Here is a 124187-nt window from a genome sequence, read left to right as displayed (position 1 = left end):
TTTACCAATGCTGAGTGCCTCTACCACAATTGGTTTTGCTCTTCATAATGGTAAACTCTACTAAAAACCAATTTTGTTAATGCTGGAAGCCATGGGGATTTTACATTGGCACCTGGGCAGGGTTCTGATGCTCTGAAAAAGGTAAAGGTAAAGGTGTCCCCAACCAGTCATGTCCGACTCTAGGGTGTGGTGCTCATCTCCATTTCTAAGCCGAAGAGCCAGTGCTGTCTGAAGATGCTTCCGTGGTCATGTGGCCGGCATGACTGAACACCGAGGTGCACGGAATGCTGTTACCTTTCCCGACTAAGCGGTACCTATTTATCTACTTGCAATTTCTTGCTTTTGAACTGCTAGGTTGGCAGGAGCTGGGACTGAAGATGGGAGCTCACTCCGTCACGCGGCGCTTGGGTCTCAAACTGCTGTCCTGCTGACCTTCCGGTCTGCAATTCAGCGTCTTAACCACTAAGCCACCACGGCCCACTCTGATGCTCTGAGAAGAACTCCAAAGGAGTCACTGACCAGCAGAGGTGAGGCAAAAACTGCTCTACCTCTTCATCATTATCAGCTTGCTCCTGGTCCTAAGCCTGCACCTGCACTAGTTTCCTTCTCCCAGGTAGAAAAAGCAGGCTGCAGTACCAACAGGGATCAGAAAAAAACAGCTGTAAGGCTGGAAACCAAGGGAGAAGAAGCAAGGGAGAGGGAATCCTGCAAAAGAATCTCCAAGGTTTTTTTCCCTTGGTAAAGACCCATGTTGAAAGAGATTGGGAATTCAATTGGTGCAACCACAAGCAGCCAGATAGCACCTGGGCCAGGTCTACACTTCATGTCACCTTGATACGATCCCATCATGTTGACAATATATCCCTCTTGCCCATTTATACCACGTAGCACACACAGGCAATGACATCTGCTGCAATATTTTGGATACATAAAAAGGAATGAAAAGTGGGAAGTAACACTAGAAAAGTGGCATATGGAATGTGTAGTGTACCCAAACAATTATCAGTGCACTTCAATACCAATAAAAAGCACTAGTGTAGATCTAGCCTTGGTCACCAGTTCTAGGCTTCCAATCTGGTCCGTTGTCACCTTCATCCCTGGGGCCCTGGGAATGACACGACCGCTGGTGAGGAGCTACCAACCTTCCCCAACCTAGTGGCCTCCAGATGGTTTACTCCCATCAGCCTCAGCCAGCATGGCCAAGAATGCTGGGAGTTGTTGTCCAAAACATCTGGAAGACACCAGGTTGGGGAAGGCTGATCTAGGCAGAGGATGTGGAGTTTGACATGATTCCTCAAGTGGAATGTTGGTGGTGGCGGCAAGTTCCAGCAAGTTCTTAAGGGTTGCGGGTTCCTTGAAGTCCCCTCTCTGTATTGGGGGCTACCAGAGAATCCTGCTCCTCCTCCTCCCCAGAGGAGCTCTCCTTGGGACATGGGTCTGGATCCAAGAAGATTCTGACATAAGGAAGTCTAACCTGCAGCATGAGTGCAGCTAATAGAATGGTGGGCCTTTTTCTGACGCTCCTGGAGAGAAATGGAGGAACATCTCTGCCAGCTTATGGCATGGGGTGGCACTGACTGATAGACTCACTCTCCTCCTGTAGAGTGATCAGGATCATACCCAGAAACTACATGGAAAGGCGGCTATGAGAATAGTTTGTCCAGCTCAGAAGTACTGTAAGGAGACTGCCTACCGTCACTTTCCTTTAAGATAATAAGCATTCCAAATATTCCATACTCTTGCTTTTCAGGAAAATGCATTTCAAAAATATTTCATTCATATGAAAATACACACACACACACAGATTAGATAGATAGATAGATAGATAGATAGATAGATAGATAGATAGATAGATCCCTATTCTTAAAGGTGTCTACTGTCTACCAAGAATTCCACCCCACTCCCCTATCCTACTTTCTAAAAATCCATGGACTAGAGTGACACATTTAGTTAGCAAACATTGTTCTTGACTTAAGAGATGCTTTATGAAATAATTGCTAACATCCGGCATCTTTGGCAAACAAATTAGCAGGGAACAGCTGCTGAATTAGGCTTCACCCCTGGGCACCTTCCAAAATAATCATCAGGTGAACTGACCTTTTCTTTTCTTTTTTCCCCCCACTTTAAAAGTGCAAATGAGAATTCCCTTCAAGGAAATGAAGAACACCTGAGAAGGAGGCTGTGGAAGCCTCTAGTGTACACATCACATATGCAAGATGCTCTATTCATATGTCTTTATCCAGGGCCGGCCTAAGATATTTTGCTGCCTGAGGCCAAGAATATGATGGTGCCCTCTCCTGTTCCACATACAAAACCAATGGACTGTTTCCTCAACACTGAGCGTGGAAAAGCATCCTTCACTGCACCTGAAGGCAGCAGGTTAGCTTAGGGGGCACAGAGCAGGCTGCTTGGCACTTAGTTCTCTCCTCCAACACTTTGCTGCCACCTCCCAGCATGTGCCTCCTGAGGCGACCACCTCACTTTGCCTAATGGTAGGGCCAGCCCTGTCTTTATCCATGGATATGAATATATGGAGACAAGATTGTGTATTTAAGCTGAGGCTGACTGGCCATCTCTCAGGGATGCTGTAGTTGCATCCTGCATTGAATGTCCTGCATTGAACAGGGGGCTGACCTCTATGGTCACTTCATACTCTGTGATTCCACTTTTATACTTGTAAATAAAGCAAATATTACAAAACTGCCATACAGCTCTGGTGCTCTCTTGGCCAAAGGAAAGCAAAGCTGCATAGTGCATCCCCTGGACCTTCTCCATCTGGGATTGGCAAGAGAAGATTAAGAAGGGGCATCCACTCTTCAGGTATACATGCCGCTTGTGCACATCATGGTGGGAAAGGAAACATGGCAACACTGCTAGGAGAGGCAGACATTAACCCTTTCCCCACCCACCATTTTCCTGATCTAAACTGCCCCCAACTTGCATTGCTTTTTGTCCCGCTGGGAGGGAAGGGAAGGACAGACACTTGCAATGTGACTACTTTTTTTTCCCCAGTGGGGCAAACTGCAGCTTGTGGGACAGGATTTAGGCCATACGTGCACGTATGCACACGTGCGTGTGTACATGCACACACACGAACACATGTATTTGGCACAGGGTGACGTAGGATATCTGTGCATGTCCATCTTTACAGAGAACAGCCCTTCATTTGACAGGCTGTCAGGGGACAGTCCTCTTCTTGGTGGGATCCTCTATTTGAAGAGCAGCCGAGTCCAAATCCAGTTGAAAGATAAAGAAGCAGAAGAAGGGAGAGCAAAGGCCTTGAAGTTGCCCATCAATGGTTAGCACCTCGTGAGGAGACTGAGCGGGCACCCAAGTCACCTGGTCACAGTCTTCTCACGATGGTGAGATGTACTGTATTTCTATTTGAATTATAGTCGTTATGTCTATATTTGCACCTATACATAGAAATTAGCATATGCAATTTTATTCAAAGCTGTGTTCTCTTTTGTCCTCTCCTTATTGATTTATGTCCTCCTTTTTGGTAATGTGTAAGCGGGCCACCCTACCTCCTCTGGTCAAGTTAGTAGCTTCAAGTGAAAGGAGTCACCAATGGGGAAGGGCTGTAGCACAGTGGTACAGACCCCTCTCTGAAATGCTGGAGATCTGCTGCCAGTCAATGTAGACAATACACTCTAGGGCGGGGTGCACAACCCACAGCCTCCCAAGACCTCTTGTGCAGCCCCCCCAAGACCCAGTGCTGCTCACAGTAATCAGCAGCAATCCTCCGCCTCTTTGCAATTGCAAATTTCCTGCCAGAGGATGCTCTAGAAATGGGACTGCTACAGCAGGGACCATAGAGCTTGCAGAAGGGCAGTCTAGGAGTGGGATTTCTATGGCAAGAACCATAGAGCTGTGTGAAAGTGAGGCTCAGAGCAGCTTAAAAAAAAAGTTAGAACAACACAACAGAGCAGTGGGGAGTGTGTGTGTGTGTGTGTGTCAGGGAAGGGGAAGAGTGTGTATACGGGTGTGTCTGTGGCGGGGACAGGGGAGTGCGCATGTGTGGGAATTTCATTTCATTTATTTATTACATTTCTACACCACCCAATAGCCAAAGCTCTCTGGGCAGTTTACAAAGATTAAATGAGTGTGAATGAGTCAAATGAGTGTGTCTGTGCACGCACACACACACACACACACACATGTGTGTGTGTGGGCCCCAGCCCCATATCCAACACTAGATGTGGCCTTAGATGTAAAAAAGGTTGCGCACCCCTGCTCTTGCAGTAAGGGTTTCAAAAATGAAAATAAACAAATAAACAAATAACCTCTCCCAGCACAGCTCCTGCTCAAATTCCTCTCCCCGCCCACTAGCAACCTGTAAATATTGGGCCAGCTCTACCATCAGCCAGAGTGAGGCAGCTGCCTCAGGCGGCAGACACTAGGTGATAGGACCGATGATGGGTTGTAGGAGGACAGCACTGTATGTGCCCCATGGCCTGCCTTGTAACTCCTGCCCTTGCCTGCAGCCCTCGGGTGCAGCGGAAAAGGTTGTCCCGTCGCCATTGTTGAAGTCAAATTCAGCTGCTGGACTAGTCAGCTTGGTACACGGAAGGAGGGGCAGAAAGGAAATTCTATCCTTTGCCTCTGGCAGTAGAATGCCTTGGTCCAGCCCTGTGTAAACAGATACATCAGGATATCTGGGATCTCCTACACAATACACAGTTTGGCCCTCAAATAGCCAAATAAGTGTATTTTGTGATGTGCAAAGAATTGTACACCAGGTGGCGCTCGGCTCCAGCAATGCCGTGATTAAAGCAATGCCATTCTGCAGTTGTGTTTCTTGCCTCTGCTCTCTTTGCCTAGTTTAAATATGCTGTACTAGCATTATACGATTTTATGCATTGCTATTTCAGTCCCCAGTACTGTTACTTAAACCTGGGTTATACATGCATCAGAATGAGGTGGTTAAACCTGAGGTGGTAGACCAAACTCTGCCACCTCAGACAGCAGAGGGGAGGATCACATCTTTAAATCCTCCATGAGGAGGAGGAGGAGAGGAAGAAGAAGAAAGCTCCTTGCAAATGGAGAACTAGCACAGCAGGGAACAAACTGGGCTAGAATACTAGCTTTGCACTTCTAGGGGTTTGCTTTACGTTTAAAAATGGCACCACCCAAATGCAACTTGATGTGGTATAACCCAGTCTACCACCTCAGAGATCCACCATCACATTTGGCTGCATGTGTAGACCAGGCCTTCGAAACTCTGTGGTATTAACTCAGTTGGCACAGGGGCAGTTTGACTCAGGCATAGCATGGGCTATCTGCAATGGTTGGACCTTGCACCAAAGGTGCTTCCGCACTGTTTATTTCAGAATTGCCACACTTTGCTGAGTATTTTTAATGGGACATCTACATGACATCATGATCAGTGTATTGTTTCCCTGGATTTTCCCAGTGCTTTTGTAAGATTACAGGTTCAGGCTTTCAAGGAACAAATGGAGCAGCTGCGCAAGCTACACAGGTGTAATTCTGCTTAGAGTTACTCTTCTTCTTTTTCTTCTTTTTGACTTGTATTTTGGCATGTGCAGTGCAAGGATGGACGGACTCACCTCTGTCTGTCGTCACCAAGCACTTGCAGAGCCACCACCACGTGCTATGCAACCCCTGGATGGCTCAGCGGGGGGCTGGCAAGCGCCACAGGGACACCTGTCCCCTTAACGAGCTGCCATTTTGTGTAAAAATGGTGGCTCGGGTTCCTCCATAAAAGTAATGTTGATAGGGATGTACGAATCCCTCACCTTGTTCCGGTGGCAGCATCCGCTGGATGGGGGGAGGCGCTCCGTCCCTCCCCCCGGAATCCTCAATGGGGGGGAGGCGATCCAGTCCTCCCCCCCTGAATCCTCGACGGCCGGCTCCACTCCGTGGTGGCTCCACGGAGCAGCCGGCCAGGCCAGGGCCATCCGTAGCCAGATTTCCGGCCACGGACTGGTTGGTGCGGACGCAAATGGCAGCCGCCATAGAAGCCGCCATTTGCGTCCAGTCAGGGAGCCGTGATAGGCTACGTAAGTCTTTATGTAGCCTATCACAGCTGGGTAAAAAAAAAAACAACAGCGTATGCAAATGGCGGCAGCTATGGCAGCCACCATTTACGTTCCTTATTTTTCGCCATTTTAGTCTACGTAAATATTTACGTAGACTATTACGGTGAAAAATAAGGGGAACGCAAATAGCGTAGTGGGCGCTTTTTGCGTTCCTTTTTTATTCGCCGTTTTAGCCTACGTAAAAATTTATGTAGACTAAAACAGCGAAAAATAAGGAACGCAAATGGTGGCCGCCGTAGCCGCCGCCATTTGCGTACCCTGTTTTTTGTGGGGGGGGGTTGGATTGGCTTGCCGTGATAGGCTACATAAAGACTTACGTAGCCTATCACGGCAAAGACCAGAATGCAAATGGCGGCCGCGGCAGCCAGTCGAAAGACCAGCCGCTGCCGCCGCCGAAGCCACTGCTGGAGCCGCCACCATCCGGAACATCCGCCCCAGGTAAGTCTCGGGGGGAGTCCACGGGGGGGCGGGCAGGAGGCCATTCCGCCATGGATTTTGGGGGGCCGAATGCCAGTGCATTCAGCCTCACTGAAATCCGTGGCAGAATTCTCCACCATCCCTAAATTGTTGCATAAATGGCAGCCATAAGGATTATGACTGCAACATTACAGGCGTAAATGGCCCATTTCCACCAGTAATGTTGTGTAAATGGCCCCTTTACAACCACCATTTACACAACATTACTTTACAGAGAACCCTGAGCCACCATTTTTATGTAAAATGGCAGCTTGTTAAGGTGAGGCGCAGTTGCCAGGCACTCACATACCACGCAAGTGCCTGGCAAATGGATCAGGCAAGTGGCAGTGGCTCAGCGAGCGGGGTCCAGGCAGCCAAGTGTGGGGGAGCCCTCTGGACTCCACCCACTATCGGACTCCCACTACATCCCTAGCGTAGTGACGTTTCATGCACATTTTGGTCTAAGTTTGTTTAAGCCACTTTGCACACATTCTACCCAATGAATGGATATTGCGTGCACATGTACATTAGAACATCTGCTCATGGCTATAATGACGGTAAAAACAACTTTTCATTTTTCCACTGAGCTGTAGCAATGTGTTTAAGTAACCCTAATGTGGCTTTAATTATGAACTTGCAAAGCATTCCCCCCAGAAAGCATCTGTCAAAAGCCAAATAGAACTGAAAACATGAAGACAGGATTTATAGAAAGGTACAGTGTTACTGCCTTAATACCACTAGCTTAAATGCTGTGATGTCACAGACGAACTAGCCTGCCCAGGCAGACGTCTAAACATCTAAGCAAGTGGCCATCACTAGTTGATTTGTGTCCGGCTACAGGTTTGAGGGGTCCCTGGGCAAAGCGTCCTCTGGTGCCCCCCTCTTCTTTCAGTGGGTTGTAGCAGGCTTACTTGGCTGCAGTGGCAGTGTTCCAAGCAGTGCTCAGTAGCTGCGTCAAGCTACCCATTTAATTTCTCAGAATGCCCCAGAGAGACAGAAAGGTGAGGTTATTGATGGGAAATTAAAGCTGTGACGAGATCCTGCTGGCTGCTCAGAGCACCATGCCAGACAAAAAGGATTAAGAGGGGCCCAGGGCAGGCCTCAGCAGTGAGCCCTACAGTGGTGCTGGGACCCAGGCAACTGCCCAAGGGTGCCAGCTGCTGACACCCACCCTGAGTGAATTCTGTAAATTAATGAAGAGCTGTGGAGGTGCAGACTGGGTGATTGTGGTTTTGGAGCCTTTCACTGGGAACTTTGTCAAATCATGCTATGGGCAACATCAAGCAGAGGCCATTGCTTCAAGCTGACAAACCACCCTTTGTGAGCTTCGCAAACTTTTATTGCCAGATGGTGCTCCAGTATTTTCAAGAACTCCTTTGGTCTAGAAAGAAATCTGGACCCTCTGCAGGGAAACAGCAAAAGAAATGGCTACATTTTCGTCAAAGTCTCCCTATTTTTCTCTTCTCTCTCACACTCCACGCTTCTCTACAACATACCTTTTTCACTCCCAGGCTGCAAAAATGTGATGTTTCCTGGTTTGAATGCCAGATCTCGTCAACAGCCTTCATAGCTACGCTTCCCCCCATGCCAGATACACAAATGGGCCACTTGGCACCTGTAGAAATTCATTTTGCACTATAAGCCAAAGAGCAGCTTCAGCTCTTTCTTTCTAAGGTGCCATCAGGGAGTTTTCTGTTTGCTGATGCCTTTCAAAGCAAGGTGACACATCTGTGGAATGGCTGCTTTTCACAAACCTGACTGTATTCTGAAAACAAAGAAGGGGAAATGGAAGCATTCCTGTATTGGCTCCAGAGTAACATTTTGCACCGCAGGACACCCCTTTGGAATTATTTGCATGGATGAGAGAGAAATCCTAAGTAGGCTACAAGGGGAGATCTGCCATTGAGCCACCACAGCAGCCTGTCTACACCTCTGGATCAAAGGGGTTCTCCATCCAGCCCAGCAGCTTCTTCCCCAAGCCCCACCCCCTCTCCTGGTAGAGAAAAGCTCTTATCTCTGATCAGCAGCTGATTTATTTATTCATTTGTGTATTTATTTATTTATTTCTATGCCGCCCAATAGCTGAAGCTGATCGGAGATAAGAGCTTTTCCTTGCTGTTCAGTGAGAAAGGGAACATTTGTCAGTGTGCGGCAGGGAAAGGCTTTTATTGCCAATCAGCTGCTGATTAGAGATAAGAGCTTTTCCCTGCATGGGAGAGTGGTCTGGGCCAGGGGAGGAAGCTGCTGGGTGATTCAGTCATGCTTACTTCTGAGGTTTGTCTTGCTTACTTGTGAGTAGACATGCAAGATCTTGCCCTTTTACTTCTGAGTAGAGATGCTGCTTACTTCCGGGTAGACACACAAAGGTTTTGTACTTGAGATGCTATTTGAAACTGCTGCTGAGTGATTCAGTCCTGCTTACTTCTGAGTAGACATGCAAAAGCCTAGTCCTGCCAATTTCTGAGCAGGCTTAAAACTGATAGTAATCACACTTGGTCCTGCACACAGATGGAATGGGGCCCCAGAGACCTTTCCCACATTGGAATTTGGCCCTTGGGCTGAAAAAGGTTTCCCACCCCTGATTTATGTGTTCAGTCTCTGAAGTCACCTTGAGTTCCTTCTGTTATCATGACTAACCTAAGTCCCATTGCCATCAGTGGAATGGACAATGGAATTTAGCCACAGGTAATGTTAGCTGGATTGGAATCTAGAGGCGCTAGGTCTACTGCTGATCTATATAGCAGACATGGACAGATGCCAAACTATTCAGGGAAGTTGCACGGTGGGAAGAGGAACAAGAGTAAAAGAAGAATTCCCTTGTATCCTTCCATCAGCCAACCAAGAACACAGGCCGTAACTTCCCCCATCTGACTTCAGGCACTCTCTTCTTCCTGGTGACTGTTCCATTAAATATAAAGGCTTGGCTTAGAGTAGAAGCCCCATTGTAATCAAGGAGCCTTAGGGCACAATCCTATGCATGTTTAGACAGAGAAAAGGCCTACAACTCCCAGCATTCCCCAGCCAGCATGGCCGGCTGGGGAATGCTGGGAGTTGTAGGCCTTTTCTCTGTCTAAACATGCATAGGATTGCACCCTTAATTAACATAAGTCCCACTGATTTCAATGGATCTACAATCCTAAACATGACTAATCTAACCCAATATCTTTTGAACAATAATTCTGGGTTTGGATTGGTTTGTTTTAGCTCTGTGAAGGTTAGGAATTAATGCACCCAACCTCTCAAACATGGCCTCATTTACCAACACCCCTTTCAGAAATGCAAAGAGAGTGCATTTCTAGAGGCTTATACCAGATACCACCTAATATACGCTTTGCTCTCTGCTCCACATTTGAAGAGCATGCTGTAATTGCGTTTGCTGTTTTTAATCTGCCACAAAAACTTTGACTCTTTCTTCTAGCGGAAGAGTTTTGTCTTCCCTGACCCTCAAGAAGAGGCATCTCTTTCTCCCTCTTTTGGCCCCCCAAATCTCACAGTCCTCTGCAAATGGTTTGCCTGTAATCTCAGCCTACCTGGAAGTCTTCTATGGAAGATATTCTTTTGTGTATGCCCTCCCGCCCTCTTTTTTTTTTTTTGCTCCAAAGACATAGATATGGCATATGAAGACTGGCTGCTTGATCATCTTACCACATGTTTTGCCTTTGCAGTGAAGCTTATTTAAGGCATACTTCAGGGAAGACATGTGTGCTGCTTTCTCATGAGGGCCCCTCTGACATTTTTAACAGCCGAAGCTCTAAAACAGAACTCTCATCTCACTTTGTAACAAGAAAACTATCCAAGAGGAGACAAAGGGATGCCAAGAGAGGTTACCTGGCAGACCTTTTGGGGAATCTGAGTTTCATACCAGAGGAAAAAATGGGTTAGCTTTGAAACAGTCACCTTCAGAATTATTCTTATTCCACTGCTTTTAGAAATCCTGGAACTCCAAGCCCCAGGGATGCTCGTGTGCTCTCATTTTTAAAATGTGCCATGAGCAGCTTGAGGTTAATAAGAGGCAAGGATGGCCTCCAGCAGGGTGAACTTGAGTTCCATTCAGCCAACCCAAAGTGGAGTGTGGGAGGTGATATGCTCAGTATCGGAAGGTAATATATATTTTCTCCAGTTATTGAATGTGTTCTGGTTCCTGTTGGATCTAGAAGAGCCATCTAGGAGAGATCTGCCAAATGAGAACACTTCATCCAGGTGATGAAGTGGATACTGGTCCACGTATGCTACAATAAATCTGTTACTTCTAAAGTCCCGCATGGGCAATGTGCAGCCCTCAGCCTAATTTTAAGAGCACTCTACAAACAATCAATTTGGACTGCAGGCAAGAGTGATCTGTCTTTATCCTGACAGGCTGCTGGGTGGGGAGGAAGAGGGATAAAGAGAGAGAAAGAGGGTTGCAGAGAGAGGGGGGTGGCAGAGAAAGAGAGAGAAGGTGATGGTAGAAAGAGAGGAGAGAGGTGGTGGAGAGAGAGAGAGAGAGAGAGAGAGAGAAGGTGGTGCTAGAAAGAGAGAGGGAGAAGATGGTGGAAGAGAGCGAGAGATGGTAATGGAAGAGAGAGAGGGAGAGAGAAGGTGGTGCAAGAAAGAAAGAAAGAAAGAAAGAAAGAAAGAAAGAAAGAAAGGGAGAGAGGTGGTGGTGGAAGAATGAGAGGGGGGATAGACAGAAGTTAGTGCTAGAAAGAGAGAGGGAGAGAGAGAAGGAAGAAAAAGAGCTCACGAGAGAGAGAGAGAGAGAGAGAGAGAGAGAAGGTGGTGGGAGAAAGAAAAAGGGGTGGCAGAAAGAGAGAGAGAAAAGAGATAGCCCATCCACTTTGGCTCCGGCCCTGCCCACCACTGGTTTTGAATCACCTACCAGCAGCATGCAGTCCCCAACAGATTGCCCAGAGGGAAAGAGGCTCATGACTGAAAAAATGTTCCCCACTCCTGCTTTATGGTACCACAAACTCTTTTGTTGTTTTGCTGCAAAAGATGAGCATAACTCCCCTTCTGGAAGTTATTCCAGCCCTTGTCATGATTCCTTTAGCCCCCACTTCACTTCAATGCCCAAACATACACAGACAAGAGGCTTCAGTCTATGGCTTTTAATCCATTACTTCACAGGGTCATACAGATGCAAATTCTCAGAGAAACTCTCCATCTACAAGGAATGCCTTCAGGGGATCCAAATGGAATTGCCCGCCATTTGAAGAGGGACCCGGTTTCGCTAGCCTAACTTAAGGGAGGGAGGTTCCTCTCTTCTCGTGAGGCCTCTAAGCGCAGCTTCTCATGCAAAGCCAGTAGGGTAAACTGTAAATTCCACCCCTGCCTTCTCTCTCTTTGCTCTGTGTCTGCGCCTGGCATCTATTAGGTCAGCCTCCTGTTCGCTGCCTCTCAAGGGGGTGGGGGTTAAGGAGGGACCCTCAAGCTCAGCCATCTGTAGGTTTGTAACCTGAAAAGCAGGCCTACTCATATCTGGACTAGCCTGGGAAAACACCTCCCCCATGACTGATGGTTCTCCTTCAGAATCTGAACTGCTATCCCACTCCCTGCGCTCAGAAACACCCGACAGAGCTGAAATCACACACACACTCAAAGGCCTGTATTGTCTGATGGACAATACAGATGGAAGCCCAAACTCAAAAAGATGTTTAGGACACAACTCATTGCTTACCAAAGGAGCACTCCAATATCGGAGCACTCTGAAATTCCAGTGCTCTGTCAGAAGACGCCTGCCAGAGCAGAAAGAGCGATGGGAGTGATCCTCACCTCTCCATCCTCCATTCTGTTGCTTTTTTTACTAGGCACACCTTTGAGAGCATCTAGTGGAGTCGTGGGGGACGGGAACTGGGAGGTTCCGGAATCTGCATAACTTCAGCACCTCCCCACCCTGCACTCCTTCTCCTTCATTTGCATCCTCACCTGAGGTCGGAGCGCTGACCTTGGGTGAAGAAGCCACTGTGGTTCTTTCAGTGCAAAGGGTAGGAGGAAACATCCCCATTGGGATTTCCCTTCTGAGGTTATAGCAGTATCTTTGACCTCAGAGGAGAAACTCCAACAAATCCTATGGTCCCTGAGATGCTCCCCAGGGACCATAAGATTGCATCCTTAAAGAATTTATTTTGTGATTTAATAGACATGGCAAATTTTGGCATGCCACCTTCTTCAGGGGCAAAAACGTATTCTTCTTACTGTAGCAGTTCACTTAGATGAGCATATTGTTTCAGAGAATACAAGTGGAATATCTAAATGTGGCATTTCAGGGACAGGTTAGGTAAGTGGTTTTGTATTTAGCACCTTTTGTGTACAGCCAGTGTGGTGTAGTGGCTAGAGTGTTGGACTGGGAGCCAGGAGATCCGGGTTCTAGTCCCCACTCGGCCATGGAAGCTCGTTGGGTGAATTTGGGCCAGTCACAGACTCTCAGCCCAACCTACCTCACAGGGTTGTTGTTGTGAGGTTAAAATGGAGAGGAAGAGGATTATGTATGCCACCTTGAGTTCCTCAAAGAGGAAAAAAGGCAGGATATAAATGTAATAAATAAATAATCTAAATGATTTTAATTGATTATTCTGATCAATTGACTAACAGAACAATCTCATACATGCTTATAGAGACCCGATGTGCTCAATATAGTATACTCCCAGGTAAATGTGGAGATCGCACTGCAGCCTAAATACAGTAGTCCAACTCTTTCAAAATTAAATGTGAATACTCTGTGAATTTGGCAAATCCTTATTTAAAGCTATCATAAGTTAGTGCATGTTGTGTGGAATGCGATTTCCTTTTGTCTGTTCTGAATAATGGAGTAGAAAAGAATCAGGAAAACACAGGAGTCTATTCACAATTACCACTGAGGTGGCACTGCATTGGTTTGTTAGTCTGACTTGGTGGTGCATTGCCAAGAAAAATGGCACAAAGAAGGACAGGAAGAGAAAGAGCCCAAGAGACACTTGCACAAACATGTATGGCGCAGGCCTATGGCTACACCAGAGCCAATAACCACAATGCCAAAGAGATGTATTAATTTTTCTGGAGTATTCAAGTAGATGGAACTGCTCCCACCTTAAAAGATTTGAGCTATACCTGGTATATTCTAAAACAGAGGTGGGGAACTTTTTCCTGTAAAGGGCTATTGACCCAGAAGAAAAGTCAATTGGGGGAGGGGGGCTGCAGCTAATGGGGGGAGGAGCCAAAACCACTGGTGGGCAAAGTCTGATGCATTGCAGGATTGAATAGCATGCTCTGTCTCCCACCCCATCTCTCTCTCTGTGCCACCCCACACCACCTCTCTCTCTCTCTGTGCCACCCCATCTCTATCTCTCTCCCTCTCTTTTTCTGTCCCACCCATCTCATTCTTTCTCTCTCTCTCTCTCTCTCCCCCTCCCTCCCTCTTTCTCTCTGCCACTCCCTCTCTTCAAGCCACTTGAAATTAGGGCTGCATGAAATTAAGCTGAGGTTCCCAACCCCAGTTCTAAAACTTCAGCAACTCAACCACAACGGAAGAAATATGATAAAGTCCTCCTGCCAATAGCATATAATAGATGTTCAGATTCAGATCCTTAGCATCATTCTGGGAACTAATCTCTCCCTAATTAATATATTGCTTGGAAATGGCTACTTGTGACATTTGAAATTGTTTTTGATCACTAGTCTATTTCCATCCTATGATTTCTTGGAAAGATGAGCAACAGTTAAGCTATTTCAAAATCAAATCTTTTTTTAATTAAAGAGCATTTAATGGAGATTCAAGCATGTCACCAGGTAATCAACTAATTCAGGAGAAAAACTGACAAGAAGATATACTGAGAAAATGACGAAGTGCAATCCTATGTGTGTCAACTCAGAAGCAAGTCCCACTGAGTTCAACAGAGCTTATTCCCAGGAAAGTATAGGATTGAAGCCTAAATCTGCAATTCTGTGCATACTTACCTGGGAGTGAGCCCTGTTGAACTCAATGGGACTTACTTTTGAGTAAACATGGACTTGTAGGGCCAGAAACCTAAACCCCAAAGCTGCACTCTTAAGTCAATGGAAACTGATCCCCTCAAAAATGTTAATGAGTTCTAAATGAATGGCATGTGCAAGTTCATGACTCAGCCATGGGCACCAGTCTGTGGTGAGCCAGGACTCATGGACAAGCCACTAGTCCTCAGAACCAAAGAGCAAATTAGGGCTGAAAGACACACTTACAGACTGAAGTCCACACGAGAGTTCAGGAAAACTTTGTTGCTCAAGCAAGGCTTAACTGGGACAGGACAGCTCTCACAATCCTTCCTGTCCAGGAAGATCCGAGAGCCAGCCTGTGTGGGCAGGGTCAGTCCAGGGGCTGAGGATGCTAAACTGCCCTAAACTAAGTAGATGCTGCAACATGCAGTGCAGCGGCTCACCAGAGCAGCCAGCCCCACATGAGACAAAGGCTCCTGAGAGCAAATGAGCTTCAGATCAAATCTTACAGAAAGAACCCCAACTTCTGGCCCTCCAGATGTTTTGGCCTATGTAACCCATCAACCCCCACCGTTGACAATAGGAAAATAGGAAGCTGCTTTTTACTGTGTCAGAATAGTGGTCCATGTAGCCCAGTATCATCAACCCTAACTGGCAGTGGCTCTCCAGGTTTTCTGAGCCTTACCCAAAAATGCCGGGGATTGAACCTGGGACATTCTGCATGCAAAGCATGTACTCTACCGCTGAGCTACAGCTAGGGTTAATGGGAGTTGTAAGACAAAACATCTACGAGGCCCCAAGTTGCCCACCCCTGCCTTAGAGCATCTCTGTGTGAGGATGCTATTCCTTACCTTCAGTTTAACCACTCCAGCACCAAGATGAACATGGGAACAAGAAGACAAAACAGGTTCAAAACACCCAGAATAACCTTCAGTCACCACCACCATTTTTTATTATTATTTATTTATTACATTTCCATAATGCCTAATAGCAGAAGCTCTCTGGATGGTTCACAACAATTAAAACCATAAATACAATATAACATTTTAAAACTTTAAAACTACAGTATAAAATAAAAACAGAAGCCAAAATAAAGCCTAGCAGTAGTGCAAAGATTTAAAAGACAATAACAGATTTAAAACAACAGAAACTGAAAGACTAAAATGCCTGGGGAAATAAGGTCTTCACCTGACACAGAAAAAAAGCACAACGTAAGCACCAGGCAAGCCTCTCTGGGAAGCTCATTCCTCAACTGGGGTGCCACAACAGAAAAGGCTCAGCGCCTTAAAACTGCCCTCTTCTCTCAAACATTTGGCAGCATATAGCGAGTCTTTTGATCAAGTCCTGGATGATCTCTGACTGTTTTAAATTGCTTTAGATATATGTTGCTGTTGTGTATGCTATCTGCTTTACGTTGTTATGTGAATGGGTTTTATGCTCATATCATGTATTTTAATGGGTTTTAATTTTTGTGAACCACCCAGAAAGCTTCGTCATGGGGTTATAGAAATACGATAAATGAAATGAAACTGAAATGAAGTTCTAGACTAAATTTAACTCACACCAGTTCTTAACTGAACTTAAAAAGACAGGTTTTGACTAACAGTGCCCAGCCAACCATAGAAAGTCATGGGAGCAGCTGCAGTGCTCAAATCTTATTTGAGGGCCAGCATCAGATTACACTGCTCACAAAAGTAGACCATTTGTACAAGTGGTTATATATCAGGTTTAGCCAACTTGTGACAGTTCTTAGTTGGAAGGTGGGGTGGGGGTGGGGGGACTTAATTCAGCTATCTTGTGTATAGGCCTCCACATCTATTCTGGGTGCCACATTTGAAGAAGGACATTGACAAACTGCGGCAAGTCCAGATGAGGTGACCAGGGCAGGGAGGGGTATGAAAACTAGCGGCTTCACCACACCAGGCCTTTTATCCCGCAATTTACTGGGGCTACTGCTTCCAGATTCTTTGCGGGATTAAAATTGGTTCTCTACATGGGCTGACACAGGCTGTTTGTCTTTCTGGGCAAGTTCTTGGTAAGTTTGATATGTTTGATTTAAATCCACTAGATGGTGCTGCTGTTATAGCACTGTTACAGAAGTATACAGCAAGTAAAATGCTTCATAAGTGCTTCCTAGAGAAAAAAAATGGACTCTCCCTGAGCTTTACAATGGCGGGATAAAGGTCATAAACCATGGGAATCATAGAATACTATAGTAGGGTTGGAAGGGGCCTACAAGGCCATCGGGTCCAACCCACAAAGGTCCAACCCCCAAAGGAAGGGCCCTGGAGGTCGATGACATCGTGTAAAGGACGTGCAAACTTCTGTGAGTAACCTTGATTACACGATATAAGCCCCATGGGAGAAGCCCCAAGTCCTATGAAAGAGATGGATAATTTTAGACACACTGGCTGGCAAATGCTGGGAGTTGTAGGACTTTTTTCTGTCTAAGCATGCATAGGATTGTGCCCTATTTTTAATTTTTTTTAAGGGTATCCAAAAGTTGAAAATATGGAGAGCAGGGGGCATCAAGGACGCTCATCTGAAGACTTGGTCTATAGCCCCTGGCCCTGTGTAGTTCCCAAAATCTTCTTAGGCTCAGCTGTCTGTTTTTAAGGTGCCACTGGCCCAGACTCCTTGTGCTTTTCTGCACTAGGCTGCTAATCCTTCTGCTGTACCTACTTTCCGGTTCGTGGCAGCATAGAGATCCCAGCTCTGCACAAAGAGCTTTTCCTTTCCTGCTTTTCCCCTACCACACCGCTAGGTGGCATTGTCCTATAGCTAAATAGCACAAATACACGAGTAGGAAAAAACCTTTTCTTTCACTTTTGGAAATAATACTCCATTTTCCCCCTCTTTAAAAAAAAAAGCGCGGGGAGCGCTCTTAGAAAACAGACTCGAACTGGAGGGTCCGGAAGTCGGCGGAAGCACCGCTAAAGAATCGTGAGTAACGAATGGCCAGCGCTCAATAACTGCCTCGTGTAGAAAAGCTCCTAATTTCGGCTGCTAGGAGGCATCGCAACGCGGCCGCCCCGATTTGGGGAGCTGTCGTCTCCCGCCGACGCTCCGCAGCCCCGGCCGCGCCTTTTGCAGACAGGTCCGGCGTGCCTCCTCGCGCGTGCTCGCCCGCCGCCGGACGCCAGACCCGCGCGCTTGGGCCAAGCCCGCGCAGAAGAACTTCTCCGGCTCGGCTCAAGTCCTAAGCGGCGGTTCCTGGAGGGGAGCGCGGGCGGCCCCGCGGCGCTCCTCCTCCGGCGGGGCGTCAGACGGCTCTGCCGCCGCCGCTGCGCAATGGCCCTGGGCTGGCCGCTGCGAGGCGAGCCGAGGCGCCCATCGGGGACGGAGCCGAGCGGTGCCGCCTGCTGCGCCCGCCGCCGCCGCCCCGCTGGGCTCCCTCGGCAGCCGCCGGCCGGCGCTGCGCCGCAGCCCCCGGGGAAGCGCGGCCGGCGCTGCCGCTGCCGGGCTGAGGTCACGCCGGCTCGCCCATGAGCAGCGCGCCGGGTCCCGCCTCCTCCTTACGCCGCCGCCGCCGCGCGCTCGAGGGAAGGCAGAGGGGCGCATCTGCCGCCGCTCCTCCGGCTGCCCTCCCAGCCCCGCCGAGCCGCTCGGGAAGCCGCCGACGGGGCGCATGGAGAAAACGGCCTCCTCCTGCGGGTGCTCCGGTAAAGGGCGGGAGGGGGCTGGATTCGCTTGGGGCGGGGGCGGCTTCCTTTGGGAATTCCCCCCTCTAGACACGTCCCGCTCCCCGGACCAGACAGCCGCACACATCCTTCCCAGCTCCAGCAGGCGAGCCCACGCCGCCCCGGGGGGTCCCGGCGGCTCTGGCTTCCAGCGCGCGCGGGAGAGACACTTTCTTTCGGTCTCTTCGGCTCCGTCTGGAACAAGGACCCCCTTCTCCCATATTTGCGCTCCTCGGGGCAGAGCAAGGAGGGTCGCGGCCGCGCCCCCCGTCCCTGAATCTGTTGAGGGCGGGGTGCAGCAGGCAATCTTCCGATCGTGTGGTCCGAGTGCGGGGAGGGGTGACTTGCATCGAGGGGTCAGAAGTGTGTCTGCCACTGTTTGTCCCATTTTTATTATTTTTTAATCGGTCCACCCATTCTTAATTGGATTGGGAACCTCACTTGTGTAGTCCTCGGGAGGGAGGAGAGAGGAGGAAGGAAGCATCTGCTAGGATAAACATGTGGCGTCTACAAATCCTGTAAAAAAAAAAAAAAAGGTGGGGGTCAGTGGAAACTTCTGAACCATGCGTGACACATTGCATGTATGTATGCATAATGATGCTCGCGTGTGTGTTCTTTATCAATGTTCCGTCTCACTAGAGTGTGCATCACGGGCTCTCTTTCCACTCCTTCGCTGACACCGGAGTTCTGTGCTGCAAGAAAGCTGATTGGATTCTATTTCCCACTTTCACTTTCTTTGATGGAAGGAGGAAGACGGGAAATAGTTGCCTGCTGATCACCGCCAGATGTTTTATAACCGCGCAAGCAGCGGCAGAAAGAGAGCGGAGTTCTTTGGGGTGAACGCAGAACCTTACATTTTTCAAAACCTGGCCTCAGTCTCACTGGTTTATTGAATGAGGGGGGTGTGCTTGCCTTTCTGCCCTATCCAAAATACCCAAGGTGGTCCACGAAATTTCGAAATGCGAAGCACCAAGAACAATCCAGCCATATTTAAGCACCTTAGGCTGCAATCCGATGCCCACCTTCCCGGGAGTAAGCCCCATTGGACACAGTGGAGCTTATTTCTGTCAGGGGCGGCACTTTTCAAGTCCAGTACAGCTCAGTAGGAGAGGGAAGCAGGTTCTTAACTTATGACATATTCATTAAATTAGGATGCATTTCGTTTCAGTTTACAGGTGCCTGAGTTCACATCCCAGAGGTTTTCCTAGGAGCACAGGGTTCTGCTTTATTCTGAGCCAGACCACTGGTCTGTCTAGTTAAGCGTTGTGTTCCCTGACTGGCCACGGCTCCCCAGAATTTCAGACAAGAGCCCTTCCCTGCTCTGCCTGAAGGTGCCAGGCGCAGAACCTGGGACCTTGCCCCTCTGAAGCCACTGCTATACTACTGAGCTGTGGCGCTTCCCCTTTAAGGCTTTAATAGACCAGAAAGTTGTGCATATCACTTCCTGAAACCGGAAGCTTTCCACAAGCTCATGTCAGTGAAAACTGGATCTTATTTCCACTCGCTTAAGTGAATGTTTAATGGAGTTGAAAAATCTGGCTAGTAAACTGAGTGGGTGTACTTTGACAACGTCATGTACCACTAAATGACATCTGCTGTGCAAACCAAAACAAACTGTTATTAAGAATCCTTTTCTTTCTCCCTCCCTCTCTCTCTCCCTCCCTCTCTCTCTCTCTCTCTCTCTCTTGTTTTGCTCCTTAGTTCTTTTCTTCCACCTTTCTCTTATCCTGGGGAGCTTCGTCCATACTGGAAGAGGCAGCAATTATTCCAAGCTGTGTAAGTAATCTGCCAGTGTTTAAGAGTTTGTTCATTTATTTGGGAGGGTGGGGAGGGGGATTAGTTGCTGTAATGGTAAACAATGAAGTCCAATGAGAATATTCACTTGAAAATTCCCATGAAGGGAGACATCAGTCAAGGGGGTGGGGGTGGCGGTGGGGGGAAGTATTGCTGAATAAGAACATGCATGCACAGAACTGTTTATAAAGCTGCCGTAAACTGTGATTGGCATCAGTATAGCTCTATTTTTGAATGTGGGCCTCTTTAAGTATATGATCTGTACACACAGTCCCCCTATCTCAGTAAAGGGGGGATCAGGTTTGCTCCAACTGACTGTGCCACCAGATGCCAGTATGCCCACTGGCCATGTCCCCTCCCAGTGGCCACATGTTCTGTTTTAATGCGGAAGGGCCCCACAGGTACAGCTATATGTGTGGTGTGCACTGCTCTTTCTTGCAATTAGGAATCCTGAATTACATTTCCTTTAAAATGCAGACTAAACTAATTTTCCCCCATATTTAGTACTGGGTGCAATCTAAGAATCTAGCTAATGATCACAATTTTGTAATATTATCGATGAATGTTGATTATCTGTTATTTGTTGACTAAATTATGTTTCATCTTTATTTATTTTTTGCCATAAACATGTATAAAGATGTAAAAAACAACAACAACAATTTGATTGACTAAACATTGCCACCGAGTTTTTCAGTCAGCAGATTTTTTTTTAAAAAAACCCTAATTATTAATACAAGTAAGATGCAATCCTATGCATGTTTAGACAGAAAAAAGTCCTACAACAGGCTGGCTGGGGAATGCTGGGAGTTGTAGGTCTTTTTTCTGTCTAAGCATGGATAGGGTTGCACCTGTAGTTACTGAAACTGCAGGTGGCAAGTCTCAACTTAAACTAGGCATTCCCCTTCTATGGGCATCTCTACACCAGCCTTAAATCTGCATTTAAAACGGGGCTTTCTGCTTCCATTTTAAATGCAGGATCACAACTGACTCCCTTTACATGCACTTCCTTTCCCCCCTTCCCTTCCCCCCTCCTTCCCCCCTTATCTGAGTCTTCCATTATTTTTCATTGATCTCACAGAACAAAGGGCCTTTAGTGCCAGAGACACCCTGGAGGGTCACAGCAGGGTCACTGGTATGTCATGTAAAGAGCCCACAAACATCCTTGAAGGAGCAACCTCAATCGCAGGATAAAAGCTCAGTGTGAAGGAGCCCAATGTCAGAGAATAGGAAGGGGAGGGCTGTTCCAAAAAGATACCTGCTATGGAACACTGTCAAAAACACTGTCAAAGTTTTACTTAGAACAATTTTTCTCATATGCAAATTTATGCAGACAATAATCAATTCATCAACTAAAATTCACTAGATTAATTGACAAAGATTTCTATAATTAGGTGGCTGCCATACCTATTATTACACTTGGCCCCTAGAAATGTGACTGTTTCATTTCAGAGAACTTTGTTCTAGGAAAAAAGAAAGACACCAGATTTACAGCGCAATCCTATATGTCTTCTCAGGAGTAAGTCCCATTGAGTTAAATGAGGTTAACTTCCAGGTAAGTGGGTATAAGGTTCAAGCCTTATAACTGCTTACCCAAGGGTAAATCCCATTTAACACAATGAGACTTACTTTTGATTAGCCTTATGCCATTAGGCTGCAATCCAGTAGCTACTTACCCAGGAGTAAGCCCCATTGAACTCAATGGGACATACATCTGAATAGACATCTATAGGATTGCCCCATTCAGACCTCTTGAAAAGGGCCATTGACACACACATGGGTTCCTGACTCATTCCAGTGGTGGGGGCTAAGCCAGGTGTCCAAGGGAACATTCTGCTATCCACTGAAATGAATGGACCATTTTTCTGGGCTGGAGACCCAAGTGTAGATCGAAGGTCTTGTGCCTAGAAGAGACTGCAGGTCTAGATGATTAATGTTTTTATCACCACCATCACCCCCTCTTGTTCTCTTTTTCTTTGCTTGTCTAGTTTTGGACTGCAAACATCCAACAGGCGATCTCTTATATTCAGTCTTGTGAAGTGCCAAGTGCATCCACAGGGTGTACTATGACGGTGGTGGTGATTATTACTAGTTTTTAGATAAAATTGCTACAACTGGTTTGTCCATATGGGCCAATGCAGCTCCCTGAATTTTTGGGCTCCTTGGGGGCGTGGCTACGGGGACTGTCACAAGGGGTGCCTGCAGGTCAACATTTAACACTACGCCGCTGTGAAAATGGCAGCTCCATGGGAGTGCTGTTCCTGCTGCCCACCACTGTCATTAGATATACCTTGGCTCTGTGGGGAGAAGGAGCACAAGAAGGCACATTTCCTTCAAGCCTGGACTCAGCCCAGGATGGGGGGTGAGGAATGTATCTTCTTTCCTGAGGGACCATCATTGTGAGCTTTCTGTAGTTCCAGTGCAGTGCTGAAGCATTTAACCAGTCACATAGGAAGCTACTTTGTTCCGAATAGCTTGGTCCATCTAGCCCAGTACTGTCGACACTGACTGGCAGCAGCTCTCCAGGGTTTCGGGCAGGAGTTTTTCCAGCCCTTCCTGGAGAGATTGACCGTGGGGCCTTCGGCATGCCAAGCATGTGCCCTACCACTGAGCTACTGAACCAAGCAGGAGGTTGAGGCCTGTTCTTGGCCTTCCTTCCTGCTTTTGAGCTTCACAATGCTCTGAAATCTTTTGTTGGCCTTGAAAGAAGAGACAGCCCAGAACACAAAGGGCCGAGAACACAAAGGGCGGCACGTCTTAATTAAACAGCTGCAACCTGGCTTATGTGGTCTTAAGCCATCTGGGAGCAGGGCTTTTTAAAAGCCAGCTGCAAATCTTTCTACAAGGAATTCTGCCCCAGTTTCAGCACTGCTGTGATAGATGTGCACAATAGACCCTCTTTTCAGTGCCCCTTCCGAGCGCATGCCTGCTTACACAGTGGGGGCGTAGCTGGCCCTTGCCTGGGTTGTCATTGTCTACGGGGCTGCCAGCGGTGATCTGTGACTCCACAAACTAAAGCCCCAGAGGGCAGAGGTTGAGAAAGCATTTAAGCCCAACCAAATCCTTCCTCCAATACCACAGGATAATCCCTGCAAACCGGAGGCTGCTGCAGACTTCAGCCTGGACAAAGCATCTTCCGCTTCCAGCGTATCTCACTTGTCCGGCTTCTCTGCGGAGCTGTGCAAGGCTTCATTTGTGCTAGGGATCACCCCACCACCCTCTCTTCTCTCACTAGCCAGCACCCCCCCTCCTCCCCCTGCTCCCCCTCTACTCTTGCTGGTGCTGCCGCACCGCCACTCTCTGCCTCTCCCTCTGTTCCTCGCTTCGAAGGGTCCCTCCTCAAAGCAAGACATTCTGGGTGAGGTGGCCCTGGAAATCGCCTGTGCCACAGCAGCGCAGCCCGTCTTCAGAGGCCCTGCGTTTGGGCCAGTCAGGCCCTGCGTTTAGGCCAGGCAAGCCCTCTGGAGAGCTGCAACAGCCGCTTTTTTGCTGCAGCGTTTGTTGCAGCAGGGGGCCTCCCAGAGAGCCCACTTGTGCAAGGCTTCGCTCTGAGGGGTTCTCAGAGCAAGCCACGGGGTGGGTGGTGCTCCAGAGAGCTGTGTGAGGTACTCTTCTGCGGCAGCATTGGCCACGAGAGTGGCCAGTGAGGGCCTCTGGAGCACCAGGCCGGCCATCACCTTGCTTTGAGAGCCCCTCAGAGCTAGCCTTTGGCTCACCACTCTGGAGAGCCAGAGCAACAGGGCACACGGCCCTCTCTGCAGTGGCCACAGTGGAGAGTCCCGCGGCCGCAGCCCTCAGAGCACTAGGCACGGGCGAAGAGCGCTGCTGCCCACCCCCACGAAATGGCAGCTGCTGCTGCTGCCAACTTCAGGGGTTTGTTTTTCACCCCCAAAATATGGCACACAGGGGACCTGTCTTGCTCACCCCCCTCCCTCGCAGCATCCCTGCTCTAAAGGGGTAGCTGAGTTCTTGTGTTGCAGCAAAACCCCAGGCTCAAACGAGGCTCTTTCAGAAAGCTTTTAGCAAAGCTTTATGGAGTCTGATGAGCTCCTGTCATGCTGCCTTGCTTGTTATGGATTGATCCATAACATCTCTTCTGATGTGGAGACTGTTTTTCCCCATGGAAAGTGGAGTTGTTCCTATATCGCCTTGCTGCTAATTATTTTTCTTTTTTTAGCAAATTGTACTGCACATTTTGTATTTTATGAATTGTGCTATTGATTGTTTGGTTTATTGTTCTGGCCTGACTTTACTTTTGACAACCACTTTGGTACCTTCCTTGATGGAGACTAGTGGGATATAAATTCATAATAATATTTAATAATTAATTAATTAATTAGATTTATAATAATGATTTAATCTACCATGCCTTTTCCCTTGGCACCAAATAGCTCAGGGCTGCCCAAATTATGCCCATTAAGCCCAATATTCATTCAACTAAGGGTCCAAAGCCAAGCATATGCATGCAGACCTCTAGGACTAAACCCGAGTATTCCTCCTTCTCCTTCCTCAAAAGTCATTGCCTGTGTAGTCAAGGTCAATTGGGGGCAGTGTATGATTGACCTGTTTGTACTTGTGTCAAGGATGACTTGCACACCTTGAAACTTGCACAAGTCTGGCATCTCAGCATGAGCAGGATCAACTTCTCACCAAGCATGGCTGCTTTCCCATCACGCTCACTCAAATGTGATCTGAATCATATCATTAGTTTCAGCTCAGACTGGCAATTTATCTCCTGCTCATTCCTTTTCCCACTGATGCATTTATTGCAGAAGCATCCAAGTTGTTTAAGGTTGCAATCTGATGCACACTTACCTGGAGTAAGGATCATCAAATGGACTTCCTTCTGAGAAGAGATGAACAAGATTGTTCCATAAGAGAATGACTTATGCCTAGAAGGCTTGGAAAGTGAGCCACAGCCCACCTTAGACAATACTGAGAAAAATGGACCTCTTGGCAGTGTTCATACACCATAATAAACCATGGTTTTTCATGAGGAGAACAAGATCTGCCTCCCTGCTTCATGTGCTCCCTTCCTCCTCCTCCTCTTGCACTTCCATTTTTGATTAACTGTAGTTTAGCATGTCATCCAAACCCTAAACTGTGGTTAAACTTAAGTATGGTTTATTGAAACAGGCCAGCTTCATAACCCATGGTTTGAAGTTGGTTTGATTCAAACAAACCACAGTTAAGATTAACCACAGTTTATCAGATTTGGGCAACACAACAACCTGCAGTGAATCAAAAACAGAAGCAAAAGCTTCCAAACCCCTCACAGCCATGCCAGGGAAGGAATGGGGTGGGGGAAAGCACAAGAACTTGCAGGAAAGCTAGGCTCATTCTTATCATGATAAACCACAGTTTATCATGACATCCGAACACAGCCGTTATTTAACTCGGTATATGGCATCTTTATATGTTAAGCTAAAATGAGTTTCCAAAACTGGGTTAAATGCAGAAAAAAGCTTGTGTGTTTTGTTTTGTTTTTTTAAGTAAGGAAGATTTAGTAATACTAAGTGTAGGAAAAATATTTGGTACATTATTTTGAATCAGGAAGCATAAAGCGAGATTTTTATTTTATCGGTTTATTTGTATGCTGCTTTTCCACAGTAAAACTCTGCTCAAAGTGGCTTACAACAGCAAGAAAATGTACACAATAGAACATTTCCAAATAATTAACTGTACTACATCCAAACAAGGTTTAAATAATCATACACTTTAAAACATCTCACATTAATATGCACTAAAATTAAACAATCCAATAATTATTATACTAAGGTCAAAGAAAGGCAAAATAAACAAATCCAAACAGCAAACTTTGTAGCTGGAGTCAGTGAGTCAGTCAGGGCTCCTCCCTCCCAGGCAAGATGGAATGAGCCAGAGAAAAAGGAACCAAGTCTTGCAAGACTCACAGCTAGATGGCCTCTTTTTATGTTTACTTTTGCTGGCTTTGCAACCTGTTGCCAAACTGGCTCTTATGAGCTTCAGTGTACAGCTGAGTATGGCAATATGAGGGCAGAAGTAACTTGGCTCCCACATCTGCCATTGCATGGTCTCTACCCTGAAGCTGTCAGGTTCAGAACAGGGATGCCTGAGGAATTCTGTCTTTACAAATTCCTATATGAAATGACCTGGTCCATGATCCTTGAACTCATGTGTGGATCAGAACTCCGCCAGATTTCACACTTCACCAAATGTTGCAATGTAGTTTGTGGCAGTTTACATTGAACAAAATACACGTATATATGCATAACTTGAGTGCAACGATACACTTTAAATACATATTTTCAGAGAAAAGACATTTCAATATTTTGAATGGATTTTTTTAAAATTGCAGATTATGGAATGGAATGATGGGTGCTTGATTTATTTAAACTGGCTTTTAGACCACCTTTAAGGGTAAAATGTAATTCTGTACCAAACCTATTGTTACTGTAATTTTTGGCAATTCAGGCTGAAAGAAAAGTAACCATCCCTAGTAAACGAGTTTCCCCAAATCTTCAAGGGTGTGTGTGTTCGGGGATTACCTTACATTAGTTTCATGAGGTAGCTGTGAGCTTTTACCCCTTTTTCCCCAGCAGTTTAAAAAAGGCTGTGTTCCCATGTAGCTATCCAACTAAATGTAACTGGGCCAGAGAGCTTCTGAGAGTCCCTTGTGATTGTAAGAAGCAGCCACAAGGCTTTGTTTTAATCTGCAGGAGGAAAGTGTTGTGGGGTGGGGGGATTGGCCACCTTCTAAAGTTAATGTAAGATAGTGTCAGGGTTGTATCTGAGCCCATAGAGTCCCAAAGCAGGACTTTGATTCTGAGAAAGAGAGGCAACTCGTAGAGGAGGAACTTTCCCACACTTTAGAGGCACACCTGGAGGGGGAGCCCCCCCCCCTTCTCACATCCCTGGGAGTGACAGCGAACAAGGTGTGGAAAGGGAAGGACAACCTGAACTCTTAGACGCGAGGCGTAAATGCAGGCACAAGCGAGAGATCGCAGGGGCTGACCTTCGGTGCTCAGCCCGATTGGCTCGACGTCAACAGTTGCACCCAGAAGCATCACAGGAAAGGGGGAGATCTTCCCCTCCCACCCCTTAAGTTCAGAGAATTGCCGCCCTTTTCCCAAACGGAGATCAAAGTAGTTTCTCTTTGAACTCCTAGATGGCTGTTCCTTTGTAGTTCTCTGAATCTCTAGCAATTAGCATCTGTATGCCTCATTAGGGTAAATGGAATTAAACCCTTGGAAAGCAGCCCTTTTGTCTGAGTGTTGATTTGGCTATTGGAGTATTCAGTAGGCAAAAGGGGAATCCTGACAGCTAGGGTGGGCAACTTCGGCGGGTCTGGGGACCAATTTCCACTCCCCAGACTTCACCGGGGGGGGGCACAGTCCTGCTGCTGTTGTGTACCACCACATTTCGTGGTGCAGCGGCAACAGCAAAAAGGTTTGCCGCCGAAATTCGGCCACAAACTGTGACATAGGCTGAAAAGGTACAAGCTAAATTTCTCCCTTTTCTGCCTCTGTCACAGTTTGCCACCAACTTTTAGCAGCAAGCACTGATTTATTTCGCCGCCAGCATGCTGCCAAATTTCAATGGTGGAGGGCACACCAGAGGCTGGGGAGCACATGCAGCCCATGGGACTCATATTGCTCACCCCTGATGTACAAAAGCATCCATGCATGAAGAGTTCAGGAAACTTTCCCCTGCTCCGAAAACAAAAAGAAAATTCCCATTTCTGCTATTTACTATTCCAGGGGGCGAATAGCCTTGCAAAAGTTCTGGTGGGGGGTGGGGAGGTATTTTGAGCCCACCTTTAGGAAAAAAACATGCAAAACTAACCCGGATCAAAAAATGAAATATTTGTCCATCCCTAGTCCAGAGTCAGAGGAGGTATGTCTAATTTCTAAATCTGCTTAGAAGAAGAAGAAACAAGGCCCTTTCTTCTCTTGCATTGCCCTGCCATGTCGGCATACTGTTGACAGTTCACTCCAAGTCCTTAAATCTGGGGCTGGCAACTTTTTGGGGCCCTGGACATGTTTGGCAACTTGAGAAACTGCCCTGGGCACTACCATGAAGTGGCTGCCATGGGAGGCAAGCCAAAGGTCAATAACCTGCCCCAAAGACTGAGTATAAGGCAGAAGTGGGACTGAGCCCCAATGCAGTAACCAATTCCTTTGAGCCCACAATTTTCAACCCCAGCAGAAATCTGTTGCACAGCAATGCCAATAAGAAAATGTGATTGGGGTTTTTTTTTAAGTGGGAGGCGTAGGGTACCTCGGTGGGCACCAAGAAAGCTGTCTGGGGGTGCATTGGTGCCAACGGATGCAACTTTACCTACCCCTGCCTTAGATGACCTCACTCAGTGGTGAAGAGGTTGAATGGCATGTTGGGTGTGAGGAGGCAGACAGAACCCTGCTGGATCCTTTTAATATAAACGTCACAGCCCTGGGCAGTGATCCGCCAGCATCACCTACTGGAATAATGCCTCCTCCAGGCTGCTGTTTGTGGTGGTGGTGGTGGCAATTGTGGCTGTTGATCACTGGAAGAACATGGCAAGTGGCTTTCAATCATGCTGGAGAAGACAATGGGGAAATGCTTGTATGGAGATGGCTGCATCCTCCTTCCATTTGCAAGCTATCTCATACTGAGGACTCGCTCTCTCCTTTCCCTCTGTTTTTCTCGGTGACTGCATTTCCACCGAAGGTGTGAATCCTGTTACCTTTGGCAACAAGAAGCACAGCCACTCTCCCCCACTCCATATAGGGAGAGTGAGAAGCACACCCCGGCCAGTGTGACCCCTCTTCTATTTGCATATCCTTGCTACATTTCCTACAGGGATCAAGAGTGCCACTCTGGATTGGTGTTTGGAGTGTATCAGTGATAGGCAGGGCTGTGTATGTCTCTGCAGTTCTGCAGAAGTGCAGAAGAACCACAGAATGTGGTAAGTGCTGGTTTTCATCTATTTTAAAAAATTATTATTACATTTATATCCAACCATTTCCCTCTTGCAAGGAACCCAAGGCAGCTTACGTTGTCCTCCTCCTCTCCATTTTATCCTCACAACAACCCTGTGAGGTAGGTTAGGCTGAGAGTCGTGACTGGCCCAAAGTCACCCAGTGAGCTTCATGGCCAAGTGGGGACTATAACCTGGATCTCCTGAGTCCTAGTCCAGCACTTTTAACCACTACACCATACTGCCTCCCTATGAAGCTTTAAACAATGGATGGTTAAGTTGTGCTTTGGGAGCTCTGTAGGCAAGTCAGAGAAAAATCCTTCTCTGTGGTAGCACAGAGATCACAGAGTGTCCTTCCCAGACATATTCATGTGGTGCCACGTTACGCACTTTTAGGTGCCAAATTACAGCAGGCTTTTAATGTTTGATTTGTCATTCTTTTGCTGTTCCCCTACAACTGATCACTGCTGCTGGTTTGAATTATAGCTTTTATTTTGCTGCCATTTCTATTTCTTTATATTGTCACTTGTGGGTTTGTTTGTTTTAAAGTCATGCTGTTTTTGATGTTTTATCCACATTTTATTGTAGTTTAGATTTTTATTGTTGTCACAGTCTACGCTGCCTCAGAGTCTTGTTATATAGTTGAAAGGCTGGGTTATAACTGCAATAAATAAATAAATAAATAGTTATTTGGCTCAGCACTCATCTTTTAAATCTTGGCTTAAAAGCAGTTGTGTACATTTGGCTATTTATGATTCAACTCTTAGCTTTTGATCAGGGCCATGGTGTTTTTAATACGTGGGTACAGAATCTAGTTGTTACGAGTGATGAATGAACTTACCCCAACAGAAATCATAATTTGCTCACCACGTTCCAAACTCCTCTGTCCAATCTTAGATTAAAATTCTCCATTGTTCCAAGTTCTTGTTTTGTATATATGAACTGCTATATAACCACAGATCCCCTCCCTGTCTGCCAGGCTACATCGCTACCTTCCTGGCCGCCTCTTCCTTGAAACGCCGTATGTACGTGCTCCTAGCAAGCACTGCTGTCTTCAGCAATAGTGTTTCAGCCCAACAGCCCTTCCTGGAATGGTCATGTGACCACACCAGGGCACATCACATGGTGTGATCACCAGTGATCTCAGTGCCTGTTGGGCTGAAACACTATTTTCCACTTGCAGAAGAAACAACTGTGCTGCTACGGGAACAAAGGGAGGTTTTCTAAAGTAGTAAGAACATTAGAAAAGCTCTTTTCTGGCTGAAAGGACTGAGAAACAAGTCATGCAGACTGTGCAGGTGCTCTTAAACAACCTCGACATGAATAACGAAGTTCATTGGATGGCCATCCAAGTTCAGTATGCGTAAGAGCATTACAAACAGTAGATTTGACTTACGAGCATCTAATTTTGCATTTCACTGGAATCGTTAGGCACTGAATAAATAATAAATGATACTGCTTCTCAATTGGCATAATTTAGGCAAGTTGCAGAATCCAGCTTTTCTAGGAGCATACTATTCAATTTGGAGTACACGCAACCCTGGACTTAACTCTGTGTGTGTGCGTGCGTGCGTGTATGCGTGCATGTGTGTGCGTTGTGGGACAGAGCCCTAGCTACAGGCACAGCTTAAACCAAGAGCTACTGTGATCCAGTAACTAGAGTGTTTTTCTTGAACTGAGGGTGCTAGCTTCAAACTCAATCTCTTCCCTAAACCAGTTACTATCTCAGTGATGTATCCTCTGTATGAACCTCAGCATCCCATCTATGAAACAAGTTTATGATGGTTAATAGAAAGGTTTTTAAGCAGTTTCCAAATAAATAAATATAAACTCATCTAAAGTAGTAGTAGAACTTACCAATATCTTGGCCCAGTTCAGACAAAATGGAAATCCATCGTTTCCTGCTATATGAACAATCCATGGAAAGCCTCAAGCTTGCACACACTGCCACCTCTTCCGTCCTCTTTTGCACCAGCAAAGAGGAGATCAGACCTTGTCACTTCCAATTTTAACCACAGTTCCCTATGATGTCCACACTCAGAGAATGTGGTTTGTTTAAACTATGGTTTTTGAGAACAAACCAGGCTCAAAACAAACCAGGTTTCAGGTCTTGAGTTGTTTTCAAACCATAGTTTAAACAAGCCACCATTTCCTGGGTTCTGACATCACAGAGAACTGTGGTCAGTTTAAAATATAACCCAGGCTGCCAGCACTGACTTAGGTACTGACTCAGAAGAAGAGGGGCAAGCTGAGTCAGTGGCAGCACCGACACACACCAGACCTGGGCCCTGAAACTGGGCCTGAAACCAGCAATGGGGGACCAGCTGAATCAGAGGGCCCACCCTGAACCTGAGACCCCCAAGCCAGGCAGAATCTGTACTATTACCCAAGCTTGCAAACTGATCAGACTTCCAGCCCAGAAGGAGGGTTTTGTAGATCCATGTGCCTCTTCATTGGACAGCAAGGTCAGTTGTCCACCTTCAGACTGCAGAGTCACTTGACAGAACTTAGGTTAGTAATGCAACCTAGCAGAGTACTGAGGCCTGTACTTGCCATATGGAGTGTGGTCTGGATGAAGGCCCAGTTTATGACTCCCCCCCCCCCCAGTAACTTACAAGGTGATAAGTGTCTGTGAGAGACTGCCAGCTAAAGCCTATTGGTTCAGGGCCAAACTAAACATTCTTGTAATCACGCATAACTGATGAGAAGGTGAGCTATCCATGATTGGTTTATTTACTCCAGAGTAAGAGCATTGGATTTGGATTGGGACCATGGCACTCCAGGAGGGGGATAAGCATCCCCCCCACCTGTTTTCATCCCAAAATTTCACCACCATCCCCTGTGGGGAGGGGGGATTTTCTTTTTTTAACCCCCTTTCTGCAGGGGGGGGCAGAATTTCAGGATGAAAATGGGTGAGGGAGCTTAAAAAGCCCTTTCCCAGAGTGCCATTGTCCCAACCTGATTCAGGCCTATGTGTGCTTACCCTGGAGTAAATAAACCAATCACACATAGCTCAGTTCAAGAATGTTTAGTTTGTCCCTCAGACACCAGAACCTGAGGACTCTGGCAAGGGCAAAACAAAGATACAAAAAACCATCACTCCATCCCAAAATAATGAACTGAACTGGTCCAAAATGTGCCAACTGCAGCACATGACTTGTTGGAATAGTGCAGCAGCCCTCTAGAGTGCCATGTCCTTGACAGAGAACATTTTTACGACCCTTCTTGTACTCATAGACTGTACGGATTCCTAAAGGGACTGAGAATATTTTCGGTTCCATATTGAACGGTGGTGTTGTGCTGCACAGAAGTGTCTTAAACATCAGTGAAGGACTCGGTGTAGAAATATATTGCTTGCCGGAGCTCAGCAACAAGTCCAAGATGGTTATTATTTCTTATTAAACAGGAGGTGGGTGATTCCTGCAGGGTGATTTGCTGCCTGAGCAGAAAGGCAACAGCAAAAGAGTGATGAGAGAAGCATTTTAGTCTTTGCAGCAGCTACAGAGCCATCTCGTATATAATCCAGACTTTGTAAATTTACGAGAAATGTTTTAAGATTGTCATACAGCATATGTATCATCCAAGGGTCTCCCTCTTCTTTCATATTCCTTCTCAAAACCTGTGTAACCATTTCTGTGTAGCCTTTGGCTTAACCCCGTAGTTGTCAGACCCTGCTGAAGTGAACCATAAGTACATATAAGTTTATCTGTTCACATTCATCCCTTGACATTCCCAATCTTCTCCTCACTTTTGCTTGCTACTTAATCTGTCTTTCCCTCTGTTGCCTCTCCTAATAGAGAAATGTCTATTATTGTCACAGGCACCTATTGGATAGTGTCTGTGATGTCATGGGGGGCAATAACATACTACCCCCACCTGCCCATGCAAAAAATGCAATTGTGGAATTGTTCTCAAAGTTTGTTCATTTATACACTTTTTAAAAAACAATTTTAGCCCACTTTTGTTTGAATAAACTTATGGACAGTTCACCAAAAATTCAATACTTATTCAGCAGCATGATGAATGAAAATGTGACCTGATTTGCCTTTCCTGCAGCAAACTCCAGCAAAGATGTGCTGCTAGAAATATAGTTGAGTGTTATTATGATTCATAAATTATGCTGGTTGTTATTGTACTGTTAGAGAGTGTTTATAAATCATGTTTGCAATTTATATTACTTTTGGGGACATTGTTTTCACAATAAACTTGATTTTTTTCAGTTAAAATGCAAAAGTAAAAGTTAACAACGTTACTGTATATTATCTCATGGAGTTCTCTTTTAAAAGAAAAAAACAGTGCAATGACTACCTCTCCTTGTCAGCAATGAGCCACAATTAACAACAACAACAACAACAACAATAACAAAATTAAAGGTGTGAAATTGACTAGACCAGAAGCTGCTTGTGGTCCAGTTAATTTCTATATTTCATTGACTTGTTCAGAACTAGAGGATGCACCTACATGTAGGAAGAACAGGAAAATGGAGGGAGTAGTTTTGTTATGTTTTTTACGATGAGCTTCCTCCATTTCGTTAAATTATTTTGTAACATTATCAAGCTACAAGTGCTGGATCAGTGCCTGTGTATGAAGGCAGTCTTCCAACTAAGTGGAAAAAGTTACTAGCCCACAAGAATTTGGGCTAGACCATCTGGCCTTCTGCTAGCCACTCTTATTCTCCACAGGCAATTGGGCAAGGGGTTATTTACAAGTCTGTGCTAAGGGAGAAGTTGCTCCACAGAAATTATTGTTGGTACTAGGGCTGCCAACCAATTTAAGAACTCTTAGGGTGCAATCCTATGCATGTTTAGGTAGGAAAAAAGTCATACAATTCCTAGCACTCCCCAGCCAGCCATGTTGACTGGGGCATGCTGGGAATTGTGGGACATTTTTCTGTCTAAACATGCATAGGATTGCACCCTTAGTCATTTTATCATATGAGTTTTAAGTTATTAAATCAGCCTTTCCTAATCTGGTGTCCTCCAGGTGTTTAGGACTATACCTCCCAGCATTTCTGACCATTTCTTGGCCATACTGGCTGGGGATGATGGGAGCTGAAGTCCAAAATATCTGGAGAGTACCAGGTTGGGGAATTGTAGATTAAGTCATCAAGTAGAAATGCATAGACTTGTATATGAATAGGATATTACTACCTCCTATTCATATAGAAGGAAGCACATTTTACTCATTTTTAGCTTATGAACGCACATGTCTCAGCAAGCACCAGCTCAGAAGAGGCATTCCTCAAGATCCACAAAGAGGGGAGGCATGCCTCTTTTAAGATGGTATCTGTCACCCACCATTTTTGTAAGTTCTGGTATTAAAAATAATTTAACTTAAAAAAAAGTGTTGCTTACTCACTTAATCTTGGAACACCTTTTTAGTTGATCAGAAGTTTAATAGGCGTAATTGTTTAATTGTTCAAACTTACTAATCAAGCAAGTGCAGCCCTGTTTGGTACTCAGCTGTATATAGCTGATTGATCCATTGCACCCACCATAAAGTAATTCCAAAGTACCTTTTGGGGTCATTTTCTGTCCGCCTTCTTTCAAAACTCCCCAGCTTTCATTGCTTTCAGATTCAGTACAGTCATTTTTTGCTCCTATTGTTCCCTTAAAGAGCATATCCATCCCTGGAGCTCTCCTCTAACACAGCCAATTAATATAATTCTGCCCTGTTTCGATAGCTTTGATGCTATTTTATTTTCAAAATGCAGCCTCCACGTGCCATGAAACAGCAGGCAAAACTGAAGAGCATTTTATAATGAGGAGAAAGGGGGCGGGAAGGAAGGTAGTGACAGCATCAACAAGGGTGGAGGAGACATTTTCAGATGGCTTTGGAAACTAATAGAGTTATTGTACGGAAGAGACATGAGGCAGGCAAGTCTTGAATATGACAAGATTTATATCAGCAATAAGATCGTGTACAGCAATAGAGAGGAGAAGCAGCAATAAGAGGGCCTCAGCTTCTGGCTGGAAACAGATTCAGAGAAATAAATGGATACTATTGGGACCTGCAACATTCAGCAGTGCGGAATGCCCCTATCCAGGGTTCCACATAGTCCATTTCATTCCCCCTCCCCAATAATCCATTTTTCCCCAACTGTCTGTCAGCATTCTGTGCCCCCTGAATATGCTCACTCCTAATTAGGCTGTTTTGGAGGGGTCTCCCTTATGGTTTTTATTTTAAAGAGTAAAAAAAACCCTCTGCAAATCTTGGGGCTCCTCTAAGCCTGCTGATAGGTCCCTGCTTCTTGTGGATGGTGCTTTGGGCAACACAAAGATCCATGTTTTTGTTGTTGTTCAGTCGTTCAGTCGTGTCCGACTCTTCGTGACCCCATGGACCACAGCACGCCAGGCCTTCCTGTCCTGCGCTCTCTCCCGGAGCGTGCTCAAGTCCATATTCACTGCATCGGTGATGCTATCTAGCCATCTCATCCTCTGCCGTCCCCTTCTCCTTTTGCCTTCAGTCTTTCCCAGCATCAGGGTCTTTTCCAGAGAGTTTTCTCTTCGCATTAGGTGGCCAAAATATTTGAGCTTCAGCTTCAGTATCTGTCCTTCCAATGAGCAGTCAGGGTTGATTTCCTTTAGGATGGACTGATTTGACCTCCTTGCAGTCCAGGGGACTCGTAAGAGTCTTCTCCAGCACCACTGTTCGAAAGCATCAATTCTTCGGCGCTCAGACTTCCTTATAGTCCAGCTCTCACAGCCATACATTACTACTGGGAAAATCATAGCTTTGATTATACGGACCTTTGTCGGCAAGGTGATGTCTCTGCTTCTTACTATGCTGTCTAGGTTTGCCATAGCTTTCCTCCCAAGGAGCAAGCGTCTTTTAATTTCATGGCTACAGTCACTGTCTGTGGTGATCTTGGAGCCCAAGAAAATAAAATCTGTCACTGCTTCCATTTCTTCCCCTTCTATATGCCAGGAAGTGATGGGGCCAGATGCCATGATCTTCGGTTTTTTAATGTTGAGTTTCAAACCAGCTTTTGCACTCTCCTCTTTCACCCTCAACAAGAGGCTCTTTAGATCCTCTTCGCTTTCTGCCATTTGGGTGGTATCATCTGCAAATCGGAGATTGTTGATAATTCTCCCGGCAATCTTAATTCCGACCTCTGATTCATCCAATCCGGCATTTCTCATGATGTACTCTGCATATAAGTTAAATAAGCAGGGTGACAATATGGAGCCTTGTCATACTTCTTTCCCAGTTTTGAACCAATTGGTTGTTCCATGTCTGGTTCTTACTGTTGCTTCTTGACCCTCGTACAGGTTTCTCAGGAGACAGGTAAGGAGGTCTGGTACTCCCATCACTTTCAGAATTTGCCACACTTTGTTGTGATCCACACAATCAAAGGCTTTAGCATAGTCAATGAAGCAGAAATTGACGTTTTTCTGGAATTCTCTTGCTTTCTCCACGATCCAGCGAATGTTGGTGATTTGATCTCTAGTTCCTCTGCCTCTTCGAAACCCAGCTTGTACTTCCAGTAGTTCTCGGTTCGCATACTGCTGAAGCCTAGCTTGTAGGATTTTGAGCATAACCTTGCTGGCATTTGAAATGAGCACAACTGTACGGTAGTTTGAACACTCTTTGGTGTTGCCCTTCTTTGGAATTGGAATGTAAACTGACCTTTTCCAGTCTTGTGGCCACTGTTGAGTGTTCCAAATTTGTTGGCATATTGAGTGCAGCACTTTAACAGCATCATCTTTTAGGATCTTAAAAAGCTCAGCTGGAATACTGTCATCTCCGCTAGCTTTGTTGTTAGTAATGCTTCCTAAGGCTCACTTGACTTCACTCTCTAGGATGTCCGGCTCAAGTTCAGTGACCACACTATCATGGCTATCAGGGACATTCAGATCTTTCCTGTATAGTTCTTCTGTGTATTCTTTCCACCTCTTCTTAATCTCATCTCCTTCTGTTAGGTCCCTGCTTTTTTTGTCCTTTATCATGCCCGTCTTTGCACAAAATGTTCCCTTGAGATCTCCGATTTTCTTGAAGAGTTCTCTAGTCTATCCCATTCTGTTGTTTTCCTCGATTTCTTTGCATTGTTCATTTAAGAAGGCCTTCTTGTCTCTCCTTGCTATTCTCTGGAAATCTGCATTCAGTTGGATATATCTTCCTATTTCTCCCTTACTTTTCGCTTCCCTTCTTTCCTCAGCTACTTGTAAAGCCTCATCAGACAGCCAATTTGCTTTCTTGCATTTCTTTTTCTTGGGGATGGATTGAGTTGCTGCCTCCTGAACAATGTTACGGACCTCTGTCCATAGTTCCTCAGGCACTCTGTCTATCAGGTCTAATCCCTTAAATCTATTCCTCACCTCCACTGTATATTCTTCAGGGATATGATTTAGGTCCTACCTGAAAGGTTTAGTGGTTTTCCCTACATTCTTCAACTTAAGCCGAAATTTTGCAATAAGAAGCTCATGATCTGAGCCACAGTCAGCTCCAGGTCTTGTTTTTACTGACTGTATGGAGCTTCTCCATCTTTGGCTGCAAAGTACATAATCAATCTGATTTCAATATTGACCATATGGTGATGTCCACGTGTAGAGTCGCCTCTTGTGCTGTTGGAAAAGAGTGTTTGCTATGAGCAGCGTGTTCTCTTGGCAAAACTCTATTAGCCTTTGTCCTGCTTCATTTTGTACACCAAGGCCATGCTTGCCTGTTATCCTGGTGATTTCTTGACTTGCTACTTTAGCATTCCAATCCCCTATGATGAAAAGGACATCTTTTTTTGGTGTTAGTTCTAGAAGGTGTTGTAGGTCTTCATAGAACCGATCAACCTCAGCTTCTTCGGCCTCAGTGGTTGGGGCATAGACTTGAATTACTGTGATGTTGAATGGTTTGCCTTGGATTCGTACTGAGATCATTCTATTGTTTTTGAGATTGTACCCCAGTACTGCTTTTCCCACCCTTTTGTTGACTATGAGTGCTACTCCATTTCCTCTAAAGGATTCTTGCCCACAGGAGTAGATATGGTCACCTGAATTAAATTTGCCCATGCCTGTCCATTTTAGTTCGCTGATTCCCAAGATGTCAATGTTCAATCTTGCCATCTCATGTTTGACCACCTCCAGCTTACCTTGATTCATTGATCTGACATTCCAGGTTCCTAAACAATATTGCTCTTTACAGCATCGGATTTTCTTTTCACCACCAGACACATCCACAGCTGAGTGTCCTTTTGGCTTTGGCCCAGCTGGTTCACTCTTTCTGGCGCTACTTGGAAATACCCTCTGCTCTTCCCCAGTAGTATATTGGACACCTTCTGACCTGAGGGGCTCATCTTCCGGCGTCATAACCTTTAGCCTTGTGATATGTTCCATGGGGTTTTCTTGGCAAGAATACTGGAGTGGGTTGCCATTTCCTTCTCCAGTGGACCACATTTTGTCAGAACTCTCCGTCTTGGGTGGCCCTGCACGGCATAGCTTATGGCTTCACTGAGTTATGCAAGCCCCTTCACCACAACAAGGCAGTGATCCATGAAGGGGACAAAGATCTATACTTACCCGTGAACTTTGCAAACAGAAGGAATAATTGAATTGTACTCCCCACTTCCCTGAGCAGTAGGAGGTTCCAAGGCAGCTTTATGGTGCCAGTCCATTCTAATGTTTTTCTAATATCTCACTCTTGTTTTAGGGAGCTAGGGATGCTGTTTCAGGCTAGCTTTATGCCTGTGTCCCTGCTTGCTTCTCTGTGATCAACCTGTACTTTTACAACATACGAGTTGTGTAATTGGGAAGCAACAGAGACATAGACACAGTGCTATTCCTAAAGCAGCATTATGCCCCTCCCCGAAAAGCAACAATATTTGTTGCACCCCAAGGCTGTTTCTTGCCAGCCAGCTGCAGAACAGGAACTGTTTCTCTCTCTGCCCAGATTAAAAGCTGTAGTAAACTGGAAGACAGAGGGGGGTTTGGGGTGGGGAAGGGTATCAGAATGCCACAAACCTCTGCACATTCAATACTGTGGGTACATGGGCTATAAAAATCCATTTGGGGCTAATAACTTTGTGGCGGGAATCTATTTGTAAGACCATCTGTCTTGGCGTTTAAATATTCCTGTAAATGACGATATAGATGTATATTGCCTGCTACTTGTTCCCAAGATTCTAACTTTTAGCTACCTACCGCTAATGATCCGGGCGCTCAAAGAACATTATCCACCAAGTGCTAAAAGCACACATAAAAACAATATTATCTCATTCTAGGTCTCCATACAAAGCTGAGCCCCCAGGTTTGTATAAGCCCGTAGCTACCTAAGACAAACGAATCAGTGTGCTGTCAGGGCCGGCGATATTTAGAAATGCATGGGGGGTGCTGACATTTTCTGCTGTAGCAGCTGTGTGGAGAATTGCAAATCATGAGCAATTATGCCTAAACTGCATGGGCTTTTGGCGATGAAAGCTGATGTGAAGGCCTCAAATTAAACATATTGAAGAGGAAACAAAAACCTGATTTAGGCAGCCTGCTGTATGTAGTGTGGCTGTATGCAGTCCGGGGTGCCAGTCTCCCATTCCTTGGCTTTAAAGAGCACTCGTTTTCAGATTATTCATTTTCATTATCAGATACTGCAACCTAAGGTATTAGAGAAGAGGTGGAGAGACACTACTGACACGTGTTCCTCAACCTGGTCAGTGTCATGCTCCCAGGTGTCATGCTGCCACTGGAGTTGTCTTCAGAGGAGGAGCCAGAACATTTGAAAACAGTTGGCTCCTCAGGAGACCCTGGCACTAGCCAAGATGGTCTGGGACCTTCAAGACTGATGCCTTTGAATCTGCCTCCTGGAGAGGTGGAGGGAGATGCTGGGCTACCACCTAGCCCCTGAGAACACCGGTGCCTTAAGATCCATGATAGGATGGTGGACAGAAGAAGGAGTGCTTGTTTACTGAAGAGGACTACTCATGAGTCAGGCTCTCCTCCTGAGGACATCTGACAAGCCTCTAATGGGATGCAGCTGAGGACTGGGTGGGGCTCTGCTAGTTCTGGCTATTATCTACTCTCACTGGTAGCTGAGAGCTGCTGGAAAGATTGTTTCTGTTTGTTTTAGTGTTTGCTGCTTTGCCTTGTGGTTGATGCTCTGTGCTACTGACCCTTGGACTGTTTCTTGGCCCTGCTTCTGGGCTGTGTAAGGTATCTAACTGTGTTTCTATCTCTGCCTGCTATCTTGACCACTCCTGCCTTAGCCTGAACCCCATTGGACTGACAGCTGTGTTGTTGACTGCTTGCTTGCTAAATGGACTACTCTGTTCTGTGCCTAAATCCTAAATACATTTACTGGCTGTATTGTAGACCATGGGACATTTTTCTAAGTCAGCATGGAAAATGGCCTTAGAACAGGTCAATCCATTTGCCCATCTAACCCAGTTTGTCTGCTCTGAGTGGCAGCTGCTTTCCAAGGTCTCGGGCAGAGGTCTTTCCCATCCCCTGCTACCTGATTCTTTTGACCTGGAGATACCAGTTGTGAAACCTGGGACCTTCTGTGTGAAAAATGTGGATGTGAGCACTGAGCTATGGTCTCTCCCCATAAAACTGCACTATTTGTCTGGTCTGGGGAGACAAGAAGGCTGATGTGAATGTGGATCCTGCCTCGGTGCAGGATGTGAGACAGGTTTCAATACTTTACACTGGGGGTGCAGAATGTTGGGCCTGGACGCCAAGTCCAGCCCCCCAGAGATCCCAATCTGGCCCTCTAGGATTCCCCAGAGAGCCATGCTCAGTTCCCTTGGGGTCCCCTTTCCCCCAGCCACTGATTGTTTGATGGATACCCAGCTTTTGTGCTGTGTTTTTCCCCCATTCTAAAAGGTTGAAATGTCTTTCCCAAGGCTTAGCTACTGGCACTAAGGGCTTTAAGCACAAATCATGCTGGTATTTTTGGAAATGTTGTCCCTGGCCCATTTGCTCTTGGCTCACCCACCACTGGAATGCCACCCACCCATTCCCCCGGGAAGACTTCTCCAAAATGGAATTCAGCCCTCAGGCTAGAAGAGGTTCTGCTTAGGAAAAAAAGGTGAGTAAGGGGAGCTATGATAGAGGTGTACAAGATCATGCATGGTGTGGAGAAAGTGGATAGGGAGACATGTTTCTCCCTCTCTCACAGTACTAGAACCCAATGGGGTCATCCCATGAAGTCTGGTGGGAGGTTCAGGACAGTTAAAAGGAAGGACTTCACATGGTGCATAGTTAATGGAACCCATGGGCATAGGGATGTACAAAACGCTTACCTTGCTCCGTTCTGGGGCATCCGCGGTGGGGGGGAGGTGCTCCGTCCCTCCCCCCGGAATCCTCCCTGGCCGGCTTCGCTCCATGGCAACTCCGCGGAGCTGCCAGCCGGGGCCAGCCGCCATTGGAATTCCGGCCACTGCCGGGCTGCTGGGGCCGCAAATGGCGGCCGCTATGCCGGCCGCCATTTGCTTGGCTGCCAAGCTATGATAGGCTACGTAAGTATTTATGTAGCCTATCACAACAAAAGGCCTTTTGCCGTGATAGGCTACGTAAATACTTATGTAACCTATTACGGCAAAGGGCAGGGGCACAAATGGCGTAGCGGCCGCCATTTGCACCCCTGCTCTTTGCTGTGATAGGCTATGTAAGTATTTATGGAGCCTATCACGAAGAAAGGCAGCCACGCAAATGGCGGCCACAGCGGCCGGGAGACCAGCTGGAGCCGCTACATCTGCTGCCGCATCTTTAGAATCTGGGCTCACTGGAGTCTGTGGCGGAATTCTCTGACATCCCTACATGGGCAGGAGGATGCTGTTGTACTCATGTCCTACTTCTAGGTTTCTGGCCACTGTGCGAACAGAACGCTGGATGAGATGGACCCTTGGTCTGATCCAGCATGGCTCTTCTTATTTTCTTATCCCTGCTTTACACACTTACCTGGGAGTAAGCCCCATGGAACTTAGTGGGGTTTGCTTCTGAGTAGATTACATATCTTCTGGGCCCTTCCAACTATATATACTTATATTATCTGAAGTGTGTGTGTTTGGATCCAAATGTGTACATGGTAGCGGAGGGTATCTAACAGTGATAGATATTTACCTTTGCAGGAAAAATAATAGTGTCTAAATGAACTCCGAGCTCCCCCATCAAACCCCCAAACTGGCGGGAGCTGAGGACCGCATCTGCGTTCTGCCCTCATGCTGCCAGGGAGTGTTGGCAGCAGACAGCAGAGCACAGCTGTGAACTCTGAGCCAGCCAGGGCTGGGAGTAAAGCCAGCTGCAAGCTTCCCCATGCTGACTGGGGTGGTGCACATTGTAGCCCAATATATATGGACTGAACCAGGTTGGGGAAGGTTGGGTTGATTTAAAAGTTAGAGAGGAACAGGATTTGACTTAAACACATGGAAATCTGCCTTATTACCATGTCAGATCTTTGGTCCACCTACCTCAGTATTGTCTGCACTGACTGCTCTTCATAGTTTCCGGCTGAGGGTTTTCACAGCCTGTTTGGCCAAGGGGCAAAGTTTCTTAGGAGGATTCAGAGGCAATGGACACACGAAGGGTAGAAGTTAAAGATTGTATTAAGTAGTGGGCAAAAGTGATGCAGAGAAATAAAATCTTCTAAACAAGATCAGCTTACTTGCCCATTCAGTTGTTGGGAGCCCTAAGTGAAACAATAACAGACCCCAGCCAGTGGCCATCACACAGCACCTCCATGGTCCAGCTTGTGTCAAAGTTCAGCTTGGGCAAAACCTTGAGGACTTATATACCTGAGATCTCCTTTTGCTGCATGCAGTTTTTAATGACAATCGCATTAATCACACCTGTTGTGGTGGTCATGTTCTCAGGTCTTATCAATGTTTGTGAATTCTTGTACCACCCAAAGATTAGCTATAGCAGGCAGCAGGGGACCAACATAGAGAGTTAAGGGATCTCTCGAATTCCAACATTGTGCCACCCCAAGCAGACAACTAATCATGAGAAGTAAAGAATTAAACCAAGAAGCTTGAGGACCCTTAAAGGGGCCTGGTTCTTGAGGAGATTCAGGCATGAAGGAATAATTGCAGCATGCCACTCTGACTCCTCTATGTTCAATGAGTTGTCTTTACACAGCCCTAGCTGCAGATGCCAGGAGTTGAACCTGTGACTTTCTGCATGCAAAGTATGTGCTATGACACTGAGCTATGGCCCTTCATAATCATCAGCATGTGTGAATTGGGCTGCTTCTTAAATGCTCCAGGGGATTTCAGGACCATCCCAGATGCATAGATAATGTGGAATCCAATCTAGTATCGAAGACTTATTGAGCTGTCGGACCAAACCCACTAACACCAGTTTTTAGGGACATATGAAAGTGGGTGCCAGGAGGGAACTATATGATACCCTAGAGAAGTCAACCAGTCCAACCAACTTCACTTGCTGCTCTTAGGTTTCCTGCTCTTAGATTTTTTAAAGGGGTTAACCAATCACAGAAAACACTGCAGAGCATGTCCCATGCTGACTTGTAATCGGAATACAAAAGTGGAGGCTAAAGGAAAAATATATCCTACTATCTGTCTGTTCAGGGGAACTTCCACGCAGGAGATCATCCTGAATCAATTGAGCTAGTTAATCAGTGCTTTCTTAATTAAGGAAAACTGGGGACTTGGATAAACAAAAGATTTCACACAGGCACTGACAGATTGCCTTTAGAAGCCTTTTAGATTGCCTTTTCTATTATGTAGAAAGAAGAAGTGATCATCGGGGAATAGGGGAGTTCTTTGGTTTGCTTTTTAATAGAAATCAGCCTAATTTGTGCTTCCCAAACTAATATGTGAACCAGAATGCAGTTATTCTTCGGTATTTGCACTTCTTCGAATTTCACAGTGCAGTTCTCCAATTAAAAAATGCACACAAAAATGTGCACATTAGGGACAATTACATACCAGAATGCATACAGTAGGGCAAATTGCTTATGAAAATGTGTATATTAAAAGGGAAATGTGTACAAAAATGTGTATGGATTTTCGTGAAGACTTTAAAAAATCACAAACTGATGTGGAAATGGTATAGAATGAACTTTTGCTTGGAAAAAGGACAGCGTTATAGAAAGTGAAACAAACAGATTCATCCATTGCTAGTGACCCTATCCTGTACAACATATTTAATATCTGAAGATACAAAAATCATAAAGATCACAGGGACATGCAAATCTACATCTTGGAGAAGAGGGTTCAATAAAAGTAGGACTCACTTTTACTTGAGTGCTACTCTGTCTCCCACTGATGATAAAAGAACAAGCAAACTTGATTTGTTTCGTTCCTGGATAGTATTTAAAGACAGTAAAACAAAACCCTCAGCCAATCTATCAAGGCTGTCAGCTGAGCCAAAACCCTCAACCGAGAACCCTAGGTCCTTGTTAATGTATGTATTTCCCTGCTTGATCAACCAAAGCCATTTTAATGTCCTTCTGTCTCTCCCCTCCGCGCCCCCCCCCCCAGATGAAAAGGACATCCTGCCTTGCAAAAAAGAGGAACTTCAGTGTGGCAATGGAGTCTGCCTGATGAACTGGCTGCATTGCCACTACAAGAAGGACTGTGGCAAAGACAATGTATCCATGACGGTAATGTGTTCAGGTGAGTGATCCTTCAGTGGAACTGGTATTCATACAGGGGTGGGTACCTTTGTAGCGCCTTCCAATCATGCAGGCATACAATTGGTGGGGGTGGGAGGTGAGGCTGGTTAAAATAATCTCTACCTAGTGGGCTATTCTTTGAATCTTTAAGGAGGAAAAAAGGCAGAATATAAATTAAATAAATAAATACTGTGAAAAAGTTGGGAAGAAAGTTGAGAAGAATCACAGACTGTGCCACCACAGAATGGTAGGGAGGGGCTGTTTGACTGAATGCTCCTCCATTTCAAGAATTTGCCATGGGGGCATTGAATGATGTAACCCCACCAGCAGCTGCATTCTGAAGTAATACACCTCCACATAAGGCTGTATCGCATGATTCTTCTGAACATGTAGATTACCTCCAAAAATATGCGTAAGAAGTGGTGTCTTGGGGCCAAGGGATACAAAGAAGTTTAAATATTTGGGAGCTGCAGTGAAGAAAAAGGAGAAGATGGCTGAGAAAGGGGAAGACCAGGAAAGCCTGTTAAGGGTGGAACTCTTTCAAGGCAGTGGGAACCTTCCTGCCATTTTGAGAGGATTTCAGCCTTAAAAGCAGGCTAGAACATAAGTAAGAGTGTGTGTGTGTGTGTGTGTGTGTGTGAGAGAGAGGGGGGGGGAGTTTTGTGGGGGGGGCTGTGGGAGGGAGCGGGGGCTCCTTCCCAATGGAGGCATACCTAAGAGTGCTTACTCAAGGTCACTTAATGCAGATGAATCACCCCTTAATGGCATTTAATCATTTTGTCATAGTTGCAGTTAAGATGGTAAAGGATGGATTTTTAAATGTGTGCTTACTGGTAAATGGAGATTCTACTCTGTGTTAGCCATTGTGAGTATGGAAGCATAGTGCTTCTTGTCTTCCACACTGGTTAATAAGGAGAACAAAGGTGCAACCTTGGGTATGAGCTTCAGAATGCCTTCTTGTCTCTAAAGGTGTTGTTTTTAATTGCATATGATTTAAGGTGATGTGTAAGGCAGGAAAACAACTACGTTCAATTTGAATGTTAGTCCCCAGAGTTTTGTCTATTGAATTATCTGGTGGTATGGCATTTCCTGTTCCCTGTGAACAAACACATCTTTACAGTGGGCTTTATGGGTTGCTCATCATTGTTGTAGTAGACAACCATTTCCAGAGGGGGAGCTGTATTGATCTGTCACAGCAAAAACAAGAAAATTTTGTGGCACCTTAAATACTAAAAGAAAAATGGTATGGCATAAGCTTTCATGGATTGGACCCCACTTCATCAGATGAATTTTTGTTCAGTTGGCAGGTGTGAGTACACACATGTGCGCATGCACACACACACACACACACACACACAATATATATATTATACAGCGAAATTATAAAGTGTGAAATATAGTAAGTACAGTCTGTGGCAATCTAATTAAAGCTCAAATTTATTCAAAATAAGCACAGTAACCATTCACAACAGCAGTAACTGGCAATAACACAATCACAGCATCTTCTAGAAAGGGGACATCTTTCACTCTGAAGAATGGTGGATGTTCTGTCCCAAAAAAACAAAACAATGTTTATCAAAATATTCATGTGGCTTGGTCTGTTGTCACTGGTGCAGATGAGGAAAGCTATGGCTCCAGTTAAAGTCGCTTTTGCAGATACTCCCAGTGGACATTCTCATGTATGAATCTCAGAAAATGAAAACATTTTTCATTTTTGATCTCTTAGAAATGAATTGTACCTCATGTTATTTATGGTTTTGCACTTTTTCTCTTTTAAAGCTTGTATTTATGGTACTTTGATGTATATTATAATTAGCAGTGCTGGATCCAGGTTTTGGCGGGCCCTTGGGCAAGATGCCCTCAATGGGCCCCTCCCTTAGGGAGTCGACCTTCTCACTTCTGTTGTCACTAGTTCTTATTGCTTCTCACCCTCCTTCTCATCATTGTTACCAGTCGCTTGCTTGACAGGCAGAGAGCCAGTGAGCAAGTGGATAGTGGCATCTACTGCTCCTCCTTCCCACCACCACCATTGTCTGGGCCAGAGCAAGAGGCAGGTAAACAAGCACTCTGGGCCCTTAGCAGGTATCCAGTTGTACCCACCCGAGATGCCAGTCCTGATAATGAATAAATAAATTATATTTAATTTAAAAAAAAACAGAATAAATAGTACCTGTAATTGTAACAGATCGGATTATCTACATCTCCTACATGCCTCTAGTAAATTTCCAGTGACTACTACTGCCCTAGATCTTGGGAAAGTATCTCATGGGCTATATGGATCCATCCTTTTGTACAGCTGTTTCTATTGGGCTGCAAACCACAGTTCTCATCAGAGTCAGCTTTTGCTTCAGATGCCACATGGAGTTACGTTTGTTGTGCTGATTTCAACCAGTCTGTTTGTCACTATCAGCTAAAGGAGGAATAAGAACAAAAGAAGAGCCCTGCTGCATCAGACCAAGGGTCCATCTAGTCCAGCATTCTGTTCACGCAGTGGCCGACCAGCTGTCGACCAGGAACCCACAAGCAGGACATGAATGCAACAGCACCCTCCCACCCATGTTCTCCAGCAACTGGTGTACATAGGCTCACTGCCACTGGAGGTAGGATACAGCCATCAAGACTAGCATCCATTGATAGCTCTCCAGGAATTTGTCCAACCCCCTTTTAAAGCCATCCAAATTGGTGGCCATGACTATATTCTGTGGTAGTGACTTTTTACTGCATGAAGAATTCCAGCTCTGCTCAACAATATATGTTTAGCTAATAGAGCAGAGAGTTCTGCAGTGGGAAAAAATCAAGCATAATCCAAATTATGTGGATGCCAAGGAAGCCCGTCATGCATGCTGGAAATGATTAACTGCTGGTGGGGGCAAACACTCAGTAACAAGAAGTGACTTCAGGCCAGACAGACTGCATTTATAAATGTTACTTGTAAAAGGGAAATGAGAGAGAGAGATGCTAGAAGGGCAGGGGAAGAGAGAGTATGTAACCACAAAAACCCTACATGAAGGAACCATATGGTGATTACAGTACACCTAGGACATACACAACCATTGGAAAATATTTGGGGACCTGCCATTGTTTCTAGAGTCTGGTTTCCCCTGTGATTTTTTAAAAAAGAAATATAAGCAGAAAATATATAACAATTTTGCTAATACACCTTCACCAAAGACAATTGTGCAATAGGGGTGCCTCCTAGAGCAGAGGCCTAGCTGTCAGGAATTGCACAGCCCAGCCCTACCTTGGAATGCGAGCTTGCTGAGGCCAAGAGATGTTTCCAGCTTCCTTTGGCTCCCGCCTCCCTTGTAAAACAAGCAGGAGGAAGTTGCTGATAGGCTGGTCAACAGAGTCCTGCCTAGATCTCTGTAGTGGTGCCATCTCTTGGTGCCTGAACTGTCCTATTTTATGCCTCTTTTTGTTTTGTGTAGTAGTATCAGCCTTTGTTGCGTTCTCTCCCTCTCTCACCCTCTCTCATTTTCCCTCACATCATTTGTGTCCCATTGTGTTTGCCTTTCCTATCAATTTCTTCTTTGGCTCGCTATTGTTTCTTGTCCCTCTGAGTCTCCTGTGGCTCAGTGGTAGAGCACCTGCTTTGTATGCAGAAGGTCCAGGGATCACTGCAGAGAAGGCCCTCTTCCTGGTAGAATAAAAAAGGTTTCACCTGGTGCCGGAAGGAGTACAGTGTAGGCACCAGGCGAACCTCTCTGGGGAGCTCATTCCACAGTGGGGGTCCCACAGCAGAAAAGGCCCTCTTCCTGGTAGCCACCTGCCTCACTTCCTTTGGCAGGGGCTCATGGAGAAAGACCCCTGAAGATGATCTTAGGGTCTATGCAGGCACATATCGGAGGAGGCAATCCTTCAGATAACCTGGCGTCAAGCCAGTTAGGATTTTGAATGCTAATATCAGCACTTTGAATCGGAAATGGACTGGCAGTCAGTGCAGCTAGAGAAGTACTGGTTTAATGTGATCTCATTGGCCAGTCCCTGTTAAGAATCTTGCTGCCTTATTTTGGACTAGCTGAAGTTTCTGAACCATTTTCAAAGGCAGCCCCAGGTATAATGCATTTCAGTAATCCAGAAGAGAGGTTATCAGGGCATGGGTAACTGTAGCTAGGCTATCTCTGTCCAGATAAGGGCATAATTGGTATATCATCCTGAGGTGGTAAAAAGTGCTCCATGCCACTGAGCTCACCTGTGCCTCAGGTGACAGTTCTGGGTCCAAGAACACCCCCAAACTATGAATCTGATCCTTTAGGGGGAGTGCAACCCCCTCTAGAATGGGTTGAACATCACATAGCTGGGCATCAGGGCCTTGATCCAGAGCACTTGAGGAATCAGGTGATCTTCTCATGAGTAGGGCTAAGGGAGTATTGTCATCATGCTGTCAGATGGGTGCTGTGCCTCCAGCTCTGCATCTCTATATGGACAGGCCACCACCTTTGTTCCTGGGGGGAAATGTCCAGAGGTAGGTCCAGAGCAAGAAAGCGAGACCTGTCAGGGTATAAAAGCTCCTCCAAACTGTCAGTCTCTTTGAGCAGGGTATCTTCCCAGGTGGTGATCTCAGGAAGATTGTTGGTCTCCACTGACTGTCCTGGAATCCCATCAGTACTAGGTCCAGTGATTGGGGCTTCCTCTGAAGTCTCATGAAGTTCAGGGTTGGTCCTGCTGAGAAGCTGGTGGGATATAGTGGATAGCCAAATAGAACCTCCATGTTCAGGGGCAGTATGTCTCTGAAGACCAGCTTCTGGGGACCAACACCAGGGATAGGCCATCACCTTTGTTGGCCCACTTATGAGACCTGGAAGTTCATCTGCTTGGGCACTGTTGAATACAGAACACTGGACTAGATGAAACTCAGTCTTATCCAGCAAGTCAATTCATAACTTATTCATTTGCTCATGTACCCATGTCTCCCCAGAAATATTATTCATTCTGAAGTCTTCAAAGCAAACAGTTCATTGCACTGTCAGTGCTTTCAGTATAGCCTGGAAAAAAAACAGATCTAGATTTCAAATGCCAGCACTTTAATAGAGGCATATCTGCTATGTACCTTTGCCTTGCTCATTGCAGATGATTTTGAGAATGCATTTATACTTGAGTTACTCAAGGAATGAATAGGTGTTCCCAATCTGCCAAGACAGCCTGAGACATGGGAACTGTGGGGGGGGGGCTTGTTATTTCATTGGTGAAAGGGACATTGCTAGAAGGAAGATACTGGCATCACATCACTGCAACTGAATAATGACAGAATAAGATCGGAAGTGATTTACAAATCACCTCCAGTCTGCTGAGTCATTAACACCTAACCTAATATCCTGTATTCATTTATGTAGTGGCTGGAGGACAGGAAATGATAGAGAGCACTTTTGTTCTGGCTTTTTAAGGAAGCCAGATACCACAGCATCTGCTCAGAAAGGAGTCTTTGTGGCCATCAGTTACTGCAAATGTGTTTCAAGGATAGTGATTTAGAAAGGCAGAATTGCCAAGGTAGTTCATTAAATGGAAATGGAACTGATAGCTGCCAGTTTTAAAATGATGATGACGATGATGCGGCAATGTGGTTCTCAAAACTAACCTATTACAGGAGATAAGACTTAATGTGTCTTTATTTTGCAGGCTTAAATTCCACCAAATACTATAAAGTTGGTCTCAGCGGGCCAATAGAACATTGGCTCTCCCTCTTGCTTGGCTGGTTGCATGGTGGCTGGCTGTTAGTGGGAGCAGAAAGCCAGGCAGTAGTTCATTTGTTGCCAAGGAGGGGAGGAGGCTTTGCAAGGCCTCCCATTGGTTGCAAATGACATGTGGATTCCTGCCAGGAATCCTGGGGCTGAAGGCAGGAAGTGAGCCCCAGTTCACAAGGGTCCTGCTCAGAGGTGGCTGTACCTTCCCTCATGACAAACAGGCAGGCAGGAGACTATGTAACAGCTGTGCCATCCTGTTTACAAGGCTTGGCAGAAAGGGGTAGCTTTATTAGTGAAGGTCAACATTTGTTTGTTTGTTTGTTTGTAAGAGACACATGCCACTATTCACTTAAGCTTGCAGGGCAGTTTACAAAAACAAGATAGAATTCCAAAAACATGATAGAAAAGGGTAGAAGATAGAATTCAAAACAAGATAGAAAACTTCCAGGGCAGTTTACAAAAACAGGATAGAATTCAAAAACAGAATGTAACAACAACAGGGTAAAGGAGGAAAACATTAAAATAAATTAAATAATAGAACATCTTTGCCAGGCGCCAGAAGGATAGCCGTATGGGCACCAAGTGGTTGCCCTGATCCATTAGGGATTCCATCATCCCAGTGAGGTGACAGCTCAGGTGAGAACACATAAAGCGAAGCTGCCAACTGGTGCAAATCTGGAGCAGAGCAGGTTCAGGACCCTGGACAGTACTGTAGGGACTGTCTCTGAGCTTGAATTCAGGACCATGGCTAGCAATCCCACCACTAAGGTACAAGGTAAGTGACCTCAGCACTGGCCTGAAGCCACTGCCATGAGAGTTCTTCTGGGAGCTCCACCCACTCAAGTGCTGTATCTGGCTATCTTAAAGAGCTAGTGCCTTTTTCTGCAGTTGCTGGTTTCTAGCCAGTGAGGATCTGAGAAGTGAGGATCCAGCTGAGGACCACTTCCCACGGCCTTCCTGGTTGCTGGAAGAGACTGAGGTCCACTCTTTGGAGTCATAGGCAGTGGTACTTCACTTGGATGTAATGGCATCTGAGGGGGAATGCCCTACTTGGGATGAGCTAGGAAGTGTGTCTGAGCCCTCCCTGGAGTTGCTGCTAGAGAACTCAACCTGTGAGGGTTTTCTGTCCAGGGCCATGACAGTGGGCCTCTCTGGAGAAAGCATTTCAGTACTGGGGTGCCACCACTGAGAAGGTTCTCTGTCTGGTCACCACCAGTCTTTCTCAGATGGTGGAGGCACCTGAAGAAGATTCACAGAAGATGACCTCAATGCATGGGCAGGTTGGCACGGGAGCAGGTGTCCGTTCAGGTGCCTGGGTCCTAAGCTATGTAGGACTTTTAAAGGTAAGCACCAGCACTTTTAATTGAGTTCCAAAACAGAGCAGAAGCCAGTGAATATATACTGCCTCCTCTTAGAGGAGAAGTGGGATTGTCACATGCTGTCAGTCTTCTTTGTGTAGAGAAGTGGTAATCTCAATGAGTCAACTAGCATCTGGATCACCCATCAGCCCAAGATGAAATGAGACAGATCATTAAACAGAAATATATAATAAGTCTAAATGGTGGAACAAATATCTATTTTGTTTCAGCTACAGGCATTCTGAAGCCAGTGTGGATATCAGCTTCCCAACACATATATCCATTGCAAAATAGGTTATTTCTCAAGTGATTTGATGAGAGTGCTTTCCAATATGAGTTCTAATAATATTTGTAGTGGGATAGATCTGTTTTGGCTAGGGATGCCTGAGGAAGCTATTCACTTCATATGTAGGAGCAAAACAACTTGATCCACTCTCTCCAGACTAATACACAAATCAGAATGAAGTTTCTCTCTGGATTCCTTATTTATGCAAATATCTTTCCCTTAGTCAACTAATTTGCCTTATTCAACTACTGTTCTGAGGGCTGCCTTTAAAGTTTTTATAGGCTTCTTTACATAGATAAAATGTAAATGCCTCTCCAAGCAACTTCCTCCCCCAGGGCCGGCCTAAGAGTTTTTGCTGCCTGAGGCAGAGCAGCAAATGGTGCTTCTCCCTCCCCCAACTCAAGGGACACAGTACCCAAGACTAGCTGAGTTATTTTGGCACATGAGACAGAAAACCCTACAAGGACCTTTCCCTATCCAACAAATAGCAACAAATTAGACAACAGTTTGCTGCCCTTTCATGATGCCCTAAATCTGCTGCCTCAGGCAGCCCCCCTCACTCTGCTTTATGGTAGGGCCAGCCCTGTCCTCACCTGGCTGCCACCACAACCATGCTCAAAATGGGGCTGCAACATCATCAGCATGGAAGCAGCAGTACTTATGGATGTTGTATGGGAAGAAAATGTGGCTGTTCCATGTACCTATGGGGGCAGTCATCTTTTATTTTCCATACAAATTCACAAGAAGGGATGAAACATATCATGTCCCTCCCACTGGTGCTTAAGTTCCATATTCACTGTGTACATTAGGAGTCGCACACTTTCTAGCTGTTCCAAATGGCTAATATCTGTAAAAGGGAGGAGGAAGAATAATTAATTATCACTAATAATTTATTCATTACATTTCTATACTGCCCAGTAGGCAAAGCTGTCTGGGTGGTTCTCAATAATTAAAGCCATAAAACACAACATGATAAAATACAATATAAACATTTAAGACTACAGTATAAAATAAAAACCAGAATGAAACTTAGCAGCAGTGCAAAGATTTAAAACACAGTAACAGATTTAAGACAACAAAAACTGAAAGATTAAAATGCCTGAGTTAATAAGAGGTGCTTTTTTCAGTGCCAGGTGAGGACCAATTTAAGTGTATTATTATTTCTTCATCATCATAGGAAGCCCTAAGACCTGCCTCATGTAACAGTGAGTAATTTGCTTTTTTTGGGGGGGGGGGGGAGTGTCAGAACTTCATGTGTATTTCTTTCTTTTTTGAATATTCAAGGAACAGGACAGAATGGATTAAAAATTGGTAAGTGCCAAAAATGCCACAAACCAGAATTAGACTGATCCATCCGTTTTCAAATTTAGCCATATACTTGTCCGTATTAAGCACCGTGGACAGCTCTCTGGGTATGAGACAAAGAGGGAGCAAGGTAATACAACCATTAAGAGAACCCAACTTTTCTGCAACAAGAGCAAGATAGATAAGGATTCTTAAACCTTGCATGCTAGTCACAGGTGACACCATTCCCCCCACAGGCTACATGTTCAGCCAGTATGTGAAATGTCCCTATGCGTGTAGCAGCCTCTGCACGTTGGGTGGTATGTGTGTAGGCTGGATTCCCATACTGCCTGCATGTTTGCCCAGCCAGGGGTGTGGCCAGCATCCACAGTGGCAGCAGGGGGCTCATCCATTGGTTGAAACCCCTTTCCCTTTGAGGAGTATTTGCATGAACACCCCTTAGGTTTTACCGAAAGGCTATTCTGCAGGGTTTAAAAATAAAATTGACAACTGCACATCCTTCATTATCTAATGAAGACTTTAAAAAAAATCAGTATAATGCATGTTGTGCCAGGGCTGTGATGAGGGAGAATGCATTTGCTTAATTTAGCTGATCATTTAGCAGCCTGTCTTTCCTTCTTTATCCCCATGATTACTGCGGCCTGCAATTGTTGATGTCTGACAGCTTATATAGCCAGAAAAAAGGAAAAGTGTCATTTACCAAGAGACAATGAGCCTAATTCTATCCAGTGTCTCATGTAAACCTGTTTGCAAGAGCTTGGTGCTGCAGGGACAGCAAAAGATGCTGTTATGATGATGGCAATGGAAATTTGCCATTGGCTGTGGCTTGCTGACGTTCAGGACTGGGGTCTTCATCCTGCAAAATGAAGAAGGATTTGCACCTGACATATAATCAGACACAGAGTCTGAAGATGGTTCCTTCCAGTTGTTCCCTGGAATAAATAGGTGGAGACAAGTTGGGTTCATGCCTTCTGGCCCCACCCTGAGCATCAGTGCATTCAGCCAGACATCTGAAAAGGAGTGCCTCTGCACACACAGCTTGACCCCAGTCAAGAACTCCAGTCACCCAGGGCTCCCAATCATGTGGAGTGGGAGGAAACATAGGTCAGTGGTACAACACATGCTTTGCATGCAGAACGTCCCAGGTGTGATCTCCGGCACCTCCAGGTAGGGCAGGAAATGCTCCTGCCTGAAACCCTGGAGAGCTGCGGCCAGTCAGTGTCAACAGTACTGGGCTAGATGGACGAGTGGTCTGACTGTGTATAAGGCAGCTTCGGATGTTCCACATAGAGCTGTACGCAAGACACCCCTTTTCAGCCATCTTGCTGAACTCACAGGTGTTAGGCTGGGGTCAGCCCTATTCCCCATTCCATGCATTTCCTCTGTATGTGGCAGGAAGGATTGAAAGGGGCTTTTCTTACGCTGAGCTGAGGAACCTCAACCTGGGGGCCAAATCTGGGATCCCAATCTGTCTGTCTGTGGTTCCCCAGATGCCTGCCCTTTCCCCCAACTACCAGTCATTTGGAGGGTACCAGGCTTTTGTGCAGTTTTTCCCCCTCATTCTAAAAGGTTGAAATGCTTCTTCTAAGGCTTAGTTAGTGGCAGTACGAGCTTTAAGCTACAATGTCCTGGGATTGATTGTGATTTTTGCTCCTCCCCTTTTGCTTTTGGTTCCTCCTCTTTTGCTTTTGGCCTCACCCACCACTGGAATGTGGCCCTCAATAGCTTCTCCAGAACTGAATGTGACCCTTGGACTGAAATACCTGTGTTACGGTATTTTATTATAAAATAAGACGCCACAGACATCAGCAAGTCACAGCCCATCAGCTCTTGAGCCTGTAGCAGGTCTTGAACAGGTAACCTAAAAGATGTTGGGCAGGGATTCTGTTTGTGCACCATCACCTGCTGATGATTTAGAGTGATCAGCCTACCAGACAAAGTAGTCTCCTTGCACCAGTAGACCAGAGTGTGCAGGTGGTGATTCTCTTTGACTCCTATAAAAGCTCCTCAAGTCACTTTACTCACTGATCTGAGCAACCAGGAGACCGCCCCCCCCCCCCCGATGGCCTTTTGCCTTGTCTCAGCTTCCTCCAGTGCCTCGCCCTGCACTTGATTTTACCAGAGCCAAACTCTGACCTATAGCCATCTCATCATCCAGAGGCCTTTAGTGGCTCAATAAACTCCTTTGAGACATTCATTTTGAGAATAAGAACTCCGCAAAAGCTTCTTATTAAAACAGGAGAACATTTTGAATCGTGGCCTTCAAAGAAGATGCAGCTGTGGAAATACCATTAACATTACATTCAGTGTATTTTCCATCTAGCCGCACTTTGAAAGTCTTCAAAGTCTTTTGCTTTCTTGACTGAATTTTGAAATCACTTTCCTTTCCCTTTCATTTGGTATTTAGCCACACTCAGAGAAAAATAAACTCCGCAAAAACAATTAAAGCCTGGATCTCTTATGTGCCTGTCGCACCATCACGCTGGCCTCTGTTGTAATGGGAGTTTTCTCAGTTTCAGAAATGAAAGTCTTTCTTTACTCATTTAGAAACATAGCAAGGTGATAATGCCAATGATTTCATGCTAGGCAGAACCAGAGTCAGAACTAAATAATGGGAGGGTTTCTGTTCTTCTTTTTCTGTGTGACCAGCAGACATTTCCACTGGGCAGTACTTGAATTCCTGAGCTCACTCATCTGTCCTTTGCCTCCGTGGTTCTGAAACATTCTCTGTGCCACCAGGGTATTGCTGAGAACATCCTGCATCTTGCCAGAGGCCTGAAGCTAATGTTTTGGGTAGCCAATGCATACAACCTTTTCCCGCACTCAGCTACCCAGTCAGTGGACTATGAAGATAAAAACATAAAAAGCCCTGCTGGATCAGACCAAGGGGCCATCAGCATTCTGTTCACACAGCAGCCAACTAGCTGCCCATAGGAAAACCCCAACTAGGGCATGAGTGCAATATTACCCTTCAGGTCATGTTTCCCAGCAACTGGCGAACATAAGAAAAGCCAGATTCTGGCTGAACATCAGGAAAACCTTCCTGACTGTTAGAGCAATATGACAATGGAACCAACTACCTAGGGAGGTAGTAGGCTCTCCCACGCTGGAGGCATGCAAGATGAAGCTAGACAGCCATCTGTCAGGGATGTTTTGACTTAAATTCCTGCACTGAGCAGGGGGTTGGACTCGATGGTTTTATAGGCCCCTTCCAACCTTACTATTCTGTGGTTCTATGATAGGCATACTGCCTCTGATACTGGAAGTAGCATATAGCCATCAGGACGAGTAGCCATTGATAGCCCTATCCTCCATGAATTTGTCCGATCCCCTTTAAAAGCCATATCGCTACATCTTGCCATAGTGAATGCCGTAGTTTAACTGTGCACTGTATGAAGAAGTCCTTCCTTTTATCTGTCTTGAATCTCCCACCAGTCAGCTTCGTGGGATGACCCCACTGGGTTCTAGTATTATGAGAGCGGCAGAAAACGCCTCCCTATCCACTTTCACCACACCGTGTATAATTCTGTACACCTCTTTCTAAGCTAAACTGGCCCAGTCATTATGGAAGAATCTCACTTTCTCTCCCTTGTCTCTCTCACAGGCACACCTCCTTTTGCCTGTCGCTTTCGGAGGATCACAGGGTCCCACTCATGTGTTGAAAGCATGCATGCGGGGGTTGTGGGAGCAAGACAGCTGCCCCTGCCCCCACCATTGCCACCTGTGAATGCATTTACTGCCCATGCTTCTGGTGGCCAAGGGTTGGCGTCCCACACATGTACAGCTCCCCGGCCTGAGAGGGGAATCCCTATGCATGCGCACCAGGATTTGCACAGGGACCCTTCACATAGCCACTGAAGGGGCAACGTGCATCTCAGGGACTGGGCTAGCTGCCATGACCCCTCTACCCCTTCACAAGTGCTTTCAATGTGTGAATGGGTGTTAAGAACATAAGAAGAGCCCTGCTGGATCAGACCGCGGGTCCATCTAGTCCAGCATACTGTTCATACAGTGGCCAACCAGCTGTTGACCTGGAACCCACAAACAGGGCATGAGTGCAACAGCACCCTCCCAGCCATGTTCCCCAGCAACTGGTGTACTGAGGCATATTGCCTCTGATACTGGAAGCAACATACAGCCATCAGGACTAGTAGCCATTGATAGCCTTCTCCTCCAGGAATTTGTATAACCCCCTTTAAAAGCCATCCAAATTGGTGGCCATCACTACATCCTATCGTAGCGAATTCCATAGTTTAGCTGTGCACTGTGTGAAGAACTCCTTCCTTTTATCTGTCCTGAATTTCCCACCATAGGAGGACCCCGGATTCTAGTATTTTGAGAGAGGGAGAACAATGTCTGTTGTGACAGAGGTCTGTCTGCCTGTCTCTCTTACCACCTTCTCTCCATCTCTTCTCACCAGAGTGAGGCAGCTGTTGCTGGGGGGGGAGGGGAAGCAGGACAGAGCTGTGTGTGTTGTGCGGGCTGACCTGCATCCCCCAAGGCAGGGGTCCCTAACCTTTTTGGACCCATGGGCACATTTGGGAATTTGAGAAACTGCTACGGGCACCGCCACAAAATGGCTCCTATGGAGGATGCGGCCAGTCACGTAATGGCTGCCATGGGGGCCTGGCAAGTCAAAAGTGACCTGAAAAGGTGGGGGAGAAATAGGGAGGGGAATAGCAAGGCAAAGGGGTAGAGAGGAGAGAAAGGAGGTGGCAAGGGATGGGGAAGGGAGAGAAATAGCAAGGCTGGAGACTGGGGGTAAGGAGAGAGAGAGAGAGCAAAGGGGAAGGGTCTGTGTGGCCAAAAGACTGGACAGGGCCAGAAAGCAGCTCTTTCCTTCTCTGCCAGCCTGCCAATATCTGATCTGCAGCAGGTACAGTAAAAAGAAGGAGCCCCTGGTGCCCTAACGTTTTCCAAGTTCTTTATTACAAATAAATTTTTGAAGGGGGCAGGAAGTGAAGCTTCATGGGTGCTGTTGGAGGTCCCTGCGGGGCACCATGGCTCCCATGGGGGGCACATTAGGGACCACTGCCCCAAGATGCGGTGAAGGATGCTGTCCCAACATCAGTTCTGAAGTAAGCTACAACTTCTGTCCAGTCAGCTTCTCTATGTGGAATGGGGGTAGGGACATCCTCTTGTCCTTTGACTCAGGCTGCAAAATATCTTCAGCCAGCCCTGGAATGAGAGGAAGGTTGCCTCTTTCTCTCTCTCTCTCTTGTTCTCTCTCTCTCTCTCTCTCTCTCTCTCTCTCTCTCTTGTTCTCTCTCTCTCTCCCTCTTGTGCTATCTTCTCACCTATCTCTTTCACTTCCACCCAACTGACTCTTTCGCCAGCTCCTCACTTGTCTTTTTCTCTCACCACTTTCTCTCCCGTTATGAGACTTCACCGCCACAAGCACAAGACAAGGCAAGACATGCTCGAATTGCTCCCTATTGCTTACTTGACCTGATTATGGTGTGAAGTCGCTGTCATAAACATAAGGCTTTTTAATTCATGAGCGCAGTTCAGGCATTTGCTCTCTATTGTGCTACATTTTACTAATTAAAGCAGAGTGGAGGTGGCGGGGAGAATGAGGTGGAAGTATGCTGAAACGGTGGAATGAACTGTATCTGATCTTCAGTCTTTCAGTGGGGGAGACCACTTTGGAATGCTCCCCATATTTTTTAAAACTCCCTGCAGTTAGAAAGCTGGCATATAAAGGAGGAAGATTCTAGCACAGCCATTGTTCCCTGCTGTGCTAATTTTCTATTTGCAAGGAGTTATTAACACGGGGGAGCTTTTCTTTTTTTAAGTGACTGTCTTAGCTTGCAGTGATGCAATCTATTCTGCAAGCCCAGGCCATAGCGGGCCTCGGTGAGCTGAGCAGGGATATGAGTCTGACCATCTATCCACTGCCCAAAAGTGGTCCCAAAAATACATAGCCCAAAAATTCTTCTGGCTCTTGATATGAATTCTGGTTGCTTACTTGATAGTTTGCCGTACACCACTTGCTTTCATTTCCCAAGGTATCCAGAGCCCCCTTGGTTGTCTCAGTAAGGAGACCTTTAACAACAGTATTTCCTGGAATAGCCCTTGAGTCGCCATTAATTACAAGAGAACATTTTATCTTTCCTGGCAATCTTCATGTTGACCACTCTTATCTTTTAATTATTTGATTGAAAAGTTGAGGTTGAAATTGTACTTGAGCAAGGAACTCATTGATGTAAAGCAGATGTGAAAGCAATTTGCAGGGAGACCGTGTGTTGCCAAATAGAACAATGGTCAATAACCCCAACAAGAACAAACTGGAAGAGTTGAGGTCATGAGATTTGTTAACATTTGTGAAGTGGCAGCTGTAGCATGTGGGCACATGCCTGCGAAGTTGAGAGGACACAGAATCCTCATATTCAGTTGTCAATTGATTCTGCACATGGGGGATCATGCGTGGAATTTTGTATATAGCACAGGATCTACCAATGGGTTTAGAATCCTGAGAACCTTTACGTTCATTTAAAAAAAGTTTCTAGTCCTCACCTGTAACTTGAAAGCTGCATCTACATTGGACTGCAGTATTCAGAGGACATGATTGCTGCACCCTGACTACATGCTCCTCCACCATTGCTTGCAATCCATGGTGTTCCTCCCTCTGTGCCTTTAGTATTTATCACGTGTGGCCACTTCATATGTGACATTTCCGTTCTCCTCCCTCCTGATAGAAAACTTCATGGTTCTGTGTCTTTCAGGAGTGCAATGAAATGAGAGCAGCCACGGGCAAGGCAGGGGTTTCTGCATACTCAGAGTATGCAAAATTATTTTGAAAGTTTAAAAAACTGGAAAACCGGAAATGGGTCAGCCAAAATTGAGTGTTCTTGCTGCCTTCCAAATCAGGGTTTTTTTAACAGCCTAATTCATGCCATTTTGTTCTTCCAATCATTATACAACAGGGATGTTGAACCTCCTTGAGCCCAAAGGCCAAATTCAGCTTTGGGGGAGGTCTCGGGGACCGTATTCCAATGGTGGGTGGGGCTAAAGGCAAAAGAGGCAGGGCCAAAATACCAAAAAATACCAGCCTATTTTAGCTTAAAGCCCTCCATCCCAGTAATTAAGCCTTAGGAGAGGCTTTCAACCTTTTAGAATGGGGAAAAACCTGCACACAGCTTGGGACACAATGGAACGATAGGTGGTTGGGGGAAAGAGGAAGGAAGTGTGGCCACCTGGTGAACCCTGGAGGACTGGATCAGGACCCCAGGTGGAATGGATTGGACCCCAGGCCTGAGGTTCTGCACCCTTGCTATACAATTAAGAGTAGGAGAACTTTGCTGATCTACAGCAACTCATCCTGAGATCTACCAGTAGATCCCAATCTATGTGGTGCCCACCCATGCTGAAAGCTGCCTCGATAGAATCATAGAATCATAGAGTTGGAAGGGGCCTACAAGACCATCGAGTCCAAGACTGCCTGGGAGCCCTATGTCCATTCACGCTTTCCGGAGGAAGAGCAAAGCACATGAGATAACTAAATAAGTATCCATACATGCCAAGTAGGACATCAGCTCTCTCCTGTTAGGAAAAAGCATGGGAAGCAGACTTCATCTGTGTCTGTCCCACCTTTGCACCATTTCTTGCAGCAGCAACAACAAAGAGCCTCAAAAGTTCAGATATGGCATTTGAAAACACACCGTGCATATAGGCCCTGCCTCTGTAAAAACAAACATATTTGCAAGGCATGATTGACTGATTACATGTTATATCCCACATCTTTCCTCCAAGGAGCTCAAGGCAGCATACATGGTGTGTTCTCTCTCTCTCTTTCTCTCCCTCCCTCTCACACACACACACACACGCATGCATTTTGTCCTCACAACAACCCTGTGAGGTAGGTGAGTCTGAGAGTTAGTGATTGGCCTAAGGTCACCCAGTGAGCTCCATCACTGAGTAGGAATTTGTACTTGGATTTCCCTAGTCCTAAGCCAACACTTTAACAAGTAGACCGCACTGTCCTAGAGAGCCATCCTATGTCCCCTAGAGAGCGCCCCGGGGGAGATAGGATTTTTCTGTTACCCGGTTCTGAGCTCATAGACAGCACTGTGAGTTCAGAGCCAGGAAACTGCGCCCCCCTCCCCCTCATAGCCGGCATGGAGAGAACCATGCTGGCCGCCCCTGCATGCTTCTCTGTGCTCATAACGCAGAGCACAGAGAGGGTGAAAATGGGGTAGAAGTGGAGGTAGCTGTTTTAGACAGCTTCCTATGTGGTTTCCAGCCCCATTTCTGCCCCCTCCCCAAAGCCACACCTAGATGCCCAAAATCGGGCACCTAAGGCAAACTGCAGGGCAGCCAGAGCACAGAAGGAATCCTCTCCTCCGTGCTTCAGCCACCCTGCACTGGGTAGGTGGTCGCCTCTGATATCTTGATAGGATTGTGCCCTTAGTTGCGTATTTCATTCCGCCGGCAGAACACGTGTTTTCTTGGTGCAGCATGTGGGTATCTTTGGTGCAGAAACCCGTCTGCCTTTCTCTCTCTCTCTCTCTCTGGAGTGACAAGCTCGACAAAGAGAGCTTTGTTTCTCCTCCATCCCATGTTTATTTTGCTTAAAATCCAGCACTTGAAAGCTGGCTTTGCTGACGGGGCATGAAGCGTTGGGAATAGGTTATTAAGCTCTTGCGCCACCCTTATTCGTTTCATTGGGGCTTGCACTCCCCTAGGGGATTGGGCCCAAGATGAAATGCAAAGTGGTTTAGATCACACAAAATGAAGGTTATTTGGGTCATCTGGTGATGAAAATTAATAAATGATGAGGGCAGGCATAAACCCTTAACTGCTATAGCTCAGTGAAGAGAGAAATCTCTTCAGGATTGTACTCAAACTCTCAAAGCAATATTAGATGGAGTTTTGCCATTTCTATGGAATGCACACACCAATCAAAACTTTACTATGAACAGAGACAAAGTTGGAAGTCAGTATGCGCAAAATAAAGCAAATGCTCTGGATGAAAATGCCAAAAGGCTGCCCTCATCTCAGTCATAAAACATGCACTTCAGTCTTACCTTTCTTTCCCTCCCCCCGCCCTTCATTTATCCCATGTAAAATTCATCAAAAGTAATTGCTTAGCTAATGGAAACAAATACAGCGCTTCTTCAAAAGGTCAGTGGCAGCTCAGCGGAGGGAACTAAAAATCCAGAATATATGCCAAAGCACAAACTGCACCAGATAGAACGAGAGAGAGAGAGAGAGAGAGAGAGAGAAGGAGAGTGCAGTGGTAACACAGCTGGGCCCCAGTCCTGACCAGCAGGGTTTCCAAACCACTTCCCTTCTCACTGTGCTACCACACATCAGGCAGTTTGGGCTGGTGACTGCAGCAGGCAGCCATACCTGTTTTACCTTCTGTACCACCATGGCATTTCACCAGAAAATGATACCAATCGCCTACTCTCCACTGCATTTGAGTATTACTAGGGATGTCAGAGAAATCCACAACGGATTCAAATGAGTTGGATTTCTATGAATCTGATCTGCAGTTTCTGTATCAAACCATTTTTTCCCAAGTCATGTGGATTCCACAGACTTGCAGACCAGATTTTTGCTGGGGGGGGGGGGGGATGTGTGCTAATGCAGATTAGCACTTATGCAAATTAGCACTTATGCAAATTAGTGAAAATAGAAAGAAATTCTGTTTAAAAAATTAAAAATTTAAATTTAAAAATTTTCTGTTTAAAACCAAAGAAATTATGTTTAAAAATTCCAGTTCTGTCAATGAGTCGATGATGGAACAAAAGACGCCTGACAATCCACGAAACAGAGACGGAACATGTGAAGAGACAAAGGGATGTACCTTAACCCTCAGCAGTGTAGACAGGGACAAAAGGTTGCTCAGATTGAACACCAACCCAGCAAGATAGGCTGCCACCATCCCTTACATCCAATGCAGCCTGAGCCAGGGGGCTCTCAGAGCTTACAAGACACCCCTAAGGCTTATGAAATAAAGGCCCAAACCAGCACTCTCTATTTCAGAGCTTTAGGCCTGAAACTTTAAACAGTAGCAATAACCAAGAAGAAAGGCCTTGGACTTAGTAGCAAGGCTTAATTGGAATAAAGCATACACAATCAAATATGTTAGGTGGTGAGTTTATTTACAGAAATTGAAAAGGGAAAGAAAGGAAATGGAGCAATACAAAAGAAACGGAGCAATATTTGGAAACAGGACTTACAGGGCAAGACAACAAAATTTGCTAAACCTGTCTATACGTACCAGTGGCACGGGCCTTCAATAGAACAGGACCTCAGAAAGCGAACCCTCCAAAAGGAAACTCTGCACAAACAAAACAAAACCAGATGAAGTCAAAAGCATCCCCCCTGCTCCCAGGTTTATACCCAAAAGCCTTCAGCAAATCTGAGGTGATCTCTATTAACCAATCATGAGCTAGCTAGGAACAATCTGCCCAGGCTTTCTTCAGGGTCGGGGGGAGAAAATTCCCACCAACACTCAGCTGAACTCGTTTAGTCCAATTCGTGAGGATTCTACTGTGGCCTTGAAGCCTGGAATGGCCGAGATAACACACCCTGGTGGCCAAAGAAAGTGTGCAGGCCCTGCCTTAAGGAACTGAACTGTACAGGCTGCTAAAATACAGAAGGAGAAATGGAATACTTGACAGTACTGATTTAACAAAATCTGTACGTCCCTAGGTACGACCAATTGTTGTTGTTTATTCATTCAGTTGCTTCTGACTCTTTGTGACTTCATGGACCAGCCCATGCCAGAGCTTCCTGTCGGCTGTCACCACCCCCAGCTCCCCCAACTCGGGTCTGTCACCTCCAGAATATCATCAATCCATCTTGCCCTTGGTCGGCCCCTCTTCCTTTTGCCTTCCACTTTCCCTAGCATCAGCATCTTCTCCAGGGTCTCCTGTCTTCTCATTATGTGGCCAAAGTACTTCAGTTTTGCCTTTAATATCCTTCCCTCAAGTGAGCAGTTTGGCTTTATTTCCTGGAGTATGGACTAGTTTGATCTTCTTGCTGTCCAAGGCACTCTCAGAATTTTCCTCCAACGCCACAGTTCAAAAGCATCTATCTTCCTTCGCTACGCCTTCCTTATGGTCCAGCTCTCGCCACCATAGGTTACTACAGGGAATACCATTGCTTTAATTATGCGGACCTTTGTTGTCAGCATGATGTCTCTGCTCTTAACTGTTTTATCAAGATTTGTCATTGCTCTCCTCCCAAGAAGTAAACATCTTCTGATTTCCTGGCTGCAGTCAGCGTCTGCAGTAATCTTTGCACCTAGAAAGACAAAGTCTGTCACTGCCTCCACATTTTCTCCCTCTATTTGCCAGTTATCAATCAAGCTGGTTGCCATAATCTTGGTTTTTTTGAGGTTGAACTGCAACCCAGCTTTTGCACTTTCTTCTTTCACCTTCGTCATAAGGTTCCTCAGCTCCTCCTTGCTTTCAGCCATCAAAGTGGTATCATCTGCATATCTGAGATTGTTAATGTTTCTTCCAGCGATTTTAATTCCAGCCTTGGATTCATCAAGCCCAGCATGTCACATGATGTGTTCTGCATACAGGTTGAATAGGTAGGGTGAGAGTATACAACTCTGGCATACTCCTTTCCCAATCTTAAATCAGTCCGTTGTTCCGTGGTCTGTTTTTACCATTGCTACTTGGTCGTTATACAGATTCCTCAGGAGGCAGACAAGATGACTTGTCAAGATGCCATCTTGTCAAGATGACAAGAACTTGCCACAATTTGTGATGATCCACACAGTCAAAGGCTTTAGAATAGTCAATAAAACAGAAATAGATGTTTTTCTGAAACTCCCTGACTTTCTCCGTTATCCAGCGGATATGGGCAATTTGGTCTCTAGTTCCTCTGCCTTTTCTAAACCCAGCTTGTACATCTGGCAATTCTCATTCCAAGAATCGCTGGAGTCTACCTTGCAAGATCTTGAGCATTACCTTACTGGCATGTGAAAGAAGTGCCACTGTTTGATAGTTTGAACATCCTTTGGTGCTTCCCTTTTTTGGTATGGGGATATAAGTTGATTTTTTCCAATCTGATGGCCATTCTTGTGTTGGTACGACCAATGCAAATGGCTAAAATGATGGCCAGTGACTCAGATATTCTTGGGGGAACTCAACAGCAAATAGGACTTCATATGGCCCCATAAAGCTGAGCTGGGGAACCTGAGGCCCTCCAGATGATGTTGGGCTCCAGCAACCCCAGCCAGTGTGACCAGTAGTCATGGATGATGGCAGCTGTAGTTCAACAGCATCTAGAGGTCCGCAAAGTCTTCAACTTTGCTGTAAAGTCCTTGGCTTAGCTCCTCAGTCTGAGCAAGTTGCCTCTTGAGTGAAGATTGAGTTACCTTCTTTGCTGACCCAGCTGTTGATTTTCAACAGGGGTGGACAACATGTGGCCATGGTTATGACCTGTCCCTGTTGCTGCTGCCACCCCTGAAATCCCAGCAATTCTGCTGGGAAACAAGGTGCACGAGGAGAACATGCCTTGTTTCCAAGCAGAATCGAGTTGCCAACAGCCCACTCAACATCTGTTCAGTGGGCTGCTAGGAGCTCAGAGTCCATCACCATTACATCTGTGTTTGTTCCTTGGCAAGGTGTTTGCAGTGGTGCCATGGGCAGTGCCTCTAGTACCACACCTAAAATTTGTCCCACACTTTTTTCAGCCATTCTCATTCAATTTGAGAGGAAAGAAATGGTTTTCGAAAAGAAATGCAATGGTGAAGAAAATTTCAGAGATATTCTCATGGGCTGAGTTTGGGGCTCTTGTACTTACCTTACTTTGGAGGTGTGTGTGCAAATGTCCTGTCTTTCATTGTACAATCATCTCTCTGGCAGCCAGCAGCCTCCTTGGCTTCCCACACTTCAGTTAATTTCATATGGTGGCTGCCATCCCTCTCTTCCCCCAAAACGCCCCAGAACAATGCTAAGTATGGGACATAGTGAAGAATATAAAATGGGGGCCAGGCTGTTGCTGCAGTTGCTGCTGTTGCAGAGCAACCTCCCCCACCACCACCACCACACACACACACACACACACACACACCATTAGGAAAGGAGAAATAAGCTGAGATACAACCCCTGCCAATGGTGAGCCCTACCTGTGAGAAACTGTTGGAGAATTTCTCCTCCCCATGTAGAATTTCGATGACATTGTTCCTCAATTTCTTTGCCCACAAATAGGGTGGAGAATTTGAAGAGGCCATTACAGCTCGAGTTGGCTCTTCCTTCCAGCCAGACATGAGACCGGGGCTTTCGAAACTGGTGAAACGCCAAGCCAAACACAACCCTTTCAGCTGTGTGTTGTGGCCTGCCTGGCACTTGAGGTCTCCTATATCCTTGAGGGGTGGCGGGGGGGGATTGCTCTCCCATATCAGTAACCAAAACAGGAGTTCTCTTGAGTCTCTGGAGGAACAACTAAACAAGATGACATGGCAATGGCTACTAGTGAAATGGCTTTAAAGGGGGATTCGACAAAGGGATAGTGAAGGAGGAGGGGTCTATCACTGGTGATTAGTCATGATGGCTCTTTGCCAGGGAAGAGCAACTATAATTGGGTGGGTGACACCACACACACACACACACACTCACAATCTACAGCCCTCTCCAGGTTGACTCTTGTCTGGGGTCATGGCCACATGCCTGATGTCAAAAGGGAATGGCCACACTCCCTGATAACAGGGGTGTGGCCATACCCGCTGACATCATCCAGCCCACAGAGGGATGGGGGTGTCATCATGTAGGCTGGTGGCTCCGATTTCGGTGGAGCTGTGAATCCATTCTGAGTTTCAGTCAGCCCTATCTCCAAAATGGGTTCAGCACCATGGACAGCCCCGTTAGAGTTCTGGCCGGTTCTAACCGAAACCCACAATGGATTCACAGCCCCACCGAAATCAGAGCCAGCAGCCTCCACTGGTCACAGTATACGCAAACTCCAGGGTCAGAGGGAGCATGCCACTCAATATCTGTTGCTGGGTTGCCCTCTTGTCCTACCTGTGGACTTCCCCGGGCTGTCTCATTGGCCATTGTGGAAAACCGGATGCTGAACCAGATAGTTGGGCTTTTCTTGCTTTCTCAAAATATGAAGAAATGCAAATTGCAGCATAGTGATGGGATCTGGTGCAGTGAAAAAAGGGTGGGGCCAATATAAAAACAAAGCCAGCATAAAAAGGTAAAAGGTAAAGGTGTCCCCAATCAGTCGTGTCCGACTCTAGGGTGCGGCGCTCATCCCCGTTTCTAAGCCGAAGAGCCAGCGCTGTCCGAAGACGCTTCCGTGGCCATGTGGCCGGCATGACTGAACACCGAGGTGCACGGAACGCTGTTACCTTTCCCGCCGAGGCGGTACCTACTTATCTACTTGCAATTTCTTGCTTTTGAACGGCTAGGTTGGCAGGAGCTGGGACTGAAGACGCTCCGTCACGCGGCACTCGGGTCTCGAACTGCTGACCTGCCGACCTTCCAGTCTGCAGTTCAGCGTCTTAACCACTAAGCCACAGCTGCCCTAGAGTGGAGCTTAAAGCTCTTACTGTCAGTAACTAAGCCTGAGGAGAGGCGTTTCAACCGTTGAGAATGGAGAAAAACTGCCCAAAGGCTGGAAACCACCAAATGGCACTGGGGGGAAAGGAGGTGGGGTTAGGGGGAAAAGGAATTTCAGGCTTACCTCTTAATCAAATAGTTGATTCTTCCATTTAAGGCCCTTAAAAATCTAAATAATAATGGACCCACAGAAAATCATTGTTCTTATCTAGCTTCTCCTGATTTTGCAGAGGGTCCAGACAATGTCATGTGCCATTTGTAGCCCTCCCACATTTCCCTACCTCTTCTTCTATCTTTTTTTCTTAGCAGAAAAGATCTGTTAAGGAAGAAAACATGAAACAGCTAAAGCACGGGTTGGTTAGCACTAGGAGCCCTCCATCTAGAAGCCCCCTTAGGGTGCAATCCTATGCATGTTTAACAGGAAAAAAAAAAAAAAAAGTCCTACAGCTCCCAGCATTCCCCAGCCAGCATGGCTAGGATTACACCCTTAATCTCTTTTGCTATACCAGTAAGACAAAAACAAAGTCTTCAGTCAGGATCTAAACTGTGATCAAGAAGGACCCACCTGCTGTTTTTCCCCCTCGACTAAACCAATCTTGTTTCAACTTGTAGGGTGCAATGAGAATTTTACTGGTAAAGATAGGTGCATCTTTATTTAAAGATGATTAATCAAAGTTGTGATGACAGCTGGTAACAATCCCCTTTCCAGATTAATGTTGGCTTGGTAACATATCACAGTACCAGCCTGTGATAAGATGTGTTTGTGCATGCGTGTGTGTATATATATATATATATATGCGCGCATGAAAGAAGTAGAGCAGGTTGTTAGAATCGTTGACTTGCTTATTTTTGGTGTTCGTTTATTTTTAGACTGAACGAGTCAAAGGCATTAAGAGAAAAACACAACAGTATGTATGCCTGCACAGTCATCCAGGATGACATTATGCACAGTGCAGACGCTACCCAATTTCAACCATGGTAGAAATATTTACAGAAAGTGTCATGTCAGCACTGGAGATGAAATATTGTGTTTATCCTACCCACCCACCCAAGCATGGTCAAGGAACCGTAATATAAGCTTGGCGCAGGCTGTCTGGAACAAAGTGGTGGAGCAGGTAGGCAGGAGAAAGAAGGAAGAGGTTTGGAGGAGAGGACATTTAGGTTGCCAGAATTTTTTCCCAGCAGGGCTCTATGCCTTCAACAGCTGCATGAGAGCTGTCTGTGAGCTTTTCTACACAAGGCTGTTAATCCGCTGTATCTACTTTTCAGTTTCAACACAAAATTGAAAAGCCAGATTCCGGCTGAACATCAGGAAAAATGTCCTGACTGTTAGAGCAATACGACAGTGGAATCAAGTACCTAGGGAGGTAGTGGGCTCTCCCACACTGGAGGCATTCAAGATGAGGCTGGACAGCCATCAGTCAGGGATGCTCTGACTTGGATTCCTGCATTGAGCAGGGGGTTGGACTCGATGGTCTTGTAGGCCCCTTCCAACCCTACAATTCTATGAGATTTGAGCATCACATGAAGGGTGGTTCCTCTCCTGCTTTTCTGCTACATAACCTCTAGGTGGCATCATCATATAGTGGAATATACACAAGTGGAAATAGTGTTTTCTTTTGCTTTTTAAAAATTATACTGCATTTTCCCTGCTCTAAAAAAACTCGCCAAAAGTGCAGAATAAAAACAGAAGTGAAACTGGAGGGTCACGACATCATCAAAAGAACCTGTAAATGATGAGCGCACAATAAATGCTATGTGTAGAAATTCTCTGTATGTTCTTAAAAATATGTGGAGAAACAAACTGCAGTAGAGCAATAGGAATATAGGAAGCTGCCTTATATTGAGTCAGACCCTGGGTCCATCTAGCCCAGTACTGTTGACACTGACTGGCAGTGGCTCTCCAGGGTTTCAGGCAGGAGGTTTTTCCAGCCCTACTTGGAGATGCCGGGGATTGAACCTGGGACCTTCTGCATGCAAAACATGAGCTCTACCACTGAGCTATGGCCTTCCCTGCTATGATGAGACATTAGATAGGATCTCATAGCTTACCATATCTGGCTGGTAGGCTGCCTTTGTTTTGTTAAGTCACAGTTTGTGCAGGCCTGTAAAGACCCCAAACTAGCCCAAGGCTCCGCTGGTGGAGGAATACCACTCTGCGGGCTATCCATCATCCTTGGGAGCTATCCCAGGATCTACAGAACCTCCCCTTTCTCCAGCCCTCATTGCTTACTTTTTCTTTGCTGCTGTATGTATTTATTTGTTTGTTTGTTTGTTTAATGGCCAATCTGGCCGGTCACCCAGCCACTCTTACTTGCCCTTTGCTGCTGGACAGCTCTAAGCTTCATGGCTTGGTTTCCTTGTTGTTCCTGCCAGGCTGGGGAACTGTCCAGTGTTGCAAGGAGCAGATCTATGCCAAAGATTTGCTGAAGCAGCATAGAAACGATCAAGCCAAGGCATCCGACCCAGAGTACAAGGACCTGGACAGTAGGAGATGTTGCACCAGCAACATCTAGGTAGCACTTGAGAGGATTTTCTCATAAAGTGCATGCAACAGTACCGCAGTGAATGAAACGTCAATATATGTAGGAGGTGCCATCTTCCTTCCAGAGGCAGAATGGAAAGAAGATCAGTGGTGGTGGTGATTGATTGATTATGATGTTGATGATGTTGAAACTGTTAAGGTGGCTGGTTGTAGTTAGGAATAGGCCTCAATTATGTTTTATACATAAGTATGTATTTATTTATTCAATTTATACCCTGTCTTCTCACCAAGAAAATGGTGCTCAAATAAATAGTATAAATTACTTCATAAGAAGCTGTTCCAGTCTTAGTAGAAGACTGTAGTAGAAGCCAGAGGACACCATTGAATCTATATTACAGCAGTAGTATAGCTGGCCCTGCTATGTCACTTCTTTCTGATGCATCAGTGGGGCCCAGATCCAGAGACTGGGTTCACACAACATGCTAACCCACACTCAGCAGTTGAGTGTGAGTTGTTTGTAGAACTGTGGGTCAACATGTTGTCGGACCCCAGGACATTTTCCACAAGGTGGCTTGTTAACCATGCAGTGTGGTTTATTTTTCTCGAACAAGCCACCTTGAGAACCCATGGTTTGTTGTTGGGTTGTTCAGGGTGGTTAACAAGCCACATTGCATGGTTAACAAGCCACTGTCCCCCCACGGCACATCCTCATAGGTCATCACATAGCATCATTCTGGGAGCTTGGGGTAGGGAGCTTGGGGTGGGGAGAATAGTGGGGAGCTAGCAGCCTCCAGGAAGAGTTCCAGCTGTAGTGGTGAGTCTCCACCCCAACATTTGCCAGAGGTCTTTAGCCCTCCTCTCTCCCTACTCCCCACCCCCCTCACCTCCTATGTCAAGCTGTCCATTCTCTGTGGCTGAACTTTACAGAAAAGCCCTGGCATCTGTTGCCTCACTGGTCCAGCCTTTTTAGACCCTGAACCTAAACTAGCTTTGCTGATAAACCTGCAGAGTGGTTTGGGCAATAAATGCACAGTGTATTTTGTTTTGTTTGCTTCAAAGCAAATGATGAATATATTAGTGTTGCTGCTATATCAGGGAGGGTGTCTCTCCCTTATCCATTGTGCAATTGGTATTTTTGTTTTAACTGTGAAGCTTACAGCTGAATGTGCAGAGAGCACAGCGTGTGCATTTCCCTGAAGAGCCAAGTATGTATTCTTTGCTGCAGAGCCCAATAAATAGTGAATAATACATGTGTGTGTGTCTGTGTCTGTGTGTGTGTCTCAAAGATAGTAGCAAAGCAGCGTGAGAGAAATGACAAGGAGTTCATTGTTCACTGATGATATTCATCTCGTCTGCAGTGGAGTAGTAAAAATGCCATTCGGTGCAGATTCGTCAGAGAAAATGAGGCCATAACTAATGTAGCCAGCAATCATTATGACAAGGGTCATAATTTCATATATTATCCTTCTTTTGTCATTTAATTTGCAGCCATCATAACTTCTTCTTTTTTACAGTTTGGGTAGATTTTATTTCTTTTTGGTAGCTGAATTTCAGGGTTAATCAAACACTTGATAAAGTGTGTCTTTTTCCAACAAATGTGTGTGTTCTTTGAGAAAAATTGAGACTTTTCAGAAAGATTAGGGGGGAATCTAACTTATAGCACATCACTCAAAAGAAGAGAGCAAAACTAGACATGGATTCCATTCCCAATGCTACTGGTAGCCACTAGCTTAAATAGCCACCAGAGAAAGGAGCTAAATTAGATGTTACTTGAGACATAGCAACACTCTCCTGATTTATTTTTATGCAGCTGGGAAGCTGCTTCACCCTCTCCCCTCTGTCTGTTTGTCTGCTAACCATCCATCCATCCCTCCCTCGCTGCTTTTCTCCATGATGGAGAAATAATACCAGGTCTCCTTATTTTTCCCTCCACTGTGGTTAGGAAGGCACCTAGCAGGGGAGGAAGTTATAGACTACTTGAAAACTATTTGCTGAAAAGGTAACATAGAAAATTAACAAATAAATATAAACAAACTAACACCTGGAATAGAAAGGCCTCCATGGCTCCACCGCCTCTCCCGCACCTCTCCACCCAATCCCCCCCCCCCCGGTGTCAGCTTTTCATTTAAAAAAAAAAAAGTCTGGTGACTGTTCAAGCATTCCTTTGTCAAGTGGAGTTTGGCCCAAAGTTAAACACACTTGCATCATGGCTCAAATGTGGGTGGAAAGCAGCCCACTAGGTATGTTTGGCTGTCCATTGGGGCCTCAGTAAAGCATCTGTGTTTGGTAAGTGCTTGGGATTGCAAAAACTGGGAAGGGAGATAGGCTTCACCCAGCCAAACTGTGCAAGCCTGTATTACATGACGTATAGTTAGGATTTTGCTGGTTCTCATTGATTTTCGATCTCCCAGTGCCTTGGGCCTACCACCACCACTACAGAAGTTCTGGCCACAGACTTGGCTTCATGTAAACCAGGCACCTGGGGCCAATGTCAAAGGTAGGCACGGTTGGGCACATGCAGAGGACCCACACCCCAGTGGGGCCCATTGACAAGAGCTCCCTGGAGTTTCTCCACCTCTTCACCATGGCAACCTGCTTGTTGACCTGCCTCTCACTCTGGCCCAGACAACTGTGGTGGTGAGAAGGTGAAGCGGCAGATGCCACTGCCTCCGTGCTCACTGGCTCTCTGCCTGCCAAGGAAGCAAGTGGTAGCAAAGATGAGAAAGAGGATGAGGAGCAATAGGAGCTGGTGAGAATGGCAGTGAGAAGATACACTCACTGAGGGATGGGGCCCATTGAAGAGGCCTTGCCCAGGAGCCCTCAAAACACTGGACCTGCCCATTACAAACTAAGGCCAATCTCAGCCGATAAAGTTAGCTTGACATAGTCACTGGGATTGTGCATCATGCTTTCTTGCAGGGGCTGGAATGGTTCATGAAAAAACCTTAAATCCCAGCCTTGCTAATAAAGCTCTATTACTTCCAAATGGTTTTCTGCTGGAGAAAGAGGGCAACGAGGCAGCCTCATACACCGTGTGCCGTTTTCCCTCCCAAGTGATCCCTTTTGCCACCATGGTATTTATCATGTTGATAAAAGAGGCCCTGGCCCTGAAGATTGGAAGGTGCATGTGTGGCTTGGGTTGGTTTTTTACCTGTTAATTTGAACCAGCACCTATACACGCCTCGGTGACATCAACATAATACCCTAAAGCCGCAGGCATCTGAAAAGATTTATTTCCAGAGCTCTTTTGCTGCGACACGCTCCTTTGCTTCTGACATTCTCAATTTGCAGGCTGTTGGTGATCCAATCTGATTCCTTCTGACTCTCTAATAAGGATGTCAGCACACGAGGCTCAGGCCATTATCTTATCGCTGCACGAAAAAATAAAAGCCAGAGTTGGCCGTCTCAAAGGAGTGTCCCATCCTGTTTGCCTTGGATGAGCTGCTCAAGGGCACTGGTAGAACTGTTACATATTAGCATACTTTGTACTTCCTTAAATAGATCCCTTTTGAGTGCATCCAAGGAACCCTTTATAGTTGCTGCATGGGTAGCGCAGGAATTTAGTGTAAAAATAATTTCTGGCTACTTGCTGTATAGTGCAGTTGGACATTGTATGCATATGGAAGTTACAGGTCACCCAGGAAGCATTGACTGGGTCCAGACGATTGCAGGGGTAAAAGAAGCCATCGTGGCTTCTTCCTCCGCCCCCATTGGTGCTGTGTGTGACCGTGATTTGCATAATTACCCATGATGCAGCTCGGGTTTCTGTGGTGTCCAAACCCAGCACAGTGCATGGCAGTGGTGGCTTCTTACGCCACAACCCATGGCTTGTAGTAAGGGTCGTGGTGTGGGTAAAAAGACACCCCCGCCACAAACCACACTGGGTCCAGACAACAAAGCAACCCACACTGCATCATGAGTAATTATGCGAATCACAGACAAGCGTGTGGCAGTCACAGGGACAGATGAAGAAGCCATGACGGCTTCTTTCACCCCCGTGATCATCTGAACGCAGCCATTGTTTCGTGGTCCATGTGAAGTAGGTAGATCTCACTGAGGTCAATGGGATTTGTCTAGTTGGAAATTGGGATGCTCAAACATATCCCAACAAACTGCCAAGACAGCTTTGAGTATTGAGCAGTATAGAAACGTAGTAAATAAGTAAATCTTCTAGTTGCTACATGGGCTAGACCAGGAGTGGGGAACCTTTTTGGCCTGAACATTCAATTCCATTTTGAAGAAGCTCTTTGGGGCTGCATTCCATTGATGAGCGGAGCCAAAGGGAAATGTGAGTGGGGACACAAGCAAAAATGGGTGGGGCTGAAAAATCCACCACCACCCCCAATTCCATTTTTACCAATTTATGGTACTCGGAAGTAATCAAGACAAGGCTCACAAAGAGGAAGGCCTGAATCGCTCACCAGCCTCCTCCCCCGGCCTCAGCCCTGGAAGGGAAAGCTTTTATTGCCATCAGCAGCTGACTAGGGATGAGTGTTTTCCCCTGCTAAACTCTAGGAAAGTGTTACGTCACAGTGTAGCACCTGAAAGCAGAGAATTCAGTTGGTCCTTCTTGACCAAAGTAAATCATTGCTGAAGAGGGAACAGGTCCGAAGGCAGCAGGATCAACAAACCCTTAGTCAGCTGCACTCATTTGCCTTATTCTTCGCACCATGGTGGGGATCCATCATCCGTTTGCCCTCCTTCCTCACCTTGATGAATGGATTGCACATTCAACAGTCACCATATCCCTGGCTCTCTAGGCAGGGACATAATGGTGTTTTGAAATCATAGGCTCATCTCACCGAGAGATTCAGTCTAAGAACAGGCACATAGTTCATCAGTTCAATGGAACACTGTAATGTGCAGTATATCTAGTACCAAATGTGTGCTGGTTGCTCAGTGGAATAGAGCAGAAGAGCGTTTCCACATGAGCGATTTAATGCACGCTTGTGATTGGCCATTCACGGAAGTTTGTGGATCCATTACATGATGTCGTCAACATCCAGGAGCCTTCCTGTGCTTTTTCCGGTTTACTCGATTGTAAAAAAAAAAAACTCAAATAATCAGCTTAAAAAATATTGTTTGTTATGGGATATACCACTATTTTTCAGCCGCTAGATGGTGGTGTTTTCACTGAACAATATAGAAAGCTCCAAGAAAGGGCATTTTGTCATGTTCTCATCTAAGGAGCTAATCCTCATTGTGCCACGGAAATAGAAGCAAAATGCTCTGGATTTTCCTTTAATGTAGGGTCAGCATAAGATGGACAAGATGGGGATGGAGGCAGAAGTCAAGTCATTACAAAAGTTTGACAAATAGTTGGGACAAGTGGAGCTTGCATCAAAACGTTGCAGCAGATCCCTGCCAAGCTACATCGCTGTAGTGTAGAGAGGGAAGATTTTTCCCCTCAGCCCCAAGACGGCCCCTCCAGGATCTTTACTAGAGGTCTGAGCAGACCAGTTCCTTCTTCCCGCTCCCCCCCAATCTCCAGACCCCCCCCCCACCAACTGATATCTCAACATTCTCTAAACCATAGAAAGTCATTCCTATGACATTTTGTTTTAGATACATTTATTTATTTATTAAATTTATTAATCGCCCATCTGACTGGTCACCCAGCCACTCTGGGCGATGTACAACCCACCATAAAACAATTTAAAACAATAAAATTTTACCATAATTTTTTTTTTTTTAAATACCCTAACCCACCCCAAATGCCTGCCTGAACAACCACGTTTTTAATGCACGACGGAAGCTCATTAAAGAGGGGGCATGACGGAGTTCCCTAGGGAGGGAGTTCCACAGAGTGGGGGCCACCACAGAGAAGGCCCTCTCCCTCATCCCCACCAGTCTAGCTGTCCTGGCTGATGGGACAGAGAGAAGGCCATCTGAGGCTGATCTTGTTAAGCGGCCTGTCTGGTGTTGCTGGAGGCGCTCCTTAAGATAGGCTGGGCCGGAACCATATAGGGTTTTAAAGGTCAAAACCAACACTTTGAATTTGGCCCGGAAAACAACTGGTAACCAGTGCAACTCCTTCAGCACTGGAGTGATGTGATCTCGCCGGCGGCTGCCTTTAATCAGGCGAGCCGCCGCGTTCTGTACCAGCTGCAGCTTCCGAACCGTCTTCAAGGGTAACCCCACGTAGAGCGCATTACAGTAGTCTAAACGAGAGGAGACCAGGGCATGTACTACCGATGGGAGCAGATGGTCGGGAAGGAAGGGGCGCAGCTGCCATATCAGATGGAGTTGATACAGCGCTGTCCGGCTCACAGCTGACACCTGAGCCTCCATGGACAGCTGGGAGTCCAAAATGACCCCCAGGCTGTGGACCTGGTCTTTCAAGGGTAGCCGTACCCCATTCAACACCAGGTCAACATCCCCCAGCCTCCTCTTGTCTCCCACCAAAAGTACCTCGGTCTTGTCAGGGTTGAGCTTCAGCTTATTCCTCCCCATCCAGCCACTCACCGTCTCCAGACATTTGGACAGGGATTCTACGGCCAACCTTGGTGAAGATTTGAACGAGAGGTAGAGCTGCGTGTCATCCGCATATTGATGACACTGCACCCCAAACCTCCTGATGATAGCCCCCAGTGGCTTCACATAGATGTTAAATAGCATCGGGGAGAGGATGGAACCCTGTGGCACCCCACAAGTAAGTGGCCACGGGTCTGAAACCTCCTCTCCCAGTGCTACCCTCTGGTACCTGCCGGAGAGGAAGGACCGGAACCACCGCAATACAGTGTCTCCAATGCCCAACCCCTCCAGGCGGTCCAGGAGGATACCGTGGTCAACGGTATCAAAAGCCGCTGAGAGGTCGAGGAGAACAAGGAAGGAGCATTCACCCCTATCCAGAGCCCTCCTCATATCATCCACCAAGGTGACCAAGGCCGTTTCTGTCCCATGCCCAGGCCTGAAGCCCGACTGAAATGGGTCTAGATAATCAGTTTCTTCCAAGTGTGCCTTCAACTGCACCGCCACCACCCGCTCAATCACCTTGCCCAAAAATGGCAGATTTGAGACTGGGCGAAAGTTGTTCAGAACTTGAGGATCCAAGGAGGGCTTCTTTAAGAGCGGTCTTATCACTGCCTCCTTGAGGGCTGATGGCATCACTCCCTCCTCAAGGGAGGCGTTCACCACCGCCTTGATCCCCTCACCCAGTCTCTCTCTGCAGCTCATAATGAGCCAAGATGGGCAAGGATCAAGTAAGCAGGTGGTCGGCCTTACAGATGAAAGCACCTTGTCCACTTCATCAGGAGGAAGAAGCTGGAACCGATCCCACAAAACCGGTTTGCCACAGGCCACCTCTTGCTCACTAACTGTATCCACAGTGTGCAGAGTAACACACCTAATCTGATCAATTTTATCTGCAAAGTGCCTTGCCAAAGCCTCACAGGAGGCCTTAGAATGCTCCAGTGGTTCCGGAGCCACAGGACCGACCAGGCTCCGGACCACTTGGAACAGCCTCCTGGGGCAGCACTCTGCAGACGCGATGGAGGCAGCATAATATTCCTTTTTTGCTGCCTTCACCGCCACGTGATAGGCTGAAGATATAGCTCTAGCCCGTGTCTGATCGACTTTGGAGCGAGACTTCCACCACCGGCGTTCTAGCCGTCTCACCTCCTGTTTCAGAGCTCGTAACCGCGGATTGAACCATGGTGCAGTCCGAGCCCTGTTCAGGGGGAGAGGGCATTTCGGAGCCACCCGATCTAATGCCCCAGTGATTGCGGCATTCCAGCCACCCACCAGGGTCTCGACCGAGTGGCCGTTGGCATGCCCCAGAGAATCCCCAAGCGCGTTCAGGAATCCATTTGGATCCATAAGACGCCTGGGGCGGACCATTTTAATGGGTCCTCCACCCCTGCGGAGGTGTTGTGGAACCGAGAAGTCCAACATCACCAGATAGTGATCTGACCATGACAAGGGGGTGATGGATATACCCCCGACTTCCAGATCACTCCCCGCTTCTCCAGAAACAAACACAAGGTCTAGTGCATGACCGGCTACATGGGTGGGCCCAGTTAGAATATGGTGCAGCTCCCAGGAGGCCATGGTCTCCATGAAGTCCCGAGGTGCTCCTATGAGGATGGCCTCCGAATGTACGTTGAAGTCCCCCAACACCAGTAAGTTAGGGGACTGTACACGCACATCAGAGACCACCTCAAGCACCTCGGCCAGGGAGTCAGTCGTGCAGCGGGGTGGACGGTACACGAGCAGAATCCCCAGACTGCCCTTCGGGCCCAACCTCCAGTACATGCACTCAGCAACCTTGGTCTCCCGGAGAGGGGGTCTGGTGAAGACCAAGGACTCTCGGTAGATAACAGCCACTCCCCCTCCCCGATCCCCAGCCCTCGGCTGCTGTGCATACGAAAATCCAGCTGGACACATGGCTGCAAGGGTTGGAGCAGCAGCCTCGGCCAGCCAGGTCTCCGTAATACATGCCAGGTCTGCACCCTTATCCAGGATCATGTCATGGATAAGGGAGGTTTTCTGGGTAACAGACCTGGCATTGCAGAGCAGCAAACGAAGGCCAGAAGATGGGGTCACGCCTCCCTCAGCCATCCTTTGGCTCTGGACAGGCCCGGAGCAGGGGACAGATACTACACATCTCTCCCTTGTTCCCCTTACCTGGCATGGCCTGCCCCTAGCGCTCTGCCAGCGCCTGCCGCCCAGCCTCGGTATGTTCTGGCCCCCAACACTCCCCCCACTGCCTCCATCAGGTGGACACATGCCCCCTCGCTCCTGCCTATCAGGCAGGCTACCCACCCCTAAAAACACAACAAAATCCCCCCCAACAAAATAAAACAAACAAACAAAACAATTAAAATCCCCTTAAAAATGCCAGGCAGGAGTCCACAGGGAAGGCCTGGTGGCGGTGGCGGTGGCAGCGGCAGGCCCAGCAGCGGCAAGCACGCCTCTTCCCCGGTGGTGGTGGTGGTGGTGGCTTCTCCTGCAGGCCCTGGCTCTCCCAGGCCACCTCAGCCAGCCAGCTTATGTAGCCCTTCCAGGGAGGGGCAGGTGGAGCAGCACAGCTGGCTCGGTACCTGGGGGCCTGGTCCTGCAGGGACTGGCGGTCTGCCAGGCAGAAGTCCACAGGGAAGGCCTGGTGGCGGTGGCAGCGGCGGCAGCAGCAGGCCCAGCGGCGGCAAGCACGCCTCTTCCCCGGTGGTGGTGGTGGTGGCGGCTTCTCCTGCAGGCCCTGGCTCTCTAAAATAAAATATTTATTTTAGAATATTTATACACTGCTTCCCATTTTAAAAAATCCCAAAGCAGTTTACAACAAAGTATAGTTTTTTCTACACAAGGCTATTAATCCACTGTATCTGTGTTTGCTATTGTCAAAGAATTGAGATCTGAGCATTACATGAAGACTGCTTGCTTTTCTGCTATATAACCTCTAGGTGGCACTGTGGTATAGCATAATAGTGCAAATACACAAGTGGAAAAAAGCATTTTCTTTCGCTTTCAGAAATAATACCACATTTTCCCTGCTCTAAAGTAACTCACCAAAAGGGCTGTTTAAAAACAGAAGCGAAACTGGAGGATCACAACATCATCTAAAGAACCCATAAACAACCATGAGTAGAGAATGATGAGCGCACAATAAATGCCTTGTGAGAAAATCTCTATAAAACATCATTATAAAAGCACCACAACATTTAGACAAGTCATTGGTTGGAAAAAGCCAGGGTAAACAAGTACGTTCTTGATAATTGTCCAAAACGCATGATCTTCAGTGCCTGACATATTCCAGAGGGAGGGTGCCGCCAGAGAGAAGGCCTGCTGCTCTGTTGCTGCCAGATGGGATTCTGCAGGATATGGCATGGATAACAAGGCCTCCCCTGGAGATCGTAGTGGTCTAATGAGTCTACACACATACACACACACACACACACACACACATATATGCAAATAGGCCCAGCTTAACTATATCTCTTGCATGGCCATCATCCTCGGCAGCCTGAGAAAGAACAGATGTTTTTGACATCTCCAGTTACAGAGGGATGCCAGCTACAGTAAGGCAGCTCTTCACGGTCTCAGCTTTTTTGGAGCATCCTCAAAAATTAGGAGTCTGGCCATGCGATGCAAACATTTCCAGCCTTTCCCCCTTGTTCTGTTGTTCCTCACACTAGTCTAGAGGGAATCCAGGGAAAGAGGGAAAAGAAAAGAGGGACTACAGGTAAAGGGAAGCAATAAAAGAAAGAATCTCAGAAAAATGCCAAATGCTCCTTAGACCCGGGAAAAAACAATGAATGTGCTTGCAGACCTGAAAAAGTTGCCTACTCCTACACTAGAGACATAAACTGGATACAGTGGTGGCAGCTTTGCATGTTTAAATGTGGGGGCCTTTTGTTGTTGCTGTTCAGTCGTTCAGTCTTGTCCGACTCTTCGTGACCCCATGGACCACAGCACGCCACGCCTTCCTGTCCTGCGCTCTCTCCCGGAGCGTGCTCAGGTTCATATTCATTGCATCGGTGATGCTATCTAGCCATCTCATCCTCTGCTGTCCCCTTCTCCTTTTGCCTTCAGCCTTTCCCAGCATCAGACAAAGTGAAGCAGCTGATTTGGGGTGTCATGAAAAGGCACAAATTGTGCCTACTAATCTCCCCTAGCTTCAAACTATATTGTCTACAAAACGATGCACACATTAGGAAAGTCTGTCCCTAGTGACTGAAAATGTTGGAGGGGTCTGTCGACACCATTCCCCGGGGGGGGGGGCTGCCCCACAGCAGGGGAGAGGGGGCAGGCTTATAACTCTGGCCCTTGACGCACTAATCTCCCCTGGCTTCAAACTGTACAAAGCTACGTGCTTGGTACGGAAGTCTGTCCCTAGTGGCTGAAGATGCTACTGCAGACTTCAACTGCATGGACACATTAACATTATTTAATGCATTTAAAAAACAAATTAACCCAGAGGTGCTCACCCCTAGGGTCCCCTTAGTATACATGCCAAGATTCAGGTGTCTAGATTTCACAGTCTTGGGGCAATGGTGTCGACGGACAGACACACATCCTCATCATCATCATATTTTAATTTACAAACTTATATCCTTCTACATACCTAGAGAGCCCCCAACTATGTACAAACTGCTACCTTACTTTGGATGGCCTCATTCTGCTTCCAACCATAGGTACTCAGTCACCTGAGTTCACTGTTGGAGGGAATGAATGAGTCGGTTGGCAAAGGACGAACACATCAGACGAGGGATGCCGGGGTGGCTCAACAAAGGCCAGCACTGGCTCTTAAAGGATGAACTTGCAGGAGGAGAGAGATGCAATGATAGCATCATCAAATCATACAAAACAGGCAGGGCTTGGTCACAATAGTTTATACTACTGTGTAATGTGTCTTTCAGCACCATGCTAGGTGCTGTACAGATCATGGCAGCTAATAATGTAAGAAAATGTGGCATCCCAGAAAGAAGAAGCAAAGCAAATAATTTAAGAATAGTGGAAAAACCATTGTCCCACAGGATGCATAATGCTCCCAAAGTCACTGTCAATCTGATTTCTGGGAAATTCATTGCCTTATAGACACATTTAGGGCACAATCCTATCAAGATAGGTGGCTGCCTCCAAACTCGGAGGTGACCGCCTATCCAAAGCAGGGCAGGAGAAGCACAGAGGGAATCATTCCCTCTGCGCTCCTCCTGTCCTCTGTGCTCCTCCTGCCCTGCATTTTTGGCTAGACAGCCTAGCTGTGGGAGCACAGAGCAGGGAAGGAGGCTGCTGTACGACTAGGGATGTACGAAAGTCACTTACCTTTTCGCAGCTTGGCTTCGCGGTGGGGAGGAGGCGCTTCGCTTTTCCCCCCGAAGTTCAGGCGAAGGTGGGGAGGCTTCCCGCCTCGCCCAGCCGAAATTCAGGCCGGAGGGAGGCTTCCCAACTCGCCTGGCCGAAATTCAGGCCGGGGAGAAGCGCCCCGTCTCCCTGGCCGTGAAACAAAAAGTAAAAAAAAAAAAAAAAAGACCCCGTGATAGGCTACGTGACGATTAACGTAGCCTATCACGGCTAGATTTCCAAAGTCAGCCGTGATAGGCTACATAAATCGTCACGTAGCCTATCACAGGTGACTTTGGGGGGAAAAAAGCGCGTATGCAAATGGCGGCGGCCCATGGGCGCCGCCATTTGCGTTCCTTATTTTGGCACGTCTAGTCTACGTAAAGATTTACATAGACTACGGCGAAAATAAGGGCAACGCAAATAGCGTTCCCTTATTTTCGCCGTAGTCTACGTAAATCTTTACGTAGACTAGACGTGCCAAAATAAGGAACGCAAATGGCGGCGCCCATGGGCTGCCGCCATTTGCGTACGCGCTTTTTTTTTTCAAAGTCACCCGTGATAGGCTACGTGACGATTTACGTAGCCTATCACGGCTGACTTTGGAAATCTAGCCGTGATAGGCTACGTAAATCGTTACGTAGCCTATCATGGGTGTTGTTGTTTTTTTTACTTTAGTTTTTTTTTTTTTTGCAATGGCGGCGGCGGCAGCCGGTCAGGAGACCAGCCGCTGCCCCCGCCCGCGACGAACCGCCACCGAACCGCCGCCGGGACCCGCTGCCGGGAGGGACATTCACCAAAGGTAAGTCCCGTCCCGGGGCAGGGGGGGCGGAGAATTTCACCGCCGATTTTGGGGGGCCGAATGCGTTGGCGCTCGGCCCCCCGAAGATTCGGGGAGAAATTCTCCGCCATCCCTATGTACAACGCAGAGGATGTGTAGTTCATGCAGTTACATTCTCCCCACCTGGAACACCCCCAGCCATGCCCCTTTCTGGCCGCTCCACGCTCCTCTTGCAAGCACGGAGGACAGGGATGTTCCGCCCTGCCTCCGAGGCAGCATGGAAGTTGGGGGAGGCCGGTTCTCTGGGAGCTGACCTCAGAGTGCAGGCTCCGAGGTCAGTTCCCAAAAAATGACATATCCTATGGCCGTCTAGCTACTGTCTAGCGGCAATAGGATTGCTCCCTTCACCTATCATTTACAATTGGCTGTTCCTCCTTACAAACTTCCCAAACCTTTGAAGCTGTCATTTTTAAAACAGGTGATAAACCTACATTAGAGATCAGTTCTCTTGGATGACCCAAGATATTCAGATATTCAGAGATGTTTTGTGTTTTAAATGCTTGATCTCTGAAATTCATTAGCTAGGTTAAGAATTGTCAAGTAGCAAATAAATAGAAAGCCAGTGGGGGGGAAATATCTGTAAAAGTAAAATCCCCATCTATGCTGGAAATCTGTTGGGTTGCCCATAGCTTCCCAAAATACAGCTCTGCAGACATCAGAAGAATACTGTAAGGAGTGCCCAGTGGGACAACCTATCAGACCCAAGGGGTCCCTGTCCCAGTGTAATTGGATTGGTCCTGCTGGGTTCCAATCAATGACAGGCATTTGGGTTTCAACCAATGCCAGATGACCAGGGCTTGAACCATAGTGATGTGGGGAAAGAGTGACCCAAACATCGGCTTTGAATTTGGGACAAGGCCGTCTTAGCTCTGTGGTCAGGCCCTAAGCCCAGCACATGCCCAAGCCATTAAAGACCATGCACCTTTTATCGAACTATAGCAGTTCGGAGCTGGTTTGCCTGCTGTTCTGCAATAGCATGTCAATGGTCTTTCTCTCTCTTTCACACTTGCTGCTTTGTAGAAATTCGCCTGAACGAGACCATCCCCGATTTTATTGGCTGCACCGAAGCCCTCCGCAGAACTAGCATGCCGGATTCTTCGGTGCTGGTGGCCGGGGTAGTGATTGGAGTGGTGCTCTTCCTCTCTTGCGTGGCCATCGTCCTCGGCAGCCTGAGAAAGAACAGATGTTTTCGACATCTCCAGTTACAGAGGGATGCCAGCTACAGTAAGACTTCACCATCTCAGCTTTTTCGCAGCATCCTCGAAAATTAGGAGTCTTGGCAGTGCGATGCAAACATTTCCAGCCTTTCCCCTTGTTCTGTTGTTCCTCACACTAGTCTAGAGGGAATCCAGGGAAAGAGGGAAAAGAGAAGAGGGACTACAGGTAAAGGGAAGCAATAAAAGAGGACACCTCAGAAAAATGCCGCATGCTCCGCAGGCCCGGGGAAAAACAATGAATGTGTCTGCAGACCCGAAAAGGTTGCCTACTCCTGCACTAGAGACACAAACTGGACACAATGGTGGCAGCTTTGCATGTTTAAATGTGGGGGCCCTAGACAAAGTGAAGTCAAGCAGCTGATCTGGGGTGTCATGAAGAGGCACAAATCGTTGGTTCTTTCATTCATTCTTGTTACTGCATTTGTACTCCTAGGGACAGGTGCTTGTGAGATTTCCTGCCTCAGGTGTGAAAATATCTTGGGTGCTCTGCATATTGACCAGGGTGCGGGAGGGGGGGAGATGCCATTTGCTGTTCTGCCTCAGGAAGCCAAATGTCTTGGATCAGCCCTACGTGGATCTACCCCAATTACTTAGAAAGAGAAAGGTGGGTTCCAGTTTGAAGAGCAAAAGAGGCACGTGGGTGACAAGTGCAGATTCCTCTCCACCCCACCACTGTCACCTTTCTGCTTGTCTGACCACAGGCTGACCCTCCAGATGCTTTTCTCCATAGCCAAGCTCCAGTCCCAGAAGTGTAATCATCTGAGAGAAAAATTCTGAGAGGGAGAGACTGCAAGGAGGCACACCACTAATGGGAGGGGGGAGTTCTGTGCACCTCGTCTGCCTGGTCCTTCTGCCCTTAAAATCAGATCTCACCCTTTCCTTTCTTTTTAAACACACATCATCATGCCTAATTTGGCTGATGTAGCACCAAGACATATCCATAGCAAACATATTGGTCAAGGTCACCACCAAATAGTCAAACAATCAGATGCATTCTTGATCTTTCTTGACTTGGATCAAGGCATGTCCATCGCTGTGAAATCTGGTTCTTTTTTGGCCCAACCGAGTTCCACAGTGGGTATGACTTGATTTCCATCTGCAAGCTGAGCTGTCGGCTTTTCCCTGAACTCTTGAGAACTTTTTGTGCATTTTTTTTTTCTTGGCAGGTTCCGCAATTTACATAAATTTGGCCATAATTTGCGCAAGTTGCAGAACCTTTAAAAAAATGCACAAAATGCCCAGAAAATCCATGAACTAGCCCATTTCATTGCAGACTGAGTCAGGCATGGCAGCAGGGCCCAGAACAAAGTCCAGGGAGGCCGAACCTAGGAAAAGTCATTGAACTCTACTCCCCAAACAGATTTCTCCAGCATCTCCACCTGGATCTCTCCAGTCTTCTAAGTCTTTAACTCCATCCTGTCAAAACATGATAATATTATTTATTCTTCCTTGTGGCATTGTTTAGAGATTCTCGCCTTCATGCATGCAAGTTCATTTTCCTTTCTCATGTGAGCTAAGGCTATGGCTTTGCTGTTTTATTATTAGGGATGTACGAAAGGCACTTACCTTTCGCGGATTATGTTTATGGTTGGGAAGGAGGCGTTCCGTCCCTCCCCCCAGAATTCTTGCCCGGGGGGGAGGCGCTCCGTTCCTCTCCCCCCCCCCGGAATCCTTGCCGGCCGGCTGTGCTCCTCAGAGATTCTGCGGAGCCGCTGGCTGGCTTCGCCAGAAGCTGGACATCCGGCCGCTGGCTAGCAAGGACGCAAATGGCGGCGGCCGTAGCCGCCGCCGTTTGCATCCCTGCAGTCAGCCGTGATAGGCTACGTAAATGTTTACATAGCCTATCACAACTGACTTTAAAAAAAAACACACGCGCGTACGCAAATGGCGGCGGCCACGGCCACCGCCATTTGCATTCCTTATTTTGGCACGTCTTAGTCTACGTAAACATTTACGTAGACTAAGACGGCGAAAATAAGGGGAACGCAAATAGCGTAGCGGAGGGATCTTCCCAATTGGTGGTCTCTAGATGGTTTTTAGTCTCCACTGACTCCCCTGGAACCTCCTCAGTAATGGGACCAGAAATGGGCTCTTCCTCTTCCTCTGAACTCTCATGCGGTTCAGGGCTGGTCCTGCCAAGAAAGTGGTGATGCACAACACCATTGCTGACTCTTTATTATAGGGCTTGAAAGCCGAAAGGACCTTCTCGGTGGTGGTCCCCAAATTATGGAATGATCTCCTCAATGAGGCCAGCCTGGCACCAAAATTGATATCTTTTTGGTGCCAGGTTAAGACCTTTCTCTTCTCTGAAGCATTTGGCGGCATATGATGAGGCTTTAATCAGGCCCTGGATTTTGTTGATTGTTTAAAATTGTTGAGATATAGGTGTGTTTCTGTGATGTCTGTTTATATATTTGTATATAGATGGTTTTTATACTATGTATAATGTATTTTTAAGGGTTTTTAATCTTTGTAAAACGCTGAGAGAGCTTCGGCTATTGGACAGTATAGAAATGAAATGCGATGAATGACTATACACCAATAATTCTATAAATACATAAATAAAATGCCTACTGAGGTGTAAAAGGATTCCTCTTTTTTCCTTTCTTCCAGCTCCGGACTGCTTCTCCTATGGTGGCTCAGCTGGAGAACTTAGGTCCAGTTGCATTGAGGAATTTACACCCTCATTCTATTTCAGCTCTTACGTGGAGACTCTGTCTCAGGTCAACATCACACATCCTGACTCTCCTCCACGGTAAGTGCCTTTCGAACTTCCTATTCGAATTCATAAATTCATACCATTCATAGACCGCTTTTCTACAAATGTCATCCAGGCTATGTACAGCAGTTCAAATAAAAACTATACTACATTGACAAACATAAAAACCATATTAAAACAGTATCGAAAAAGCATTGAAATCACTTCTCACAATTTAAAAGGCCAAATTAAAGAGCTATGTCTCAACTCCTTTCCAAAAAGCCAAGGGAGCAGGGACCAATCTTAGCTCTGAAGGGAGAGCATTCCACAATTTGGAAACATATTCTTCTCATGTTTATATCATTGACTGATTTGCTGACTCGATCAATTTAATAACCTGCCTTTCAAATTAAAGGCAGCTGTACATAGTGTACTAACAGATGTCAGGATAGGGGTTCATAGCCTTTAAGCGTGGGTTTCATTGACTGTTACCCAGGGTTAACAATAGGGTGCTTATTTGAGAAACAGTGTGAAAAACAAATTCGCAGTTGACCGAAGTTGGGATGAATGTGATTAGAACTAGTAATCTCCTCATCCCCACCCCAACCCAGTGAATCACCTCTACCCTATTCCATCTCCCCCTTCCAACTGACAACTGCCGACTAGCATTACTGCCCAAGCTGTAATTCCGCGCTCCCTTCTACTCCCCAATACTACTTACCTTAGCATTCCATACACCAAGTGATCTCTTTCCCTGTCCCCTCCAGACATAAACCTCAAACACGATTCATTACAATAGGATACCCCATCAGTCTCCCATGAAGGCACTGACTTGATCTAGACCTGCTTAGCTTCAGCAAAGCGGCCACTTCATGGGCCTTCAGTCTTCATTAAAATATGGTTGCAGGCTTATTTAGCATTTGAGAGAGAGGGAGGGGTCAAAGTTAAAATAGGCTTGGCCACCCACACTCTCTCTCTCTCATACACATACGCATGCACATGCATGCATTAACACACACCCATTCATCTCTCTCTCTCTCTCTCTCTCTCTCTCACACACACACACACACACACATCCATTTTCACATATAAACACACAGTGCTTCTCCTATCCATATGTTTTGGCAATGCCCAATAGTCGCCTCCTTTTGGGAGGAGGTCATAACACAGATAAACTTTGTATTGGAACACTCGTTAATATTGAATGATGTACATGCCCTCCTAAACTATTTACCGCTTTCTTGGAATTTAACATATGGTCAGAGCAAATGGATTTTCTGAGCCCTTTTGACAGCCAAAAGACTGATATTACAACATTGGAAGGATAAATGTTCACCACCTATAATATAATGGACTGAGGGCCTAACAACACTATCAATATTTGAACAGGTGGTATATAGGCAATACCTGTGAATGGATAAATATATGGATATTTGGTCTGTTTTTCTTGAAGCTTATGCAAAGTCTGTTTTTTGTTTGTTTGATTTTTAGAATGTTGTATTTAATGAAATATTGATATTTGTATGCATGTAATTTCTTGTCTTTTTTCTTTTCTTTTTTTCATGACTTGTTTTGTTAAAATCACAATAAAAAAGATTAATAGGACATAAACAGACCATCAGTCAGTCATATACACAGACTAGATTCACACGATCACAGAGGGGGAAATAAACTACGGTGGCTTACTTGAGCTGCCACGCATGCTGGTCGTGTCTCAGTCAAGGGGGAGTTGCATAATTACCCTCGCTGGTGCAGCTTCCCATGCCATGCAAAGCAGATGAGGGTGGCTTGTTGCCATGGGTAACAAGTCACCCAGAACCCATTGGCTGATGTAGTGTTCTGGTGTGGCATGTTAGCTCAAAACAGATACACAAGGTGCATGAGACCTAACGACTGCACTAGATGAATAAGATAATTTTATATAATGTTTATAAATAAAACACTTGATGGTGCATGTCAAATTATAAAGGGAGTAAATATTTCCAAGGCCTGGATGCCATTTATAATAGTCATATCAATGTCATAACAACCATATCAATCATAATCATTGTAACATATGCCTGTTATATTGATGCATGTGTTTGCCTTGTTAGATGTGACCCAGGTAAGACAGGGTTAGTAGAGTGTTAGGGAGGGAGTGAATGGTGGGAGGGCCTGTGTGTGTGTGAGGATTCTGAAGGTATAAAAGGAGAGAGCTGAGAGTTAGAAGTCAGATAGGGCCTTAGGGATTGAGGAAGCCACACCTAGTGAGTGGGGGTTTGGGAATAGGATTTAGAAGGGGTAGAGTAGGTAGGTAGGTTAGGACCAAGCAAAGATTGATTAATAACAATATATAACTCTTCTTGTGTTAATTGCATTTGTATTTGTTTGCTTTTAATACAAATTCCCACGGGTTGGTTTGTCTTACTGCGCTACCATTAGAAACACATATTTCCTGGATACTTCTCCTGTATTGGGTAGAGGGGACCAATTAGGCATATTGTGTGTCTCCTTAACCCAGAGAGTAAAAGGGGCTGAAACTGAGTGTGTCAGTGAGGACAACTGACCCAGCAGAGGTAGACATCCTGTGCGGGTTTTCTTCTCAGTTTCATCAGGTGGAAGCTGGAGAAGGTAGAACTTAGGGCGGGAGCTGCACAATCATGTTACATATATGACAAATGAATCACAATTGATGGTACACATCAAAATATAAGAGAAATGAATATCTGCATTTATAAACAATCGTATCAATGTCGTAACAACCATATCAGTCCTAATAATATCAGAGACTCCGTATATTCTCATTTCGACTATACATAGTCTCCATCAGGAACTCCTATAGACAATTCTTAAGGTACATAACACACTCTAATGACCACAGCAACAAGCCGCCCTCACCAGGTTCACATGACACAGCAAGCCGTGCTGGCAAGGATAATTATGCAAATCCCACCCAACACACAATCAGCACGTGTGGCAGGGGAAATGATATACGTGGCTTATTTTCCCCTCCATGATTGTGCAAACAGGTCCTGTGTCATTCATTTGTTCACATACACATAACACACACATGTTCATTTACATCCATTCTCATACATAACACTCATTCTCATAGATGACACCCCGTTACCCATTCATACACACACGCGCACACACACACACACACACACAGAAATCCCCTGCACCCTGCATTTCAATTAGACTTGGGAAAAAACCCTTCCATTGATTAGAATAGTTTTGCACCTGCAAGTGGATAAGTTATTCTTCTTTTTCTCTCCCACAAAACTCCTTTCTCATTTTAAGACTGAAATTTTTATTTTTAGAAACTCGCGGGAAATCATGCACTCTCCCTCTGCTGGAAAATAGGACTGAGAATAAGCTATGAAAAGTATCCTGGGGTGAGGAGGGAGGAGTATTTCCTAGAGGCAGTAGCATTCTTTCTCTGTTAGTTGTTGGTGGAGAGACTGGGATTCCTGCAGGCATCCAAGCACATGAAGATTCAGTTGCAGCCAGTCTCTCTTAGTCACATTGACCAGCTGGTGCAGTTTCTCAGATGTAAGTCCATTGAATTCAAGGGTGCTTACTCTCAAGTAAGCATGCATGGGATTGCAGCTTGAGTCAGCTACAGTGGACCGCTTATGGCTGCCAACCTGGTGTCCTCCAGTTGTTTTGTCCTCCAGCCAACAGACCGCTTATGACTCACAACTTGGTACCCTCCAGATGTTTCAGACTACAACTCCCAGCATTCCTGGCCATTGGCTATGCTGTCTGGGGCTGATGAGAGTTGAAATCCAAAACTCTGGAAGGCACCCAGCTGGGAAAGCTGCCTTATGAAATGTGAAAGGCTGCAGTATCCTTTCCGTTATAAATTTCAATTTGTTGCTCTTCTTCCAAGCCCAAGTAGTTACAACAATATGTCAAGATAATAGATAGTCTCTCTTGTTTGGCTCTGCAATAGTAGAACAGGGTTAAGGAGACTGAGAAACAAAGCTTGTTGAGTTGTGTAGAAAACCAGAATAATTGAGGTCAAAGGCCTCCACAGATATTACTCCATATTCTCTGCTCCTTTTGTGTGTTTGTTTTTTACTCCAAGTCAAACCATCTCAAGGTCAGTGGGCAATGTAATCTAAAAGCTGAAATTCTCTTACCAAGCATACACCTTCAATGCACATGTTTCTATGTGTGGGTTGTTGTTTTTTCTAATTTTAACAAATTTATATCACTCCTTTACTGATAGTTCAAAGTGGCTAACAGTTGTAGAATACAAAAACACAACCATATGAGCAATAAGTAAAAACAAATCTAAAAACTGTGTGTCACCCTTAAAATGTTGGAAAGGTTTAAAACCAGCTGCAGGCAATACAACCATCACATATACAATTCATGCTCATTTCTCCTAGGGCACTATCAAACAGAGTGCTTATGCCGCACCAATTTTTCTGCATCCTGCTGACTCCCATCTGCAAGTGGTGCCCACCACTTGCAAAATGAAGATTTAGCACTTCTGGACGCAACTGGGAGCAAGTGAAAATGCTAGTTTCAGGAATGGGGCAGGTTATGGGAGCTCCGCCAACCTGTCCCGATCCAGAAACAAGCGTTCCCACTTGTTTCGGGGCTTCCTTTAGGAAGCGTTAAATCTCTGTTGCGCAAGTGTAACCCACTGGTATATTTTTCTTTGAGAATTTTGAGTGGGAATATTCCTGCACATGCTCAGTAAAGGAGTGAGATAGGGAGTGGCCACCATTTTAGACAGTTACCATAACTGCAGTGTGGAAGAAGCTTGCTTTCTCCTCTCTGTAAGGCCCTGAATCCTTCAGACAGGGCTATTTATGTTGTTACTGTGTTGCTCAATCCTGATACATTTTGAGAAGGTTGCTGTAGAGTTGGAGTGAAATGACTAGAGACTGTTTTCTTTCTTCGGCCCACAGAAAAATCAAACATCAGAGAGAAGTTTTATTTCTATTTTTGTTGTTGTGGGCTCAAGCTAAAACACAGAACTTTGGAAGTGCTGTGTTCTGTTTTATTGTTTTTGGTGATAAGTATTGTTATGCATGTAAAATAATTACATGTGCATCATTATTGTTTTTAATTAAGAAATTAAAATGATATATGTTAATTGTCCCTGTACAAGACCTTTGCTGTGAGTCCCTTAGAGACCCTGAAGAAAAGTGTTACACAAGCAAGAGTTCCTACTTGAACAATAGAATTGGCAGCACTCACAGCTTGCACAACAGATGCTGCAGGGTGCAAGAAAATCAGCCGAGGTGTAAGCGCTGCTTTGGATCCTGCCCTTAGTGTGAATCTTTATGTGACCAAAAGGGCGCCATCCATGCACAAGAGGGAGGTATTAGCAGACAGTTTGCAAAAAGTCCAAAAACCATCATCATTATTATATTTATATCCCGCCTTTTTCCCAATACTGGGACTCAAGGCGGCTTTATAATGTTAAAACTTATACAAAGTTTTTGTATAACTACAAAAATTTTAGCAAACTACCTTGAGGAAGGAGTATTTGGTGTGTTGTATCTGAATAGGAATTTTTGTGCAGATTTTTAAAAAATCATAACTTAATGTGGAAATAGGATGGAGTAGGCTTATAAAAGAATCCCTGGGAAACTGACCCAGACCAGAAATGATCCGTACATCGCTAATTGATATAGATATGTTGGTTTGAAAAAAAAACCCACTTTATCTTCAGAAAGAAACTGAAGTGGCTTAAAATAAGAAAATGGCAAAAACAATAATACAGATGAACAAGGAACCAAAGAGACAGCAGCCGGCCATACAAAAACAAAACAATAACTGAAAATAATACCACAATAAAACCATATATTGGGACATGAGAGAGATCCACTGAGAGATCCAAACAACCTGTCTGAACAGAAAAATCTTTTACATCTGGCAAAAGGCCAATGGAGAGAGGGAGTTAGCTGTGCCTCCCTGGGCAGGGAGTTCCAACACCTGGGTGCAGCCCCTGAGAAGGCCTTCTCTTCTGTTCCACTAAACATCTCTTTGATTCAGGCAGGACGTGGAGGAGAAGGTCTCCTGCAGATCTTAGAACCAGGCTTGATTCTCAGAGGTTCCCATTCAGTTCTCTAAAACAAGTAAACCAGCATGCAGAGAAAGGCATGGAAATAAGAATGGGTTTATTTATTGCTGTGGGACAAGATCTGTTTCCCTGCATTTTGCTCCTCTTCAGAGGATGCACATACCTGGCTCCGAATGGACTGCAGATCATCATGCCACCCCTCAGGCTTCAAGAGGACTATCTGCTTTCTTTTTGGTTCTGGTTTTTCAAGGTCCTGCATTGTTGTCCTCCAGCAAAGGAGATCGTTACCTTCTCGTGGTGCTGGAGCTTGAGCACCTCAATGACGCCATGAGCTAAATTGTGAAGGGACACGCAAGACGGGAAGGTCATGGCAGAGAGGTCAGACTAAATACGATCAGTACAACCAGAGATATGTCGGTATACCATCGGAAGATGGGACTCCCAGGTCGGAAGATGGTCAAAATGCTACTGGGGAGGAACAGAGGATAAGTTCAACTAGCCCCAGATGTGATGACGCAGCTAGCTCAAAGCCGAAAGGACAGCTAGCAGCCGATGGTGCTGGTGGTGAATGACGAATCCGATGTTCTAAAGATCAACACACCATAGGAACCTGGAAAGTAAGATCTATGAGCCAGGGCAAATTGGATGTGGTTATTGGGGAGATGTCAAGATTAAATATAGACATTTTGGGTGTCAGTGAACTGAAATGGACTGGAATGGGCCACTTCACATCAGATGACCACCAGATCTACTACTGTGGACAAGACGACCACAGAAGAAATGGCGTAGCCTTCATAATTAATAATAAAGTAGCTAAAGCAGTGTTTGGATACAATCCAAAAAATGACAGAATGATCTCAATTCGAATTCAGGGTAAGCCATTTAACATCACAGTGATCCAAATATATGCCCCAACCACAGATGCTGAAGAAGCAGAAGTAGATCAGTTCTATGAGGATCTGCAGCACCTACTGGATAGTACGCCAAAAAGAGATGTTATTTTCATTACAGGAGACTGGAATGCTAAGGTGGGTAGTCAAAGGACACCTGGAATTACAGGCAAGCATGGTCTGGGAGAACAAAATGAAGCGGGACATAGGCTGATAGAATTTTGCCAAGACAACTCGCTGTGCATAAGAAACACTCTCTTCCAACAACCTAAGAGACGACTTTATACATGGACTTCACCAGATGGTCAACACAGAAATCAGATTGACTACATCCTTTGTAGCCAAAGGTGGCGGACATCTATGCAGTTGGTAAAAACAAGACCTGGAGCTGATTGTAGTTCAGATCACAAACTTCTTATTGCACAGTGTAGAATCAGACTAAAGAAAATAGGGAAGACCCACAGATCAGTTATATGAGCTCACTAATATTCTTCATGAATATGCAGTGGAGGTGAAGAATAGATTTAAGGACTAGATTTAGTAGATAGGGTCCCGGAAGAACTATGGACAGAAGTTCGCAACATTGTTCAGGAGGCGGCAACAAAAAATGTCCCAAAGTAAAAGAAAACCAAGAAGGCAAGATGGCTGTCTGCTGAGACACTGGAAGCAGCCCAAGAAAGAAGGAAAGCAAAAGGCAACAGTGATAGGGGGAGATATGCCCAATTAAATGCAAAATTCCAGAGGTTAACCAGAAGAAATAAGGAATTATTTTTAAACAAGCAATGCGCAGAAGTGGAAGAAGATAATAGAATAGGAAGGACAAGAGACCTCTTCCAGAAAATTAGAAACATCGGAGGTAAATTCCGGGCAAAAATGGGTATGATCAAAAACAAAGATGGCAAGGACCTAACAGAAGCAGAAGAGATCAAGAAAAGGTGGCAAGAATATATGGAGGTTCTATATAGGAAGGATAATAATATCGGGGATAGATTTGATGGTGTGGTCAGTGAGCTAGAGCCAGACATCCTGAAGAGTGAGGTTGAATGGGCCTTAAGAAGCATTGCTAATAACAAGCAGCAGGAGACGAAGGTATCCCAGCTGAACTGTTTAAAATCTTGCAAGATAATGCTGTCAAGGTGATGCATGCCATATGCCAGCAAATTTGGAAAACACAAGAATGGCCACCAGATTGGAAAAAATCAACTTATATCCCCATACCAAAAAAGGGAAGCACAAAAGAATGTTTAAACTATCGAACAGTGGCACTTATTTCACATGCCAGTAGGGTAATGCTCAAGATCTTGCAAGGTAGACTCCAGCAATTCATGGAACGAGAATTGCCAGATGTACAAGCTGGATTTAGAAAAGGCAGAGGAACTAGAGACCAAATTGCCAATATCCGCTGGATAATGGAGAAAGTCAGGGAGTTTCAGAAAAACATCTATTTCTGCTTTATTGACTATTCTAAAGCCTTTGACTGTGTGGATCATAGGGATGTACGAAACTCACTTACCTGGTCTCGCAGCTTGCTTCGCGGTGGGGGGGAGGCGCTTCGCTTCTCCCCCCAAAGTTTAGACGAGGAGGGGGAGCCGTCCCGCCTCGCCTGGCCGAAATTCAGGCCGGGGAGAAGCGCCCCGTCTCCCCGGCCGTGAACTACGAAAGTAAAAAAAAAAAACCGTGATAGGCTTCGTAACGATTAACGTAGCCTATCACGGCTAGATCTCCAAAGTCAGCCGTGATAGGCTACGTTAATCGTTACGTAGCCTATCACGGGTGACTTTGGAGGAAAAACAAAGCGCATACGCAAATGGCGGCCCCCATGGGGGCCGCCATTTGCGTACGCGCTTTGTTTTTGTTTTTTTCAATGTCACCCGTGATAGGCTATGTAACGATTAACGTAGCCTATCATGGCTGACTTTGGAGATCTAGCCGTGATAGGCTACATTAATCATTACGTAGCCTATCACTGGGTTGTTGTTGTTTTTTACTTCAGCTGTAATGGCGGCGGAGGCAGCCGGTCAAAAGACCAGCTGCCCCGCCCCCCCGCCGAAAGCCTGCCAAACCGCCGCCGGGACCCGCCGCCGGGAGGGACATTCGGCTACGGTAAGTCCCATCCCGGGGGGGGCGGGGGGTGGGGGGGCGGAGAATTTCACCACCGATTTCGGGGGGCCGAATGCATTGGCACTCAGCCCCCCGAAGATTCAGAGAGAAATTCTCCGCCATCTCTAGTGGACCATCACAAATTGTGGCAAGTTCTTGGTGGGATGGGGATACCAAGTCATCTTGTCTGCCTCCTGAGGAATCTGTATAACGACCAAGTAGCAACGGTAAGAACAGACCACAGAACAACAGACTGGTTTAAGATTGGGAAAGGAGTATGCCAGAGTTGTATACTCTCACCCTACCTATTCAACCGGTACGCAGAACACATCACGCGATGTGCTGGGCTTGATGAATCCAAGGCTGGAGTTAAAATCGCTGGAAGAAACATTAACAATCTCAGATATGCAGAAGATACCACTTTGATGGCTGAAAGCGAGGAGGAGCTGAGGAACCTTATGACGAAAGTGAAAGAAGAAAGTGCAAAAGCTGGGTTGCAGTTAAACCTCAAAAAACCAAGATTATGGCAACCAGCTTGATTGATAACTGGCAAATAGAGGGAGAAAACGTGGAGGCAGTGACAGACTTTGTCTTTCTAGGCGCAAAGATTACTGCAGACGCTGACTGCAGCCAGGAAATCAGAAGACATTTACTTCTTGGGAGGAGAGCAATGACAAATCTTGATAAAACATTTAAGAGCAGAGACGTCACACTGACAACAAAGGTCCGCATAGTTAAAGCAATGGTATTCCCCGTAGTAACCTATGGCTGCGAGAGCTGGACCATAAGGAAGGTGGAACGAAGGAAGATAGATGCTTTTGAATTGTGGTGCTGGAGGAAAATTCTGAGAGTGCCTTGGACTGCATGAAGATCAAACCAGTCCATACTCCAGGAAATAAAGCCAGACTGCTCACTTGAGGGAATGATATTAAAGGCAAAACTGAAGTACTTTGGCCACATAATGAGAAGACAGGATACCCTGGAGAAGATGCTGATGCTAGGGAAAGTGGAAGGCAAAAGGAAGAGGGGCCGACCAAGGGCCAGATGGATGGATGATATTCTGGAGGTGACGGACTCGAGCTTGGAGGAGCTGGGGGTGGCGACGGCCCACAGGAAGCTCTGGCATGGGCTGGTCCATGAAGTCACGAAGAGTCAGAAGCGAATGACCGAATAAACATCAAAAGCATTGTTATCTCCTCAAAGTTTGTTTGGTGCTTTATTTTATTTTCCTTTTTTCTGCCTTTTTCTTTTTACACATAAAAATCTGCTCCCCAGGGGTGTGACAGAATGAGGTCTACCACTGGGTTATGGTCTCTCCATGAGAACATGGCAGAGGCCTGGTTCATGTTCCTGCCAGAGACTGGCGATGGGTAATGTGGGCTCCTTGCTCAAGGGGTGCCGAACATCCCACCCCCACACTTTAATAGGACCATTCATCCCCCATAAAAGGACAGACATTTGGTGACTTGGGGGGGGCAGGTGAATTTTTAGGATTTTCAAGAGGGTCTTATCTTCAGACAAGATGGCCCAAGGGTTTTTCTTCTTTTTTAATGTTTTTTATTAAGCTTTCATTTTACACTTACAAGAAATAAAAACATAAATCAACATGAAATCACAATGCATACAGAATCATAGAATCATCGTATAGTAGGGTTGGAAGGGGCCTACAAGACCATCAAGTCCAACCCTCTGCTCAATGCAAGAATCTAAGTCAAAGCATCCCTGACAGATGGCTGTCCAGCCTCATCTTGGATGCCTCCATTGTGGGAGAGCCCACCACCTCCCTAGGTAATTGGTTCCATTGTCGTATTGCTCTAACAGATAGGAAGTTTTTCCTGATGTTTAGCCAGAATCTGGCTTCCTGTAACTTGAGCCCATTATTCCATGTCCTGCACTCTGGGATGATTGAGAAGAGATAGTGGGCAAGTGATGTCCGTAAACATTAATTTTTATTAATTATGGCAGGGGTATGCAACCTGGTGCCCTCCAGATGTTTTGGGCTACAACTCCCATAACCTCTGACCATTGACCATGCTGGCTGGGGCTGATGGAAGCTGCAGTCCACAAACAACCAGAGGGTACCAGGTTGCCTATTCTTGGATTATACTCTTTCTCCAAACCTTACAGCAACGTCAAGTGGAACATCGGAAGCTGCCTTAGACTGAGTCAGACCCTGGGTCCACCTAGCCCAGTATTGTCAACACTGACTGGCAGCAGCTCTCCGATGTTTCAGGCAGAATTCTTTCCTTGCCCTACCTGGAGCTGATGAGGATCGAACTTGGGACCTTTTGCGTGCAAAGCAGGTGCTCTGTCACTGAGCCACAGCCTCTCACAGCCCAAGTGGCAGCTTGGCAATTCTCAGCAGCCCAGCCAGTTCCTGGGGCAGAATGTTTGTGGGAATTAGGCTACATCATAATGCAGCATCATTCCCAGGGGCATTCTTGGGGGGGGGGGGAGAAAGCTACTTCCCACCAAAAAAATCTTTAAAATTTGCCTGTCCTTTGTTGTGTGGGGGGGTGACTCCCTGTCCCCCAAAATATATCACATGCACTAGTCTTTGCATTGCCCAGGCCAACACACACACACATATCATGGTGAGTGGCATTGTGCTAGTCTATACTGTATATAAATCCTTCTGAGCAAATATCTATGGCAGCTTGCCCTACGGCCTTGGTGCCAGGGCTGGCATCAAGGGTAGGCATGATTGGGCACTTGCCAAGGGCCCAGACTGAGTAGGCGGCCTACTGATAAGAGCCCCTTGGAATTGCCCCTCTTCTCCACCGTTGCCACCTGCTTGTTCACCTGCCTCTTGCTCTGGCCCAAATAACAGTGGCGGTGAGAAGGAGGAGCAGTAGATGCCACTGCTTACTTGCTCACTGGCTGTCTGCCTGTCAAGCAAACAAAGTGGAAGCAATGTTGAGAAGGAGGAAGAGGACGAGGAATAGCAGCTGGTGACTGGTAGTGAGAAGGTGGGCCTATGAAGGGTGTTTTGGCCAAGGACCGTCAAAACCTTAAACCGGCACTGCCTGGTGCCGTCCAGATGTTTTGGACTTCGACTCCCATCAGCCCCAGCCCGCTTGGCCAGTGGCCAGGAATGCTGGGAGTTGTGGTCCAAAACATCTGGATAGCACCAGGCTAGGGAAGGCTGATCTCAGAGCTACTTCACCCAATGCCATTTTTGTACCCATGACTTCTCAGGCCTATGATGATCACACACGCCATCAGGGTTGTTCCGTCCTTTCCCAGCAGTGATGCCTCCGCACATTTTAAAGGCATAGCTATTAAACAAAGCAGCACTCAGTATCAGGCACAGAATTAGCATCTAGGGCAGAGCCCTCACGAGCCCTGCCTCATCATTCAGCCCTCTGCAGGATGTACCAGTGGAGGCTGGTGGCTCCAATGTCAGTGGGGCGGTCCTTTAGAGTTCTGACTGGTTCTGACTGAAACTCGGAGCGGATTCACCACCCCATGGACATTGGAGCCACCAGCCTCCACTAGGATGTATCCGAGGTGCAGAGACATGGTTTTGATTGTGCTTTTTCATTTTCCTTTCTGAAGGGTGTCCAGAGCAGAAATACTATTTATATAAAATTCTAATTGGGAAATTAATTTATGAAAGATGCCTTAGGGGCGTTAATAATTTAATTGCGCTGATGTATGAGCTGCAAAAATCTCATTTAGGATTCAATTTGATTATCTCTCTGGATGCATCCCTAATCGGTTCTCACACTAGATTAAAGAAAATCACTACGGCTCTTGCTTGGATTCCTTTACTTTTTAAAATTTTTATCACAATCCGGCCATGCTTGCCAGGCACTCAGATGGAAGCCACGTGGTCAACTTGTCTTGACAACCCTAACTAGATGGTGATAATATCCATAAAGCTCCCTTTCGTTGAATTAATGGCTTTCTCATGGACCCGAGATCTCTCCGAGCATGTCAGATCGGTTTGACGTGAGAGGCATTTAAAAAATGACAGATATGAAGTTTTAAAAGGGTCTAGATTATATTTGGCTGCCTTTCACCACCTGCTTCTGCTGCATGCAGGTCCATCTGTTGCTTCCAGGGTCTCATCATTTGGCATTGGATGATTTTCAAATATCTCCTACAACTGTGATGAGCCATTCCCATCTGGGTCTCAATAAATTTTATTATCATCATCATCATTTCTATACTGCCCAGTAGCCAAAGTTCTCTGGGGGGTTTACAGAAGATTTAAACCTTAAAAATAAAATATAAAACACAATATAAAAACCCATTTAAATACAAAGGCAATTTAAAACAATCAACAATAGAAATCCCAGGACCTATTAAAATCTTATCATATGCTGTCAAATGCCTGGGAGTAGAGGAAAGTCTTAACCTGGCCCTGAAAGGATGACAATGTTGGCCCCAGGCAGACCTCACTGAGGAGAGTGTTCCATAATTGGGGCCACCACCAAAAAGGCCCTCTCCCTTGTTGCCATCCTCTGAACCTTCCTATTAAAAGTATTGTTGTGTCTTCCTCCAATCATATTCCTAGGGTAATATACAAAAATCATAAAACAATGAAAATGTAAATATAAACAAAAAATACTAAAGGCCACAAAATGATAAAAGTATCGTAAGACAGTGGGATTCAATTTGCATCTAAAGACCTCAGAAAAACAATAAGATCTTTGCCTGGCACCAACATCACAATAAAATAGACACCAGGCAAACCTTTATTGGGAAAGCATTCCACAACTGGGGCACGACCACCGAGAAGGCCCTCTCTGGTAGCCACCCGCCTTGCCTCAGATGGCTGGGCACACATAGCAGGCTCTTCACTGAAGATCTTAGGAACACAGAAATTGCCTTATACAGAGTCAGATCATTGGTCCATCTAGCTCAGTATTGTCAACATTGACCAGTAATGGTTCCCCGGGGCTTTGGGCAAGAGTTTATCCAGCCCTACCAGGAGATGCTGGGGATCGAACCTGGAACTTCTGCGTGCAAAATATGTGCTCTGCCACTGATCCATGGACCCTCTTCTTGTGCAGGTTGGTATGTATGTAGATAGGGGGCCCTCCAGGTGTCCTGCCGGATAAAATCGATCCCAATTTCCCATTCCCCAAATGTCATAATCTAAAAGTCCACATTCTGCAACCAGCATCTGCAAAAACAAAGCAAAATGTTCAGTGTCCTGGCCCTGTTGGTCCCTTACAAACAGGTGACGATTAGATTGATAGATATTGATTGATTGATTTTGATAGATAGATCTTGAGAGAGAGAGAGAGAGAGATTGTTTCCCGAGTTCTGTGGTTCAGTCATCCAGCTCTTTCAGTGCTCTGAACTCTCCTGTCCTGTAGAGGGCGCACTCACATTGCTGTTGCTTCTTTTTCCCATCTAAGTGCATGGCAGCTGATGGCTAAAGCAAAGCTTTCTGCTTAGAGATGGCAGTGCAGACTCCATCTCCCAGGGTGCTTCCACACAGGGCTTTTATGGCACCATTGCTCTACCTCATTCGCAGAATGTCATGGAGGGTGGTCCTGACGACCTCATCTTCAACCCATAATCCTCCCATGTTATCCCACTGTCTCTTTGTTCTTACTGCAGGAAATCCGTGCCTGAAGCGATCCTGTGGCCCTAGGCAATGTCTGGGAGGCAACAGGATATTTCGGATTCCCAGTTCCGAGGTCGCAGACAGCGCTCTGACCTCGGGTCTGGGAACTCCTGCTCCCCTCCTGCTCCCCCTTGCAGTGGGCGTGGAGAGAACTGCACCGGCTGCCTCTCCAAGGTTGCAAAAGCAGCCTCAGAGAGTGTGTGAAGGGGGTGTTTCCATGGGTGGGGCGGGTGTGCAGTATCCCCAGGCCGCTCCAGCCTCCATCCCTCCCCCTCTGAAGTGCCCCAGGCAAAAAGGCCCGTCTACCTAAAATGCCGAGCAGGAGGTGTAGTGGAGGTGACTCTCACTTCCACCACGCCTCCCGCTCCGCATGCAGCGGTCGTAAGCCTCCAAGTTCAGAGCCTTACGAGCTTCGAGGGCGCAGTCGATAGGGTTGTGCCCTGAGAAATGAAGGATGGAATAGCCAGCAGGGTTCCCAAATGCAGCGCTTTACTTTCGCTTATTAAAGCAATGCTTTGGACTTCAGTTCCCAGCACTGCTGACCATTGGCTGTGTTGGCTGGGTCTTCTGGAGGTTGAAGTTCAAAACATCGGGAGATCTACTTTCTGCCCACCCCTGGTCTAAGGGTTAGGGGTGCTTCCAGATGAGGCTTTTATCGTGCAATCGCACTGCCACGTTCATGGGATTTTGTGGGGGCTCCAGATGCCACTGTCTTCCATTCGTGACCCTCCCGTGTTTTCCCACCCCTTCTTCCATCTTTTTTCATTACCCATTTCAGGAGGGGAAGGTGAAATAACTTCATGATGCCTCTTGACTGGTAGCCTAGGAGCATTTGGTCTAGAAGTACCCTCAGGCAGGAGTCTTTCCCAGTCCTATCTGGAGATTCTGGGGATTTAACCTGGGACCTTTTGCATGCAAAGCAGGTGCGCTACCACTGAGCCACAGCTATTCCCCATTAAAATGGGCCTGCACAACATACAGTGCAATGAACCAAACACCGCCCAAGGAGTCATCTTCCATGGCTCACCAAGGGCTCAATAAGCCTGGCTTTCTGCTGCTTGCCTGGGCTGCAAAAACAAGCTAATGTGGCACAAGCCATAATACATGACTGGCAGGCTGTAGATGACGCGGTGTGTTACGATTGGTGCAAGCTTGCATGAACATAGGATCATCGGAAGCTACTTTATACCAGGTCATGCTGTATATCGGCCTGGCCTGGCTAGCAATGGGTCTTCAAGGTGGAAGAAGTTTTTCTCATCACCTGGGGACATGCTGGGGATTGGACCAGGGACCATCACATATGCTCCGCCACTGAGCTAAATGGCCCATCTCCAATGGTGTAGCACAGCTGGGTCTCGCAGGGATGCAGCCCCTGCACACTTTGACTAGCAGGGTTGACAGCATCTGCCACCCCGCATGTACTTGCCTGTTCCCTTGGAGCTTAGCTGCCATCTCCCCCACAGTAGCTGGGGGAGAAGTGAATTTTTCCAGCAACGCTATATTGTTCCCTGCTGTAATGCAAAGTATTGTGGGTGGCTTGGTCTTGAATAGGCAGTTGAGACCCATGAGCTTTATGAAAGACCTTCTCCTGGTAGAGATGAAAACTACTAGAACTGGTTTGGTGACATGGTGCCTGAATTTTGGGGCTGTCCTTGGAGGCGTGGCTATGGGCCTATGGAGATTGTCATGATGAGTGCCTGCACTTCAGAATTTACCACCCTGCCACTGCCCATCACACCCAGTTTTATAAGTCCCCCTCCCCTTTCCCACCTCTCATACACATACACATTATAAGACTAGACAGCTCTTTCGAAGGCAGTCCTTGTGGAAATCTCCCATCTTTTTTCATCATAGGACAATTACAATCCCAGCTACTCTTTAAAATTAAAATGAAAGACACATAGCCTAACATTCTGTTGAATGTTGCCACTTGTGAGGCGGGGATCATGATTAACTGTGTGAAATTATTTTTACTTATTTTACTTATTTATTTACAATATTTATATACTGCTCCACATCTAAGCAGATTCCAGAGTGGTGAACAATAAAAGATAAAAGAATAAAATTAATATTAAAAGGGTCTGAAGGTTTGAGGCCTACAGAGGCAAAGCGGGGGGAGGTCAGGCTTAGAGGGATTAACCCTGAGAGGAGTAGTTTCATTTCTCTGGTTAAGTGTCAGTTTCATTTCTCCACTAAAGTTTCATTTCTCCAGCTTTGAAGCAGTACTTTGGGTTTTGAGGGAGGAGGGTATATAAAGAGAGCCAGTAAGAGCAGACACAGCCAGAGCATGAAGTAAGAGCAGAGTCTGAAGAGTGAGTAGGAAGAAGCAGCCTAGAAAAGTCTAAAGACAGCTAGGGTAAAGGAACTTGTGTTTGCAACATTTATTTTCTTTTGATGCCTTTTGTATCACTCAGCTCTATTGTACAAATACCTTTAGTTGTGATTTGCTAGTTTAAATCTACTCATTGAGGTTAAACCCTGTGTCTAGAGTGTCAGTCACTCCACGTCTACAGCCTAAACCCCACGTTACTGGGAAGAGGAAGCTTAAAAGAAGGAAGGTGTGACTCTTAAGGAGGCAAGAGATCCTTAAGGGGTTGCTCAAGGGGTCCAGGTCATAAGTGGAACCTTGACAAAGGTTAAAAAAACAAACCAGAAATTATGTTGTGCCCAAAATGAGGGTAATCGAAGAGTAAAACTCATATCGTGGATTCTTTAAAAAAAATTACACAGTACTGTTTGGAGGGAAGATTTGTTTATAATCTGTTTCCACCTACAATGTTGCAAAGATGTCTGCACCATCCACTTTACATTCAACCAACACCCCCATCATCACAATACCCCAGCTACCTCCAGGAGTCTTGTTTCTGTCATTGGCAGCCACAGGAATGCAGTCCATGTTTCATTACCTCCAAAGCCTGTCTGAGTAGTGGTCACAGGTTTCTGCATTCTTAATTGCCCATTAGAAACCAACAAAGCAGAATCCTTAAGTCAAGAACTCACAAGGACCTAACGTGTGTATGCTCAGAGAACATTAATTCTACATTAGCCTCAAGGTTATGAGTTGCAATGAATTAGAACAGCTTGGTTTTGATGCCCCAAACAAGGATGACGACGACAAAAATGTGTACAGCTCTTCCAAGTATTCAAAGCACTTCACACACATCATCTAGTTGTGATCCTTACAACAACCCAGTAAGGCAGGTCAGTAGTAAGCCCCATTGAACACAGTAGGGCTTACTTAAGATTAAACACACGTAAGCTAGGACTGTATGCCACTTACTCAGAAGGGAATTACATCAAAATCAATGGTCCTTACTCTTATTTATTTAGTGATTTTCCTTTACAATAAAACGTTTTTTCCTGCCTTCCCATGGATAGTATTAAAGATAATGACTAACACTTTGAAGTAGGCCCAGAAGCTGATGGTAGCCAGTATGGCTGAGCTACAATTGGAGTAATGTTAGGGTGGCCATTTACAAATTGCCCCAAAAGAGGAAATGCATCATCAAAAAAGAGGACTTGCATAAAATGTGAATGTGCTGCTTTAAATGTATAGGTGCAAATTTAGAAGTAATCACTATAATTTAAGTAGAACTACACTACGTCTCACCATATTGGGGAAGACCATGATCAGGTTACCTGTGTGCCTGCCTGCTCACTATCCAGATGCTAACTGTGGATAGGCAACTACAAGGCCCCTGCTCTCCCTTCTTATTACGGTTCTTGATCTTTAAGCCAGACTTGGACGGGACAGTCCTTCAAACAGAAAATGCCTTCAAATAGAAAACTGTCCTCTGACAGCCCTTCAAATACAGGAATGTGCTATTATTTAGAGTGGACATGTGGTACTCCTTGTGACCAGACCCTTTTATCAGATGGACCAAAGAATTTTGTACCAGCTGAAGTCTTTACTTCTCCCTGTCTTTTTACCACCTGTAAGCATGTTTCTCTTCTGATGTTTATGCAGAGCAAAGATAATAAATAAAGACTTTGTTTCTTTCAGCTATGATGAGTGTGTCGGAGTGAGAGCAGCTGAAATCTCCATTCCTACAGATGACCCTCCGCCTTACTCCCTGATAGACCCTTGTCGACAGAATGACTTGTCTATAAACATTCACTGGGAAGAAGAGGAGTCTCTTGGGACTACTACAGAAAGGGATGCTGGGTATTTGGTCAGACTGCAAGACCTGCAGCAGCCCATCCCTTCTGTTTCCTTGTCATCATCATTCCCAATGGAGGCCGCCCCGCCGTACGAAACTGTTGTGTGCGAACAAAACGTCCCCATTCCACTAGTCCCACTGGACGTACTGAAAAATACTACGGATTACTATCAGACCTTTTTCAACAGAATAATGTAAAGGGAAATAATTAACCACCTATGCTTCTGAAGGATTGCTTCAAGGCAAAGACAGGGTGATGATGTGGAACGATAATCACCCACCCATGTACTTTAACAAAACCTTTTCTCTCTTTTCTACTTTTAACAGGGCTGAAATGGGTTAGTTGGGGGGCGGGATGTTTGGGGGGGTTTTACACAAAATTTTGAAAGTTTACCTACATGTTCATCTTCATGGTTTGGCTTGTTCCCCCCAAAATGTAATGCAATGCAATTGCTAGGGTACTTAGGCCTCTCTGTAGCATTTGAAAGCATATCAGACTAAAGCACTTGTAGGATAGATATACTGTATGTTGTATGGTCAGGTTTGTTATGGTGCTTCGCATGTCTTAGAACAAAAGGAATAAGATATACAGGGTTTTCACCCATCTTTTTAAGCATTCTGAGTAGGTGTTAGTAATAAGAGAAACATCAATAGTTTGCAGTATTGGGGGAAAACGTGTATTCATGTAGATCTAGAGCTCAGCTCAGGAGAGATATAAACATTTTCTTAGCTAAAAAGCTGTGTCACAATTATTCCCATTTTACAGATGAGGAACTGAAGGTGAGAGAGGTTTCCCAGTTAAATTCCTAACTGAGCTTGGATTTGAACATAAGTTCAAACCCAACACTCTATCCACTTGCTTTCAAAAACCACCACACACACACACACACACACAAGGATCAAACTGTCAAGTGACATTTACTATGATCCAATGAGTGATTATTGTGTTACATACCAAAGAACTGGAACACAAAGGAGAATTGCATTTCCCTATTCTTACTGTTGCTGTTGTTGCTGAAGAGTCAGTGCGATGCAATGGGTAGAGTGGTGGGTTTAGAGTATCAAAAACCCAGGTTCATATTCTTTCTTATCTCATTTCCAAAGCTTACGAGAGCCCTTTTCTAGCATTCTCCCACAATATCTCTGGGAAGCCTTTCCTTTGTGATCTGTCCATGGCATCTGCTATTCAGAGGTATACTGCCTCTGTTCTTGTTAGGGATGTACAAAAGTCACTTACCTTTCCGCGGATTATGTTCATGGTGGGGGGGAGGCGTTCCGTCCCTCCCCCCAGAATCCTCGATGGGGGGGAGGCAATCCGGTCCTCCCCCCCGGAATCCTCGATGGCCAGCTGTGCTCGACGGCAGCTCCACAGAGCAGCCGGCCAGGCCCAGGCCAGGGCCATCCGCAGCCAGATTTCCAGCCGCAGAGAGCTCTGGGTAAAAAAAAAAAACCGCGTACGCAAATGGTGTCGGCTACGGCCGCCGACATTTGCGTTCCTTATTTTTCACTGTGTTAGTCTACCTAAATATTTACGTAGACTATTACGGCAAAAATAGAGGGGAATGCAAATAGCATAGTGGTGCTATTTGCGTCCCTTTTGATTTGCCATTTTAGCCTACGTAAATATTTACGTAGGCTAAAAACGGCGAAAAATAAGGAACGCAAATGGCGGCGGCCATAGCCACTGCCATTTGCATACGCTTTTTTTTTTTAACCGGGTTGTGATAGGCTACTTAAGTCTTTACGTAGCCTATCACGTCTCTGTAAAAAAAAAAAAAAACCTGACAAGACTGCAAATGGCGGCGGCGGCAGCCAGTCGGAAGACCAGCCGCTGCCGCTGCCGCCCAGAACATCCGCCCCAGGTAAGTCGCGTCCCCGGGGGGATCCGCGGGGGGCGGGGGGTGGCAGGCCATTCCGCCACAGATTTCAGGGGGCTGAATGCACTGGCGTTCGGCCTCACCGAGATCCGTGGCGGAATTCTCTGACATCCCTAGTTCTAGTAGCTTCCATTTAGCAGTCACCTATAATAGCCACTCAGCACCAAACTAAAGAGGAGGTTAATGTGTCTTTGCATTTAACATGCAGGTATGTGTGTTTTCTTAAATGCATATAGCATCAGCTGAGGGAGGGCTGATAATGATCCAGATTGCAGCAGGCATGAACAGGGAAATTAACCCTTCCCACTCCTGCTTGTTGGGGAGTATTTGTTTGTTCGTTTGTTTGCTGCTGCTGCTGCTTCGTTGTTCCTTTTATATGATTCTGTTTTGTTATTAGGATATTCTAATTTTGGATTTTTTATTTTTTAGGAAATCATGCTCACCCCTTTGACAACACAAGTTGAAATGTGGTGTAGTGCTTAGAGTGTTGGACTACAACTGAGGAAACTTGGGTTCCAGTCCCCACTCTTCACATGAAGCTCACTGGGTGACTTTGGGCGAGTCACTGACTCTCAGCCTAACCTACCTCACACAGTTGTTGTGAGGATAAAATGGAGAGGAGGATCATGTATGCCATCTTGGGCTCCTTGGATTAAAGGGCAAGATATAAATATAACAAAGAAAATAGTATATAAATGTCACCAGTGTGCTGCCCTCAGTACCCCACCTCCTCATTGCCACTATCACCACTACCCGTTTTCTTGCCTTCTCTCATTGGGACCAATCCACACAATTACCCAGAGGTAAAGGACAGGGGAAGTGGAGGATGCTGCCGCTATTCTGTCTCTCCACTCTTGTCACCGCTTGCATGCTCAGAAAAGGCAGGTAAACAGGCAGTGGAATCAAAGAGGAACTGGATCTTGTATTTTATAACATCACCCTCCCAGAATCCTTTGCAGTCACAGAAGTTCCTGTGCAGAGGATGTTTGGCATACAAATCTCTGTGGGATGGGTTCTTTGAAACTAGAAATGTTGAAAATCACTGACAAGAGGATAATTAAGATTACCAGGAGAATCGGAAAACCCAAATTGAGATCCTGGAAATCTATTGGTTTCCATACACATTTTGCTACTTTTCCATTCTGTGCTTTTTAAAAAATTGTGTAGGGTTTTTGTTGTTGTTGTTTTTGTTTGTTTGCAATCTAGAAATTTATTTATTTATTTACCACCTGGAGATGATAGCAGTGTTAGTCTGCAGCAGCAAAAACAACAAAAAGTCTTGTGACACCTTAAAGACTAACAGATTCACTGGGGCTGTTTTTGCACAACACAACAGCCTGCTGTGGGTTATTTAACCCACAGTGAGGCTGCAGCATGTGCAGACCACCATTTTGAATATGCAACCCACACTCAGGGGGTTGTCATGTCATGCCAACCCACCGAGTGTTGTGTCTTGCAAGGGGTAAACAATCTGTGCATAACCCATGTTCTGTTTAATCCTCACATAACCCAAGCTCATCAGGTTCACACAACACAGCAACCCCCAAGCTGGGGTTGGATGTACAACCTGGCACCAGCAGTCACTGCAGCTTGTCATGGGTTAAATAACCCATGACAAGCCGCAGTGTGTCCTCCAAACCTGTCTATTGTGGCATAAGCTTTCATTGATTTGGGTCAGGACTGGTCCTACCATTAGCAAGTGAGGCAGTAAGATGTTGGGTGTCATGACAGGGCAGTAAATTAAATAACCAACAATTTATTATTGTATTTTAACTACCAGGGATAGGGATAGAGGTGCCTGTGGGATTTTCTCCCTCATGTGCCAAAATAATGTGGCTCACTTCGGGTACTGTGCACCTTGACTTGAGTGGGTAGGAAGTGCCATTTGCCTCAGGCAGCAAAATGACTTGGGCCAGCCCATGTCATATAACAGATATATGACATGTTATCCTTAATTTGCACGTATACAAAGAGTGAGGGGCGTATAGAGGAAAAAACTATAAACAGTGGAGTCAGTTAGTAATGAAATGCAAACAGTACGGTCTGTGACAATTCTATTTACAGCTTAGGATAAACAAATCATTAATTCATGCCACTACAGAAATGATTAAGATTTTATTGTATTACCATTCCAAAACGAGAGAGGCAATAAAAGTCATCTGATAGCTTTTATTAGACCACAGTGTTTTGGAATCAGAAAGGTGCAAGCCATCACATTAACACAGAACTGCAAAATCTGCAATTTCTGCAAAATCAAGAATTCTGTGTAACCCTAAAACTTACCATGTATTTATTTCTTATTCTAAACATTTGATTTGGTGTTCAAAATGTTCACAAATTAATCCACGCATCAGCCCTGGGCTTCATCTGTGATAGACAGTTAGGAACAACAACAAAATATCCTCTGATATGAAGGCATGTTCTTAGGTGGAACGGCGAGCGTTCCTCTCTCTTCCCCTGTTTTCTGTCAGAGCAGCAACTTTGGATCCTGCACATTTTCATTCATCGTTTCTCTCTGAAATGCTTCCAATCCAAAATATCCCTCAGTTTGCTGAGAGAGTCACCAGATGTATATGGGGGGGGGGGAAGCCAAATTGAACATCCCTCCTGAAGGAAATTGCATGATGACTTCTGAACAAAATGATGATTATAGTTACTGAAAGTCACGTCACAAGAATGAGACGCCTTTAAAATTCTCATGATAGTTGTTTTCATTTAGAAACTATGTTCAAAAGACCCATCTGTACTATAACTCATACATCAGATCTGTGTAATAACAGTGGAGGCTGGTGGCTCCAATGTCCGTGGAGCAGTGAATCCACTCTCGGTTTCAGTCAGAACCAGTCAGAAATCTAAAGGAGATCCAAACACCTTGAATAGCTCCTTCAGAGTTTTGATTGAAACCCGGAGTGGATTCACTGCCCCATTGACATCAGAGCCACTGCGTAATGATATGTCATTTCTGCTCTACAACATTATAGCATTGACCCTTTAACAGCTGTCTAATTAAATCAGGCTTCCTCAACTGATGCCCTCCAGATCTTTTGGACTACAGCTCCCAGAATTCTTGACCATTGATCATGCTGGCTGGGCCTCATGGGAATTTAAGTCCAAAACATCTGGAGCACACCAGATTGGGGAAGACTGAATTAGATCATGAAAGTCAATATATATCTTGCTAATTTGATATAGCATCTGGGAGATGGCAGAGATCTGTAGTCTTCCTAAATTTGCCCCCTGCCCTACATAGGGGCTAAAGAAAGAAAAAGACTCTATGGGTGTAATGATAGGGTTTCTTTTAAAACCCATGCATTTGTGGGGGGATGGGGGAGAGATAGGAAAACAAGCAGCTGGGAGGGAAAAGTTTAATCCAGGGGTGCAAGAACTTTTTCAGCCTTGGGGCCAAATTGCGAAATGGGAAAGGCTAAATGTGATTATAACCATTTTAAGCCTACTCAGAAGTAAGCAGGACGAAATTGAACAGCAGCACTTTTAAATAGCATCCCAAATATCAGGCCTCTTCAGTTCAGTTCAGTTCAGTCGTTCAGTCGTGTCCGACTCTTCGTGACCCCATGGACCATAGCACGCCAGGCCTTCCTGTCCTGCGCTCTCTCCCGGAGCGTGCTCAAGTTCATATTCATTGCATCCGTGATGCTATCTAGCCATCTCATCCTCTGCCGTCCCCTTCTCCTTTTGCCTTCAGTCTTTCCCAGCATCAAAGGTCTTTTCCAGGGAGTTTTCTCTCCAAAATATCCAATAAATGGCCAAAATATTGGAGCTTCAGCTTCATTATCTGTCCTTCCAATGAGCACTCAGGGTTGATTTCCTTTAGGATTGACTGATTTGACCTCCTTGCAGTCCAGGGCACTCGTAAGAGTCTTCTCCAGCACCACAGTTCGAAAGCATCGATTCTTCGGCGCTCAGCCTTCCTTATAGTCCAGCTCTCACAGCCATACATTACTACTGGGAAAACCATAGCTTTGATTAGACGGACCTTTGTCGGCAAGGTGATGTCTCTGCTTCTTACTATGCTGTCTAGGTTGGCCATAGCTTTCCTCCCAAGGAGCAAGCGTCTTTTAATTTCATGGCTACAGTCACCGTCTGCGGTGATCTTGGAGCCCAAGAAAGTAAAATCTGTCACTGCTTCCATTTCTTCCCCTTCTATATGCCAGGAGGTGATAGGGCCAGATGACATGATCTTCGTTTTTTTAATGTTGAGTTTCAAACCAGCTTTTGCACTCTCCTCTTTCACCCTCAACAACAGGCTCTTGAGATCCTCTTCGCTTTCTGCCATTAGGGTGGTATCGTCTGCATATCGGAGGTTGTTGATAATTCTCCCGGCAATCTTAATTCCGACCTCTGATTCATCCAACCCGGCATTTCTCATGATGTACTCTGCATATAAGTTAAATAAGCAGGGTGACAATATGCAGCCTTGTCGTACTCCTTTCCCAATTTTGAACCAATCGGTTGTTCCATCTCTGGTTCTTACTGTTGCTTCTTGATCCTCGTACAGGTTTCTCAGGAGACAGGTAAGGTGGTCTGGTACTCCCATCTCTTTAAGAATTTGCCACAGTTTGTTGTGATCCACACAATCAAAGGCTTTAGCGTAGTCAATGAAGCAGAAATAGACGTTTTTCTGGAATTCTCTTGCTTTCTCCATGATGCAGCGAATGTTGGCGATTTGATCTCTAGTTCCTCTGCCTCTTCGAAACCCAGCTTGTACTTCTGGTAGTTCTCGGTTCGCATACTGCTGAAGCCTAGCTTGTAGGATTTTGAGCATCACCTTGCTGGCATGTGAAATGAGTGCAATTGTGCGGTAGTTTGAACACTCTTTGGCGTTGCCCTTCTTTGGAATTGGAATGTAAACTGACCTTTTCCAGTCTTGTGGCCACTGTTGAGTGTTCCAGATTTGTTGGCATATTGAATGCAGCACTTTAACAGCATCATCTTTTAGGATTTTAAATAGCTCAGCTGGAATACTGTCATCTCCGCTAGCTTTGTTGTTACTAATGCTTCCTAAGGCCCACTTGACTTCACTCTCTAGGATGTCCGGCTCAAGTTCAGTGACCGCACTATCATGGCTATCAGGGACATTCAGATCTTTCCTGTATAGTTCTTCTGTGTATTCTTGCCACCTCTTCTTAATCTCATCTGCTTCTGTTAGGTCCCTGCCTTCTTTATCCTTTATCATGCCCATCTTTGCACAAAACGTTCCCTTGAGATCTCCAAATTTCTTGAAGAGATCTCTAGTCTTTCCCATTCTGTTGTTTTCCTCAATTTCTTTGCATTGTTCATTTAAGAAGGCCTTCTTGTCTCTCCTTGCTATTCTCTGGAACTCTGCATTCAGTTGGGTATATCTTCCCCTTTCTCCCTTGCTTTTCGCTTCCCTTCTTTCCTCAGCTACTTGTAAAGCCTCATCAGACAGCCACTTGGCTTTCTTGCATTTCTTTTTCTTTGGGACGGATTTCGTTGCTGCCTCCTGAACAATGTTACGGACCTCCGTCCATAGTTCCTCAGGCACTCTGTCTATCAGGTCTAATCCCTGAAATCTATTCCTCACCTCCACTGTATATTCAGAAGGGATATGATTTAGGTCATACCTGAACGGTTTAGTGGTTTTCCCGACGTTCTTCAATTTAAGCCGAAATTTTGCAAGAAGCAGCTCATGATCTGAGCCACAGTCAGCTCCAGGTCTTGTTTTTACTGACTGTATGGAGCTTCTCCATCTTTGGCTGCAAAGGACATAATCAATCTGATTTCGATACTGACCATCTGGTGAGGTCCATGTGTAGAGTCGCCTCTTGTGCTGTTGGAAAAGAGTGTTTGCTATGATCAGCATGTTCTCTTGGCAAAACTCTATTAGCTTTTGTCCTGCTTCATTTTGTACACCAAGGCCATGCCTGCCTGTTATCCCGGTGATTTCTTGACTTCCTACTTTAGCATTCCAATCCCCTACGATGAAGAGGACATCTTTTTTTGGTGTTAGTTCTAGAAGGTGTTGTAGGTCTTCATAGAACCGATCAACCTCAGCTTCTTCGGCCTCAGTGGTTGGGGCATAGACTTGAATTACTGTGATGTTGAATGGTTTGCCTTGGATTCGTACTGAGATCATTCTATCATTTTTAAGATTGTACCCCAGTACTGCTTTTCCCACCCTTTTGTTGACTATGAGTGCTACTCCATTTCTTCTAAGGGATTCTTGCCCACAATAGTAGATATGATGGTCACCTGTATGAAATTCGCCGATGCCTGTCCATTTTAGTTCGCTGATTCCCAAGATGTCGATGTTCAATCTTGCCATCTCATGTCTGACCACCTCCAGCTTACCTTGATTCATTGATCTGACATTCCAGGTTTCTAAACAATATTGTTCTTTACAGCATCGGATTTTCTTTTCACCACCAGACACATCCACAGCTGAGTGTCCTTTCGGGTTTGGCCCAGCCGCTTCACTCTTTCTGGCGCTACTTGGAAATACCCTCTGCTCTTCCCCAGTAGCATATTGGACACCTTCCGACCTGAGGGGCTCATCTTCCGGCGTCATATCTTTTAGCCTTGTGATACTTCCATGGGGTTTTCTTGGCAAGAATACTGGAGTGGGTTGCCATTTCCTTCTCCAGTGGACCACATTTTGTCAGAACTCTCTGCCATGACCTGTCCGTCTTGGGTGGCCCTGCACGGCATAGCTTATGGCTTCACTGAGTTACGCAAGCCCTTTCGCCACAACAAGGCAGTGATCCATGAAGGGATCAGGCCTCTTACAAGTAAGCAAGTCTCCTGCCTGCAAAATTCACACCTCAATTCTGTGCAACAGCTCTCCTGCCTACAAAATGCAAAGTGCAAAATCTTTGCAACAGCTCAATTCTTTGCAGGGTATTTAAAGGTTGATTGCCTTTAAACAGCCTCTTATCTCCAGTCAGTGATCCTAGATAACAGCAAGAGAAGCTTGTGGTTGGATGGGGAACCCCATGTGGGACGTTTAACCATCGCTGGTTTAACCCCGTGTGTGACCATCTCGATCTGGGCCTCATATGATTGTTGTTGTTCAGTCGTTAAGTTGTGTCCGACTCTTCGTGACCCCATGGACCATAGCACGCCAGGCCTTCCTGTCCTCCGCTCTCTCCCGGAGTGTGCTCAAGTTCATATTCATTGCATCAGTGATGCTATCTAGCCATCTCATCCTCTGCCATCCCCTTCTCCTTTTGCCTTCGTTTTTTCCCAGCATCAAGGCCTTTTCCAGTGAGTTTTCTCTTCGCATTAGGTGGCCAAAATATTTGAGCTTCAGCTTCAGTATCTGTCCTTCCAATGAACAGTCAGGGTTGATTTCCTTTAGGATTGACTGATTTGACCTCCTTGCAGTCCAAGGGACTTGTAAGAGTCTTCTCCAGCACCACAGTTCGAAAACATCAATTCTTCAGCGCTCAGCCTTCCTTATAGTCCAGCTGTCACATCCATACGTTGCTACTGGGAAAACCATAGCTTTGATTATATGGACCTTTGTCGGCAAGGTGATGTCTCTGCTTCTTACTATGCTGTCTAGGTTGGCCATAGCTTTCCTCCCAAGGAGCAAGCGTCTTTCAATTTCATGGCTACAGTCACCGTCGGCGGTGATCTTGGTGCCCAAGAAAGTAAAATCTGTCACTGCTTCCATTTGTTCCCCTTCTATATGCCAGGAAGTGATGGGGCCAGATGCCATGATCTTAGTTTTTTTAATGTTGAGATTCAAACCAGCTTTTGCACTCTCCTCTTTCACCCTCAACAAGAGGCTCTTGAGATCCTCTTCGCTTTCTGCCATTAGGGTGGTATCGTCTGCATATCTGAGGTTGTTGATCATTCTCTTGGCAGTCTTAATTCCGACCTGTGATTCCTCCAACCTGGCGTTTCTCATGATGTACTCTGCATATAAGTTAAATAAGCAGGGCGACAATATGCAGCCTTGTCGTACTCCTTTCCCAATTTTGAACCAATCGGTTGTTCCATGTCTGGTTCTTACTGTTGCTTCTTGACCCTCGTACAGGTTTCTCAGGAGACAGGTAAGGTGGTCTGGTACTCCCATCTCTTTCAGAATTTGCCACAGTTTGTTGTGATCCACACAATCAAAGGCTTTAGCATAGTCAATGAAGCAGAAATAGACGTTTTTCTGGAATTCTCTTGCTTTCTCCATGATCCAGCAAATGTTGGCGATTTGACCTCTAGTTTCTCTGCCTCTTCGAAACCCAGCTTGTACTTCCGGTAGTTCTCGGTTCACATACTGCTGAAGCCTAGCTTGTAGGATTTTGAGCATCACCTTGCTGACATGTGAAATGAGCGCAATTGTGCGGTAGTTTGGCATTACCTTTTGGCAAACTCTTTGACATTACCTTTCTTTGGAACTGGAATATAAACTGACAATTTTCCAGTCTTGTAGCCACTGTTGAGTGTTCCAAATTTGTTGGCATATTGAGTGCAGCACTTTAACAGCATCATCTTTTAGGATCTTAAATAGCTCAGCTGGAAGACTGTCATCTCCGCTAGCTTTGTTGTTAGTAATGCTTCCTAAGGCCCATTTGACTTCACTGTCTAGGATGTCCGGCTCAAGTTCAGTGACCGCACTATCATGGGTATCAGGGACATTAAGATCTTCCCTGTATAGTTCTTCTGTGTATTCTTTCCACCTCTTCTTAATCTCACCTGCTTCTGTTAGGTCCCTGCCTTCTTTATCATGCCCATCTTGGCCCAAAACGTTCCCTTGAGATCTCCGATTTTCTTGAAGAGATCTCTAGTCTTTCCCATTCCATTGTTTTCCTCAATTTCTTTGCATTGTTCATTTAAGAAGGCCTTCTTGTCTCTCCTTGCTATTCTCTGGAACTCTGCATTCAGTTGGGTATATCTTCCCCTTTCTCCCTTGCTTTTCGCTTCCCTTCTTTCCTCAGCTACTTGTAAAGCCTCATCAGACAGCCACTTGGCTTTCTTGCATTTCTTTTTCTTGGGGATGGATTGAGTTGCTGCCTCCTGAACAGTGTTACGGACCTCCGTCCATAGTTCCTCAGGCACTCTGTCTATCAGGTCTAATCCCTGAAATCTATTCCTCACCTCCACTGTATATTCATAAGGGATATGTTTTAGGTCATACCTGAATGGTTTAGTGGTTTTCCCTACGTTTTTCAATTTAAGCCGAAATTTTGCAACAAGAAGCTCATGATCTGAGCCACAGTCAGCTCCAGGTCTTGTTTTTACTGACTGTATAGAGCTTCTCCATCTTTGGCTGCAAAGGACATAATCAATCTGATTTTGATATTGACCATCTGGTGATGTCCATGTGTAGAGTCGCCTCTTGTGCTGTTGGAAAAGAGTGTTTGCTATGATCAGCGTGTTCTCTTGGCAAAACTCTATTAGCCTTTGTCCTGCTTCATTTTGTACACCAAGGCCATGCTTGCCTGTTATCTCAGTTATTTCTTGACTTCCTACTTAGCATTCCAATCCCCTATGATGAAAAGGACATCTTTTTTTGCTGTTAGTTCTAGAAGGTGTTGTAGGTCTTCATAGAACCGATCAACCTCAGCTTCTTCGGCCTCAGTGGTTGGGGCATAGACTTGAATTACTGTGATGTTGAATGGTTTGCCTTGGATTCGTGCTGAGATTATTCTATTGTTTTTGAGATTGTACCCCAGTTCTGCTTTTCCCACCCTTTTATTGACTATGAGTGCTACTCCATTTCTTCTAAGGGATTCTTGCCCACAGTAGTAGATACAATGGTCACCTGAATTAAATTCACCCATGCTTGTCCATTTTAGTTCGCTGATTCCCAAGATGTCGATGTTCAATCTTGCCATCTCATGTTTGGCCACCTCCAGCTTGCCTTGATTCATTGATCTTACATTCCAGGTTCCTAAACAATATTGTTCTTTACAGCATCGGATTTTCTTTTCACCACCAGACACATCCACAGCTGAGTGTCCTTTCGGCTTTGGCGCAGCCGCTTCACTCTTTCTGGCGCTACTTGGAAATTCCCTCTGCTCTTCGCCAGTAGTATATTGGACACCTTCCGACCTGAGGGGCTCATCTTCCGGTGTCATATCTTTTAGCCTTGTGATATGTTCCATGGGGTTTTCTTGGCAAGAATACTGGAGTGGGTTGCCATTTCCTTCTCCAGTGGACCAGATTTTGTCAGAACTCTCCGCCATGACCTGTCCGTCTTGGGTGGCCCTGCACGGCATAGCTTATAGCTTCACTGAGTTACGCAAGCCCCTTCACCACAATAAGGCAGTGATCCATGAAGTAATCACATATGATTACTTGTAAGTAAAAAAGAAAGACAGTAAGCTGCAGGCTATATGTTTCATGTATCCTGTTGTTTAGCCCTTCAGTTCTCAAACAGGGAAATATTAGCAAATGGCAGCTTCTCTCACCGTACTTCTGCAGTGGCAAGATAAACTGCACCAGCCAGTTGGGCATCAGAGCAAGGCAATCCCATGACTCGGTTAAGCATCAGTGCCATAGTAATGTATTATTGCGCTATGCATGACACAGCATGTGTGGGCGTGATGCACTTCAGTTTGCAGATGACATTTGCCTGTTCAAAGGAATGTTGGTGTGTGGACACAGTCTAAGTGGGATCTCAGTGTATTATGCTCTCTTTCACAAGGAAGTGAAAGGATGTGTCACTGCATTAACCCTGCCTCAGTCAACCTCAGCATCCAACCCACATTCCAAAAATAGCCCTTGGGGAAGAAGCGCCCTAAATAAAAATTGCAAAATCCGTATTAGGGCAGTGCTTTTATTAGGCCAACCCATCCATCACAAAATAGTTTGCAAGCTTTTGAGTTCTCCAGAAGTCTGATCATCAGGCTAGGTGTAAAATAAAACAAAAGAAACTGTGGAGGAGGAAAACATCTGGCTAATGCTGAAGCCATAGAGTCTGCATTTAGTCTTAATATGGAATGTGGGAGGAGGTAACAAGACATTCAAATTATGCTCTGTGAGGTGCTGTGATGGTTTCAGGCCCCTAGAACTGTCCCTCAGACTACTGGGATGCAGAAACAAACAACTATTTATTTAAAAAAAAAAATCCAGCCATTACCTAGATCTGTCTCCACCCTCAGGAAAAACACGAAGCTTCCTTTATAGGTAGAAAGCAGAAGTAGAGAGAAAGTAGTTTTTATATTAAGCAAACTGAAGATAATTTTAGATGGTGCACTAGGTAAAGCAAAAGTCAGTAGAAGCCAAATTGATAAGAGCATAAGAGGAGTCAAGCTGGATCAGACCAAGGGTCCATCTCATCCAGCATTCTGTCCACACAGTGGCCAAACAGCTGTCTGTGGGAAACCTCAAGGAGGACATGAGTGCAATAGCACTCCTCAGCTCATGTTCCCCAGCAACAGATGTACATAGGGATACTGCCTCTGATACTGGAGGTAACATATAGCCATCAGGACTAGTAGCCATTGATAGCTTTAACCTCATAAATTTGTGAAATCCCCATTTAAAGCTTTCCAAATTGGTGGTGATCACTACATCCTGAGGTAGCAAATTCCATAGTTTAACTATGTGCTGTGTGAAGAAGTACTTCCTTTTATCGATTCTGAATCTCCCACCTATCAGCTTCGTGGGAGCACCCCAATGGGTTCTAGTATTATGAGAGAGGTCTCCCTATCCACTTTCTCCAGACCATGCATAGTTTTGTACACCTTACCTTCAGCTAAGTAGTTGGAGTCTAAGTAAAAGCTAAGTAGCTTTAGTAGTTGGAGGATATGTACCCTGTGAGAATAAAGTCCCAGCTTCAGGTGGATAAACTCTCTTGCTCCAGTGTAGAATCCTGTTGTTGAACAGCTAAATTCGGTATTCTTCAAGAGTTTTTCTGCACAAGGCAGTAGCCACAGAATGCTGAGCGTTTGGTGTTGGCGGAAAACAAAAAACCAGGGGAGGGGAGATGCAATGGAGTATCCTGGAAAAGATAATGTACTGGCTGGCATCCTGAACATGAGCATTCCACCCTGCAACTGTTTTGTTGTAGGTCCCTCTTGCAAGTGTTCTTGAAGTGTGCTACAGGCATAGGGGGAAGCAAGGGAGAAGGAGTGGTGTCATTTACAGGTATAGAAGACTTTCAGGCAGCTGAGGATGGTGGAATTTGAGGATGAAAGATGACAACCACTCAGAGGAAGAGGAGCGGGAGGAGCAAAGAGAAGGTGGAGGAGCAAACAGGGAAACCAATTAGAAGTATCTCCAGCTACTGGGGGGGGGGGTACAGAATGCTACTGTGGCACCCGTTCTATGTGTCATAACAAGTGTCAAATGTGTTAAGGAAATATCCAGGGCAGGTTAGGTTGAACAGTCAGAAATTTATTAAAGTACATCACAGCTGTGGGAGAGACAGTCGAAACTGTGTCTCACAAAAAAAAAAAGAAAGAAACAGGATGCATTTATACAGACAAAGTTGTAGAACGAAGAAAATACACTATGCATGTTCAAGAGCTACTTTAGCTCAGCAACAGTCTTATCAGCGCAGCTGCCTGCTTATCTTCAGGGATGAGCTACTTTGGTAGATAGGAATTTCCTGCTTATAATGAGCAACTTACAATTACCTTCTCATGGTCAGACACATACACGTTCTCTCAATCCCATCAGGCACCTTGCCTGAACCAAACTACTTACAAGGCCTAGTGAAGCCTACCTTTACAAAGTTAAGAACCGCCCTATGCCCAACAAATGTAACACTTGTACAGCCAAGTGGCTCAAAACACGTAATCATGTATTTTTGCAGTACAGGGGGGCTAGGATCACCATATCAGTTTCCCTAGTCTTGTACTAGTCCTGCAGCTAGTAATATATCTCTGCTGATCTCATGCTCAATGATCTTAGGAACATAGGAAGCTGCCCTATACTGAGTCAGACCGGTGGCCCATCTAGCCCAGTACTGTCAACACGGACGGTAGCAGCTCTCCAGGGTTTCAGGCAGGATTCATTCCTTCTCCTACCTGGAGAAGCTGGGGATCGAACCTGGGACCTTCTCATGCGAAGCAGGTGCTACATCACACTGAGCTACGCCCCCTCTTCCATTTGCATGTTTCAAGACGGGTGAAGGACCTCCTCGGGCCCGGGGGTCAACTCTAGCCATCCAGGGGTCTCCAGGGGGTCATGGCCCCTTTCCCCCAGCCACTGATAATTTGTGCAGTTTTTCCTCCATTCTGTAAGGCTGAAATGCCTCTCTCAAGGCTTAGTCACTGGCAGTACAGAACCTTAAAGTAAAAGATGCTGATATTTTAGCCCTGCTCCTGTTCAGCCCCACCTACCAATGGAATGCAGCCCACAAGGGCTTCTCCGAAATCGAATTCAGCCTGTAGGCTGCAAGAGGTTCAACACCACTGTTTTAAGTAAAGGAACATACTGGGGAAAATAAATATATAGCACCTCTCTACAAAAATTCTAAAATTAAAAACAACTTCAGTTTAAGAGAAGAGTTAAGCCAATTCAGTCATGAGCCTAAATGCATGGAAATGGCAGTTAAGGCACCCTGGCTTCACTTCCATGCCATGTAAATGGTAACCACAGCCTCCCATACTGTGCTCGTGTATGACTTCCTCTCCATGCAACCACACTTTCCCTTGGCCCCCCAAAGTCTCAACACTGGGGCCCAAAGGCCATGAAATGCAAGTGGTAGAGTGACATACTGCCCCTATACAAATCTATGGTGTGACCACACTTGGAATATTGTGTACAGTTCTGGTCACTACACCTAAAAAAAGAAACTGTAGAGCCGGAGAAAGTGCAGAAAAGGGCAACTAAAATGATCAGGAGGCTGGAGCACCTCCCCTATGAGGGAAGGTTACAACAGCTGAGATTGTTTAGCTTGGAAAAAAGGAGGGTCAGGGGAGACATGATAGAGGTGTACAAAATTATGCATGGTATGGAGAATGTGGATAGGGAGACATTTTTTTCCCTCTCTCAAAACACTAGAACCCAATGGGGTCATCCCATGAAGCTGATTGGTGGGAGATTCAGGACAGATAAAAGGAAGGACTTCTTCACACAGCACATAGTCAAACTACGGAATTCGCTCCCACAAGATTTAGTGATGGCCACCAATTTGGATGGCTTTTAAGAGGGTTACACAAATTCCTGGAGGAAAAGGCTATCAATGGCTACGAGTCTTGATGGCTATGTGCTACCTCCAGTACCAGAGGCAGAGAGCCTATATACACCAGTTGCTGGGGAACATGGGTGGGAGGGTGCTGTTGCACTCATGCCCTGGTTGTGGGTTCCGGGTCGACAGCTGGTTGGCCACTGTGTGAACAGAATGCTGGACTAGATGGACCCTTGGTCTGATCCAGCATGGCTCTTCTTATGTTCTTATGATAGCATTCATGGACTTTTAGCCCCATTGTTTACCTTCCCCCCCCCCATACCTATGTGTATATGTGTGGCTATATCTATATATGACACACACGTGTCTTTCTGCCTACTGACGATAATGTTTCTTGCTTCTGATGAAGTGGGCTCTAGTTCACAAAAGCTTTTGCCACAGTCTTTAAATTGCCACAAAACTCCGTTGGGGTTCTTTTTAGAATTTCTGTCCCCCAAAAGGCACATCTTCTCTGGGTAATGCTCTGTCCTTTGGGCAGTGGAAAGAGCAGGGTCTCAGCCTGTGTGGACATTAACGTCCTCATTTTGCGGACTAGGAATAGGCTGTCCAGGCCAGATTTAGCAGCCAGCAACCACCTACAGTACCAGGTTTAGAAAGCATCTGCCACAGTCTACCTCCTCAAGCAGCAGTCCCTAACCGGATACCCTATAGAAGATTTGGACTACAACCCCTATCATCCCTGACCAATGACCATGCTGACTGGTGCTCTTGGGAATTGTAATCCAAATCATTTGGACGTCATCAGGCTGGAGAAGGACAACTCTCCACTCAGCACCAGAAATATATAGCACAGTTCATCTTCAGTTGGATAGCAGGCAACCTGACCTGTGTGGCCAGCATTGCATTAGCATCCTATAACCTTGGCTCATTCCCAGCCATCTTGGCCAACAGTTAGTATAGTGGAAACACTGGTTACCAGCTGTTTTCCAGGCCAAATTCAAGGTGTTGGTTTTGACCTTTAAAACCCTATATAGTTCCAGCCCAGCCTATCTTAAGTAGTGCCTCCAGCAATACCAGACAGGCCGCTTAACAAGATCAGCCCTGGATGGCCTTCTCTCTGTCCCATCAGCCAGGACAGCTAGACTTGTGAGGACGAGGGAGAGGGCCTTCTCTTTGGTGGCCCGCACTCTGTGGAACTCCCTCCCTAGAGAACTCCGCCATGCCCCCTCTTTAATGAGCTTCCGCCACGCGTTAAAAACATTGTTGTTCAGGTAGGCATTTGGGATGGGTTAGGGTATTTTTAAGAAATATGATGTTTTTAATGTAGAATTTTATTGTTTTAAACTGTTTTTATTATTGTACATCGCCCAGAGTGGCTGGGTGACCAGCCAGATGGGCGATTAATAAATTAAATAAACAAACAAATAAATAAATAAATAAATACGTGGAAGACCACTGTTATCTTGAGGAGTTAGTGGTGCACCAGTTCTCCTGTCCATGTCCAGAGTGCCATTTGGGCCTGTTTACAGAGCTGGGCAGCTATGCTAGTCCCCAGGGCTAATGCTGTTAATGCTGTAACACTTTGAGGCTGGTAGCAGAGGAGGCAGGTGGCTCCGATGTCAGTGGGGCGGTAAATCCGCTCCAGGTTTCAGTCCAAACCAGTCAGAACTCTAAAGGAGCTATCCAAGGTGCAAAGAGTTCTGACTGGGTTGGGCTGAAACCCGGAGTGGATTTACCGCCCCACTGGCATCGGAGCCACCAGTCTCCACTGGCTGGTAGATAAGCCTTTGGCAAGATTTCAAGTTTAAGGCATGTGTTGTGAGCCAGAGTAGCTGCGATGAGAGCTGTCTGATGTGGGCTGGCTGCCTGCCAGCTGTGGAGCCTGGGGTTTTTCCAGCCTGTAACATACTTGAGGCTTGAAAAAATAGTCTGGAGAAATAGTCTGCTAGGGGTCTATGGATCTTCGAGAGATGGTTTCAGAAAGAGAAAGAGGATGACCAGGGAGAATTTCAGCACAGGCTGATCCGGAATGTGCTGCATAGCCAGGCCTTATAGAGTCCGCCCATTGCTGGTTAAGGGGCGTAAGCTTATCATTTTGCCTTGAAATAAATTGCTGCAATGATCATCTTTTGCACTGTTTACTTGCTTCTTTCTAACCCCCCCCCCCAACACACACACACACACTTTTCCTTCACCTATTAGTGTGTTCATTGTATTCTGAATCCTAAAAAGAACCATTTGCTGTTCGGCAGAACATTCGGCAAAACCGTTGGGGTGATAGCAGTTATAGTACAACAGCATCTGGGAACCCAATGTTAGCAATTGCTGATATATATCAACAGATATCTCATTTTTCAAGTGTGGTTACTTATAGAGGCAAAACAGCACCGTCCACGTACAAAGCAGAGGTACGTGCAGGAGCAGGAGGCTCAAGGGAACCCCAACATTTCCAGAAAAAAAGAACCCCAAAAGTGCATGCTTGGTGGTCACAGAATGCTGACTGTCTCATAGAATCATAGAACAGTAGGGTTGGAAGGGGCCTACAAGGCCATCCAGTCCAACCCCCTGCTCAATGCAGGAATCCAGGTCAGATTCCTGTTGGGTATTGAGGGGTATTGGGGGAGGGGGTGGAATGGTGTGTCCTGGAAAAGAGCTTGGCTGGCTTCCTGAACTTTATACCTGTGGAGGCTGGTGGCTCCGATTTCGGAGGGGCTGTGAATCCCTTCTGGGTGTCAGTCAGAAACAGCCAGAACTCTGAAGGAGCTATCCAATGTGCTGAGGCTATTTGGGGGATAGGGTTCAGCACCCTTGGATAGCTTCTTTAGGGATCTGGCTGGTTCTGACTGACACCCAGAAGGGATTTACAGCCCCACTGAAATCGGAGCCACCAGCCTC

General features: G+C 46.0%; 1 protein-coding gene across 1 annotated transcript; it reads left to right on the top strand.

Annotated features, from left to right (window-relative positions):
- The first annotated feature begins 7069 nt into the window (after nt 1-7069).
- On the top strand, nt 7070-106080 carry BEAN1 (brain expressed associated with NEDD4 1). The gene is made up of 7 exons (XM_084812887.1): nt 7070-7075; nt 17455-18106; nt 19826-19900; nt 44278-44412; nt 83697-83900; nt 86507-86648; nt 105197-106080. Exons 1-7 carry the CDS (start codon nt 7070-7072, stop codon nt 105549-105551), a joined length of 1569 nt encoding a protein of 522 aa, XP_084669013.1. The 3' UTR covers nt 105552-106080.
- Nucleotides 106081-124187: the final 18107 nt, after the last annotated feature.

Source organism: Heloderma suspectum, chromosome 8, assembly GCF_057233095.1.
Source record: "Heloderma suspectum isolate Gila_16-S chromosome 8, 16-S_ref, whole genome shotgun sequence".
Lineage (NCBI taxonomy): Eukaryota > Metazoa > Chordata > Lepidosauria > Squamata > Helodermatidae > Heloderma > Heloderma suspectum.
This window is presented reverse-complemented; position numbering and strand designations above follow the sequence as displayed.

Bases quoted from the DNA above. Each gene is read 5' to 3' on its own strand.
- BEAN1 (XM_084812887.1), top strand. The intron at 18,107-19,825 runs GTAAAGGGCGGG...TTTGCTCCTTAG, and splicing joins CTCCTCCTGCGGGTGCTCCG to TTCTTTTCTTCCACCTTTCT. The intron at 86,649-105,196 runs GTAAGTGCCTTT...TGTTTCTTTCAG, and splicing joins CATCCTGACTCTCCTCCACG to CTATGATGAGTGTGTCGGAG.